The sequence below is a fragment of the Mercenaria mercenaria genome, chromosome 15, assembly GCF_021730395.1.
Source record: "Mercenaria mercenaria strain notata chromosome 15, MADL_Memer_1, whole genome shotgun sequence".
Classification (NCBI taxonomy): Eukaryota; Metazoa; Mollusca; class Bivalvia; order Venerida; family Veneridae; genus Mercenaria; species Mercenaria mercenaria.
In genome coordinates, this window is record NC_069375.1 from 36,533,039 (window position 1) to 36,677,217 (window position 144,179).

The 144,179-nt window shown below is 34.7% G+C and overlaps 3 protein-coding genes across 3 annotated transcripts; all 3 read left to right on the plus strand.

The window, feature by feature from the left end:
- The first annotated feature begins 383 nt into the window (after nt 1–383).
- LOC123551166 (neural proliferation differentiation and control protein 1-like) lies at nt 384–60,791 on the plus strand. The gene is made up of 8 exons (XM_045339900.2): nt 384–598; nt 16,250–16,369; nt 20,330–20,440; nt 23,287–23,454; nt 25,707–25,773; nt 50,834–50,998; nt 52,967–53,066; nt 56,170–60,791. Exons 1-8 carry the CDS (start codon nt 502–504, stop codon nt 56,278–56,280), a joined length of 939 nt encoding a protein of 312 aa, XP_045195835.2. The 5' UTR covers nt 384–501; the 3' UTR covers nt 56,281–60,791.
- Nucleotides 60,792–64,666: 3,875 nt separating this feature from the next.
- On the plus strand, nt 64,667–68,449 carry LOC123561139 (cerebellin-1-like). The gene is made up of 3 exons (XM_045353349.2): nt 64,667–64,949; nt 67,353–67,467; nt 67,887–68,449. Exons 1-3 carry the CDS (start codon nt 64,707–64,709, stop codon nt 68,303–68,305), a joined length of 777 nt encoding a protein of 258 aa, XP_045209284.2. The 5' UTR covers nt 64,667–64,706; the 3' UTR covers nt 68,306–68,449.
- Nucleotides 68,450–93,791: 25,342 nt separating this feature from the next.
- On the plus strand, nt 93,792–105,057 carry LOC123551175 (uncharacterized). The gene is made up of 4 exons (XM_045339910.2): nt 93,792–93,945; nt 101,991–102,173; nt 103,274–103,396; nt 104,138–105,057. The coding sequence occupies exons 2-4, from the start codon at nt 102,026–102,028 to the stop codon at nt 104,281–104,283; spliced, it is 417 nt and encodes a 138-aa protein (XP_045195845.1). The 5' UTR covers nt 93,792–93,945; nt 101,991–102,025; the 3' UTR covers nt 104,284–105,057.
- The last annotated feature ends 39,122 nt before the right edge of the window (nt 105,058–144,179 follow it).

Below are 144,179 nucleotides of genomic sequence, written 5' to 3' on the forward strand. Positions count from 1 at the left end.
GTAATTTTTATTCTTTGCACCTAATGAGTTTTCTCATTTTTAACACTGCCCAGACAAGCGCCTTCCAGTCATAATCGTTAATGATTCTTGGAAGTATCATGTAGATGTAGATGTAGATGTTAATTAGACCTATACTGTATAGCCTATTGTTAAAAACTGAAATTATTGTATGTTTGATGATGTACGTTGTACAAGTCAAAATAAATTATATGTTCTATTCTGTTCTGCTAATTTATTTGATTGAATGTGTTTATCCATGAAGATTGCTTAAAATGAACTTGCATTGACATATCATGCAACGACTCGAGTTGACAAGCGAAGAGCGCTATTGACTGGTTTAATAATTTGTTGTAAATTCTCACGGCATTATTGAATAAAATTTGTAACCAGACTGAGTGTACTATTGACGTCAACAAACATTAGAATAAGAAAACTGAATTTACAGATCAATATGGATGTAGTTTCAAAAGGGGATTCAAAATGTGATATTTAAACGAATTTATGGATTTGTCAAAAATGTTCTTGCTGCCTTTACTTGCAGGGATTTTACTTGTCCTACAGGGACCCGGAGGTCGGGTTCTAGGGGCAAGAAACAGTGGTGAGATTTTTTGGTTATTCTTGGCAACTTCTTGGACTGTGCCTGTGGTGTTACTGAAACAAAACATTTTTTTGCATATATTAATTCCATTGAGAGCGATTATAGGGCATTGTTAATACGTGTTTAAATTTTAGGCAGTGATACATAGAGTGAGTGTACTCGGTTTCGCACAGTTCACGGTTTCGCACACCAAAGAATTTTCCGTTTCTTGTACTGAAATACTTGCCAAGAGAAATTTAAACTGGTGAAATCAAGGGACCAGGTCTCCTTTCGAATGTTCCTATAGTTTTCTAAACGACAAGCAGGCATTCTGATAAAAGACAAAGATATATAAAAGTGTAGTAAAAGTATCACCCAGACAGCATAAAATTAGACACCACTGAGGGTACCTCGCTTGTGCATGGTATAGCGACATCATTATGATAATGACAGCTAAAAATACAGTTTCTACAGAAGTATCAGTGTTGTGCAATTTCGATTCAACCAATATCCGTACTGTACAAAGAATTAGAGAATTTTTAGTCATGGTGTGCGAAACCGGGTACAAATATGTCCGAATAATGGGTCATTTTCTGGCTATATTGGAGAGCTAACAGTGGTGAGCAGTTATCACATGAAGAATAACCTAGTGCATAAATAAAGAGCCATGTATCTATTCTTCTGCCTGAAAATGCAAAATAATAAAATGCTTCCACATATTTCAGTTTATTTCAAGAAGTGTGTAAAAAGTGTGCGAAACCAGGTACACTGACTCTATGTACAGACTACAGTACAGTAACTTGTATATCTGGCAGTGGTATCACAAAGGCTACACCTGTTGCAGTGTCTAGAATTTAGAAATTAGGAAGTGGCTAAGGGTCTGGTAACCAGTAGTCAATATACATGTACTATTATGTACTGTATTACCAGTGTATAAGGTGCCTATAACACTTGCGAGAGGGGTTGGCAGTATCCAGAGATTTTTTGCATTATTTTTAGGAAGTGTCTAGGGATATGGATCCGTACCTCTAGAATCAGATTCTAGAGGTACAGATCCGCACCTCTAGACAAGCCTGTTAGGGGTTTTCTAGGGGTACGGACCTCCGTTTTTCTAGAGATTAAAGGTCATTTACATTTCAAATTTTGATGAAAATGAAATAACAAATAACATTTCATCAGAATTCACCTTAAACTTGGATCTAAATGGTTTACAGATCTATAACAACATTCATCCGATTTGTTACATTTCCTTTCGGAACGTAAATAACCGAGGAACACCAAATAAATCACGAAGTTTCCAACTGGCAGAAAAAAAAGATATAAAGATTAAACAAAATAATTTTAAGTATGTTGGGGGAAAACTATTTTTAATTGATAATGAGCCCTTATGTATTTACGCGTTTTTCACACATTTGGTTGCCGTTACGAGATACATGGGACGTTTTCACAAACAGTTTCTTTTACTTAATGTTGCTTAATTGATTATTAAAGTTCCGTGCCGATTATCATTATACGACAATGTACATTGTTACCGGTAAATAACAAAATAGATTGGTGCATATTATTATGCCTAATTTATTTATTTATTTGCTGAATTTCAAATAGAATTCATTTAAGGGATAGATTCATTCATTAATCTAGCTGTTATCAACAGTTTATTGGATAACAAACTATATAATTCCTATCGGCACAGAACAGTGTATTCATTTGGAGTTCCTCGGTTATTTAGGTTTTGAAAGAGAAGGTAAACAATCGGACGAAAGCTGGTATCTGTAAACCAATTAGATCCAAGTTTTAAGTGAAGACTGGTTAAGACTTTGTTGTTATTTCATTTTCAACAAAATTTAAGATATAAATAACCCAAAATCTCTAGAAAAAGGAGGTCTGTACCCCTAGAAAACCCCTAACAGGCTTGTCTAGAGGTACGGATCCGTACCTCTAGAATCAGATTCTAGAGGTACGGATCCGTACCCCTAGACACTTCCTTATTTTTATTGGTTTTTAGCTAATTCTAGCAATATATATTAGCTAGATTTGGCTGTATAGCTAATTTGTGACTTTCCTCAAGTTTTCTGGGACCTGGTAAATATTTTATTTATAATTAGCTCTCACTCGGGTTCAAGGCATAATCTATTGAATATGAAATTTTAACACGACGAGAAAAATATGAGAGCAAACTTTTGAAATCATCTGCCCTTTTTAAAGATAAATATATTCTCCTCTTTGTAAATACTGTTCTCAGTATTCATGATATGACATATTGAATACCGGACCTCTAGACCTTTAAAATGACGAGAAAAATACCAGAGCAAACTTTTGAAATCATCTGCCAGTTTTAAAGATAAATTTAGTCTCCTCTTTGTAAATACTGTTCTCAGTATTCATAACAATGTTGGGCGGTTAAAACCGCCCCCGGTTTTAACCAGCGGTTTTAACCGGTTAAAACCGCCCCGGTCAATACTCCCTGAAGTGGTCAATACCGGTCAATACTGGTCGATTGGTCAATACTGGTCAATTAGTCAATACTGACTGTTAAGATATTATGCAGAGTTTATGAACAATTTAAATAATGATTGTTAAGAGCATTTGGGGCTTGATAAAGGTGTTTGCATGCATTATATTTAGTTCAAGCAACCAAATTAATACTTCCAAATTAGTCAGAAGTGGTCAATTTGTCATCACTGGTTGATACTAGTCATTAAACTGCTACTTTAACTGAACTTCATTTGTACATGTAGGAAGTATTTAATAAACTGTAGCAGTTAAGTGTTTGATTCACAAGTGATAAATCTAATTATTTTTACTGGTATATAATTCAATGAAAAATTGCTGTGAACAACTGGACCCTTTCATGGAAGTTTGTGTTTTGATAGCAAGTGTCACATTGCCTAATTGACACCATGTCTTACAATATACAATAAATGATATGTTGCAGGCCTGTCTATCTAGTCACTAATTAGCTGTCATGATCAATAATCCCACTGTATTAATGAGGTGCTTAAACATGGTAACTTTACCAAAACAAAATTAGTTATGCAATCAAAGTATTCAAATGACCAGTATTGACCATTATATGTGTTGATCAGAGATACTGTGTAGGACCAAAATTTGAATTGACCAGTACTGCTGCCCATTTCAATGAGTGTAATGTATAGTAATAATTTTTTTAATTAATTCAAAATAAAGGCTACTGTAAGGTGACGAAAGCATTGAAAAAACTAGTATTGACCACTGACCAGTCTAAGTATATTGTCCAGAACTGAGCCTGAACAGTCAGGACACATTGCCAAGGAAAAAAACTGAATCGACCAGTATTGACCACTACTTTTTAACAAACAAAATTTTATATTATTCAGATTGCTTTATAATTTTTACATTAATGTTACAGCCTGTTCTAATCTGTGAATGTGCATTCTGTAAAAGTGTTGAATAAACCAGTATTGACCACCCAAGAGTGACCAAAGTATTGAATCGACCAGTATTGACCGGTATTGACCAGTATTGACCGGTTTTAACCAGTATTGACCGCCGGCCCGGTCAATACTCATACTGACCGGCTTTTTGCCAACATTGATTCATAATATATGACATATTGAATATCGGACTTCTAGACAGCCCTGTATGGGTTGTCTAGAGGTTCGGTATTAACCAGACCCCTAGCCTCTGCCTAGAAATTATTCTGGCTTTGTAGTGGTACTACAATGTATCTGACTATTTGTATAAAATTATTGAAAAAAATGCAGCAAAATTCTGGCTACCGTATATATCATAAAAACTTTTACGGCCTGACTGTTAGGCTTCCAGTTGTGTACAAAATGTACCTCTATATTGTGTGTTTAAAAAAGGAAGCCGTCCTGCAACTCAATGCCTAGCCTTTAGCATGTTTAGGGTTTTTCTAGGCGTCCGGTAATCAATTTGTTTCAGAAAAGTGTAATGAATCAATTAAATATTTATCATTTTTGTTTGCTTAAGACAGCAATATTATATATTTACATTGTACCTGTGAACAAATGCTACATGTACATGTATGCTGAATTCAAACCTTAATCACAATAGTTTAATAACAGTTACTGTATTTCAACCAGTAAAAACAAGAGTGGCTAAACATTTTATAATGGTGAAATGATGAAAACTAAGAAATCAGTAACCAAAGTTTAAAAACATTATTTCAATATTTGCAACGGAAATGTCTTTTTTCTGGCTTTTTAGCTCAGTGCTCATGTTGAGCTATTATGACCGGTCATTGTCCGGCGTCAGTCGTGCGTCTCCATCAACATTTGCCTTGTGAACACTCTAGAGGCCACAGTTGTGATTCAATCTTTATGAAACTTTGTCAGAATGTTTGTCTTGGTGATCTCTAGGTGAGGTTCGAAACTGGGTCATGTGGGGTCAAAAACTAGGTCACTAGGCCAGATCAAAGGAAAATCTTGTGAACACTCTAGAGGCCACAGTTGTGACCCAATCTTTATGAAACTTTGTCAGAATGTTTGTCTTAATGATCCAGCATGTCCATTCACGCACTGCAGTACGTGAATCACGTACAAAATATCAAATGCACGCATAAAAATCACTTGTTGGGGGTACATGCACGCAGAGATTCGGAACTCCAGTCCAGCTGCAAAATCGCTGTTTATTTCATCGCGCACCTGCCAATTGTTTGGTATGGTCTAAAACGCACATCCGGTCCACGAACGTTATAATTTCGTTTCCATCACCAAATTCTCGGCGTAATTGTCAGCTGTATACAGCAGTTTGGTAAATGTTTTAGTCGAACGTCACACGGGTCGTGTGCAAAAAAGGAATGGATACAAAACGCAAAAAAGGCATTTTAGCTTTAATAAACTCAGCAAAAGGTTAACAGTATTTTATTTTTCGATATTTAACTGCAATTTTGATACACATTGCATATCTGTAATAGTTTGGGCATTTATTATTGATGGACGAATTTTACCAGTCTTCAGTTGACTGTATGTTATTTCGGACGAATCGTGTTCCGTTCACGAAATTGGGAATACATGAACCTTGCTGAAAACTTATTTATATTTAGTATGATATAGGGAGGGGTCTTTTGATTCAGAATTTCCTATCTTAACTTTGGAAAAACATTTTACATTTTCTAAAATTATCTCATCTGTTATACCCCACCCACGAGAGTTCTGTATGAAAAAAAAAACAAAAACAAAAAACAACAAAAAAACATGTAATATACAAATTTCAGTAGTTAAATAGAAAATGTTCAGATCTGCCATGTAGTGTACCCCCAAATTTTGAAGTGTACCCCTATTTTGCAAAAGCAGGGGGTACATGTACCCTCAACTTTAAAAATGAGTGGGCATGCTGTGATCTCTTGGTCAAATTTATTCTGGGTCATGTGGGTTCAAAAACTAGGTCACTAGTAGGCCAGATCAAAGGAAAATCTTGTTAACACTCTAGCATGTCTAGAGGCCACAATTTAAGTTTGGAACTCATGAGAATTGGTCAGAATGTTTGTCTAGATGACCTCTAGATGAAATTTGAATTTGGGTCATGTAGGGTCAAAAACTAGGTCACTCAGACAAATCAAAGGAAAAGCTTGTGAACACTAGAGGCCACAGTTGTGACTCAATCTTTATGAAACTTGGTCAGAATGTTTGTCTTGATGATCACTAGGTCAGGTTTGAAACTGGGTTATGTGGGGTCAAAAACTATGTCACTTGACTCACTAGGCCAGATCAAAGGAAAATCTTGTTAACACTCTAGAGTCCACAGTTTAAGTTTGAAACTCATGAGAATTGGTCAGAATGTTTGTTTTGATGACCTCTAGGTCAGTTTGGAACCTGGGTCAAGTGGGGTCAGAAACTAGGTCATCCGGTCAAATCAAAGGACAAGCTTGATAACACTCCAGAGGCCACGTTTATGACCCTATCTTCATGAAACTTGGTCAAAATGATGATCTTTAGCCCAAGTTCGAATCTGGATCATCTGGGGCCAAAAACTAGCCACATGTTAAAATCAAAGAAAACCGTGTGCATGCAATAGGGGCTGCATTTTTCATTTTTTGTGCATGAAACTTGGTCAGAATGTTTGTCTGCACGAAATCTCGGATGTGTTTTTAACTGGGTCATGTGGGGTCAAAAACTACAAATGTAGGCAACCAGGTCAAATCAAAGAATAAGCTTTTTGTTTACACACTAGGGGGCACATTTTGTATTCAATCTTCATAAACCTTGGTCAGAATGTTTGTTAACGTAAGTTTTGGATGATTTCAAATCTGGGACACATGGGGTCAAAAACTGGTCACTAGGTCAAATCAAAGGAAAATCTTCCTGAAAATTGTCAGAATGTGTTTTTTTTTTTCATGAAATCTTGGATGAGTTCTAATCTGGGTCATGTAGGGTCAAAAACTAGGTCAAATCAAAGAAAATGCTTGTTGACACACAAGAGACCATATTTTTGGCACAATCTTAATGAAAATTAGTCCATGAAATCACTAGGTAAAACATGTTTGCACTGTTATGGTTTGTTACTGAGGTGAGTGACCTAGGACCATCTTGGCCCTCTTGTTACTTATTTTCATACTTTTTGTCCTTTTACAATGTCATGTATACCTGTACATTCTAAGTCAGACTTGGTAGAAATGAATGCAGCTGTTGGAGCAATAAGCTTTGAAAACTTTCCTCCCTCTTTCAATTTCCTGGATCTAGCAGATCTGTGGTGAAGGAGATATTGTGACATTTGCAGAGTGAAAATTGAAATTAAAAATTGGAATGACAGGTACTTTATGGGATTAAATTGCAGTTTTAGGTGAATTTCTCTCATTGATACAAATAGAAAGTGAGAATGGCAGTACTGTTGTCTGTTAACCTGCAGGATGACTTATGGGAAAAAAAGGCTGCTGATGAATGCATTAATTTCAAGAGTTCAAGACTATCACTGGTGGCTTACTAGTATCCCTGTTTTTAAAGTTGTCAAATAATTTAATGTTTGTTATTTTTTAGTCAGGAATGGTACAAAACTGACACATTGAAAATTTCAAGTGATTTGAACGCATATTGACGAAACTATCAGCATTTTACTCAATTTTCAAAAAAATCCTTATTTTTTTCTGGTGGTGTTAGCAAATTTACCATAAATTATTGATTATGCAATTAATTGTCATATTTCTTGATGTATTTTCTACAGAATATATCTTTTTATTACACAATGATAATTTTAATGTTTTAAATTCTACAACTTACTTGTGATGAAAAGTCAAATCTAAATCCACGGGAATACGAGAAACTCTTGGTCCATTTCTGCGGGTGAGGGTGACTTCAAATACAGTAACAAAATAATTAAATGAGATAATTTCTGTAACATTTTATGACTCCATCTGAAAGACAAGTGAATTTTCTATAAAATAACACCCAAATGCTGTTTATGAAATGGTTAATCTGTTACTGGGAATAAAAACAACCCCTTAGGCCCCCGAGAATAGGAGAAAACAGGATAAATGTTAAATCTGAAAAGCTGCATAATTATTTCATATATTCAAAGAATTAATAAACAGAATCAAAATTCAAGATCATTTGATTGTCTGGAGAATTTGGAGCTTTGATCCTATCAACATTCATAATCATATAAGAATTTTCAGATTGACGGTGTCGGCATCGCTGTTGGTCAAAGTTTTTGATCAAGTCAAATATCTCTGTTACTATCAGAGCTATTGACTTGAAACATGAAATAGTTATTTACTATCACAGTCTACAGCAGGAGAAACAGTCCCCATAACTCTGATTTGAATTTTGACAGATTTATGCCCCTTTTTAACTTTGAATTGTTTTGTTAAAGTTTTTGATAAAGTCAAATATCTCTGTTACTATCAAAGCTTTTGACTTGAAACTTAAAATATTTATTTACTATCAAAGGCTACACCATAAGGAGTAATCTCTATAACTCTGATTAGAATTTTGACAGATTTATGCCCCTTTTACTGGCAAATCAAGCACTGAGAAAAGTCGAGCATGCTGTCGTATGGACAGCTCAAGGTTGTATTTTATAGGTATTTGATGTATAAATTTTACGAATATTTTGAGTTAATCTAAAATCTTCTTGCAAATGTTTTCAATTGAATTTCTATAGTTGACAGTCATTTTGTTAAAATACAACATTAAACTAGGTTTCGATGGTAAATGATTTGTGATATTGTAATTTTTTCGAATGAACAAGTTATTGCCATGACCATGTATAATATTATACTGATTTTTACTGTCAAAGTAAATGGTTTGGAGTTACATTTTGCACTCTGGACAAAAGTACACAATAAAGAGATCCTTTGGACTGAAATAAGCTGAAATCTTTTTATCTTGGATGTTTTGTAAGAAATGGTTAATGTTATGAACTTGTAATAACAAGCTAAAGTCACTAGTTAGGCAAATATTTGAATGTATGCATTTTAATTTATCTTTAATCCCGATGTTATTTGTGGAAAAAAAATGATAAAAGATTTATATTGATCAATTTTGATAGCTTTATAATTGAAACTGTTTTTAATTAAAATGTCATGTTATGTGGTCAGGCGGGACAGATTTTAGCTCAAATTAATTGAAATTTTTTGAATAGTAGAGCTATAATTGTTGTTACTCTGTTGTTGGCATCCACATCTGCATCACAGAAAGTTTGCATGTATGCATGTTTCTCAAGAACTACCAGGCCAAATGATTTCGAACTTAACATATGTTGTTGGAATCATGAGTTGACCAAACAGTGCAAGTTACATAACTATGGCTTTTATTTTGTCAAAATTATGCCCTTTGTTTCGGGTTAAAGTTTTGCATGTAAGCAGGTTTCTCAAAATGCTCTCAAACTTCGCACATAGCTTCAGCTTAAGGAATGTTGACCAGTGGTTCCATCAGGGTGCCCACCCGTGATAAAGTTTCAAATATAATACATTGTTATATTTCAATAAACAACTAAAAGACTGATATTTAAAGAAATAAACCAGAAAATAAACTGTGTGTACATTTAAGTCAGATTTGTAAATGTTCAAACTTTTATCTGAAATTTGTTATATAAATAGATGAATGTTATATCCTATTTGATGTAAACACAAGGTTGATAAATGTAAACCGAAATCCTCCTACATAAATTTGCCCAGAGATATCCACCAAGGGGATTATATTTGTAAATTAGTCAATATTTTTGTTTAGTACATGCACTGATCATGCTAATGGTTATTGACATAATTAATGTAGGCTGCTGGAGGCAGCCAGAACTTAACAACACAATAAATTTATACATACTGTAACATTGGGATTAATTTTCATGGTTCCCCCAACCCACAAGAAATTCTCCAAATCAGCAGATAAGGTTCCTGTTTATTTTGTGTTTAAAATATGAAATCCTTGAAAACCTGTCAGTGTGAAATACAAAAGTTTTTTGGTTGAAAAACAAAGAATTTTATGCCAAGCAAATTACCGGTAAATTTTTTAGCTCGACTATTCATAGAATAGTAGAGCTATTGGACTCGCCCATGCGTCGGCGTCCGCGTCGGCGTCCGCGTCCGCGTCCGCGTCCCGATTTGGTTAAGTTTTGTATGTAAGCTGGTATCTCAGCAACCACATGTGGGAATGGATTGAAACTTCACACACTTATTCACTGTGATAAACTGACTTACATTGCACAGGTCCCATAATTCTATTCTGCTTTTTTACAAAATTATGCCCCTTTTTCGACTTAGAAATTTTTGGTTAAGGTTTTGTATGTAAGCTGGTATCTCAGTAACCACTTGTGGGAATGGATTGAAACTTCACACACTTATTCACTGTGATAAACTGACTTACACTGCACAGGTCCCATAACTCTATTTTGCTTTTTTACAAAATTATGCCCCTTTTTCGACTTAGAAATTTTTGGTTAAGGTTTTGTATGTAAGCTGGTATCTCAGTAACCACTTGTGGGAATGGATTGAAACTTCACACACTTATTCACTGTGATAAACTGACTTACATTGCACAGGTCCATAACTCTATTTTGCTTTTTTACAAAATTATGCCCCTTTTTCGACTTAGAATTTTTTTGGTTAAGGTTTTGTATGTAAGCTGGTATCTCAGTACTCACTAATTGGAATGGATTGAAACTTCACACACTTGTTCACTGTCATGATCTGACATGCACAAAGCAGGTTCCATAACTCTATTTTGCTTTTTTACAAAATTATGCCCCTTTTTCGACTTAGAATTTTTTGGTTAAGGTTTTGTATGTAAGCTGGTATCTCAGTATCCACTAATGGGAAAGGATTGAAACTTCACACACTTGTTCACTGTCATGATATGACATGCAGTGCAAAGGGTCAATAACTCAACTTTGCATTTTACAAAATTATGCACCTTTTTAAACTTAGGAGTTTTGGGTTAAATTCTTATATGTAGGCTGGTATCTCAGTACCCTCTAATGGGAATGGATTGAAACTTCACACACTTGTCCACTGTCATGAGCTGATAAGCACTATGCAGGTTCCATAACCCTATTTTGCTTTTTTTAAATTATGCCCCTTTTTCGACTTTCGTATTCATTCAGTCGACAAGGCTGTTGAATAGTCGAGCGTTGCTGTCCTCCGACAGCTCTTGTTTTTTTAATAGCTCCTTTTCACTATCTGCACCTCCCCCACACATATCTGGTCGGTCATTATTTCATTTTCTCCCTTCTTTGTTTCATTCCTCTATCTGTCTGTCCTGTCAGTCAAATGGTGGATTCTGTCATAGATTTAAAAAGTTATTAAAAACAAATTTTTTCTTCATAAAACCTAGGACAGAGAATTGCTAGAAAGGAATTGTAAAATATACAAATCATTTTTAGCTCAACTTTTTGAAGAAAAAGTAGAGCTATTGTACTCGCCCCGGCGTCGGCGTCGCCGTTTGTTAAAGTTTTTGATCAAGTCAAATATCTCTGTTACTTTCAAAGCTATTGACTTGAAACTTAAAATAGTTATTTACTATCAAAGTCTACACCAGGAGAAACAATCCCCGTTATTCTGATTGAATTTTGACAGAATTATGCCCATTTTTAACTTAGAATTTTTTGTTAAAATTATTGATAAAGTCAAATATCTCTGTTACTATTAAAGCTTAAATTTGACTTGAAACTCAAAATAGTTATTTACTATCAAAATCTACACTGGGAAACACAATTCACATAGCTCTGATTTGAATTTTTACAGAATTATGTCCCTTTTTAACTTAGAATTTTTGGTTAAAGTTTTTGATAAAGTCAAATATCTCTGTTACTATCAAAGCTTTTAACTTGAAACTTAAAATACTTGTTTACCATCAAAGTCTACACCAAGAGAAACAATCCTCATAACTCTGATTTGAATTTTGACAGAATTATGTCCCTTTTTAACTTAGATTTTTTGGTTAAAATCTTTGATAAAGTCAAATATCTCTGTTACTATTAAAGATTTTGACTTGAAACTCAAAATGGTTATTTACTATCAAAGTCTACACCAGGAGACAAAATTCCCATAACTCTGATTGAATTTTGACAGAGTTATGTCCCTTTTAAACTTGAATTTTTTTTTTACTGGCAAAGCTCTAATTCAGAGCCAAGCACTGAGAAAAGTCGAGAGCGCTGTCTTACGGACAGCTCTTGTTATTTTTCAAATTTATTTTGTGTCTTTATCTGTATTTTTGGTTGTCTGTCTGTCCATCTGACATACACAGTAGATAGGTTATTTTTAACAGTTTTTTTTTTTTTCATGAAACCTGACTTAAAGATGGTAGGTCATTGAAGAATATGCAGTTTATTCAATCTAATTTCAATATAAAAAATGTGGTTATGATACTATGGCAGCAACTATGACAAATGCCCCTTCCAGTCGCAACTTTCATTGCTGGGCAATTATGAGTCTTGTTAAATACAGCATCTTCTTACTGTACATTGTATATGTTAAATAAAACCCATGTATGCTATCAGTTTAGCTAAATCTATGCAAAACAACTTTAATATTCATCCAGGATGTGCAAGTTATTTAAATCAAAGTTTCACACTGTTTCATACAAATATATCCGGGTGTGTAAAATGTTTTTGAAAGATTAAAAAGGCATAGAGAGATATTTCATTTCCATAATACTATACAGAAAGAATTGAATGTAATTTGAAGCATAATTTTTATGCCCCCGAAGGGAGGCATATTAGTTTTCAACTGTCCGTCTGTTAGTTTGTTCGTCACAACGTTAACTTTTTGCATGAAGGCACTTTACTCGGGAACCACTGCACCCAGGACCTTCAAACTACACATGCTGATAGTACTTACTGAGTACACAACCCCTACTGACATTGGGGTCACCAGGTCAAAGGTCAGGGTCACCAGGTCCAAGGTCAGGGTCACCAGGTCAAAGGTCAAGGCACTGCGGGGGGGCATTTGTCACCATTAGTGACAGCTCTTGTTCATGTAATTTCTTTTAAGTGAATTTATAGAGTTTTAACTAAGCTTTAAAATTATAAGTAAAGATGTCTTTAAGTTATAACTATCGGGGCATGTCCGGCATGAATAATGTTGATCTGACAATTATAGGTACACATAGCTGGTATTGTCAGTTTCTAAGCGTTACCTAAGACTTTGATTTTTTTTATCTCAATTAAATATGTTAAAAGTATTGAATATTAAATTAATCTACTTTAACAGTCCTGAACTGACCGCACCAGCACAACATCTGGCATGGAGAGGTGAGAGCATAGCAGGTGTTCTGATATTGACACTATTTGAATTTATTGATTAATAATTTTATATAGAAATAAAACCATTAAAGATATTTAATATTCACTTTTACTTGAATGTAGCACATTTTGAACAAGCTAAAAAAATATTTATTTACTTGTATTAGTTACATTATAAATATCTGTGTAATTGTTTCTGAACTTCAGACAATTATCTGAGTAACTCAATATATTGCAAGAGTCTACTGTATGATTGTCTTGTTATTTAAATCCATTCTGTTTACAATTTGTATTGATGGAAAAATATGGATGAAAATAACTTTAAATTTGCTAGGATGAAATATTATAACACAATATTACTTGATGTCATGCTAAAATTACATTCTTCGATAATGACTGGAAAGAAAAACTGCACACAATTATATACAGTAAAGTAGAGCAAGACAAGAAGTTACAAATTAATGTAAACCTAAGATTAAAAATATATTCTGTCTTATTATGCATGCAACTGACTTAGTTAACTTACATGTTGTATAAATTCTGACTTTCTAGTTACATTCTAATTATTTATTTTATTATATAGTCACAATAGAGGAAAGAACAAGTTTGTAACATTTTCTCCACTGCCCTCGCTTACCCTGACAACATTAGACAGTAAGTTGAGCTGAAAAATAAGCCAGGGCTTAACCACAATACCCAGATTATTGTGTGGGCATTCTCATGAACCATTGTACATGTATGTTGCAGAGGGTTTAACATTTTGTTTATTGTATTAAATCTAAGATTAAATTTAAAGAACTATCATTTCCTGGCCCTATGAGAGCGATGGTTGTAGATTTTAAGTTGGTGCATTACTCACATAATAACTGCAACACTATGAAGGCATTAATTAAGTGTGGAACTTACTTGTGTTGATATTATGATTTGATTTAATAAATTGAACTAAATGAATTGTTTATTACATTAATTTCAGTTTTATGCTTTCGTATGTAATGTTAAAGTGATAGGAAGCGTTGATGTGTAGATGTCACATGATTCAATATTCTGAAATCACTGAATATTCTTTGACGTAATATTAAAGATACTTGGTTGTGCAGTAACTCTGTGATTCCAGCAGGTATGCAGATTTTGATTCCATACCTCGTTTTTATTTCAATGTAAATGAGATGTGGAATCAAAATTTGTAGTCCTGTTTAGCGCCATATAGCCTATTCTGTGTTGGTGCGCCGTAAAACCCAAATAAATAAATAAATAAAAGATTTTTGAAAAAATGAATAAAAATCAATAATATTAATAAAAGAAGACTAGATTTTTTGAAAAGTTGGGCAGTATTAAAGAAAGGTTGTCCACAAATTTTGAATATTATTAATATAGTAATAAAAAATAAATTATTATAATAATTCTTTCATGATGAATATATATATATATATATATATATTACACTGCATCATACAAGTTATGCAGAACCCAGTATTTGGAAGATGGAATGGTACAGGTACTTTGGTGTTTTAGAAAAGATACAGTTGATTCTTTTATAGTTACAAGTACCTAAATTATGACATTTTGTGTTTGTTTTTCCTTTTTAGCTCGACAATACGAAGTATATGGAGAGCTATCCTACTCACCCCGGCATCGGCGTCTTTTTTTCTCCTTATCTCTGTAATTACTTGATGGATTTGCTTTAAACTTAAAACAGTTATTCCTCATTATCACCCACATCATATGGCACAAGGGCCATAACTCTCACACTAATATTTTATGAATTATCCCCCCTTTTTACTTAGAATTTCAGGTTAAAGTTTTGATGCACTTTCACTCTATCTCAGTTATTCCTAAATGGATTTGATTTAAACTGAAAGAAGTTGGTCCACATCATCTCCCACATCATATGACACAAGGCTCATAACTCTGGTACCAATATTTAATGAATTATCCCCCCTTTTTACTTAGAATTTCAGGTTAAAGTTTTGATGCACTTTCGCTATATCTCAGTTATTCATATATGGATTTGATTCAAACTTAAAACAGTTGTTCAAAATCATCACTCACATCATATGATACAAGGGCCATAACTCTTGCACCAATATTTCATGAATTATCCCCCTTTTTACTAAGAATTTCACTCTGTCTCAGTTATTACTAAATGGATTTGATTCAAACTTAAAATATTGTCCCACCTTATCACCCACATCATATGACACAAGGTGCAGAAGTCTGGCACCAATTTTTCATGAATTATGCCCCCTTTTACTTAGAATTTAAGGTTAATTTTGATGCATAATATCACTATATCTCAGTTATTACAAAATGGATTTGATTCAAACTTGAATTAGTTGTTCCACATCATCACCCACATCATGTGACACAACATGTATAACTCTTGCACCAATATTTTATGAATTATGCCCCCTTTTTTGCTTACAATTATACTTATATAGTGTTTTGATACACTTTATCTTTACCTCTCTTATTAATTAATGTTTTTGATACAGACTCAAGCTATTGTGCAATATCTTCATCCACCATTGAAGTCATTAAACACTCCAGTGACAGCTCCAGTTTCCTCAGATGTGCCCAGTTTCACTATCCAGCATCGAAATAGTCGAGCGCGCTGTCTCCTGCAACAGCTCTTGTTTATTGTGGTTGAAATATCAGAAATTTCTGAGATGTTCTTGAGTTTCTCCAACCCATCTAAGAGGCCAGTACTGGTACTTCCCGGGAAAGATAACTTCTGTCTTGTGTATCATTACTTTACACTGGGCACTTTAACGATCCAGGCTGTCTATTTGCAAAGAGCTATGCCAGACATGCCTGTCTCTAAAATATTTTGGACTGTCTGAGTCTCGATCTATCCCTCTGGTCAGATCGCTCTGTACTAGTAGAGGATAATGTTGGAACACCTAGACTGGCTGCATTTGTATGTCATGCACCTTTGAATATGTTTGTCATGAAAAGAGTGCTACATAAATCTTGTATACTATATTTTTTCTATTTCAGTTGCAGCAAAAGAACTAAAGAACTATATGGATTACCTGGATGAACTTAATGAACTTAGTCTATTCAAGAGAATTTTAGCAACACAAAACAAACGACAAAATGAACAGTATCAAGCACCATGTAAGCAAGATGTTTTAGTGTCTACCGTGTGTTTCTGCTGATTTGTTGTTCAATAATGGGTCACAGTTAAAATTAATAGTAAAACACTTAAGTCGTGCACAAATTTTTATAATAATAGTTATCCACTAAAATTTGTCTGATAAATTTGATTGAGTTGCTCATTTTGTGTAGAACTTCAGATCTGTATTTTAAAAGTATAGTTAGAACTTTTATGGCTAAATTATGTGAAATCGTTCTGAATTTTGACGTCTTGGACACTTACTTTAATTTAAGAATGATATCCAGCAAATACACATATATTTACATATGTATGAAATTGCACCTTTTTAGCTCACCTGAGCACAAAGTGCTCATGGTGAGCTTATGATTGTGATCACGCTGTGTCTGTTGTGCCTCCGTCAAGTTGTCCGTCGTCAACATTTGTGTTTAAACGACATCTCCTCCAAAACCAATGAATGGATTTTGATGAAACTTGGCCATGATGTTCCTTGGGTAGTCCTCTACCAAAATTTTTCAAACGGTTCTGCTTGGTTGCCAGAGCTAAAAATAGAAAAAACTTAAAGACATCTCCTCCTAAACAGATGGTCTGATTTTGAAATAATTTTATACAAATGGTCCTTGTACCAAGATTGTTCAAATTATACCGATTCGTTAAAAAACATGGGCGCCAGAGGGCGTGGTCACTTTTCCCTATATGTATATAGTGGAAACTTTAAAAATCTTCTTGTATGAAACTGCTTGCCCAATTTTAGAATAATTTTACACAAATGGTCCTTGAGTGACCCTCTACCAAGATTGTTCAAATTATTTTGATTTGCAAAAAACATGGCCGCCAGAGGGCATGGTCACTTTTCCTTATATGTATATAGTGGAAACTTTAAAAATCTTCTCATGTGAAACTGCTTGCCCGATTTTAGAATAATTTTACACAAGTGGTCCTTGTGTGACCCTCTACCAGAATTGTTCAAATTATTTTGATTCATTAAAAAATATGGCCGCCAGAGGGCGTGGTCACTTTTCCCTATATGTATATAGTGGAAACTTTAAAAATCTTCTTGTGTGAAACTGCCTGCCCGATTTTAGAATAATTTTACACAAATGGTCCTTGTGTGACCCTCTACCAACATTGTTTAAATTACATTTGTATTTTGATTTGTCAAAAAACATGGCCGCCAGAGGGCGTGGTCATTTTTCCCTATATGTATATAGTGGAAAATTTAAACGTCTTCTTGTTTGAAACTGCAAGACCGATTTTAAAATAATTTTATACAAATATTTCTTGTGTGACCCTCTACCAAGATTGTTCAAATTATTCCGATTTGCCTAAAAACATGGCTGCCAGGGGGCGTGGTCACTTTTCTTCTCTGAATCAGTAATAGACAGAGCCTTGATATTTGGCATGTGATATCAGATTTGTAATGTCTACCATAATTATTCAAATTATTGCCCTAGGTTCAAAAGTGTGTGTTACATGTATATAATATAATATAGGCTAACATAGAAGAAACCTAACTCTGTACTTATACAAAGACACTTGAAGCCTTGTACACAGGTGAGCGCTTTAGGGTCAATGACCCTCTTGTTTTATAATGCCGGTTTAATGAATGGTGTTCTGACACATAGTTTGATTGTATGATATATAGATGCTTGATTGCATGCCTTTTATTTGTGAAAAATAAAGATATGTTAGCGATATAAAAAAATTCTTAAAATTCCAGAAGAATTGAAAATGGGACATCTTTTATTTTCTCTGAGGTTCTTTGTTTCTGTCAAGCAAAATAATAATAAAAAAAAAAAAAAGCTTTTTATCTATCTTGAAAATTTGAAATCCACAAATTTGTGTCCTTACAAAATAGCTGTTTTGGTCAAAACCATAAAATTTTATACCAATCATGGAGTTATAAAATTTCACGGTATAGCTTGTGTTAGAAATAACCCAGTTATACAACATTTGTACAGTGCACTCAGTGTAGACGTTTCTGAAATCATGTATACCTGAAGAGTTTTGGAAATACTTGAACAACATTTTATGTCATTCAACTGCTGTTCAAATCAAGGTTTACTGTATGGGAGTTAAAAGTCAAGTATTTTAAGTATCAACATGAATATATAAAATATAATTATGTTTTATTATTTTTTTCTCTCAAAACTTAAGGGCTTATAATGCCGTTGTTTAAAATGTGGCTGTTTTCTCTAATTTTTGTCAAAGGTTTGGATACTGATGAGCAAAGTAGAAAGTTTTATTGAATCTATTGTGTTTTGTTACCTCCCTTAATGAATCAAACTGTAATAGTTCATGTGCAGTATTGAAAGCAGCGCTTTTTATGCCCCCGAAGGGAGGCATATAGTTTTTGAACCGTCTGTCAGTCTGTCAGTCTGTCCGCAATTTTCGTGTCCGGTCCATATCTTTGTCATCGATGGATGGATTTTCAAATAATTTGGCATGAATGTGTACCACAGTAAGACGACGTGTCGCGCGCAAGACCCAGGTCAGTAGCTCAAAGGTCAAGGTCACACTTAGACGTTAAAGGATAGTGCATTGATGGGCGTGTCCGGTCCATATCTTTGTCATCGATGGATGGATTTTCAAATAACTTGGCATGGATGTGTACCACAGTAAGACGACGTGTCGCACGCAAGACCCAGGTCCGTAGCTCAAAGGTCAAGGTCACACTTAGACGTTAAAGGGTAGTGCATTGATGGGGGTGTCCGGTCCATATCTTTGTCATCCATGGATGGATTTTCAAATAACTTGGCATGAATGTGTACCAGAGTAAGACGACGTGTCACGCGCAAGACCCAGGTCTGTAGCTCAGAGGTCAAGGTCACACTTAGACGTTAAAGGATAGTGCATTGATGGGCGTGTCCGGTCCATATCTTTGTCATCGATGGATGGATTTTGAAATAACTTGGCATGAATGTGTACCACAGTAAGACGACGTGTCACGCGCAAGACCCAGGTCTGTAGCTCAAAGGTCAAGGTCACACTTGGATGTTAAAGGATAGTGCATTGATGGGCGTGTCCGGCCCATATCTTTGTCATCGATGTATGGATTTTCAAATAACTTGGCATGAATGTGTACCACAGTAAGACGACGTGTCGCACGCAAGACCCAGGTCCGTAGCTCAAAGGTCAAGGTCACACTTAAACATTAAAGGTCATTTTTCATGATAGTGCATTGATGGGCGTGTCCAGTCCATATCATTGTCATTCATGCATAGATTTTAAAATAACTACGCATGAATGTGTGACACAGTAAGACGACGTGTCGCGCGCAAGACCCAGCTCCGTAGGTCAAAGGTCCTAAACTCTAACATCGGCCATAACTATTCATTCAAAGTGCCATCGGGGGCATGTGTCATCCTATGGAGACAGCTCTTGTTTAACCATATAATTATGCATAATATCTGTTTGGATAGCAGTTTCATTAATTTTGTTTTTAACATAAAATTTAAAGCGTTATGGAACTTTAAGGCATGTTTTATTAATTAGCAATTTCAGTTGTTGCATGACATTCCTTATTAGGCCTAAAAATAAAAATTCTTTGTTTTCAGTAACATGCTCAAAAAAATTAGGGTAGGTAGGTCGGAAATTTTTTTTTTTTTGAATTTTTTTTATTATAAGGGAGACTTTTCGGAAATTATTTTTGTGTCAAAAAATGATTACAAATAAGGGGTTATGCCTTTAGAGCATCAGTAAGTTGATTTCTAACATCACTGGCCATGTTTGAAGCATAAAAAGTGCAGTTTTGCAACTTTTTGTTAAAAAGTTGAAAAAAATATTCTCCAAGGCCATAAAAACATTTAGGATCGGGCCAAAAATTTAGGGTAGGTCGGGATACCGGAAACAAACGCCTTACGGTAGGTTAGGGAATTCATATAGGGTACAAGAATATCTTGCAATATTTGTATAATGATATTTAGGACAATTTTAAGAATATATGGTAATTTACATTTCAGCCCCTCGTGTAGATTATTCTGATAAAGCAGGAGACAGTTATTTAGAGAATAAAGCATTAGAAGGTGGAATAAACTTTGCTGCAGGTGACAATGTACCGGAAACAAACTTAGGTTTGTCTTTACTTTGTTTTAGGCTATTTATACCCTTAGCCTGCTGGCACCAAGTGATTCTGCCTTTGCAACCAGTGCAGACCAAGATCAGCCTGCACATCATGGTCTGCACTGTTAGCTATTCAGTCAGTATTTTTTTGGTTAAAGCACCCCGTTTAACAGTTAATGGTACTGTCGAAATTGAAAGATGGACAAGTTCATTTTAGAAATTTAGCAGGGTAAGGGTTTTAACAGTAACTGTCATATAGAGGGACAATTAATAGAAACAGTGCTCCTGGATTTAATGGCATGACTAACTTGTCCTTTCCAAAAATATGACAACTTCCCCACATGCCAGTCAAGAGTTGGAGAGAAAACGATGATAGATTTATTGTCTTCTGTCAGATTGGCACAGAATTTGTTCACCACATGTTTAGATCAAAGTCATGACCTTTTAGGTGTTAGCCTTGTGCTAGTGCTGCTGAGCAGTCTCTGGACACTGGCGTGTTGAAATTCCGATGGGCGTGTCAGCTGTTAACCTTTACCCTGCTAAGTTTCTATAATGGACTGCCAGGACTGGTCCATCATTCAATTCGGGCAATACCATTTTATTATTTGAAGGTGTGTTCACTGAAAATTTACTGACTGAATAGCGAACAGTGCAGACCATGATAAGCCTGCACGGACCTTGGTCTGCACAGTCCGCAAAGGCAGAATCATTTGCCAGCAGCAGGCTAAAGGTTAAAAGAGTTATATTAGGGTTAAGTAAAAAATATAAGATTTAATTGATACATAAGATATCTTGTTTTCTATTAAAGAAATGAACCCATGTAGAGTTTGATTAAGTTTTTATCTGAAAAATACATCTTGAGATAGTTACGACATTGATAAACTTTAAATATAAAAGAGGAGTTTGTTGATCAGAACTAAAAAATCCACATGCTTATTTTGCAAGTTTTGCAGGCACTGCTTTTATAGAGATGGTTTGTAGGAAGTGTTTTTACCATTGAGAGAAGAGAATATGAAGGTAGCTAATTAGATATAGAAGCAGGAAATGAAACAGAAATTATTAGATTTAGAGGCAATTAAAATGATTTATGAGCCGAGTCTCTTTCACTGTATTTTCCATTGTAAGTGTTCTCGAATGGCAGAGTGCATTTTCTGGTACAGCCATAATACTGTCATTAATTTCTGTTCATGACACCTTTGAAGGACAAATGCAATAGCTGACATTTTCTGTCTAGCTAGCACTTAATTTCTCTTTCCCCCACAACCGCATCACACCTCTGATTGGGATAATCCTGTCCTACACAGGCAGGCATGCAAAGTCCTTATATTCTCACCAGCTAGACAAGTTACTTTCAAAATTCACCTCGAGAGCATCAAGCCCTTTACAATGCAAAGATTCCAGTGAGCCTAGGAGTTGGAAAAAGCAGTTTGTTAATGGATGCATTAATTTTTAACTTAGATTGTGACCTTGTTGATTATAAAGAAACGTATTCTACTGTGTATAAGCCCACCTGCCTAGCTTCACAGAAGAAAACCAGGATACCAACCGTAGTAATCTATAGAAAGAAGATTTTTCTTTATAAAACAATGACAAAAGACAATTGCATCCAGAATAATTTTTTTGTGCACCAACTCTTTTTAAGGTGGGGAGTTGTCAATTATTTACAGTGGACAAGTGAGTATTGTAAGAAATCCTAGAAAACTGTTAGCTGACCAATGTACAAAACTGTTAGCTGACCACTGTACAATACCAAGGGGTTAAAATGGGCTTGTGACCATTATGAAACAGAACATATTAAATTGTTTTAGTGTTTTGGGAAAAAAAGGTCTTAAAGTGGAATGGTCTTAAGGGGTACCTTTAATGTAGGACTGTACTGCTTAGAACTAAAATATTATTGTAAAGTTGTGTGCCATTCAACAAAACAATAAAAAAACAAAGTTTTATCATATTAAATTTAAAATGTATTTGCCATATCAAATTATATATAAATTCGAGTGACAATACAAGTTTCCACTATTTAGTTGCAAAAAATTTACCCCTAACAGCTTGCCAAAAATACTGAAAAGGCAACCTTTATAAGGCTATCACTTAGTAGCATCAATACTAGTTTGAAAAGTTACTATTACCTATATGTGTCACAATATTCTTTCCATGCAATAATATGAATTGATCATTACATTTTAAATCTGAAAGACAAGGGATTCATTTGAACATTGTAAACAGAAATATGTGAAGAATTTTTGTAAGTTATAAATCTACAAAAGTAAGTGGCTGTGGCAGTGTTCCATACTTTTTGTATGTATCAAACCACTGATAACAGACAATACATAAACAACAATTTATTTTATTTGTGTCTGCAACTTTGGCCCTGTTCAGCCATAAGATGAAAATCTTGTCAAGAAAAAAATCTGGCGCTAAATATTTTTACTAATTTTCTAAATTCTCATCTCAAATGGCAGATGCACTGGTAACGGCAACACCAGTTATTGCAACTTTTTTAAGTGCCGTGTTGCGGCTGTAAAAAGTCTCCCCATACTTTGATTCAGTGTTGTTAAATTTTCTGGTCCTTTGGGATCATGGAGTCCATTCAATAGATGTGTAAATAGAGTTCTGCTTAAACCGGTGCTAGAGGGCATGAGAGGTGTTTCACATTTTATTACCTCTCATGAACAGAATCAAACTGTACTGTTGAAAAATGGCGTTAAACCCCCAAAAAACCCAAAAAAACAATCAAACTGAGTCTGCTATTATTCTTTTTTGGTTGCATTCTATGCTTCCAAGGGATCTTTTTACAGATTTTATTATTTTATATGCGTTATTAGTCATTCCACTTCAGTTACAGTGTTTTGTTTTTCAGATGTAGACACAAAAGATTCACAGACTAAAGGTACGACGGGTACATCCAAACCCAGCAGTACTAATAAAGCTGATCCCACTCATGATCCTCCTAGCCCACCTGAGAAATTAACAGCAGAGAAATCTGGCTCTATAGACGCAATCAGCAAGAGAGATTTTGTATTTTTGAGTAAGTACAACATACATAAAGGTGCAAAACATTATCTGTTTTTGGGCTGATGTAGTAAAGCCTTTATATGTAAAGCATTTTGGTCCATGTGACAGTATGAGCTAGCATACACATAAGGACATACAATACTATGTATATGGAAAGACATTTTGGTCCACATGACAGTATGAGCTAGCTTTGATTCAAGTACATACAACATATGGATGGTCACCACTCAAAACACTGAAGCCCGCCCGCTTAGCTCAGTAGGTAAGAGCGTTGGTCTACGGATCGCGGAGTTCGATCCTCGGGCGGGGCGTATGTTCTCCGTGACTATTTGATAAACGACATTGTGTCTGAAATCATTAGTCCTCCACCTCTGATAATTCATGTGGGGAAGTTGGCAGTTACTTGCGGAGAACAGGTTTGTACTGGTACAGAACCCAGGAACACTGGTTAGGTTAACTGCCCGCCGTTACATGACTGAAATACTGTTGAAAAACGGCGTTAAACCCAAAACAAACAAACAAACAAAACACTGAACAAAAAAGGTGGACATTTCAGGAAAAGCCTGTCAAATTTTTCACTAAAATGATATAAAAATTTAAAGTTACAAAAATGTTGGACATTACAGTTTAGTCCCGAATGCACTTGTTCCAGTTTGTATGTAAGATGCCAGAAGGTAAGAAGACTAAAAGATTCTTTCACTGGTTGTAGGTGCAGATGAGAATATCCGGCCTTGAGGAACTGTTTAGGTGGTAACGAGGCTCTGCAGAGTTACCATGTAACAGTTACCCGAGAGCCGGATATTCCCATCTGCCCCTACAGCCAGTGATAGAATCGTTTTCTTGCATACCAAATTCAAGAAATAAAAATAAAATCAATTGATCAACTTCCTTTTTAGAACTATTTCTTATAGCAGTGTATTTAAACAATGCGCAGGAAACCAACGTCAATAAACAGGAAAGACATCATGACGTTTCAAAGACAAAATTAATAACAGTGTTTAAATCTGGTTTTGTTTTATCAGTTGCAGTGTAACATTATGAATTTTTGATAAAAAAATTTTTTAATCGAGAAATATACTATGCGGAACAAAGAGGAACTGTCAAGGTATTGGATTTTTTCCCCGTTTTTTTTTTTAAATAAAAGATAAATTACTACATAAATCTTCTTCATATATGTAGTTTGTAATACATCATTTAAGATGGATTTTTCCAGCACCAAAACTGGGAATCCCCGTCTGGTATGCAAGAAACAGTTCTCAAAAGCTAATAAATCATATATCTCTATGCAAATGACAAAAAAGGCAAACTAGCCTTGTTAGCTGTAAGCAAGGAACAGCTCACATATACAAAGGATGCATATTCTGTTTTCTTTTTGAAGATTTGACAAAAGACATTAAAACGTAATTTCACTCCTCCTTGAATTATCTTGTTATTTGTGAATGTCATAAAGTTTAATTTGTCACAGTTTTAAGTCAGTCAGCTTTTTTAATAGTTCTCTTAGGAGAGAGTGGGATGGGAAAACGTGAAGAAAATTTTGTAAATTGTTTGCTCTAAATCTAAATTTATATGTTATAATTCTTGTAATTGTCACATTATTTTCTGAAGCAATGTTTTCTGTCAATCAAAAATGTAAGAAATATAGTATATAGGGCCTTAAGTTGTTAGATAATTATTTGAAACACTCCTGCTGCTATCCCCATGTGGCTGAATTTGCAGTTAGATGACTTTAACAACACTCCATTCTCAGATTTCTGGTAAACATCAAAGGTTAATGGCATTTTTGTCATAATATAGCCTCCCATTTTTATGTTGACCTTCAACTTGATATTTTGCAAAGAATAGTGCTCACCAGCTGTTGTGTCAGCATATTTTTTCAAGCAAACAGCTTTGAATCATGACAGAAAACACTGTTGGACAATCTATACAGACATAAGAAAGTTACTCACATAGGTAGTGCTATCTGACCATGTTTAACTAATATTTGATACTGTCCAAAGAAAAAAAATTTTGTTAGTTGTAGTCTCTGTGGCAAAGTGGTTAATGTCACTGACTTTGAATCACTTACCCCTCACCTATGTGGGTTAGAAACCTCACTTTGGGTGTAGAATTCTTTATGTGAGAAAGCTAATTCCAGCTTCTTTAAGGAAGGTCGGTGGTTCTACCCGGGTGCCCACCCATGCCTGAAACAATGACCAGGGTGGCACCTTGGGTCTTCCTGGATAAGTCAGCGTATTACCTGAATTGTGTGATTATTTTTATCTACAGCTGTGGTATCTGCCTGCAGTGTGGCTGGTCTGGTCGGGCTTATCATGGCTGGGGTTTGCTGGTACAAGTAAGTATTGTTTTAATGAGATTTTATAGAATAAGGCTATTTTAGTTGCAGTTAAAATGCTTTTCAAAAGCATTAATTCCATTTGGTAGATGATTCAGCATAGAGCTAAGTGGGTATTTAAATGTCCAACTTAGGGTGTTAGTGTGGAGAAAATGCAAGATCTTCTTGAGGAATGAGATGGTACAAGTAAGAATACTGATGGAGTAAGGTACACATAATTATGAGATTCTGAACTCAAAGGTAAAAGCTATAAAATATAGATACTTTTAGATACTTAATGTAATTTTCTATGTAATGCCAATTTTGATGGCATTTGTTGCAGAGATTAATTCATTATTCAGGAATGATGCCTGGGTATAGCGTAACTAAAGGTTGTCTTTAAGAGGATAGTTTTAGGACTGGTCGGCCTGGTGTCAGTATAATATGACTGGGTGGGGTATCAAGTCATATATCCATGGTGTCACTGTTATTTTCTACTGAGGCAGCACAAGGAAGTTGGGTATTGAGCTTGTCATTTATATGACTGAAAAATTGTTGAAAAAAAAAATAGACTCTAAACCCTGAACACGTGAATAAACACTCTTACACACAACTTGAACATGTGAACATACACTCTTACACACAACCTGAACACATGAACATACACTCTTACATACAATTTTGTAATTATATGTAAATATAATCGGATGTTTCTTTGAAATATCAGTTCAGTTCAACTGTGCAATCTTCATTTCATTTTATCATGTGTGACAGATGGTTGCTTTACTTCTGTTGTTGTTTTCCAGACAATGCGATCTAAAGATATCACACAATTATCTGTCATATGTCAAAGCGTGTTGATAGCATTTGAGATTAGCATGACACATACACAAAAAGGTCATTAATTCTTCTTTATAAAACTTCTCACAGTCTGTCAAAGTTGTTTTCAAAGAAATTCTGATTTCTTTAAAAACTTTTGATAAGCATCTTGTGTACATACAATACTGGAAAAAAACTTCTCAGACAAAACTTTACATATATACATTGTTAAGCAAGACTTTAAATTTCAGTCGAGAATTTCAAAATTATTTTTTCCAGTACTGCTAAAGTGCCCAAATTTGGATATTTTGTGCCTCTAAGCCATTTATCAGTGAAATTCATATTCATGGCAATGACATTATTGTTGGGTCAAGCTCTTTCCTTGAGATGACTGGTCAAAACTTTTTTCAAAATGTTTGTCTCAGTTAAATGTAGGTCAAGTTTGAAATTGGGTTATTTGAGCTCATAAACTAGGTCACTAGGTCAAATCAGTGAATATCTTGTTAACACTTTTTATTTTATCATCATAATTCTTTAACTTAATGTTTTATCTCTTAACTGGGTTATTTTTTAGCTCAACTATACAAAGTATATGGAGAACTATCCTACTCTTGTCGGCGTCTTACCACATCCCCACCTTGGTTAAAGTTTTTTTTTACACTTCCCTTTTTTTTCTCCTTAATCTCTGTAATTACCTGATGGATTTGCTTTAAACTTGAAATAGTTAATTCTCATCATCACCCACATCACATGACACAAGGGCCATAACTCTCACACCAATATTTCATGAATTATCCCCCTTTTTATTAAGAATTTCAGGTTAAAGTTTTGATGCATTTTCACTCTATCTCAGTTATTCATAAATGGATTTGAATCAAGTTCCACATCATTTCCCACATCATATGACACAAGGCCCATAACTCTGGTACCAATATTTTATTAATTATCCCCCCTTTTACTTAGAATTTCAGGTTCAAGTTTTGATGCACTTTCACTATATCTCAGTTATTACTAAATGGATTTGATTCAAACTTAAAATGGTTGTTCAACATCATCACTCACATCATATGACACAAGGGCCATAACTCTTGCACCAATATTTCATTAATTATCTCCCCTTTTTACTTAGAATTTCAGGTTAAAGTTTTGATACACTTTCACTCTATCTCATATTTTACTAAATTGATTTGATTCAGACTTAGAATATTGTTCCACCTTATCACCCACATCATATGACACAAGGTGCATAGCTTTGGCACCAATTTTTTATGAATTATGCCCCCTATGACTTAGAATTTAATGTTAGTTTTGATGCATTTTCACTCTATCTCAGTTGTTACGAAATGCATTTGATTTAAACTTGAAGCAGTTGTTCCACATCATCACCCACATCGTATGACACAAGGTGCATACTCTTGCACCAATATTTTATGAATTATGTCCCCCTCCCCCTTTTTGCTTAGAATTATACTTATATAGTGTTTTGATACACTTTATCTTTACCTCTCTTATTACTTAATATTTTTTACACAGACTCAAGCTATTGTGCAATATCGTCATTCACCATCGGAGTCATTAAACACTCCAGTGACAGCTCCAGTTTCCTCAGATGTGCCCAGTTTCACTATCCAGCATCTAAATAGTCGAGCGCGCTGTCTCCTGTGACAGCTCTGGTTTATGTATAGATGTAATGTGGTGGGGGATATTGACATGATACTAAGAGAAAGTATCAAAATATTATCCCACATCAAGTTGTTAAACTCACGTGAGTGATCTATGTCCATTATGGCGCCCTTGTTTTAAAACAATTTGTTACCAACAGAGACTGTGATTGTTACTGAAATAAAAGAGAGTATGAAATCATTTTAGGGTGTGGATGTTTTGTCTGAAAGTTTATGTGGAATGAATCTTAGTTTTGTTGTTTTGTTTTCAATTGGTTATGAGTTGAAATGTGTGGAGTGTTTCAAGCATTATATAACTTAACACATTCCTTGCATTTCATAACCAAAATGAAAAAAAAAATTCTTATGTTGAAAGTTTTATTTTCTCATTTTAATTTGTTCACTTTTATGCAGTAAACATGGTAAATGAATGAAAATATCCTTTAATAGTAGCTGTTGGAACAACGGAAATTAATGTCACAGCCCAAGTACTGGGTATCTGAGTAGACTATGTGACTTTGGTAAATATGTATACAAGTAAGGCACTGTGATGTAGTTAATTCTCCTTCATGACATAAATACAGTTCATCTTGAATTAAAGTAAACTCATTGCAAAATGGTTCATTGAGGAATGTATTTGTTGTAAATATTTTAAAGTTGCTACTCAGATCGAAGCTGCGAAAGAATAAGTTATAACAAAATTTGTTAAAGAGCTACATTTAGCTTAAATACTTTGATATAAAGCATAATTGCAAATGAAATATCAATATGAGCCATGCCATGAGAAAACCAACATAGTGGGTATGCGACCAGCATGGATCCAGACCAGCCTGCGCATCCGCGCAGTCTGGTCAGGATCCATGCTGTTCGCTAATAGTTTCTCCAATTCCAATAGGCTTTAAAAGCGAACAGCATGGAGCCTGACCAGACTGCGCGGATGTGCAGGCTGGTCTGGATCCATGCTGGTCGCATACCCACTATGTTGGTTTTCCCATGGCACGGCTCATATGTGTTTTGCTGCATGTTTTATGTATAAAATTAAATTGGTTTTGCAATGTTAAGGAAACGTTTTGGTTTCAAGATAGATTAATGAAGCCTTCATGAATAATGGAAAAGGAGATTTAATATTTGACAGGTTGCTTTAAAAAGGGAAATTTTGCATTAAGCTGGGAGTCTTTGATGTTTATTGATGTGAAATATATTGTTTACTTCCGTCTCAGAATAGGTATTGAGATTTAGCTGTCTCGCTTGTTTTGGTGATTGGAAAGTAAATCAGATTTTTTTTTACTTTCGCCTTTAAAATAGTGGACCAGTTATGACACTCGGCATTTATAATCTATGTGGTTTTGTATTCTTGTTGTGTAATTCAGCTTTTTTAGGCGTAAATGTAGCTCAATACGCATGTTGCTTTTCATGAAAACTGGAGAATGCTTAACTCTCATGAAGAATATGTATTTTGCTGATTGTCATTAGGGGTCCACTGTACATTTTTTGTTTCCTTTTTGCATGTTGTTCCGATTTCATTTGAATGTTCTGTTGGATTTTCTTCAATGTCAGAACGCTAGTTCAATTAAATGTTTACAATTTCCCATTCTGTTACTGTTACTTGCAAAACCATCTATTTTTTGCAGAGACATGACATTGTGTCATAGTCAGCATTTGATAATTGTCACTTCAGTGGGAAAAAAAATGGTAAACTCTATCTTTATTTAAAATCAGTTCACTGTTTTTTTAATGCTTAGCTGACGATTATTGCATGCAGTCTGACTGTGATTAAATCTAGTTATTTGCACAGGGCTGTTCCCTTATATAGACAGACATATCTTGGCAGTTGACGATCATTGGTAAATGATAAATAAGTTGATTGCAGCTGTAGATGCACTGAGGTGACGAGATGGTAATTGCTTATAATGGAATTTCCTGCAGAGATCTTGATTACAAATCCAAATTCAATCTCTTTTTGCCATTTATAGATGGAACTGCTGTTTTCAAGTTTTGCTTTTATTTTGACTGTTGATTGTATCAATTTTCCATGTGATAGATGTAATTATATCAACTTAGCTCAGACTCAGGCGTCCAAAAGAGACGTAGGACCCCTTTGGTTTGTGTCAGATACTGGCACAAATATCGACAGGGTGTGGAAATAGGTGTAACTTTGACGTCAAAAGGCTCAGGTGATTTTGACAACTGTTGTTTCCATTCTTTAATTTCATCTCCGTTCATGTCATGATCAAGAGACAAAAAAGGTGTGGCGTGTCAAAACGATTGTTTGTTGTTATATTAGAACTTACAAAGCCAGGGTGATATTTTGATAAAAATCATGACATATTGGTCATTAACCCTTAGCCTGCTGCAGGCGAATTTAACAGCCTTGCAACAGCTTGAAACAATCAGATGCGATTAAATCAGCGCTGATCAGTTCCAATGTTTACTCTGACATATTCTCCAATTTTGGAGCAAATTGAATGAACTTAACATTTGCAGACGACATTCCAGCAGACAAATTACTGCTGCTAAGGTTAATAATGTCTAAAAATCTTTCACTATCAATTTCCAGTACTTGGGTACATAAAGACACATCATAATGTAGCTGCTGAATCTGTTTACTTCATACATATTCATTGATATTGTAAAGAATTAACAGTTTGTAAAGTGTTGAACTGTTCTGACATTGCCATTTGTTGATTTGTGGCAAACTGTATTACCTATGTCCACACATTTCATCCTTTATTGATACATGTATTTACTGGGTGATAATGGGACACCTTGTTCCCAGGGAGAAAATCAGTGATGTTAGAAGGTGCAGCATATGGCTTAACTGGTAACTAGGTAAACTCTATTACAGACCTAATTAGTTTTCTGATTGGACATGGTCAGCTCAATCTAATTTTGATGTCAACCAAGGATGTTACACAAAACTATAGGTTACAGTAATAGGCGCACATGTTTTAGATATGCCTCTATATATAATGAGGTCAAATATTTTTTTTGCTTTACTTTTCGTTTTGAATGATTTCTAGGATGTTTCCCAACATTTATATGTAGTAGGCACACATGTATTAGATATGCTTTATATTGAACCTAGGCACTGAATAGGTGATTACTTTGTATAAGCCAGGAGTCTCTGATATATAAAAGTAACATATGCCACGCAGATCCAGACTTGAAAAATAAGGTGTTACTGACTTTCACACACATTATACAGGCACCAGTATTTTACGTATCAGGGTTTCATTTCCTGAAATATTTTTCTCACGCATTCTATTTACTTCTAATTGAAATCAGAACAATTACCAGTTTTCAGAAATAAATTTGATATAGTGAAAATAATGGCTGATTTGAAATAAGGTATTCACGTCTCTGCTATTTCCAGAGAGTTTAGCCCCAATGGTTTTTATTTTGTTGCCAAAGGATTACTGTAAGTGCAGTGGTCAATGAGACCTGGATGATACCTAAATGAGTAAAATTTGTGGTTAGGCAGGCTTTGCAAGGCATATTTCAGCTTCAACATGTTCAAAGAAGATTCCTTTGTAAGAAGATTTTAAGTCTTTCATTCCATAGTGTTTCGTGGCCTTTGTGGCCAAGTGGTGATGGTTGCTGACTCAAAATCACCTGCCCCTCACGAATGTGGGTTCGAATCATATGACCTATTGTATAAGTATGTTCAACTTGGTGTTACATTAAAGCCAGCAAAATAAATTCAATAACATATTTCAGTGAAACACTCACAGCAGGTCTTGCTTCTTAATAATAGTAAGTTTCTGTATTTGGTCATCTGGGACTTTCATCTTGTCTATTTTGTTTTGAAGGAGAAGTGGAGGAATATTTGGAGAAAAGGAGTGCTCTAAGGCAACAATTAATGTCATTGTTGCAATTTGAATTTTCTATAATAATAACTATATGTAGATACGCCCTTATTCCGTTGAACCCTCGTATTGTGATGTTATAAATCAAAAGCATTAGACACTGGGGCATAGTGGTCAAAGACAGAAAACAGGTGTTTTTTTCCTCAGAGGAGTGGCTGAAATGTGGTATAGCTGCATGTTGTTTTTGTTTTGTATTGTAGACTGTCCCGACTGCAGTAGTCTTGTTAAAGAGAAAAAACACACTGGTGCTATATATAGGGAATAATACTAATTCAGATTTTTTTTTTGGTCAAAAATGAACTGCTTTAAAAATGTCACCAAATTTTCCTAAACCAAAGGTATTCAACTTATACAGGATTTGTCATTAATTTCTTATTTGACAAACCCTTTTATTTTGTCCCATCAGAGGTGTATGATGTATGGTAATTACAAAAAATTTAAGCCATCTTGAGTATACTCTCGTATAAAATATACTTTTTGTCATGATTCTAAATTAAAGGCCTTGATGGAAGCTGGTTAAAGCAGCCATTTCTATATCAGTCAGTGAACTTGGCTTCTGGAGAAAAAAGAAAACAGCGGGTCAATTAGATATGGAAATCATTTTCCAAGTGAATGTAACTGTTACTGAAAGCTTTCCCTGGAAACTGACTTGTCCTCAGTTACTGTCATTACCCAAGATAATTAACTTTAACAGTTATTGGAATTTGTTTTGTTCCCCATACATAGATTTATAGGCCAGTTGCATGATTTGATTTTCCGTGTTGACAATAGAAGATGTTGCGATCGGAACAAAGGCTTTTAGGTGCTGGTAGATAAAAGCTTTTTTATCTAGTAAGGAGTGGCTGGTAGTAATGAGGGAAAAAGAGAGTATTTTATGACAGTGTTTAATAAATGTTTTGTCAACAAATCAAACAAAAAAAGGTATTATGTGTATTTTACAAGGGTCCGAGTAATTGTTATTCATATTGTTATTATTTTTAGCAATATCGGTAAAGGGCTTATTTTAGCACATTACTATTAGTAGATGTAAATAATCATTTGTTAAACTTTCGACCAAACCCATTGCTTGATCAAAATCTGATTAACCATCTTTTAAACGTTTTTGAGGAGTATAGGCTTAAAAGTTATCCTTGGTGTTGTGTTTCATTTATATCGGCTGTTGCTTAGAGACAGCTTCATTAGAAGCAGATGCATACTTGCATGTAACATAAATTTGTAATTTTTTTTATTTCAACATAAATCATCACAAGACCTTTTCTTCTGTTTTTCATATTTAGTTAATGCAACTTTTTAATGTGTAAATGTTGTTTTATTAATTTTGAGGCATCCTTAAACTGACTGGAATCATGAATTTAACATTATAGACTGTCATTGAACTTGGTGTACCCTCAAAGCACTTTTTGTTTAATTGCCCTGTCAATTAACTGTCTATTAAATTTACAGCAGTTTGTATATATAGTACATTAACAGCTTGTGAGGTAGCAGACTGCAAAGTGGTACATATCTACCTTTCATGCACTTTGACAAAATGTCTCATATAATGTTGGCCTACATCGATTGGTGGGAAAAATTGTCAAGAGTTGACAGTTGCAGCAGTTGATGTGTCGGCTAATGCTTGTTGGTATGGTCAAACTAGCTGACGTAACCCTGTACCAAATTTTCACAAGCTTTTCATGAATTGCTCATGAATTAATACATGAATTAGTTCATGAACTGAAAATGGGGCTATATCTAGTTCATGAACTGTTTACGAACACATTTTAGAAATGAACGATCATGAACTGTTCTTGGAAGTGCATTTACCTAGGTGATGAACTAGAGTATGCTTGTTCCCTCTCTTAAGGCATACAAAAATCAGCACTTGCTCCAGTAATTTGTATATCTGTTGGCTTCTATGTTACAAAGGGGATCACTAAATGCATCAACTGTAACCACTGTTGATGTTTGAGCAGTTAGATTTGGTCTCTTTATCACACGTCAGCTCCATCCTGACCAGTAGATGTGAAATTTGATGCACACTGTTTTAGCGGTTCATCACATGTAATGTCCATCTTTGTCAACAGAAAATTCCACCAAATTGACGAATATAAATATCACGTGGATTATATATAGTGCAAAATGCATTAACTTTTAAAATTGTACTGCTGCATGGAAAAGATGAATGGCTGATAGTGGTCACAAGTCATTGAAGTAGGATGTTATGTTTCCTGTTGTGGGTGACACCTACCATTTTGATGTTTTTGTGACATTGCAGACTTAAAAATTAATTGCTGTAGCTATTATTTAACCTTTAGCCCGCTGGCGGCAGGTGATTCTGCCTTTTCAACCAGTGCAGACCAAGATGCAGCTTGTATGGTCTGCAATGTTCACTATTTAGTCAGTAAATTTTCAGTGAACACGGGACCCTAAATCAAATCGTAAATGCTACTGCCCAAATGGAGTGATAGACCAGCCCATTTTAGAAATTTAGCAGACCAGCTTAGATTATAAAAAGATTATGGCACTCATATTATAAGGTTCATTGATCTATCTGGTGCCATTGATCCTTGTTGTGAAGATTCAGAATCTTGGTCAATAGAGATATTGATGTAACTGATATAATTTTTTTATACTTCTTTACAAACTCCATATGAAACAGTTAATCAATATTCGCTCTTTGTAGGACCCAGTTTTTATTGTACCAAACATGATATTAATTATTGTTCAAGCATAATTCCTGTTCCTGATTACCCATTATACTATATAGGAACATTGATTAGGAGCATAAGACAAGCCTCTCATGAAAGTTTCAGAATTAATTATATAACGTGACCAGTGGGTATAAATGAGAGAAGTTACTGTTACAGTAGCGAGCAAGAAACAGGGGGAAAAAAGACAATCTCAGAGGACACAGTATTGTTGAGGAACCAATGTATTGATCGATGGATCCTATAGTAATTGTAAAGCCGTAGGAAATTGTCACAGAACTACAAGTGGAAATAAAGATTGATGTTCTATAACCGGTCGTGAATAGAGCATAACAAGCACTTTGAAAGAATGTTTGAAATGATTTGATCACAACTTTTTCTCTTCTTTTTCCCGTCAAATGAGATGACAGTGTTTAGAGGAACGCTATATAATTAAGCTTTATGTATTAGGTAAAATAGGTTCTGGTAGAAATTGCATTGCCGTGCATAAAATAGTCTCAGCTTTGAAGTCAACATTCTGCTGTTGATTTCCTTTCATATTGCGTTTTGTAACATTAATCTAAATTGATGTTTCTCTTTGATTTGATTTTGAGAGAATGAAATATCAGGAAAGCACACATTTTGAAGATGTGCATGAGAATTGTTGTTGAGATAGACGTACTGAATAGTACGGTCGTTCAAATGAACTTTAAAAAGGGATTAACTGTCTTTTAAATATGATATTTATTTAGTAACCTGACCACTGACTAATAGTGACTATAATTCTGACAGTCCAACCCACATTTATATACTTAGATGCCCGTTTTAGAGTACCATATATTGTTATAGTACAAAATTAATGTCTGAATCAATTTTAAATGGAAGTTAAGTCAGTTTGAAAGAGTACAAGTTTTGAATTGTTGCTGTAGCAGCTGTCTGTCAGTTTGTTTGCAATTATGCAGTTGTGCAGTTTCTTTCTACATAATGTTTTTAGTTGGAAATTAAATTCCGAAAAAGGAAATTAATTTGAATAATGCAAGATGAAACTGCTGATTTATATCTGTGCAGTGGGAAAATGACTCTGATAATGTGACTGCCAAGGGTCCTTCTGTTGTTTGTTGTTTTTAGCTTTAAATCTTATTCTGAATTGTCTTCTAGTGAAAGTTCCACTCCTTCCTAATAGACTCTTAAGTCATTGTGTCAAGCATTATAGTTAAGGAAAAACTTACAGAGAAGTAAAATAATTTTAACTGTTACAAACTGTGTTTACAACTTAAATAGTATATATTAATTGCCATAAATATAAACGTGCTACAAAACTTTACATTACAGACTTGAATAATAAGGATTATATTGCAGTATCGTTAACAGTTTTTAACCTTTAGCCTGCTGGCGGCAAGTGATTCTGCCTTTGCGACCAGTGCAGACCAAGATCAGCCTGCACATCCGTGCAGTCTGATCATGGTCTCCACTGTTCGCTATTCTGAATCAGTAAATTTTCAGTGGACACCCCTTCGAATAATAAATGGTATTGCCCAGATTGATTGATGGACCAGTCCATTTTAGAAATTTAGCGGGCTAAAGGTTAAAAAATAGATATGAAACTGATTAGTTTCATATGTAGATACGTATTTCAACTGTAAATGATACTGTAAAATTCCTTTGTGTACTCACTACACAAGTATATAGTGTTTAGTTTTGTAGATGTTTGTAATCTTTAAGAACTGCTTTTAATTGGCATATATACTTTGTAAGTCACTTTAAACAGTTTTACAGAATGTAAAAGCAATTCAGTTGTGACAGTTAAAATTATTTTGCTTCTCTGTATGTAATCAAATCAGAGACATTATGACATTATGTCTGTTCCAGATCCTTCAATCTCATTTTCTCAGAAAGATAAAAATTACTTGTTTTTTCTCCTGGAAATCAATGTGCTTGAGAGATAGTATGTGACAAATAAGGACTGTCCAGTGTGTTGGTTTCCATGGTTACATTTGAAACAAAAAGACATGTTGTTACCTTGAGTTGATTGACAGTTTCATATGTTGCAGTGTCATAACAGTATTGATCAATGGACAGTTCAGATACATTAATTGATAATTAGAGGATTGTATTAAGAAATCTCTGAAATTAAATATTTACTAATGCTTGGTGACTATCAAGCTTGGCCTGCCTCACTCTGAGCTTAGCTCAATAGGGAGAGCACAGATCTGTGGATCACGAGGTCCTGAGTTCAATCCTCCGGTGAGGCATGACTGTGAAATCATTAATATTCATGGGGGACTAATTTTCGTGGATTTCGTGGTTGAGTTAATCCACAAAATTTAATCCCAACGAACAAGTAAAATTCCCATTCATTTTATGTTCAAAAATTGATATCCACAAATTCATATCCCCACGAAATTGCCGTTTTGACCAAAGCCCCGAAATTTCATGCCCACGAAATTTAATGATTTTATCTCAGTGACAATTTGAATTGATAAAGGACATTGTGTCTGAAATCATTCGTCCTCCACTGGAAGTTGGCAGTTACTTGTGGAGAACAGGTTTGTACTGCCATGGTACAGAATCCAGGAACACTAGTTAGGTTAACTGTCCACCATTACATAACTGAAATACTGTTGAAAAATGGTGTTTAACCCAAAACACACTAAACATGTTAAACAAACAGTCAAGCTTAGTATGGGAAACCACAAGGCTATACACTTCTAGGGATTGCAAATTTTATCTGTGGTTGAGGCAAATGTTTTCCATGACAACATCACAGTCTGGAATCAGTTTGCCCGCTACTACCGAGACTGATTCATACATGTATGTCTAAGTTGTGTTTGGAGTTAACTTCCACTCTAAGAATCTGGAAGTGAGTGAGTTTACTGACTAGCACAGAATTGGCAGGTTTCAGAATCTGAAAAATGACATTTAATACAGATTTTGCACAGATTTTGAAAAGACTTTGAATTTGATGCTTATAGTCCTTCAAAAATCCTTGAAAATGACATAAAGTTTCTGAAACAGTTTGAAAATTATTTAAATTTTGCAAAAATACTGATTGATTCTTATCCAAAACACTCCGAAAACATTCTGTCATTTCTTGTTTTTTTTTGGAAAGAATGCATGTTTTTTTAAAAAAACAGTTTTTGCAAATCAAAACCACAAAGTTACGATATCGTATAGATATTACTATTCTTAAAGATACTACATTACTATAGCAATTACGAGTTAAGTTAATTAAATTTACATGATTGATCATTATAGATGTTTCTTTAAATGTTGCAAGTTCACTAAAAATACCTTGTCTCTCGATACTTTTCACAGTTTTCAGTGTTACAATGTCTGTAGTTTTCTTGAAATTTCAGCAGAAAATATTATGAGAGGCCTAATTTGGTATCTGGGGATAAATGAGAGCTAAGCATTATTGAAATGCGTAGGATTTGCGTTGGTGGACACTTCTGAAATCAATATTAATTCCAGGACATTGTTTGGAATATAGGGATTTTTTTTTATCTGTTTGCGCTGCACATAAGCAATTATCTATCCTTTAGAGGTTTATTTCTGTCCTAGAACATTGCTTTCAAATTACAGTTACGTATCCAGTAAATAGAATTTAAAATTAATAAAAAAGAAGAGCAAAGAATTTGTGCTTCATGGTATATACCAATTAAAACATTTCTGACTATCTAAAATTAATAAAAAGGTCACCTTTTTAATGTAAATGAAAAAGGAATTGTGGTCTCTGTTGTGCCTAAGATTTTGCCTATTTTCTGTCAGGATTTTGCCTATTGTAATTTTACTGGTAATCATTAGGAAGGTCTGAGGTAGACCCAAGGCTCAAGCTTATACCTGAAGTAATTTCCAGACCTAACTAGTGTTCATGCAAGCAGCAATGGGAGAATGTCTGGAGTGTCATCTGGGCTTACTGCAGGTAGTACAATGGGAGAATGTCCAGAGAGTCATCTGGGCTTACTACTGTCAATAAATACTGTATAATGGGAGAATTTCCAGAGAGTCCTGTGGACTTACTGTAGGCAGTGTAATGGGAGAATGTCCAGAAAGTCATCTGGGCTTACTACTGCCAGTGAAATGGGAGAATGTCCAGAGAGTCATCTGGACTTACAACAGGCGATGTAATAGGAGAATGTCCAGAGAGTCATCTGTGCTTACTACTGCCAGTGTAATGGGAGAATGTCTAGAGAGTCATCTGGACTTACTGCAGGCAGTGTAATGGGAGAATGTCCAGAGATACATGTTGGCTTACTGCAGGCAGTACAATGGGAGAATGTCCAGAGATTCAACTTGGCTTACTGCAGGCAGTACAATAGGAGAATGTCCAGAGAGTCATCTGGGCTTACTGCAGGCAGTACAATGGGAGAATGTCCAGAGATTCATCTTGGCCTACTGCAGGCAGTGCAATGGGAGAATATCCAAGAGAGTCATCTGGACTTACTGCAGGCAGTACAATGGGAGAATGTCCAGAGAGTCATCTTGGCTTACTGCAGGCAGTACAATGGGAGAATATCCCAGAGAGTCATCTGGACTTACTGCAGGCAGTATAATTGGAGAATATCACGAGAGTCATCTGGGTTTACTCGAGGCAGTGCAATGGGAGAATATCCAGAGAGTCAGCTGGGCTTACTGCAGGCAGTACAATGGGAGAATGTCCAGAGAGTCATCTGGGCTTACTGCAGGCAGTACAATGGGAGAATGTCCAGAGAGTCATCTGGGCTTACTGCAGGCAATACAATGGGAGAATGTCCAGAGAGTCATCTGGGCTTACTGCAGACAGTACAATGGGAGAATGTCCAGAGAGTCATCTGGGCTTACTGCAGGCAGTACAATGGGAGAATGTCCAGAGAGTCATCTGGGCTTACTGCATACAGTACAATGGGAGAATGTCCAGAGAGTCATCTGGGCTTACTGCAGGCAGTACAGTGGGAGAATGTCCAGAGAGTCATCTGGGCTTACTGCAGGCAGTACAGTGGGAGAATGTCCAGAGAGTCATCTGGGCTTACTGCAGGCAATACAATGGGAGAATGTCCAGAGAGTCATCTGGGCTTACTGCAGACAGTACAAAGGGAGCATGTCCAGATTCATCTGGGCTTACTGCAGGCAGTACAATGGGAGAATGTCCAGAGAGTCATCTGGGCTTACTGCAGGCAGTACAATGGGAGAATGTCCAGATAGTCATCTGGGCTTACTGCAGGCAGTACAATGGAAGAATGTTTAGAGTCATCTGGGCTTACTGCAGGCAGTACAATGGGAGTATGTCCAGATAGTCATCTGGACTTACTGCAAGCAGTACAATGGGAGAATGTCCAGAGAGTCATCTTGGCTTACTGCAGGTAGTATAATGGGAGAATGTCCAGAGAGTCATCTGGGCTTACTACTGCATGTATAATGATAGAATGTCCAGACAGTCATCTGGACTTACTACTGCATGTATAATGATAGAATGTCCAGAGAGTCATCTGGACTTACTACTGCCAGTATAATGGGAGAATGTCCAGAGAGTCATCTGGGCTTACTGCAGGCAGTACAATGGGAGAATGTCCAAAGAGTCATCTGGACTTACTACAGGCAGTACAATGGGAGAATGTCCAGAGAGTCATCTGGACTTACTACTGCCAGTATAACGGGAGAATGTCCAGAGAGTCATCTGGACTTACTACAGGCAGTGCAGTGGGAGAATGTCCTGAGTCATCTGGACTTACTACAGGCAGTACAATGGGAGAATGTCCAGAGAGTCATCTGGACTTACTACTGCCAGTATAATGGGAGAATGTCCAGAGAGTCATCTGGACTTACTGCAAGCAGTGTAATGGGAAAATGTCCAGAGTCATCTGGACTTACTGTAGGCAGTACAATTGGAGAATGTCCAGAGAGTCATCTGGGCTTACTGCACTGGCAGTACAATGAGAGAATGTCCAGAGAGTCATTTGGATTTACTGCAAGCAGTATAATAGGAGAATGTTCAGAGAGTCATCTGGACTTACTGCAAGCAGTATAATGGGAGAATGTCCAGAAAATCGTCTGGGCTTACTGCAAGCAGTATAATGGGAGAATGTCCAGAGAGTCATCTGGGCTTACTGCAAGCAGTATAATGATAGAATGTCCAGAGAGTCATCTGGACTTACTACTGCCAGAATAATGGGAGAATGTCCAGAGAGTCATCATTCTGGACTTACTACTGCCAATATAATGGGAGAATGATATAATGGGAGAATGTCCAGAGTGTCATCTGGGCTTACTGAGGCAGTATAATGGGAGAATGTCCAAAGAGTCATCTGGACTTACTACAGGCAGTACAATGGGAGAATGTCCAGAGAGTCTTCTGGACTTACTACTGCCAGTATAACGGGAGAATGTCCAGAGAGTCATCTGGACTTACTACAGGCAGTACAATGGGAGAATGTCCAGAGAGTCATCTGGACTTACTACTGCCAGTATAATGGGAGAATGTCCAGAGAGAGTCATCTGGACTTACTGCAAGCAGTGTAATGGGAAAATGTCCAGAGTCATCTGGACTTACTGTAGGCAGTACAATTGGAGAATGTCCAGAGAGTCATCTGGGCTTACTGCACTGGCAGTACAATGAGAGAATGTCCAGAGAGTCATTTGGATTTACTGCAAGCAGTATAATAGGAGAATGTTCAGAGAGTCATCTGGACTTACTACAGGCAGTATAATGGGAGAATGTTCAGAGAGTCATCTGCATTTAATGACTGCCAGTATAATGGGAGAATGTCCAGAGAGTCATCTGCACTTACTGCAAGCAGTATATAATGGGAGAATATCCAGAGAGTCATCTGAACTTACTGCAAGCAGTATAATGGGAGAATGTCCAGACAATCGTCTGGGCTTACTGCAAGCAGTATAATGGGAGAATGTCCAGAGAGTCATCTGGGCTTATTGCAAGCAGTATAATGGGAGAATGTCCAGAGAGTCATCTGGACTTACTACTGCCAGAATAATGGGAGAATGTCCAGAGAGTCATCTGGGCTTACTGAAAATGGTATAATGGGAAAATGTCCAGAGAGTCATCTGGGCTTACTGCAAGCAGTATAATGGGAGAATGTCCCTCTACCAAGGCTAACTACCTGTATGCCCAGAGGGTCTTAAAGATTTACTACATACAGTACAATTGGAGAATGTCCAGAGTCATCTAGGCTTACTACTGGCAGTATAATGTGAGGATGTCTAGAGGTTTGCCAGTGTTACTTTTGGCAGTACAATGGGAGAATATCCAGAGGGTCACCAGGGCTTACTACTGGCAGTATAATTGAATAATTTTCCACTACCTACATGATGGCAGCCAGATATAATTTTTTTATGTGTCATGCTGGTTATTGCTGTGTGGCACGGTGGGGAAACCACGTGACTAACTTGGGTAACGTGCACGCAAAAGTGCTAAAAATAGGCCCGCTTCAGGTATGTTTTTTCACTATAACTTTTTTGATCTGCCATTGTTTTAAAAGAGATTACGTGCATAAACCCTGCAATAAAAAGCTCTTTCATCGGATATATGTAACTTGATGAAACTCTCTCCCGTTTTTACGTAATCCTTGCCCAACCGATTCGAAAGATGCAAAATATTCTGGTAACGAACACGTCTGTTCACAAGTTACGCACCTAGCACAGATTCTGCAGAGAATTTCCGCTGGAATTTAAGTTTAAAATAAAGCTTGTCATTGTCCAAAGTCCTGTACCAAATAATTAACATGACTATTCAGGAATATTAAAGATATCGTAAGACAAAGGGTGCGGTAACGTACACGTTGCGGTTTTTCAGGAGGTGACGTACACGTCATTTTCCCCAGAGGGTAACGTACACGTCAAAGACTATTTATCATGCATGTAGACCATCTTTGTCTTTAAATGACTGAATTGTTAACATTTTGACATTGTTAAAAAAATGCAAATGCTGGGAATAGGTTGTTTTTCTTTCGGTATGTTAGTATATACAGAAATGCTACAGTGAAAATGTGTAGCGTCGGTCCTCATCCTAGCTTGGAAATAATTACACGTTTACAGCTCTTGTATATCTATACATAAATAGGTAAGATGATAAAATTTTGAAATTATTTTGCTCTAAATCCATCATATGCGCAACTGACCATGTATCTTTGAGTGAAAAAGTTGACAGTTGCTTACGGGTGATGGAAGCCTAGTACTTGTTCTTTCCAGTAACGATAGTTAGTTTAGTTGTCCGCACCATAATTATGATTCTGACTTTTGAAAGAGACAAACAAAAAGAAGTATTAAATACGCATATAGGTATAATTGTTGCACCGAGAGTAACAGCAGTAAAACTATTATCTATTTATAGCACGGAGAATGAATATATTTGCCAGGAGTGCGAAATGTCTTTTCGGAGAAAAAGTAATTTAAAGGCGCACGAGAAGAGACATAGTGGAGCGTGAACCTACCACTGCTGTGGGAAAAACTTTTTTTGGGCGACCCTTTTTCTAGAAATAACAACAGAAAAAAACGTGTTACTTTTCTTTTCGACATGTTTATATTTTGTATATCATTGATTTTACTTGGATTCCATACAAGTTTCTTATACATACAGAGAGGTAATTAAAAATGGAGTCAGTAAGAGTTATGATTCCTTATCACTGCACTATCTTTCACTGACCTGTATTAATGTACAAAGTATCAAATCAACCCTTCATAGTTTTTGGCTTGGGCTTCAGTCAAGCTTCTTGCTTTTCCTTTTCATGCATAAAGGGAGGTGATTCAAAAATGGGGTCAGCTAAAGTAATGGTTCTTTGACACTGCACTTTGCTTCACTGACCTCTATCAATGTATCAAGTATCAAGACAATCCTTTATATGGTTTTGACATTGGCCCCAGACAAGTTTTTTCCATAGATAAAGGGATGTTATTCAAAAATAAGATCAGTTAGAGTTATGGTTCTTTGACACTGTACTTCCTTTCATTGGACCTCTATTTATGTGCAAAGTTTCAAGTCAATCCTTTATATAATTTCGATTTGGGCTTCAGACAAGCTTTCTGTATAACGATAAGGGGAGGTAATTTAAAAATGTGACCATTACACTGCGCTTCCTCTGTCAATGTGTAAAGTATCTTCAAATTCTTCAAATAGTTTTTGACTTGGGCTCTGGACAAGTCTTTTTTATAAGGATAAGGGGAGATAATTGAAACATGGGACCACCTAGAGTTATGGTTCTTTGATACTGCACATCCTCTCACTGTGTTCGATCATTGTATGAAGTAACAAATTAGCATCTTTATTATTTCTTGAGTTATGCTCTGGACAAGAAGCGTGACGGACGCCAGCCGGTCGCCAACGGGCAGAAAGACGGACGACGGAAAAGTGATCCCTATATGTCGCAGCTACTTTGTAGTAGGCGACACAAAATCTGTCTAAGTCAACTGTACTTGGTTAAAAAAAATCAACTTTTTTGCGACATTTTCTAACCTTTTTTGCGATCCAATATAGCTTAGTTTAGTAAAATAGTTAATTATAATCTCGTTAATGCTTTTATAAGGTATTTGATTTTGTGAAAGAACAGCCTAAACATAACCGAGGCTGTTACTTTAAAGCTTTGGATGTAACTGATGCATTTATAGATCTATATTATCAGAATATGTCAGCATTTATAATTTAATCAACCATGGAATGACTATGTCCTTAGATATGCAAAATTTAGGTCAATACTGATATGTTGTTTCAGTAAGGAGGTCTAAATGAATAACTAGCTGACCAACAACAAACTGTCACTAACCCACAGAAAGAATAACATTACTCCCGCACGATAATTTAAACGACAACGTGTTTATATTATTGGCTGATTGTTATGGTCCCATGCATGATAGAACTCAAACAGTTTGTCAATTGTTCAAAATAAGGTGCATGCTGTCATATTAAACAAAAAGATTTTCTGTATTGTAACGTTTTAATAAAGAAAAATCATGGTTATCAAGCATGCTATCGTTCCAGTTATCGTTCAGAATTAATACTAATTTCAGCATCCTTTTAACAATATAAAAAATGTTTACAGTTCAACGGGTCATCAAGAAGATTTGAACATATGGATTTGATTAAACCCTGCTGACAGACGGACATGGTTTATTCCCAGAAACCTAATTAACTTTCGATAGTTGGAGAAAAAAAGTTGACATTTAAAATGGCATCTGCTAACAATGTCTACTTGTCAAAATAACATACACGATTAGACCATAAAATTCCAGATGCTATTCATTTTCACTGTAGCATTTCTGTATATACTAACCTACCGAAAGAAAAACAGCCTGTTCCCAGCATCTGCATCTTTTTTTTAACAATATCAAAATGTTTACAGTTCAGTCATTTAAAGACAAAGATGTTCTACATGCATGATAAATAGTTTTTGACGTGTACGTTACCCTCTGGGGAAAAATGACGTGTACGTCACCTCCTGAAAACCGCAACGTGTACGTTACCGCACCCTTTGTCTTACGATATCTTTTAATATTCCTGAATAGTCATGTTAAATATTTGGTACAGGACTTTGGACAATGACAAGCTTTATTTTAAACTTACATTCCAGCGAAAATTCTCTGCAGAATCTGTGCTAGGTGCGTAACTTGTGAACAGACGTGTTCGTTACCAAAATATTTTGCATCTTTCGAATCGGCTGGGCAAGGATTACGTAAAAACGGGAGGGAGTTTCATCAAGTTACATATATCCGATGAAAGAGCTTTTTATTGCGGGGTTTATGCACGTTATCTCGTTTAAAACAATGGCGGATCAAAAAAGTTATAGTGAAAAAACATACCTGAAGCGGGCCTATTTTTAGCACTTTTGCGTGCACGTTATCCGATTTAGTCACGTGGTTTCCCCACCGTGGTGTGGGATGGTCTGTCACATTCAAGCAGACCCTGATGAAATTGAAATGAGATTTCACATAATTTTGTTATCGCAGGTGTCAGTATATTGCTCTATAGTGATTTTGATGCTAGACATTGCATGTTCTTGAAGCATTAAGGAAAATTTTAGAAAGAAAACTGCATTGATAATTCACCTTATTTGTAGCCTGAGACTAGATTTTTTGTATAGAAAAAACACAATTCCAAGAAGCACAGTATTTATTCACTATTAAGTCAGCTGTAATGATTTTGTTGAAGTAACCTGTGGTTTATAAACAATGGAATAAAATAAGAATGTGATACCAAACTGGGTAATTGGTAATAATGGTCATTTATTTCCAGTCAAATGAATGATAGGGACAGTGTAAACCTCTTGGCTTGATATACCTTCTCCTTAATAGTTTTAAAGTTATACCTTTCTTGCCATGCATTAAAAAACAATTCAGACTGTCCCATCTTTATTGAATTCTCTGTCAATTAATTACTGATTGGTGCAGAATAACTGTCCAGACTATCTGTATCTGTTAAGATTAAGGTTCATCTTTTCCTTCAATATCACCCTGTGGTAAATGATTTATTTCTCATTATTTCAGATTGATTTTTGTTGATATAAATAGAACTAAATGGATGGTTGACAGTTCCACAATTGATTTGTGTCCAACATCCGGAGAGCAGTTTGTGGCCATTAACTAGAAAACTGTGGTTTTTACAGCTACAGGAAGCAATGAAATAAGAAACTAAAGAGATCTGAGTTGTTGATTTAAGTACATCTTTGTCTGTTTTGCTTTATTTTATATCCATTTTGGTTGCTTAATGCCCAGGCTAAGTGGACACAAGGGAATCAAGCCTTGCTTATTAGTCTGTCAGATATTTATGATAATGAAGATTGAGAATATTATACTCTGTTGTATTGTTGAAGTGTATTTACATGATAACATGGGATTATAAAAGCATACAGTCTCCTTGAAGGAGGCAGCAAGATTCCTGTCAATGATTTTTTTCTCAGACTGGGACTTAGCAGTTTCTGTTTATGTACCGTCCTTTTCTAAGAAAGAAATGCAAAAGAGTCATTTTAGACTTCTTTGTTTTTTGATACATTATCCTTAAAAGATTTAAAGATATAGAAATAATAAAGATAAACATTGTTTAACCTTTAGCGTGCTGGGGGCAAGTGATTCTCAGCCGCAGCCTTTGCTATCAGTGCAGACCAAGATCAACCTACACAGTCAGTAGATTTTCAGTGAACAGTCCTTCAAATAATACATTGTAAATGGTACTGCCTAAATTGAATGACGGACCAGTCCATTTTAGAAATTTAGCAGACTTAAGGTAAATGTTGCATTATGATCATCCAAAAACATATTAAAGCTACTGTAACAATGCTCTTGTGTAACTAGCAAGGTATCCGCTTACAGATACTTTAACCTTGTGTTACTTTATTTCCTGGTACAACCTTCTAAATGCTGAATGTAAAGGAAGTGGGCTTAAATTTTCCACAACAGATTACTATGGTAAGGAGCCGCTAGGTTTAAATTTGCAATTGAACCTACAGCCTTCTGTACCCAAAGCCAGTACTCTAAGACCAGCGGTCAATCAATGGAGTTTGGGCTAATTATTTGAAGTATTGTTATATAATTGACTCAACAAACACCCTGTCTTAGCAAATTGAGTCAATATTGTATCTTTAAAATCTTTTGTACACGTATAATTGTTACTAAACATTTGTGTCACATTTGCATCACATTAGTACAATATTTTGTTGAAAAGTTACAATTTGCTTTTAAGAAACTGATTTCAATATTTGGTGCAAATTGTTATATTTCCATTTGAGACAGTTTGTCATGTTGTTCTTACAAATGCAAATTGTCTGGTTCATTTGCATAGTTTTATGGCTTCAGAGAGTGTCGGTAGGGAATTGTTTATGTCAGATTATGTTTAGAGATGGATGGTTTCAGTCTCTATGTTTTAGTGAGCTCTTTCTTCAGATTATTATACTTAAAAATAACATTATTCTTATGGGATTGATTACAACCTTTGCATATTTTAACCCTTACCCTACTAAAATATAATATATATACAAATATATGATACACAGACTAAATACAGTCAAACTCGCTTTATACGAACTCTTCGGGACCTGAGAAATATGTTCTTATCAAACGAAATTTGTATTAACAAATGAATGACTCCCAGATAATTTTCCCGAGCAAGTTGGGCAGTATCACCGTTATTGCCGGTGAATAGCTTCCGATAAATGAAAATACTGTAGGGAATAAATGTTCATTGGTAGTTTTTCAACCTCCGCGCAGGAGTATTGTCAAACAATCATCCCTCCTTCAAGTAAATTTCGTGATGATAATCAACCATGCGATCCTAAAATGGTGACGCGCTTGGCAACGCCTGGTAAATCAAACTTGCCTTAATTTACAGTAAAAGTGACATTTATGTCACAACTTTTAAGATCATAATGGAAGTATTTAATGTATCCAACTGTTTAAAAAACAAGCGTAGCAAGGTCGAAATGGCCACTGACTTCAAAAATTAGTTCGTATCAAAACATGGAAATTTATAACATTTTAGCTCATTGGGGCTTCCAAAATGTGTTCGTATCTCCGGAAAATTCGTATGAAGTGAGTTCGTTATTACCGAAATAATTTTACAAAGAAAATAGAAGGACTCAGCCGGGGAATCCGGATTTTGTTCGTTATAGCCGAAAATTCGTATCAAGCAAGTTCGTATTAAGTGGACTCGACTGTATGCAGTTATCTGGTGTTGAACATCCACTGCTGTGCTTCTGTTATAGAACTTAATAATTACAGTTTATGAACTTGAAAAGAACTTTTTATGAACCACAAAAAAACAACAGCCACAGAGCAGTATTAAATTTAGATATGATAATCTTTTAGCTATATGCTATCTGTTCTTTGTCTTGTGAAGAAGGCTATAATGTTAAAGGGAAGATGCTCTTTTGAATTTGATAGCTTACATCATTACCGTGTGAATAATGGCTTCAATTTCATCTTCAGTGATCAATCAAGTTGTGCTTTTAGTTTATCCTAATAACAAAATCGGAAAAAAAACAATCTGGAAATTGACTACATAAACATAGTTCTGAAAATTGGACTAAAATGAAGAAAACAGAAAAGTAATGAGGAAATTACTTAAAGTTTGATAAAGCATTATGTATAATCGTAAACGTGGAGTAATTATGCCATAATTTATTATCTGTTATACACGTCATCTTTCTCATAGATTGTAGCTTTTTTTTGTGGAAGTGACTGCCTATTCAGGTTCCAGATATAGCGTCTATTACATTATACTGATTGTGATGGAGGTTTTCTGAGGTTGCATTTTGTAGGTTTTGTGAGGTTGCATCTTGTAATTTAAGCTGAACATTCAATGAATTTGAAAACAAGTTTTCTCTTGTTTGTAACTATTGGGTTTCAATTCAATTAAATGCTGTAAATTTCTGAACTTAAGTTTTACTGTTTGACATAAATTCTGTGCGTGACATTTCACAGAATTGTTTATGTAATTACAAAAATAAATAATGTTATATTACTTAAAACTGTTCAAAGGGTTTAAATGGATAAATTCTAGAGATTGTTACCATAGGCTTTCTTAGTACTGTTACAATGTATTGGCAGAAATGTATGAAAACAGAGAATACAAATTGAGCCGTGCCATGAGAAAACCAACATAGTGGGTTTGCGACCAGCAGTTGGATCCAGATCCGCGTAGTCTGCTAACAGTTTCTGTAATTCCAATAGGCTTTGAAAGCGAACAGCATGGATCCTGACCAGACTGCACGGATGCGCAGGCTGGTCTGGATCCATGCTGGTCGCAAACCCACTATGTTGGTTTTCTCGTGGCACAGCTCAAATGTAGTAGATTTTCGTGTTTTACCCATGATTTGCCTTTGTTGGACATACTTCTATTACGATAACATTTTAGATTGTTTGTGTACACACTACAGATACTAATATAAGTCTTTAGGATATTATGGCACAGTCCAACGTCATGCAGACTATATTTTTGACCCCTGTGTAACATTCATCAGTCACTGTATTTTATAGTAAACTGTTGTATCTGATGAGGTATCACTACTTGAAATGCTGAGGTAAGGGCCACCAGTCTGCCAAATAGTTAAGGTCACTGATTTAGTATCAGTCTAAATCAGTTGTTCCTCACCGATGTTGGTTGGGAACTGGCATACAGAAGGTCGATGGATGCTACCCTGGTACTTACCCGGATGGGCGCCTTGGGTCTTCCTCCACTATCTAAAGTTGAAGAAGTTGCCACATGACCAAAATTGGGTCAGCATGACTTTAAACAACCCCCTCACCCTCCACCCCTATTCCCCTAGAAAGATACTAAATAAAAAAAATGAAATGCCGAGAGCTAACTTTTTGTGGTGGGGGGAGGGTGGCGGGGTGTGTAAATTAGGTCATTCTTTTAATATATAGAGACAGTTCTGTGAACTAACTATGTTCTTGAAAATTTTGAAATAAAGCGCAGACTATCAGGATCCTCAGGACGACTAAATTTTCATCTGTAGACATTAAAAGTATTACTTAATACCCTGTGTTGTCGAGAATGTGTTATAAATTAGAAAGTGAAATGTCCCTGATGATTGGTTTATTGAATATATAGTCGGACATGATTTCTTATCTTATCAGTTAATGTCTGCAAAGAAAGAGTGGGTGAAGGATGTTTTTAAGAAAAACATCGGGAAATTCTTAACAACAAACAAAATTGTTTACGTGTTGCAACACTATTTATGGAAGAGATTCTGTAGAGAAAGAATATTTTCAATTCTTTTATCTTTGATTCCCAAAATATAATTTGTACTGATTTGATGGGTATTTATGTATGTGAGCCATCACAATGAGAGGGGCCATTTTGCAGATTGAAAGACTTTAAAGGAATAATGTTTGAAATTAATAAGAGTTATAAATATGTTACTGGGTGTAGGATATGGATTTTGTATTTTCATCATAATAATTAATTCAGAATTCAATATGAAGATAATGCATTTTCTTCAACTGAAGTTTGATGTTTTTCCAATCTTTGAAAGTGTGGAAAAATTCCTCCTGATGGTTCCCTTTATTATGACCTCTCTCATGTAACACAGCATTAAAAAAAAATTTTGTTCAGTTATACCAAGAAAAGACATGTATTCTTTTATCTTTGTAGGCTCCACAAGAGAGTTAAAGCAGCCGGTGATGTAGACTACCCAGCATATGGTGTGACGGGTCCGACAAAGGAGCGTCTACCTTCCCCGGGCGATCGCAAGTTAGCTCAGAGTGCACAGATGTATCATTATCAGCACCAGAAGCAGCAAATGATCGCCATGGAAAAGTAAGAATGTCGTTTATGACAATCTCCTTCAAGTAGTTTTCATGCATGTTTTAGTTGGTAAACTAAATCTTGTTTAAGTGGCCATTATGGCTGAGTGGTTAAGGTTGCAGGCTCTGAATCATTTGTCTCTCTCTGCTGATTTGTGGGCGGGGAGTATGTTCTCCGTGACTATTTGATAAACGACATTGTGTCTGAAATTATTAGTCCTCCACCTCTGATTCATGTGGGGAAGTTGGCAGTTACTTGCGGAGAACAGGTTTGTACTGGTACAGAATCCAGGAATACTGGTTAGGTTAACTGCCCGCCGTTACATGACTGAAATACTGTTGAAAAACGGCGTTAAACCCAAAACAAACAAACAAACAAACTGCTGATTTGTGTTCAAAACCTCGCATGGAAAGTAGAATTCTTCATTGAGGAAGCTGGCCTATGGAAGGTCAGTGGTTCTACCCAGGTACCTGCCCTCGATGATCTTACTCTTTACCATCAAAAACTGGATAAAATTGTCATACGACCTAAATTGTGTCAACCATAAAAGATTGTTGAAGTGGTGAAGTTGTAGTGTCATACATGAAGTTCATAAATTTCGTACAAAAATTTTAGCTTCTTCAAAGCAACATAGAAATACTGACAGTACTGTCTTGCCAAATTACAAGACAACTTCTAAAGAAAATACAAAATTGTTGTTTAACAAATAGTGATGAATAAACATGCACCATTTGCTGTTTTATTAATGTATTCTAATTAAATGTAAAAACAATGGCAACGTCGGAACTCTCTGAGGTTTTAACAATTTGATTTCAAAACCCCAGAGTTTTCAGCAATTTTAAACCCATAGAGATGCTCCCTATTGCTAGTTTTGTTCAAATAAGTCTGACTTTTATCTTGATATATCTCCCAATATCCCTGTATGCTAGGTTGATTTACAGTCTGGTTCACTTTTGATGTTATTGTCAACAGAGTTAATGTATATGATAACTATACACTCAGATATCAGTCTGGACTAATACCATGTATGATAAACTAATCCTTTCCCAAACGTTATCATAGAAAATTTGTTTGGAAAGACGAAATTGGCAATATGTCAGTAGATTATTTTGTGATATCTTTAAAGCCTTTCAGAGAAGGCGTTTATAATCGATGCTTTTGTGAGAATAAGAATTCAGGAGGCTTTGACAGGTTAAGTCAGTTTCAGCAGAAAATCACAAAAGTGGGGTATCTTGAAGAGTGTCTTAGGCACAGTGGTGTAGTAGTATAATGTCAAGACACCTGATTTGGAGGTTGTGGGTTCAAATCCTGGTTACTAAAGTGTTTTGAATTGTTGGCGGTGTCATAAATTGGCGGAAACATCATCAACCACCAAAATCAAACATCTGTACCGAGGGTAATTGTTAAAATGGCAGTGTTTAGAATTGGTGCTGTCAACATTGACCGCCAATATTGGCAAAATTAAACCACCGCCAATAATAGTCTGTATACATTATAGCGGAATATGATCCTTATCAAAGTGTGAGCACTAGTCAGAAATTCAGGGTGCAGTTAATGAGCAGTGTAAATAAAAAAAGGTTGTGAGATCTACCTTTACAAATGATGTTAAATAAGGTTTAAACTAAAATTTTCATGTGTGTCAGTTCCAGAGGTTCCAAGCTAATAAAGTGTGAATCAACCAACTTAAATATACTTGCAGCTCAATTTGCAGTACTTAGTAGACTCGTTATAAAACAGTGTATAGAACAAGTGTTCTGCAGCAGTAGATCATAAATATGTGAGTTGGTGTCACTCATTTGTGGAGTAGGCAATCTTTTAAACACTCCAAAAATGTTTCAGGCACTTTAAATGTGCAACATTTATTATTTGCGAGACATGTATGGTTTTGGAATTGAAGCAGATGCTAGTTTTTTGTGACAGAAAACATTTTTATGCACCTATAAGATTGTGTTCTAAATAACGTTTATGTGTGTATTACAGGGCTAATGGTGAGATGAAACATGATGCGTCTGATGATGAGTCAGAGGAGGAAAATGAAGAGGGAGATTATACTGTTTATGAATGTCCCGGGCTTGCTCCCGTAAGTTTCTGCTGTTGATGAATGTCCCGGTCTTGCTGCAAATTTAAACTGTTTATGAATGGCCTGGCCTTGCTGCAGCAAATTTAAACTGTTTATGAATGACCTGGCCTTGCTGCAGGAAGTTTATACTGTTTATGAATGTCCTGATCTTGCTGTAGCAAATTTAAACTGTTTATGAATGGCCTGGCCTTGCTGCAGCAAGTTTATAATGTTTATGAAATTCAATGTACTGGTCTTGCTGCAGCAAGTTTATGCTGTTGGTAAATGCCCTGGTCTTGCTGCAGCAATTTTATACTGTTTATGAATGTCTTGGTCTTGCTGCAGCAAGTTTATACTGTTGATGAATGTCCTGGTCTTGCTGCAGCAAGTTTAAACTATTGATGAATGCCCTGGTCTTGCTGCAGCAAGTTTATACTGTTTATGAATGTCCTGGTCCTGCTGCAGCAAGTTTATACTGTTTATGAATGCCCTGGTCTTGCTGCAGCAAGTTATACCAATGATGAATGCCCTGGTCTTGCTGCAGCAAGTTTATACTGTTTATGAATGTCCTGGTCCTGCTGCAGCAAGTTTATACCATTGATGAATGCCCTGGTCTTGCTGCAGCAAGTTTATACCATTGATGAATGCCCTGGTCTTGCTGCAGCAAGTTCATACTGTTGATGCATGCCTTGGTCTTGCTGCAGCAAGTTTATAGTGTAAATGAATGCACTGGTCTTGCTGCAGCAAGTTTATACCATTGATGAATGTCCTGGTCTTGCTGCAGTAAGATTATAGTGTAAATGAATGGCCCAGTCTTGCTGCAGTAAGTCCATACTGTTGATGGAAGACCTAGTCTTGCTGACGTAAGATTTCCTTTTATGCTGGTGCTTATCCTTTATGTTAAAATGCTTTATAGTTTATACTCTCATTTTCTGTTGCAAAATGCAAATTCAATTGTAAATTATTGTAATTTTACAAAATGTAATTTGTTCACTAGAAAAATGAAGAAATCAGTATATTTATTTGATTTTGCCGGTGTGTCCATATACATTCATTTATAAAGTTTACTAAGACATGTTTGTTCAACTACAGTCTATCAACCAGTTATATCTCTTATTAGGTTAAGTAGTCTGTATATCTGGAATATCCAGAAATTAAATAAGAAATATTCCTCTACATTATTTGAAAGTGTTTCTTGTCGAAGGGAGGAAACAGTTGTATACATTGTTTTTGGTCAAAGGGAGGAAACTGAGTTATATAAAATGTTTCTGGTCAAAGGGAGGAAACTAATGTGGAAGGGAAGAAACTCCTGTGTTAGTAGTTGACCTTTGTACCTATTTTTAGCTCACCTGTCACATAGTGACAAGGTGAGCTTTTGTGATCGCGCAGCGTCCGGCGTCCGTCGTCCGTGCGTGCGTCCGTGCGTGCGTGCGTAAACTTTTGCTTGTGACCACTCTAGAGGTCACATTTTTCATGGGATCTTTATTAAAGTTGGTCAGAATGTTCATCTGGGTGATATCTAGGTCAAGTTTGAAACTGGGTCATGTGCGGTTAAAAACTAGGTCAGTAGGTCAAATAATAGAAAATCCTTGTGACCTCTCTAGAGGCCATATTTTTCAATGGATCTTCATGAAAATTGGTCAGAATGTTCACCTTGATGATATCTAGGTCAAGTTCGAAACTGGGTCACGTGCCTTCAAAAACTAGGTCAGTAGGTCTAAAAATAGAAAAACCTTGTGACCTCTCTAGAGGCCATATATTTCATTGGATCTTCATGAAAATTGGTCAGAACGTTCACCTTGATGATATCTAGGTCAAGTTCGAAACTGGGTCACGTGCCGTCAAAAACTAGGTCAGTAGGTCAGATAATAGAAAAACCTTGTGACCTCTCTAAAGGCCGTATTTTTCATGTGATTTGTATGAAAATTGGTCTGAATGTTCATCTTGATGATATCTAGGTCAAGTTTGAAACCGGGTCAACTGCGGTCAAAACTAGGTCAGTAGGTCAAATGATAGAAAATCCTTGTGACCTCTCTAGAGGTCATATTTTTCATGGGATCTGCATGAAAGTTGGTCTGAATGTTCATCTTGATAATATCTAGGTCAAGTTCGAAACTGGGTCAACTGCGGTCCAAAACTAGGTCAGTAGGTCTAAAAATAGAAAATTCTTGTGACCTCCCTGGAGGTCATATTTTCCATGGGATCTGTATGAAAATTGGTCAGAATGTTCATCTTGATGATATCTAGGTCAAGTTCGAAAGTGGGTCACGTGCCTTCAAAAAGTAGGTCAGTAGGTCAAATAATGAAAAAACGTTGTGACCTCTCTAGAGGCCATATTTTTCATGGATCTGTACGAAAGTTGGTCTGAATGTTTTTCTTGATGATATCTAGGTCAAGTTTGAAACTGGGTCAACTGCGATCAAAAACTAGGTCAGTAGGTGTTGAAATAGAAAAACCTTGTGACCTCTCTAGAGGCCATACCCTTGAATGGATCTTCATGAAAATTGGTCAGAATGTTCACCTCGATGATATCTAGGTCAAGTTTGAAACTGGGTCACATGCCTTAAAAAAACTAGTCAATAGGTCAAATAATAGAAAAACCTTGTGACCTCTCTAAGACCATATTTTCAATCGATCTTCATGAAAATTGGTCAGAATTTTTATCTGATAATATCTAGGTCAAGTTCAAAACTGGGTCACAGGAGCTCAAAAACTAGGTCACTATGTCAAATAATAGAAAAACGACGTCATACTCAAAACTGGATCATGTGGGAAGAGGTGAGCGATTCAGGACCATCATGGTCCTCTTGTTCATTTTTACATTATTACATTGACTAGCAAAGGAGACTACGTGTATCTTCAGTAACATGTGACCATCACAATATTTTCTGAAATCATTAGTCCTCCACCTCTGATTCATGTGGGGAAGTTGGCAGTTACTTGCGGAGAACAGGTTTGTACTGGTACAGAATCCAGGAACACTGGTTAGGTTAACTGCCCGCTGTTACATGACTGAAATACTGTTGAAAAACGGCATTCAACCCAAAACAAACAAACAAACAAACAAACAATATTTTCTAGTTGCACAGATGTTTAACTGAGATTTTTGTTTTTTCGTTTCCAGACGGGTGAGATGGAGGTACGAAATCCATTATTCACAGAAGATGCACAGACTCCAGTGAATGGTCAGTCGACGACGGTCAATGGTTTACCTGATGACCATGAACAAAAGTAAACTGCATCATGCCTACGGCAATCCATCATTTCTTAAATTTTACTGCATTTCTGAAGAATAGTGTGTTCCAAGATACATCTGCCCAAAAATTCTTATTTTGAGAGGGAAAATATAGCAGATGGCTTCTTTGTATTTTCTAGATACTAGGTTTACATAATTTTTGAAAAATTATAAAAGATAATCAATAGAATGTCTTACTTTAAGGAAATTGTTTTGGTGGGGGTTTTCTGGCCGGAAATCTTTTTTGTTGTGTTTCTTTTAAGCTGAGATAACAGTATCTTGAAGAAATTGAAATATAATTTTATGCTATTAAATGTGAAATAATTCAAAAAGCTCATAACTACAGTGTCTCTACATATGATGTTTTAGATATTAAAATGCCTGCTGGTATGGTTTGATTTTAGAATTTAGTCTCAAAATGGGAAATTTTGTTTAGAAGTATGCTTTAAAGCATTATGAGACTGAACAGGATCTTCCGAAACATAAAACAGGATCATCCGAAACACAAAACAGGATCATCCGAAACACAAAACAGTTCTGTCTTAGTGATCGTAAAAGTTTCACGCACACACATCATATATATAACTTATTAGGTCTGTAAACTGCTCCACTGTTACTTGAAGTTGTTCAGGATATATTATATATTTATATGCTTGTTGCTAAAACTGTTGAAAATGTTATTATTATATTTTAAACAAAGACAAGCATCTTTGTACCTTGATTGGTTTCATGTATTTTAATCTTTGATCACATTGAATCTAGTACTGGCACTGTTTTTAATTTAGACTCTGTTAAATTGTTATCAGATTACACAATATAAAGTATTTTCTTAAAATATTACCTAAGCGATAGACAAATGTGTTTAAACATTTTCTCAAACATGCACACATCTTGAATCTCTGGATAGTTCATCATATCTTCATCTTGTCTGGTACTTCGGTGTTTATCTAGTGTAGTATATTTTGTTTCATGATGTCCAGTGATAGTTACCATAAAAGTCTTAACTGTTTCAGAAATCTCTATAATTGTTAAAAGAAAATTATTTATTACAATGGCATTTACATGAAAATGAAATAACAATAATGTTGTTACTGTAAAAATTGTATTTATATTTGATCTTTGACTTTAAGGAAGGGTACCTAGTTGGAAGTTCCCTAAAATTTTGAAAAATCCTCCTTTTTGTACAATTTATCAGTTTCATGAAAACAGAAGCTATTATTTTTTGTTGATATTTTATTTCCTTTTTATCAAACTATAAATATGATACATGTATGTCATAAAAAGTGATTTTTTTCAGAAACTACCGTTTTCATTGCTATCATTCATTCAACATCATTTAGTATTAAATTTCATTAAAAGGGATCAAGATTTCCAAAATGCCAAAACTGCCAAAAGTTTGCGCATATTTTTTTCATTATAATTTTAATCACAGTAGATGTACAATATAAAGTTTTACATATATATCTTTTTTTATTTAGTTTTGAATGCTTGAGTCCCTTAATCAGACAAAATCATGACATTTTTTTCCGTTACAGATCTGCATTTGAAAGCCATCCCATAATTTTCTCTTAAAGCTACTCGCCCACAGTTTGGGTGAAATTTTTCAACATGTTCATTTTCACTAAATTTGGCATAGAATGCATATATGAAAAATGATGAAGTGGGTGGAAATAACAGATATTGGTATAAAAGCAAGAAGAATGCAAATTTTCTACATTATTTTAAAAGCGTTGCAGCAGTTTACTACCTTCTGCACAATACTTTTAGTTATTCACTAATAGAAGAATATCTTGTAAAAACCATATGTCAATAAGTTTGTACCACTAGTCACTTTCAGAGAACTCACATTTTTACGGATTTTTGAGAGAAATTATTTTTTTCACCTAAAATATGTGGATTAGTCCCTTTAAGAATTATCAGCATGTTTAAACCTGTACATTACTGTTTTAGGCTTTTACTTTATGTTGGTAGTCAATACCTTGTTCTTAATGCATTTTAAGTGAGATCATTAAGTGCTATACCTTCATTAAGAAGGTTATAACTTATTATTGTACATAATCAAGGGGAAACTTGGTGGATATGCCAAGCATATACAAAAAGGCTGTATTAAAATGGTCAAACTATATGGTATAGTATTTATGTTATTAACATGTTAAAGAAGGACCTGAGTTGAAATAATACCATTTTAGTCCATCAAATGATTTTCTGCATGAGGTTTTTTCTTTTCGTATTTTAATAAGTAGGCCTTGTCTTAAAATTTATTCTGCAGTGTTAGATTGACAAAATAGCACCCATGCAAAATTTGTACAAGTTGCAGATATAATAAGTTTGTTATGACAGAGAATTTACACAATTTACTATCAGAAAGAGCTGCTAGAAAGATTTAAATTAGTTCATTATGCAGAGGTTACCAGTTTAGAGAGGTAAATTTAGGAGAAAAACATTGAGTACTTGATCTTATAGGAGCGAAAATACGAGGTAACCCTGTAGGGAGGCCAGTGCTAAAAAATTGATCTAGTAGAACTAGAAAGAACAGCTAGCTCTATTGAGAGGTAAATTTACTAAGAAATAGGTCTGGTAGCACTAAAAATACCAGGTACCTCTGTCCACAGATATTCTAGAGGTGTTGTTAACAAAGAATTCGTACAAAACACAAATTGTTTTTTAGAATTTAGTTTTGTTGATTGTTAAGCACTTCAATTTAGAATTTTCCTTGATGGGAGCAAACAGTGAAGAAAAGTGATACTTGTTTTCTGTTGTTCATATCTGACAATTGTGTTGTTACATAAAGGTTGTTATTTATTTATTCATACCGGTTGCATTTAATTTACAGAACTTGTATTTTTAGCAAGTTATATTTCTGGCATGACTTTAGTATATTAGAGTCTTTGTCATTTATAAAGCTATAGATTTATAAGGTTAAGGGTCCAATACTTCTTTTAGTTTAGTTTTCACAGCAATGTACACTACTTTAGTAATTAGTTATCTGTTACTCATATATTTGTAGTTTTACTGCAAGTCTGACATACAGTGAAATCATTAGATTTTGTTGGCATAAAGTTTTGCTGTTTATGAAAACAAACAACTATTTTACAGAGACATACAGTTTTGGATTTAAATTTTTGAAAGATATGATAAATTGAAATTTACTTATTTATTTGGATTTTATGGATTAACGGAGCTGCAAAGTTGATGAAAGTTATGTCCCCTTGCATATTCTAATTTAATGATTTCTGAGTATGCCATATATATTATATTAGCATATTTGTTACGACTTTTTTCATGTTCTCTCCTGTTACTTTACTTTCTAAAGCTACCTCAGTATTTCAAAAAGAGCATCTCTGTTTTAACTTTATCTGTAACACGACTATTTGTTAAAAAGGTTACGGAACAGACAAAAGCAGATATTTGTTAAAAAGGATGCAAAACAAAAAAAGCAGCGTTAACTCTTCCTTTTCTTTGCTTTATTGCTTCTAAGCTTGTTTAAAAATGGCAACACTGTTAACATTTGTCCATAGATAGATATATTAATTCTGTTTTTAATACAAAACATTATCATAAAAATATAACAATGTTTTTTACTGTTTTCTTTCTGCCTGTGCAATAGCCTAACTCTGAAACTCTTCATCCATAGTTCACATTTGTCATTTGTTAACATCATTGTGGGTGGGTAAAGTATCTCGTTTATATATTAAAAAATATTCGGTTGCTAAGGATATCTTTTTTTTTAAGTTAATTGTTTGTTTTGGCTTCCTTTCTTGGTAAATGATCCTTGAATCTAAAGAAATATCACTATTCTGCAATATTTGCATATAAAAAATTAGCTGCTATACATATGAAAATGAAAATTATCTCTTTCCTAAGAGTGCATATATGTCATTGGCTTTTTAGAAATGGCCGAATTGAAATGTATTATCATTGATATTTAGTTAAGGTCTTGCAAAGAAAAAATTCATTCTTGGTTCATATGCTAAAAGATTTTTTAAAATTTCTTTATATTTTAAGATTTCCTTAGCATCTGATCAGCTGATTTTACATAGTGACTATTTTTGGTATCTTAGTCACAAAGTTTTAGCCCGTATATGGTTTTGTTTCATGTTGACTGTATTTGTTTCAGAGAAATGAGCCGCGGAATGAGAAAACCAACATAGTACCTTTGCGACCAGCATGGATCCAGACCAGCCTGCGCATCTGCACAGTCTGGTCAAGATCGATCCTGTTCGCTTTCTGGTTTTCTCATGGCGCGGCTCAAATTATTTTCCACATTTTGGATGTATCATTTGAGAAAAAGACACCATCTTAGCTTTAAGTAACAGGCTTGTTTAAGGTTTGATATCAGTTGGCAATACTTTTGTACTTTTTTATTGGAAAAACAACTTTGGGTTACCAAAACGGAAATTATGTAGTTTAGTGCAACTTGTGATTGTTATACTGAAAAAATTACAAAATTATATAAACTGTTGATATTGTTCTAATTTTGTCAATGTGAAATAAAACTGTTGTTAGTAAAATGTTTCTTTGTTATTTATCATTGTCTTAAGCTTTTTAGCTGGTCTAAGCACAATATGCTAATGGTGAGCTGTTAGGATCTTTCTACAGGATACACTTTTGATATGGTTTGCATGGGTTTATTTGTAAGTCACAACACCAAGTAATGATAAATGCGGGATAAAACATATGTACATGTGCATGGCCTACCAGTGGTCTGTTGGACTGAGTCCTCTCCTGAAGTCCAATAGAGTTGGTGATGCTTGAAGGGAGAAGAAGAAAAAAGCGTTAACTGTCTGCTGGTACCAGTAAACAGGGCACCAGGTAACGGAGATTGTGACCTCGAGTACAGGAATGACTGAAGTAGGCTTCATTAACTAGCCCATGCATAATTCTGTAAGGCCTAATGAGCTTGGCTGTCTGTGTTCGTTCCTGTAGTGGCTTGTAGTTTTAGCTCTGGTATTATCTGGCTGGTATGTTGTCCTAAAGTTGTCTTTCATATATGTCTTGTTTGCAGCTGGCCAGATTCTCTTCAATAAAGGCTAGGCGGTTGTGTGCTTTCTTTGTTGTTATGTCGACATGTAGCTTCATTTTAGAGGTCAACAGCAATGATGGCACCTAATATCTTTTGGCCTTGACAGAAATTATGTTATTTGGACATAACTGGACTGTACAGGATTCCTTTAGTGGGAGATTTGGATTACTTGGCATTTGTTGGGGTTTGTACTCCATCTTATACGTGTTCCAATTCTTGTCTACTCAAAATATTCTGATTTGTCAGAAACATGGCTAGAGATAAAAAAAAAATCGTTATGTCAGTTAATGTATTTTAACCTTAATTTTCACTGCACAGAATTTCTAAAAAAACAACAATAACCGAGTAGTCTTCTTTTCAAACTGTGCAATTATGATTGTTCCTAAGTTTTTATCCTACGAAAACCCCATTGTTCAGGTTTTCACATCTTTTATACGACAAGCTGCATACGTTTAGACTCGATGTCAATTTTTGAGTGGACAATTTCTACGAACATACAAACAATTCCAAAAATATAAAATGTATAAACATTTACATGGACTCTGTAACATAATTATATAGTTTTGGCGTTGTCCGTCCGTCCGTCCGGAGCCATATCTAGGAAGTGGTTTGTAATGTTTAAATAAAACTTGATATTTATGTTCACCACTATAGGGAAATGCAGCCCGTCAAGTTTCAGTTAGATTGTCAAAATAACACGAGCGTTATGGCCCTTAGTAGTTTCTACTGTTAACTATATACTAGGGTACTATAAATATGTCAATTCAAGTCTACTTGACCTAGAACTATGAAACTTTAACTGAATTTATATCACCATAATGTGGTAGTGCACACACAATTTCGTCACGATCTTTTTAGTAACGAGTTACTGCCCTTTAATTGTTTAAAATTCCACATCTTTGTACATAACAAACTTTACCAATTGGTAGAATTTCATTAAACTTCTTTCATTTTTTCCCCACGAACATCTATTATCAACATGTGAAGTTGTGTACCCATACCCGGTCACCCCCACCGCCCTGGTCACACCTTCCCTCTCCCTCTCCCCACCCGCACCCCCATATTTTGTTTAAACCTTAAACCTTCCATGAATATTTATCAACATGCAAAGTTGTACCCTCCACCCCATCTTGCTCCTCCACCTAGTCACCTCCACCACCCCGATCATGCAACCACAACAAAATGTGTTTTTTTTTCTTTCATTTTTTAACATCCTTAACTTCTTGCCGGATATATTTCTTTGCCATTCCTCACCACAAACCCATTCGGCGGGGGATACCTATTCATCGAACATGCTTGTTTCATTTTTGGTTGTTGAATTATGGAGCTCAATTACATTTTTGTAGCCAACCAAAGTGTCTATAGATAAAACTAACTTTTATTGCAAGTTTATATAACACTATCTTAATCAAGTTACTTATTATCTGATTCCAGAAAATAAACAAGGGGCAGGACGTGAAGTGGTTGCACACGTAATAACTTCGAGCGAGCAAATTGGTTGCAAACTTACAAAATGGCGGGCATTTGCTAAATTGATTGCACGTTTGCTTGTTGTTTCTTCGGGGCCCCAAACCAGGCTAGTTTGATCATAACAATTAAAAAACCGGCAAGAAAAGACGCGGTTCAAAAATCAAAACCATGGCCATGACCATTTATCTTCAATAACCTTCTACGATGCTGAAACGCAAACCCGAGTGTGACGTAGACATAGAACTGATGCATGCACATCTCCGTACAGTTCAAAATACCATAGAATCCCACTTACCTAATCAAAAAAAGCAAAACTAAAAAAAAAAAACAACAAAAAAAAACAACAACAACAACAACAACAAAAAAAAAAACGCAAAGAGACTTATTGCCAGAAAAAAGTGTCACGATACAGCATGTTCTTGATCAAAATGGCTAACTTCACATATTTGAGCAAAAGCAAAATAAATCTGTCACTGTTCTTAATGATTGAAAAAATATCAGCTATCAATACTCGGATAACATTACAGGGCCGTCGCCGGGTTCGAAAAAGTGGTCCGGCCATGGGACGTCGAAGGCGTCCCGAGAGTGCCGACGGCAGGAAAGTGGGGAGAGCAGGAGAGGGGGTTTCCCCCTCTCGTAAGGGGGGTTTGGGGGGTCTCCCCCGAGAAAATTTTAAGATATGGGATGCCCGTAAGTACGTTTTCCTTGCATCTTGAAAGCATTTTCCATTAAGATTTTCAGTCAATTTTATAACAGTTTTCAAGGATAACTATCCGACATTTGCCAAATGAATGTTGACCCCTCTGTGAGTCTCATCAGGCGGTGGCATTAATAATGAAGGCTTTATCAAGATTCGAACTTGACAACTTGCCGTCTATGTGAGCAAACATACACACATGACAATAAGCAAGGTCATTAGTTTCATCGTAATGCAACCACGATCTATTAGTGAACCACAAAGGCTGAAAACTTCTGTTCACCGGATTTTTCCGACCAAAGGTGCGTTTCGGTCTTAGGTTGTTTTGGAATTTCAGGTATGTCCATTTTGCAGCAATACGTTAAGCAAAGAGTTAAGCATACGGTTTCAGAATTTAGAGAAGATAGAAACGAAGTTTATATTATATATAGTTGAGATGTACGTAAGCATTTTATTTGATTTAAAGCAATTATTTAAGATTATTCAAAATAATTAGAAGAAATTAGCTTTCGGTTAGTTTTGTTTTACTATACCACGAAAAACACATCTTTTCTAATTTTTTTAAACATACGACTATTTTTTTTTCATCAAAACAATTATTATAGATTATAAAAAAATGCCCTTTAGATCATACCGGATTAAAGATATATCAGATAAGCGTTTAATTATGATTAATCCAATCAAGCAGGGCCGATACTTTTGACACGAAGTGTGCCGAAGTTTTCACACCCCGCGGGCAATTATGACAGATATCTGTCATTGCGGATAATTAGCAAGGCAATATTTCGGCACTTTCAATCTAAGCAAAAGCTGAAATTTTATGCGAAAAAACAACTGGTCATGCTCGGCCAAAAAAGTGGTCCGGCCATGGCCGGACCGGCCGGACCGCCCGCGACGGCCTTGCATTAAGTAACTGACAAACATTTAGTCTACATGTTTACTGTTTCAAGTCAATACTATACCATGTGTTTTTCTAGACTGGATATAGATCTACTTTCATCTTTTTTTTTTAAATTCTGATAATTAGGAATTTTTTTACCTGTTAATGATAAATGGTGTTAAACTTGATTTTTGACATTTTCGAATATTTTTAAAAAGAACACATTTAATATCTAATTACTCCTATTAGAGTTTGATTAAACCTGCCGAAGAGCCATTCCAAATTAGAATTTTTATCAGTTCCAGATTGACCTAAATTAAGATTTTATCTTCCTAGTGTTTGCAAAATCTTACAAGATGCTTCATTGCGTCATATTTGTCGGAATATTTCTGCCAAATTCATTTGGTATTGATTTGAAAGATGGCGGTGTTCTGCAGTCGATTACAAAGGATATTGAAAACTTGAAAACAGCGTATAATATATGTGCAGAAAAGCTCTCAGACACGGATGATCTAAGACATACAATAGCTGAACTTCAAAAGCAAAACACAGGTCTTACGGCTAAAGTTCAACAACTAGAACAAGACCGTCAGACGCAGGTACTAATGTTACAGTAATTAACCCTTACCCTGCTAAATTTCTATAATGAACTTGTCCATATTTCAATTTGGACAGTACAATTAACTGTTAAAAGGGGTGTCTACCAAAAAGATACTGACTGAATGGCGAACAGTGAAGATCATGATCAGACTGCACGGATGTGCAGGCTGATCAAGATCTGCACTGGTCGCAAAGGCAGGATCAATCGTGTTCAGCATGATAAGGGTTAAAAGTTAAGGTCAACTTTTATCCATATGTCTCCGTTCCCATTAAGGCTTTTGTAGTCTCATTAAATATTTTAGTATTTGAAAAATCAGAACCAAAGTTCTTCTGCTGCATTTATTTGTTACTGGTGACAAAATGATGTGCATGTAAGTAAAACAATCGGGAATCCTCGGCCATCTCCGGAATCCTCCGTTTGTGACAGGAAAGGCCGTACCGGCGACAGTAACCATCAAAACAAATCAACACCCTTTACAATATTTACAAATTTATTTACATAAGATGATTATTAACAATGAATAGATATGAAAAGAAAAAAAAAACTGATTATAAGAAAGAAAAAAAAGAAAGTTCAGTATCTCTAGATACAAAAGTTCTTATAGTCCATTCTAATCTGACGTGACACAGGTCTTTAATGTAATTGTGAACTTTAAGTAGCACAAACAAAACAGATTTCTAAATTCAAAATACAGTCCCTTTAAACCGTGAATACGTTGATTCCGTGTTGGCTCCCTATGGTGGTAGGTGATTGCATCCCTGAGCTGACTTCAGAGGATAACAAAAATCATCGTCTTTGCGGTTTACGGCACAACCATGGGACGTAAGCTCTGCGCTGGGAATATCACATCCAGGCGAGTGAAGACAAGTGAACCTCGGGCATTGTACTTCCGGGTTATGACATCACCAGGTAAAATCGTCTGGCGGAAGAAGCTAAAATATATAACATATGGTAAGCACCATAGCAAAACCAAAAAGTCAGGGCATAAAACTGCTCCTTTGGGTACACCATACCTCCGTAGGCTCCCATAAATAATACGTGCTACTTATACAAAACATATGTGCTACTAAGTTCAAACGTCACATGATTAAAATACGTCACTTATTACTTCCATTATTACAAAGATTACTTACTTAAAAGACTAAAGTTAAAGTATGAAAAAGATATGAAAAGTATATGATGAAACATTATAGTAATGGAAATGATAAACTGCAGCTATTATTTACAACTACAAATTAACAAAATTCAATATAAATCAAACGTTATATGATAGTTGGCATTCATATAATATCTAATGCCATACACTACAACGGACATTAATTAGATGTGCTATAGACTGGCACACAATTACAAATTACAATAATATATTACAAACATGGCACTAGACTTGCCATATAGATTTATACATAACCATACAATGCAGTAATGGCGTTCCATAATAACGAAATGTTTGACATAAGTTTTTGAAACAAAGTACTTTATAAATATCATGTTACAAATTTCAGTACAAATTTGACATCTTATATAAATGAAACATTTTAGACTCCTCTTTCGAAATAATTTACAAAAGTCTGAAAAATTTAATAAATTATCCTAACATACCGAAACTAGCTAAAATCACATGCCGAAAAATAAATGTTACAGAATTCTGTAGAATGAACAAAAATTTACCAAATAAAAATCGTAATGCAAAAATCATACAAAAATCTAACAAATAAATTTCTTACCTCGATCGAGCATAAATTTCTAGCAAGAAAATAATTCAGACATAGATTCGTCTATAAAGTCGTAAGGTGGTGTGCGCAAGGCATATCTAGTCCAGTCTATTTAAAGGATAATGTCCCGCCAAATACTAAATTTCATGGGATTCACGGCTAAGCCGTGGACTCTTACTATTTCTATTTTCACGGGATTCACGATATAGCCGGGGAATCTAACTACTTTGGCGCGAATTTAAATTGACAATTTGAGGCCCATTATAGTGGTTTTGGGGATAAAAACATAAATTACTGAAGTTTATAAAATATCAACTTTCTTATTACTGAACAGAATTTAATGAAATTTACATGGAAATTTAAGTTATGAAATACAGAAAAACATGAGAGGTATTTCATGCGTGAAATCTGACATTTACCTCAATAACTCAAAAATTTACAAAAAGATGATGCAATACCTGCATTTACACTACAGATAATATAAGGCCCGTATGTCAATTTGTGACACCGTTAGTCTATTGCGTAGCATAAAGGCCGAGGTGATCAGATTGGTAAGTAAAAGCGTTTTTATGTCTTCGGAATCGTTAGTGTCTTTTAGGTACTGATAGACATTACTAACCTAAAATTAAAGAAATTAAATAAAATAAAATCTTTGATCTAAAATGTCAGTTACATTGTTTTGTAAGGTATGTGATAGAAAGAAGAATAAAGAAGAAGGAAAGACATCCTCGGTCGGAACGTCCGTTCCATTTATCTCCGGGCAGATACAACCTCAACCAGGAACTCTAGGGATCCAGAAACGTATGTATACTGTCATTAATCAGTTGAAATGTTTTCAGTTCGATACGAGCAGTGTTGCATGTTGTCACTAAATTCAGAACAGTAACTGTTAACATGTCTACCCTTAAGAGCTCCAGTTAATTACCTTCACACCGTGTACTTGCATTTGCAAGTGCTTTTCTTCTTTTGACAGGAATTAAGCTATCCAATGCTAAAAAAGATGAACGACTTTAACATTTAGCCTGCTGGCGGCAAGTGATCCTGCCTTTGCACCCGTGCAGGCTGATCATGGTCTGCATTGTTCCCTATTAAGTCGTGAACATCCCTTTGAATAATAAATTGAATGAAGGAACAGTCCATTTTAGAAATTTAGCAGGGTAAAGGTTAAATGCACCTATTACAACAAATCATCCTATTTTGATACTGTCCTTTTTTTACAGGCCAGATACCAGCCGACGGAAGAGTAGCTTTTACAGCCGGACTGTCAGCACAAATACCAAACCTTGGTTCGCACCATACTGTTATCTTTGACAGCGTTGTAACGAACATTGGCAACGCCTACCATCCGAATTCCGGCGTATTCATCGCACCGTACAAAGGTGCGTACGTTTTCAACGTAAAAATGAAAGTTCCACCACGACACAAGCTTCACCTTCAACTTGTTGTAGATGGTAAAGTAGTCTTCGACCTTGGTGTAGAAATCCCCAGTAGTACGGATTACGAATCTGCCAACGAGGAATTCATAATCGAGGTTAACCAAGGAGCTGACGTATTTGTTCGTTCAGATGCCAATGGTGGACTTTTGTACGGCTATATGCGATCTCTGTTTTCCGGATTTCTTCTTTTTGAAACCGAGTAAAATTGTGTTAAATCGGACGGTCATCAGGATTTGGAAATAAATTTTAGCTTGAAAAATAATTTTTCGTTGTATGGACAACTGCAATAGAATTTGACTGAAACCTGAATTTTATTGTCAACCAAAACATATATACTTGTAAACTCATAGGCATGTTCTCTTTTGTTTGAATAATCTATCCATCCATCCATTCATCTATATATACTTAAACTTTATAATATTCATATTTTTGTGTCTATGTTTGCATGATCTTAATTATATGTTCATATATATTTTATCATGCTTTGACATAGAAAATATCTTTAGAAATATACTTTTTCACTGCTAAAAATAATGGCAGCAAACACATCCTGAGCGATTAAAGATGTATCAGCATGAAAATTATGAATAATTAGGCTACATCAAAGTATCTGTGTAAACAAAATAAATAATATGAGTATGTGTATAAACAGTACTATGAGGTAGGTTTGAAACTGTACACACCTAATACATGTATAATTAAGCAGTAGACAAATTGCAGAAATAGATATTTAAATCAAATTTCATGCATCTCGAATTCAGGTGATTGGCCTTTATGTGTATAAACAGTATGGCCTTAGCAATACGACTGCAAGTATGACGGTATATCAGTTTGACAGCAATCTTCAAAATAAATAATTAAAAATACCATGCGAAACCCCAACGATCATAATATAGATGTTAGTAAAATTTCATTTCATTGTCAAACCAAATTATATCTAGTATTGATTATCTTAGACTGCAGCTTTTTCCAGGAAGTATTTAAAATACATGAAATGAGCCACGCCATGAGAAAACCAACATAGCGGGTTTGCGACCAGCATGGATCCAGACCAGCATGCGCATCCGCGCAGTCTGGTCAGGATCCATGCTGTTCGCTTTCAAAGCCTATTGGAATTAGAGAAACTTTTAGCGAACAGCATGGATCCTGACCAGACTGCGCGGATGCGCAGGCTGGTCTTAATCCATGCTGCTCGCAAACCCACGTTGTTGATTTTCTCATGGCGCGGCTCAACCTTTATAACCATAATTATGAAATTCGAATAGTACCAACACCATTACAATGGTCCCTGAAGTGTTATATTTGAACTAACTCTTTAGATTTATTGTATCATTGTTTGTACAAACTGAACTATGTGCCTCCAAAATCTGCCACCCATTCCCGGCGCCCAACAAAACAAATTACAAAATTATATACTTGACCTGCAAATGATAGCAAAACTATATGCATGTGAAAAAGAAGACTTTACGTGCTTCAGCAAATTACAGCAATTCTTCATGACCAACTGTTCTTTAGCTGTTCATAAACTTTAGTTTCAAAAACAACTTATCTGTGTTTTGGAACAAACAAGGATATTTCCACGACCTTCACAGATCTTTAAATGAGGCCAGCACAAATGCTTGACTAGCTTGATGGAGTTCAGTTTAAAATGTATCGACTCCTACTCCTGGGAATCCTTGATTCAATGGATCCTTGATTATTTAGATCCTTGATTTATTGGAGACAAGTTACATAGTTTGTTGCGATTTGCTGTCTGACATTAAACTCGACTTGCTCACAATTTTCCTTTTTTTTGTATAGTGTTGATTTCGATATTTACAGGAGTGTGGAAGATAATTCCTGGTTGAAGATATACTGGTGACAGTGGTCTACAAAGCCCTTCTGAATAAGAAGTCATAATAAACTCTCCCAAAGGAACAAGGATAAATATCACAGATATCTGTACAGTGAATGATAAGAACAGTAATGTTTAGGCTGTTATAGCATTTGGTAACTTCTTGAAGATTGATCAATAAACTGTTTTAATGACGAGTTCAGAGCCTGGTCAATGAAAGTTGGACCAAAAGTAAGTTTAAATTCGTTCTTTGAAATTTTCCTGGTAATGCTGGTAAATGTACTTGCTGATTATTGAAATTTGAAGGTCTGTTTAAAGGTAACATGTGACATGTAGATCTCTATTCAAACTCGGGTGACGAAGAGAATCGTTCAAACAAAATTTTATATGCTTACATGTATTTGTGGGATCATTTTATTTATCTACAAAAGGGATGGTGGAAGACTGTACTTTGTTTTAAAAAAGCCAAAGTAACATGGTCTTGGTTCAGACTGTAAGGTCGAGTTCCTTTCCTTATTGTAACTTAAGAATTTTTGCAAATGTATGCAATATAAACCTTAAGCAGATATCTATCTTTTCCCCCTTTTTTGGCAAATCCCTGGAGTTACATAAAACTACTGTGGATATTAGTATTTCCCTCTTTCGGTTCAGCTAGGTACATAGCATCCTGACCACTCACCTTTGCTTGTTCAGCCACATACCCGAAGATTCGTTTGGGTTTTGCATGGTATTTTTAATTATTTATTTTGAAGATTGCTGTCCAACTGATATACCGTCATACTTGTGGTCGTGTTGCGAACATTAAGTTAACTAAGAGAGACAATCATTATTATCTTTTTAAAGCATGACTAAAACGGTTACTCTCCCTGACAAAAATTCTATCAATATTAAAGTAATTAGAGAGAAATAATATATACACAAGGTTCTAATAACTATTGCACCTTTACTCTGCTAACTTTCTGAAATGGACTGGTTTATCATTCAATTTGGGCACTACCATTTATTACTGAAGGGGTGTTCACTGAAATTTTACTGACTGAATAGCGAACAGTGCAGGCTGATCTTGGTCTGCACTGGTCGCAAAGGCAGGATTACTTGCCTCCAGCAAGCTAAGGGCTAACACTTAGATGTAAATACGACAACAGGACATTTAGATGAAATTTTAGAAGGAATTTTATGAAATTCATAGCATCAATGTCAAATTACAGTCTTGAAACATGTTTGAAATTGAAACAAGGCATACTAGTTAGCAGTGATAAAAGGAATCAATCTCTACATTCTACAGCGGTCCTTTCAAGGTTACATATAACTAAATGTGTCCAATGATCAAAAGAATGATAGACAGATCAAAGTGACAGAGGAAGGACGAAAAATATATTGTTATTTGCTGTTTTGAAAGCATTTTAGATTATCTATAATAAAGATGTTATTATTTTTTAACTTTTAAGGCATTGGCAATATGTTGTTAGATATGAAAAATACGTGTGATGTATTTTTCTTTAATTGGCCTTAATGGATTCTATTTTCATGAAATTCCCCTTTCTCGCCATGGAAAGAATATCTCCCCTATTTAGTTTATTATTTCTTAAAATCATGATTAAGTAACAAGTAATCTTTCTCTTTTGAAAATTTACAATATCGTTGTCCCTGGTTGTAAAAGCATGTAGGATTAAAATTGAATGTATGGATACATAAAACTTTTCTGTGTATGGCTACAAGATCATCCCAGATTAACAACAGAGTAAAAAATATCATATAGACTAGTAGAAGTATTGAAGAACGCGAAGTCAGAAATACTTCAGGAGTTTTTTTTATTCCATTTCTATCCGTCCGGAGTCGTATCTTAGACCTAATGGGAAGGAGTTCAGTAAAACATGGTAGAATTGTTAGTAATTATTGGGTAATGCAGCCCTTGCAGCAGAGTTTCATTTACATTGATCGAGGAAGACAATCTTTATTTTCCTTTGTTATTTAATATATATGGTGCATATATAGTGTTTTCATTTGATTTTTTGTCCGTCCGGAGTCATATCTCAGAATTTGTTTGTAGGATTTCAATAAAACATGGTAGAAATGTAAACTGCTTTAAATAAATGCAGCTCTGCAATCATGAAATCCATTCAATATCTTTGTAATAGAGTTTCGCTTAAGCCCGTGCTAGGGGGCGTGAGGGGTGTTGCTCTTTCCATTGCTTCTCATAAACAGACTTAATGCAACCGAGTCTGCCATTGTTTTGCTTGGTTGCATTCTTTGCTTCTAAAGGAATCTTCTTATAGATTTTATTATTTGCATCGCTTGAGGAAGACAGGGTTTATGACGTTTGAACTTACACGGTAATACATGGTACAAATGTTAGTTGCTCTATGGAAATGCGGCCCTGCAAGTATATTTACATAAACAGTTTTTTTTTAATTCCATTTTCAGTTCGCCCGAAATCATATCTCAGACATGGTTTCAAGGATTTCAATAAAACATGTTAATTGTAGTTTGGAAATGTTGCCCTGCAAAATTAAATGAATTTGCTTCAGGAACACATGAACTATGGTCCTTAATACTTATATAGGGCATTTTATCTAAATTCAATGTCTTTTTAAGGTCCATTTTTGCTATGGGATATTGTGACCAAGCTTAATAGCGTTCTGGTTACATGTGTCAAGGTCAAGGCAGCTGTTACTAAAAATAAAAAAAAAGTTCCTGATAAGGAACAGGGTATTGCTTCCAAACGCATGCACGGAGGCCATGGTTTTAGGTGCATTTGGGGTTGCTTAAGTCAGGGTCAATATCATTCTTACTAAAAAGGTAAAAGTGGTTTTCTCACGATAACTTCAGTTAGGAATGAGGTAAGCAGACCAAACCTGGTATATAGGTAGCTTTCACAGAGACAATTATTTTTGTTTCATTTTTGGTAGCTTGGGACAAGGTCATAGTTACTAAATATAGAAAAATGTTTTTGGATCAATAATTTTGAATGAATAGCTTTCAAAAAGACTGAAATTCAATTGCATTTAGGCCTAAGTGCTTTTTGTAACCAGAGAATGCTTCTTCACCGGTGAAACCTTTATGCCGTTCGGCGGAGGATACCAATTCACTGAATTTGCTTGTTTCAATAACATTCTATGTCAGTTCATCAATAAATAGTCTCCATATTTACATTGTACTGCAATTTTAGCACATTGGTTTCAAAACGAAATGATCATATTTCACGGCATGTTTTTTTGATTCCAATAATTTATAAAGTAGATATTATTACCCCTGAATACTTCGTAGTTTATGTCATAGGAAGTTAGGAACACAGTTATTAAAGTTCTGTGCTTTATATGCGTTGAACGATCAATTCTGGTGGCATATTTCTGCCACGAAATAACTAGGTAGTTATCAAGATTTTATTATATGTTATAAAAATAACATAAATTTCATTGGCCGAAACCGCTCATCATCTTTCAAAATATATTTCATGGGTTTTCCCCATTAAACATAACTTTCTAAAAATAGAATGGAAGAATATTTGTTTCTTATTACATACTCATTTAAAAACATGGAACCTGAAACGTCAATATTTTTCCATATTGACGTTCAAATTTCATAGAGGGTGTGTGACGTCATTTGTGACGTCAGTTTCATGTAGGCCTATGTCGTCGCGTTTGAAAGTCCTTTAACGACGATATTTTCAATTTCACTCAGGCTTAATAACAGATTTATATCATTTATTTAATAATTTTAAGTGTATATGCGTATGTAATAAAAAGATTATTAGATTTGCGTCGAGAAATATGCACGAGTTCTGCAGCTGAAATTTTGAGCGACTTTAGGAGCGCAATATTATTCCGCGAAAGAACGAATATACATATGTCATCATAGTATAAACTAATAACAGTTACGATTTCATAATATCACTGGTCAGTGTTACTAATCTGCTTTTTTTTCTAAAAGATGAATCAATATGAAACTATTCAATATGAATATACAGGAGTGCTTCAATAAATGTGTACATATGCTTTAATGTCCATACCCACACCCATCCAAAGCGATAATATCATAAAAACGCAACAAAATAGTAAACGGCTGAAAATAATGAACGATCGAGTGTTTTTGGCATTTTAAGTTTAACTTATCTTTTTTTTCTTCACCAGCATTAGTCTCAACAATGATTAAAATAAAAGCTTTTGTAACTAAAATGTCGCCATTGTATAAGAATTTCACACGCTCATACAATATTTTTATATACGTTAAATACCGCATGAATATCATGATAGACATGACACCGAAGAAAAGATCTAGAAAGGTTCTCAAACTATAACTCTGTTTATGGAAAAGAAAGAAAGAAACCAAGATAAAGTTTCTTGAATAAAAGACAGTTTATCATGTTCATTAAGTACTATTCTTGTATTATTATACTGTTTTTTTTTCATCTCTTTATACAGAATATGTTGAAATTATTATGTTAAAATCTCAAACAGTTGAGCAACAGACATTTGACAAAATAACCATTAAAACGACATCAAGTTCACATCAGTACTCGATGAGGATGAAAGATCCCGTATTTGGACATATGTTTTAAAGTGGAAAATTATGGTCAGTTTAACCTTTGCAAAAGCAATTTGTCAGATTATTCCACTGGTTATTTCATAACCTGTCACTAGAAGAATATGCTATTATGTTGCATTGCTGCTCTCTGCCCTCCCAAATGATCTTCTTAATATTTATACATTTTATTATGCAGTATGGTAATTACTTCATTCTACACTCTTACCATGACTATACCTATGTGTTCTGGAATATATTACAATATAAATCATCCTATTATATGAAGTAATGATCAATCACGCAGTAAAATTGGCTTAGCAGTTGATTTACGCATGTGAATGAGTTACTTGTTAATATAACTTCTATAGCTAACATGTAATAGTACATTCTGTACACTGACAATGACGACGATTAACGATCTACGCAAATGCATTCATTATAACATACCTTAATGCTACAAGAACTAGGACGGCTGATTCATGCTGACGTTGCAGAATTTATGGTGGGTTCACTTCATGCAAGACGTGTTCTCAAATGCGGACAGGCGACTTTTTTCTTTGCTTTTGGGGGGCGTTGACGTGTTAACCCTTAGCATGCTGGACACGATTTGTTCTGCCTTTGCGACCAGTGTAGATATTAGTGCTCACGGCTGGAGGAAACGCATAGCTACGGCAAAGATCACCAGTCCCTCGTCACTATCCAGGGATGCTATTTCCTGTCGTCTGATTGAATTGTTTATTATTTCATACGTCAGATTTCGTTTGTGTTTTAGTAACTTCTAAATGCCTGTGCTATCAATGTTAATGTATTGCAGATAAGTTTCTGGTAACATTTTTATTCAATGGTCGGACCATTTACGCATGTAAAGTCTTCATTACAATTGTCACAACTGTCAGACTGCTGCTTTTTGCGTGCAAAATTTCTTTCTGCTTATCAGTCTTTAAGTTACCTCTCTGTAATGGTCTATCAAATGACTGTGTATGTTCATGCTATTGGTATTTATCAATGGATTTACGACTGATGTTGGTGCTAGGGTGTGTGAGAGGTGTTGCACATTTTATTACCTCTCATGAACAGACTCAATCAAACCGAGTCCGCTATTATTCTTCTTGGTTGCATTCTTTGCTTCCAAAGGATATTTTTTTAAGATTTTATTGGTATGCATAGTTTACGACATGGTATGGATGTATCTACGACGTGGTATGGATGTATCTACGACGTGGTATGGATGATTTACAACATTGTATGGATGGTTTACGACATGGTATGGATGTATCTACGACGTGGTATGGATGATTTACGACATGGTATGGGTAGTTTACGACATGGTTTGGATGTATCTACGACGTGGTATGGATGATTTACGACATGGTATGGATGGTTTACGACATGGTATGGATGTATCTACGACGTGGTATGGATGTATCTACGACGTGGTATGGATGATTTACGACATTGTTTGGAGGGTTACGACATGGTATGGATGTATCTACGACGTGGTATGGATGTATCTACGACGTGTTATGGATGTATCTACGACGTGGTATGGATGATTTACGACATGGTATGGATAGTTTACGACATGGTATGGATGTATCTACGACGTGGTATGGATGATTTACGACATGGTCTGGATAGTTTACGACATGGTATGGATGTATCTACGACGTGGTATGGATGATTTACGACATGGTATGGATGGTTTACGACATGGTATGGATGTATCTACGACGTGGTATGGATGTATCTACGACGTGGTATGGATGATTTACGACATTGTATGGATGGTTTACGACATGGTATGGATGTATCTACGACGTGGTATGGATGTATCTACGACGTGGTATGGATTATTTACGACATGGTATAGCTGGTTTACGACATGGTATGGATGTATCTACGACGTGGTATGGATGTATCTACGACGTGATATGGATAATTTACGACATGGTATGGATGGTTTACGAAATGATATGGATGTATCTACGACGTGGTATGGATGGTTTACGACATGGTATTGTAATGGAATTCTCCGTTACAAAATGAACGTCATGAAATTATGTGACAAATAAACAATTAACATACAAGTAACTGCTGAACTAGAGTAATTTAACTTAATACAAGGACTGTTTTCAATATTCAAAGTGTTTATATACGTCATACCTAAGTAACTTTCCTTCAAATGGACTGCTTCCTACAAAGATTCTTCATAAAAATTAGAATGTCATCGTTGTTGACATTTCTTCTTATGAGAGAGTACTCTACATTAGGATATGTAAATCTTGCCATAATTAGTCCGAGAGGCAGATGATTCTTTTAGCGAATAAATTAATTACTCCCCGACACGTACAGGAAGAGATTTTTACCACATCATGACTATCTACAGACGTATTGGAACATTTCAGACGCTGCTGCCTTGTGCCATTTACGGTATTTAAAAATGGCGGACACGGAACTTTGGACTACTTCTACATTTTAGGGTCCGGCTTTTCGTGAATATATTTTTGTTAGGAATGAAACTTTTAGGGATTCATATTTATGCTTAAATAACTTAAAGCCTGATGTAAGCCGGATATTTCACATCAATTTTAACATTTTACTATGTATGTACTATATATTGTTAGCTCGGTAGTAGATCGGTATCCTGATTAATAAGGATTTGCAACTACCATAGGGGTAGGTCCTTACAACTTGGTGTCAGAAGTGGGATACCTTTTCTTTTAAGGTATCCATGAGACGAACACATCCTAGTGGAATGGAGCGAATACCAGATGGTCAAGCATTGGACACGAATCCATAGGAGTTAAAGATGTATATTAACTATACCTTTTTACTTTAAGACATATAAAGATGGCATTATATGCAGACACACTAGTCTGGCAATCGAAGACCTATGCAATGGTAGTTTTTTTTTTTTATTTTGTCTGCATCATAGGACCCTTGACACAGACTACTAATCTATTTATTCTTTTATATTTGTAAATAGCAAACATGACTGATTCCGATTCCGAAGTACAGTTCAATATCCTGAGGAATGGCGACGATATACCTGATCGTGCACAGAATGATGACAGTGCAAATGAAGTGAATCAAGTGGTCTACTACACTATGCCGTCAGCATCAGATACAGACGTAGATGATGAGGTACAAGATTTAACTAGACAAGGAAATGGTAGTAATGTTCCGCAGGATAACAATGTCAATAAAACAGAGCTGGAAGTGGAGATATATCAGATGATGAGCAGTACATAATACACCGACAGAGTAATGTTGAAAACCGCAGAACTAGACGCAGAGTAAACTTTGATAAACACGATGACAACATTAACGATATTGACGATACAAAAACAGTTGGACTTGACAGAAGACAGAGAAGACATGGGACCACATCAAGGTATACAAACAACCGACAGCAATATACTGACTCTGACGAAAGTGAAGATGACGATGGCCAGGTTTTACAGAGACCATGTAGAGTGAATCAACAACAGAAGGTAAGACGTGGTCCTAGTATCATTGAAGAAGGTAACTACAGAGGTTTCAATGATGGTTATGAACCAGATAGAGAAAATGATGTTCTTACCCGCAAAGAAAATTCAAAGAGAAACAGGTCACATCTTCCTGTAATTAAACCTGGAATTATGATGGTACTGAAGATTGGGAAAGTTATTTTTCACATTTCTTAAATTGTGCCGACCTTGGTAAATGGTCAGATGAAGAAAAAGCACTTACTTTAGTATCTTGTTTGAAGGGTTCAGCAAGAACGTTTTATTTAGGACTGCGGACAAGAGAACAAAGACTGTATGTAGTCTTGGTGCAGAAACTATCAGAAAGATTTGGAAGTACCAGACAACAGACCAGATATTTAACCAAATTTGAAACTAGAAAGCGTAATTTAGGAGAAACTGTCGCATCTTACGGAGATGATTTGAGACTTTTAACACGAAGAGCTTACCCCGACCTTGGAACAGGGGCACAAGAATCCCTTGCCCTTCATCAACTTTACAAGAATATAAGCCCTGATCTGAAGTATAGATGTATGGACAGAAATTGCAACACAATTGAACAAGCCTTAGAAATTGTAGAAAGATATGAATCAATCTTAGGAGTTGATGACAAAAAGAGGTCATCTGTACGTAATATTACAAACACTGGCAAGCCAAGTACTTTTTCAACAACAAAGGGGGCTAATAGCAACATTACTATAGAAGGTGAGATAATGAACCAAATGCAAAACATCCTGAGCTGACTTGACAAAATGGAGACAAAGACAGAGAGGGTGGGTACGAATGAGAAAGATGACAGACGCAGGGGTGACCGTTATGAACGAAGGTTTTCTGGTTGTTTCTTATGCAAGGGGATGTACCATTATGCTAGGGATTGCCCAAAACGTGGACAGAAGTCGGAAAACTTCAGACCGCTAGCTCGAGTGGCCAACTGTTAGCAGATGATGAAAGCCAGGATGACGAACAATTAGAAAGGTGATTAGACGACTTGATGACTTCTTCCCTACCGAGGCACAAATCTACCACGGTGGAATCGAGACTTGAAACAGATTACTTGAAAAAAGACATGAGGCAGAAGACAAAATGATGATATTTAGTGTTGCAAGCTTTAGTTGCCTTATATTTTTCTTATATATATGCTCTAAATGATATGGTTTTAACTCGCCTATGTTTCATACGCTTGGTAGCATACGGTGATTTAAAGGCTGATGTTTGATTCGCCTTTGTGTTTCATATATTTGGAATATATGAGTAACAGAGCCCAGGGTGGGTTCTGTGTCATTTATGTATATTGGAAATATACATGTGTTAGTATTTACTTGTTGCACGAAAGTAAGACTGCTAACTTACCTCACGGTTGTGATAGGTTGGGTAGATGAGGTAACCATAAACTCTTAGATAATACAATGTATTACAAGTCTTAACATCATTAGTTATAGCAGCGGAAATATTTTCGATGTTTATAGGCGACGCGTATTTTTCGTTTCTTGCAAAACTGCTTCGGTAGCACAATTCAGTCAATAAAAGTCCAGCGAATCCATAACAATAATACCAATCTAAACCATTTGGATGACAGAGTCAGTGACCATAATGGTCTATGCAATGTGGATCCTTTAATGAGTAAAGGATGGCCCAAGTAACAAAGTTCTTTTACCACTAAATTTTCAGTATGGTACTCAACTGCTGGTCGTGTGGCCAAGGGTTTTCAAACAAGGATCGCTTGAGAAACCACTTTATGAGTAAGCCTCGTCGCTTTTTGGAGGTCGTCTGTGCGTGGTGCTCTGCCAGAATTAGAAGACCGATATATCTGCGTGCACACATTGTCTCAAAGCATCGAGCTGTGGCGAAAGAGCATGGAAATGACTTTCCATCGGTTGGAGAAGCCTTCTACGCATCGGTTGAACCTAGGGCCTTCCGGACATCTATGAGAGTCCGAGCCGAGTCTCCAAGCGTCCTGATCATGAAGGAGCAGCTTTTGAAGGTTAACGCCCGAACACCTGACGAGTGGCAGCGAGGTTGGGAGAGGCATGGTCCCCACTCTACAGTAAGATACAGCACCACTGAAGTCAGTAAGCCAGAGTCTGGATCTTACTCTTTAACAAAGCCTGAGATTTGGACGGTCCAGCCAGTGGAAATTGTCGGCTTCGGTTCCAAGGTGGTTGCGTACGGAGGGAATGGGCTTCATCATCGTCTTACCCTGGAAAGTGTGGAGCATAGGTGCCGGGACAGACTGATGAGAGTTATGGGAGCGATCAGGGAGATACCAAACCTCCAGCAGTGGTCAACATCTGAGGTTACACCAGAAGTGGGCAAGATCCTTAAGGCAATTGGACTAGATGGGATGACGGTGATAAAAACTGAGGTCAACAGATGGAAGCCGGCAGACTTGAGCTCAAGCCCACCTCGAAAAAGACTAGCGTTGTCACCTGCGTTATCCTTCACATCACCAATGCTGTCTATGCCGCCTCTTCTTTCTCCTTTGCATGAGCCGGACATGGACTTCAGTTTCAGTGAGTCAGAGTCTCCTGATGCCACTACTACGACCTCTACAGCAATCATCACTTCATCCATCTCTGGATCTAGTACTTTAAGTACTGCTCAACTGCCACGGGTACGACAATGTCTTCTTAATCAGCTGCGTTCACATCATCGTCTGGAACCACACAGTCAACTTCTTGTGTAACGTCTTCTGTGTGTTCATCCGTTTCTACTTCAAGCACTTCAACCACTGCTCTCTCAGGAACGACTTCTTCAAGTATGACGATGTCTTCTTCATCAACTACATCCTCATCATCCTCTGGAGCCACTCAGTCATCTTTTTGTGCAATGTCTCCTTCTGTTTGTTCATCCATATCTGCCGTCTTCTCAACTTCTGGTACTACTGGGCTACTGACCACAGCTACTTCTACAGTTACTACTACAGCAATTGTGTGCTCTTCTTCATCATCTTGAACAACACCCCGTACTTCATCAGTTAGACAGAAGTCTGTAACCGCCACTGTTTTATCATCATCTGTTTCTGGCAAGAAGACCGAAGTCATTTCTTCCATGAACAGCGCTTCAGGACTTTTCCTTCCTACTGTCTCTCCGCCAAGATAATATTCCTCAGTTCTCCTACCAAATGATGTGACGAAGGAACCAGAAATTTATACTGCCACGCCTACTACCACAGATTCTGACAGTGAGATATCTACTGCAGAGTTAGCATCTCTTCTTCTTCTTTCTGGTGAGATGCCGCTTTTCCCTCCTGCCCGACGTGATTGGGACACTGCACCATCCATCATCATACCAATACCAGGACCACTAAGAACTTGGCCACCTGCAGACTGGAGAACCCTCTCACCTGACAACCGCCTTCTTATGTGGAAGACTGTTTCTACATCATTAGCTGTTCAATGGGACATGTCTTTAGACCGAAGCTTCATCATGGATGCCTTCCAGTTTCTCGCCCTTCCAGGAACGAAGAAGTCTGATCTTACTTCAGCTGAATCCCGTCTTCGTCATGCAAACTTCTCCATTGTAAGGAAAATTTCTCAGAAGAAACCCGTCACTGGATCCACTTCTCTTATCGCTATCTACGAGTCAGGATATCCAAACAGTTTCAGCGCACAGCCAGGACCTTATCGCGACTTCCTTGCCAGCTTGAGCCATATTCCAGTTCGAATATGAACATTTTCGCCTGAAATAAGAGTTTTAAAGGTGACGTAATTTATTACGTAGTAACATTATCAAATATCATTATTATGGACTTTGTCAGATACAGGAGTATCTAATTCTTTAAGGTGGGTAGCGTGTAATGGAATTCTCCCTTACAAAATGAACGTCATGAAATTATGTGACAAGTAAACATTTAGCATACAAGTAACTGCTGAACTAGAGTAATTTAACTTAATACAAGGACTGTTTTCAATATTTAAAGTGTTTATATACGTCATACCTAAGTAACTTTCCTTCAAATGGACTGTTTCCTACAAAGATTCTTCATAAAAATTAGAATGTCATCGTTGTTGACATTTCTCCTTGTGAGAGAATACTCTACATTAGGATACGTAACTCTTGCCATAATTAGTCCAGGAGGCAGATGGTTCTTTTAGCAAATAAATTAATTACTCCCCGACACGTACAGGAAGAGATTTTTACCACATCATGACTATCTACAGACGTATTGGAACATTTCTGACGTTGCTGCCTTGTGCCATTTACGGTATTTAAAAATGGCGGACACGGAACTTTGGACTACTTCTACATTTTAGGGTCCGGCTTTTCGTGAATGTATCTTTGCTATGAATGAAACTTTTAGGGATTCATATTTATGCTTAAATAACTTAAAGCCTGATGTAAGCCGGATATTTCACATCAATTTTAACATTTTACTATGTATGTACTATATATTGTTAGCGTAACAAATTTCGTCTGCATGTATCAGTACGCTCAGCATATAATGCTCCGGCTTTTTGTCAATATGTTATTTCATAATGTATATCATGTATAATTATGCGGCTTTTCTTTTAAGCCGTGCTTGTAGTACTCGAGCCTGAAATGTAACACGCTTTTAATGTTCTCATTGTTAAATATTGCTTTGGGCGTATCACAGTACCTGTCTTAAGCCGGGATTTGCATTGGTCAAAGCCGTTGCCATTGGCACTCCAAAGGCTATAAATACGGGTGTCTGCGTTCAGTCGGGATCTTCTTCTCAACCGTAAAACCTTGAGAAGTAAAAACTCACAGACGAGAATTTCTATTCAGAAATACATTTTCTTTTCAGAAATACATAAAAAGCTCTTTAGCAAGGTAAAAGGAAAACTTTTAATTTGAAAACTAAAACACTGTTCAGTGAGAAAAGATTTCTCATGGCAATTTGCAAAAGTGAGATAATGTTTAAATTGCAAATACTGTGCAGACAGCTAATCATATATATTGAAAATAACCTAATTTCATTTGCCCTAGAGAAAACTGCAAAGGAACAAATAAATTATATTAAATAATTAAATAAAATATGTATGGTGGCATATTTCTGCCAAGAGATAGCTAGGTAGCTATCACGATAATGTTGTAAACTTTCCAGGAAATGTGTTCAATTTTCTGAAAACATTTCAGCAATAAGTAACATTTTCTAGATATTTTTATGTATTTCCTGAAAAAGTTTTATAGCAAAATTTCGCGTTAATATCTGAAACTGCCACAAGATCCTGGGTAGCTATCACGATACTATTTTAAACTTTCCAACAAAGCTGTTTATTTTTCTGAAAACATTATCGAAATACATCATGTTTTCTAGATATGTTTTTTATTTCCAGGAAACCAATAGGCTATCGAGATAAACTTTTCAAAAGTTCGAAATATCAAGATAATTTCTGAAAGTATTGAGATAGCCATCTAGCTAAAAATGGCAGATGTGGGCACTTACAAAAGATATCGAGATAATGATGTAAATTATCGCAATAATATTTCCAGGAAACCGTTGACTATTGAGGTAATTTTTTCAGGAAACTTCGCTTTATCAAGATAATTTTTTGAAGTATCGCGATAGCTAAGCTATCTCGTGGCAGAAATATGCCACCATAAATATTATTTGTATCCAGCGACAGAACAATTATCCCTAACGATGGCTGCAAAGGGAAAAATTGCTAACGATACACGTAAGTAATTAGAGAGTACAAAAGTACTTTAGTGATAACATAAAACGGTAATCACTCAATTACCATTCTGTTAATAGAAAAGCAAACATCATGAAATGCCATGGAAATGTAAATTTTGTCCATGTATGTACAAATATTATACGAGATGCTGTCATATCTATTAAGACACATGCCACAATCAAATAATATGTATATTGAACAACACAGTTCAAGGCTCAAGATTTTGTTACGAAAAATTAATTCAATTATATAATTCTCAAACGGAATATGAGCTGCCCATGAAAAAAACAACTCTCCAACAATAACGCGGACAGGAGGAAACGTGTTTGCGTAGCCAATGTATAAAACATTGAAATGCTCAGACTATTCCTTGAAATACTGAAAAACGGAAAGAATTCAATTATGCTAGAATATATAACCATTATCTATAACTATCATTTTTTAAACTATTTCATATGATTGCCATGCTTGACTTTGCAAAATGTTGGAGCAGAAGAACACCAAAATACACGCATTTTAACTACAGAATCCTACAACTTGGCAATGGAGTCAACTTATGACGTCATTTAATGGCACCAATTGAGGTCAACCTATGATGTCAGTTAATGACACAGAATAATAACTTAGAAAGCACACACAGCCATGTTGGAATGTCATATTTTAATCAATTATAATAAGCTCATATCTAAACAGTATTCTACATTAATTGACATTCTTATTTTTGTTAAAAGAAGATTCTGACCAAGTTAAAAGTTATTTCATGCACCGACTGACTTGACCGAGTTATGTTTTTGCTTCTAGCTAATACCGGCCATTCATGAAACATATAAGTGTAGACCCATAATTGAGGCAACTGCCCCGACATACTATGTCAAGGCATCTTCTAACACTGTTAAGGGCTCATGATGCCCTTTAAACCAATGTAAACGTCGATGGTTGACAGCTTAACCTTTAGCCTGCTGGCGGCAAGTGATTCTGCCTTTGCGACCAGTGCAGACCAAGATCAGCCTGCACGGATGTGCAGGCTGATCATGGTCTGCACTGTTTGCTATTCAGTCAGTAAATTTTCAGTGAACACCCCTTCGAATAATAAATGGTATTTCCCAAATTGAATAATAGACCAGTTCATTTTAGAAATTTAGCAGGCTAAGAGTTCAAAAGGACGAACTATCAACCACAGCTAGAAGACTATTTACTTCATTACACGCTGCATTTGCGCAAACATTGATTATTCAATTTACTTGATACCATTCTGAATTAAATATTACTTTTGAGTAATACTATTACTTTAATACGTATGGTTTTGGTATTCCTATACCCTCGCATTGCAATTTCAAATTAGTATCATTATTCTATGAAAACGTTATAAAGCCGCGACATAAATTAATGTTAACTTATCGTATCTACCAGTTTGAGTTTCTGGCATTCAACAGAACATTTACTAACACTAAAATGTATTTTATTTCATTTCTTAAGTAGTTCATATCTTCAATAATCTTACAGAATCCCTCTTATTTTTTGATTGTATTCAACATTATAATTACGCTTCCAAAGAATGTTCATAGATTTTATTACACAACCAATTTATTGATCAGACACTGCATAGCCTTGTGTGTTGATTGAAGAAATACAACACTCTGCTGTTATCCTGTTGCCGTATGCTTGGGTCTGAAACAGATCTACCACGCAGGAGCCTTAAAAGCAGATGAACAGAAGCAGGACAGATTTCTGATTCACGACAAAGTTTATATACAATATCAGCAAATATGGGGATGGGCAGGTGGGATAAATTCGGCGAAAGTCTATGTTGATCCATTGCTGACCAAGATTGAAATGGCAAAGAAAACGTGTCAAATCCAAAATCATTACAAAGCTTAATTGCCACAAATGCAAAGGGAGCAGCTAGCCACGACTATATACTAACCTCCCTTGAACAGAAACATGAAAAATAAACAGGTTTATTATGCACAAAATGCAACATTAACTTGCAAACATTTCTTGAAGAACGGGACCTTTTCATCTCATCAAATATTGATGTGGACTTGACGTGAGGGTCTATGAAGTTTAAATGATCCGAAAAATCCTAAATGTCAAATTAATGAAATCTATTCATGATGCCAAGTGCCTACTTGACTCGTAATGATGGAGAGTTCTTTAGTATTTCCTGGGGTTTTCTTTCAAAGAGTTTCAACTATTGGGAAGACAGGTGAAGCAATGACTATTCTTTGTTGTATTGATAGTGATTTCACTATAAACAAAATTATATATTTGTCAAAGTTTTTTAATAACATGTCACTAACCTTTCCTACATATCCCCAAGTGTTCCATCCTGATCCATTCTCCGTCAGAGGACTTCAAGGTTATAGTCAAAGTTATAAGATGAAGAGAACAGTGTGATTCCTAGCTTTGAAAACTTGAAACAAATACCTAAATTGATCATCCAGAACATGGAAACAATCTATTAAAATTGTGTTCTTGTTTTCTTTTTTTTCTGGCTTGTCTGCATAATAATATAAAATTTCTGATGAATTAATTTAATAACACCGATTCAAACAATGGTTTAATAAATATTTCTAAAATGTTTAATGTTGCCTTAGCATAACTTGAAAACAGTTGCTCTGAAATTTTCGTTAAGTGTGTTGCAATGTATTTTAGTTATTCGTGTAAAATAATTGAGGGGCCTTCCTCCAAAATCAATAGCTGGAAAGTCGCCATATGACCAATCATATACAAGTGCATTGTGTCGATATGACGGAAAACAAACAAAAATAGTTTGTATTACTCGAGTATTATTTACTTTATTCAAGGCTGCAAGAAGGTTGCACTACCAACAAAGGATATCATTCCTTGACTGTTGACTCTTTTTTCTTTTTCTTGTTCTGATTTGGCCGACATGTTAGGTTTTTAAGTGAGGAAACGTCTTTGATATTTTATCGTTTTTCATTTAGAATTTAGTGATTACCATGATATGCTCGTCTTCCATATGTATCAGCAATAATATGCTCAAATTTAAGAGCATTAGGGAACAATTACAATATCAAAGGGCTGTACATAATTTATGTAGATGGAACAGAAATTAATATAACTAATTTTATAATTTTTGTGCGCTCATATATATGCTATGCTTTTATATGAGCCGCACCATCAGAAAACCAACATAGTGGGTTTGCGACCAGCATGGATCCAGACCAGCCTGCGCATCCGCGCAGTCTGGTCAGGATCCATGCTGTTCGCTAAAGGTTTCTCTGGTTTCATTAGGCTTTGAAAGCGAACAGCATGGATCCTGACCAGACTGCGCGGATGCGCAGGCTGGTCTGGATCCATGCTGGTCGCAAACCCACTATGTTGGTTTTCTCATGGCGCGGCTCATATATACATTCTCCTTATTCGTTCCATTGAAACTGACGACGTTCATTTTAAAATGATAATGGGTTTATGTTGCATTTTGTGCATGATAAACCTGTTTATTTTCTATGGACCCCGGTCGCGACGAGAACAGTATCTTAGTAGTTTAGTCGCGCGCTAGTTGTTCCCCTTTGCACTTCGGACGCATTTTGTAATGAAAAAAGCGTGAATTTCGTTTTTGGATTTGCTACGTTTGCTTGGCCATTTCAATCCTCGTCAGCATTGGAACAACATAGACTTCCACCGAATTTATCCCACCCATCCATGCCCATATTTGCTGATATTGTTTATAACTTTATCGTGAATCAGAAATCTTTTGCTGCTTCTTTTCATCTGTTTTTCAGGCTCATGCATAGTACTAAGGAAACAGGACAATAGCAGAAAGTTGTATTCCAACAAACAAAGCACAAGGCGATATAGTGACTGATCAATAATTTTGTTATGTAATAAAGTCTACGATCATTCTTTGGGGGCATGTAATGTCGAGTACAAACAATCAAAATATGACAGGAATTTTGTGAGATTATTACTGATGAGAACTACTTAAGAAATGAAATGAAATGCCTACAGGATCAGACATTTTAAATAGTGTTAGCGCTGTTAGTAAATGTTCTGTTGAATGCCATTAACTCATATATGTTAACGTTATTGTTTGCCGCGGCTTTATAACGTTTTCGTAGAATATTTATTTTAATTTAAAAATGCTCTGTGGTTATAAAAGAGTACCAAAGCCAAAAGTAATAGTATTACTCGGAAGCAATATTTTAATTCAGAATGGTATCAAGTAAATTGAATAGTCATGTTTCATGGGCGGGTCCAGCGGAGGGGTCAGGGGGGTCCGGACCCCCACTAGAATTTACAGAGTTAATGGTGAAAACTTTTAAAGCTGCACTCTCACAGATGAATAAACAGTACAAAAATCATATTATAACGTTCTTCGGCTGCGGGCACCGTGAATCCAAACAATACTTGTTGTGTATAATACTATTGTAAAATAAATTCAAGAATAAATGAATTCGCTGCACTCTCACAGTTGAACAAACAGTACACAACTCATATCATAACGTGCTGCGGCACCGAGAATCTAAACATAACTTGTTGTGTATCGTAAATTCAATTCAAGGATAAATGAAAAGTGGAGACCTCCTCGTGGTTACAACTGGTAACGTTCGAGATCAAACGGCAAACATCCATCGATAATGGAAATACATGATTTATATTATATTTTTAATAACCCTTTAGAAGTCGGCGAGTCATCGGCAGGGGCTTAAACTTAGTAAAAGCGAATAAATATGTTCATCCATACCCCCACTATGCTCGTTTTCATATCATGGGAAAATTTGTAAAATAATATTGGATTTCTAATTTTCGAAGTGATGAATAAAATAATTACATTTTTGATGGGATTCAGATCCTTGTTTTTGTTACTCTAAAACGCTCGAAATTCGCTCTCCGTTGACCCCGAGGAACAAACATTTTCCGGGGGAGGCCCCCCGTACCCCCACCAGCAGGAGGGGGACACCCCCGCACGTACCCCCATCTGGACCTCCCTGGAAAAAATTCCTGGATCCGCCCCTGATGTTTTCGTTAGTGCTCTGTGTATTGAAGTAATTAGTCTACTATCCTTGGTTAATGGTTCCCCTCAACCACTGACCATGGTTTATACTGGTTCGGGGAAATGTCATGTTAACAGAAGCCTTGACATAGTTAGTCGGCGCATAAGTCTCAATTGTGGGTCTGCACTTGTGTTTTCATGGATACTTACAATATCTCGGCCAAAATTGGCTAGAAGCCACTAAATAATTCGGTCGAGGATTGAGTGCCAAGTGCATTAACTTCTAACTTGGTAAGAATCTTCTTTTAACAAAATTAAGACTGTCAGTTTTGTAGAATACTGTTTAAATACGAGTTCATTATAACTAATTTTAAAAATGGCATTCCAACATAGTTGGGTGTGCTATCTAAGACATTATTCTTGGTCATTACCTGACGTCGAATGTTGACTTCAATTTCTGTCATTAGATGACGTCATAGGTTGACGGCATTGCCAAATTGTAGGATTCTGTAGTGTGGAGACGACTTGATATTAGTTTTCAGTTACTTTACTCAATGGATGGTCTGCTATAGACGTCTGGGTCGCATGTATTGCTCGCCCCCATGATACGTGAAGTTCTCATTTGACTGTACATGCCTTTGTTTCACAGTACAGACCTGTCTTCGGGACCTTAGTTACACAAATGTTCAGTGACAGGAGTAAAGTGTACCAATATTACCCGTATGTCTCTGACCCCTGCACCTTCCCTTTATACTATGCGTTTGATTATGATTAGCAGCGTTATTTCAAATTAATTCATAAACACTGTTATATAAAGTGTAAATAAAATGCATTTACATGTATTTTGGTGTTCTTCTGCTGCCACATTTTGCAAAGTTAGGCATGGCAATCATACGAAATAGTTACAGAAAAATGATAGTCATAGAATATTGATATATATTTTAGCATGCTTGAAATCGTTCCGTTTTTCAGTAATTCGAGCATTTAAATGTGTTATACATTGGCTAAGGAAACACGTTTCCGCCTATACTAGTTAAAATCGGGGAGGGATTTTTTCGTGGGCGGCTCGTATTCCGTTTGAGAAATATACAATCGAATTTGTCCGACGTAACAAAACGTAGCGGCTTTAACTGTATTATTTAATATACAGATTCGATTATGGCATGCATCTTAATTGATATGACGGCATCTCGTATAACATTTGTACATATTTAAACAAGATTTACATTTCGATGCCGTATGTTTGCTTTTCTATTATCGGAATGTTAATTTGTTGATTACTGTTTTATGTTATAAGAAAGGTACTTTTGTACTCTCTAGTAACTTATGTGTATAGTTAGTAATTTTCTCCCCTTTGCAGCCATCGCTGGGGATAATTATTCTTATCTTATTGATTTAATATATTTTGTTTGTTCCTTTGCAGTTTTCGCTGGGGCAAATGAAATTAGGTTATTTTCAATATACATGTTTAGCTGTTTATATAGTATGTGCATTTTAAACATTATCTCACCTTGCCAATTCCATGAGAAATCTTTAAATAAAGTCGCGGCTCTTTCCCACAAAACTGTGTTGTAGTTTTCATTCATACTGATAAATTAGTTGCAGTGGGTATGGCAGACGTATATGGTCTGACGCTAACTCATCTGCCAACGAAATGATGATACTATCAGTCATTAATAACTTTAACTATTGTTTTCTTTATATAATGGCTGATGATTTTGCGTCCGGCTTATGGCTGCTGCCATTCCCTGTTAATATACGGTCCATTGATAAAATAACCTGTTGCTATTTTGATGGCGCCCGCATTTCGTCAAGGGGATGTCTAGTAAATTGAATGATTATCAATCTGGTTCTTATGTTAAATTCAACAAAATTTGTGCAATTTATAAAACAAACTGGTTGACAAATGAAAAGAAAAAAATAATAATGAAAAGGTGCTTTTAAATCAAATGCAGTCCCCTTGGACTAACAGTACAGACACAGTTCGATCTGAGAAAAATGACAGATCGAGAGAAAGCCACAAGAAAGAAAATAAAGACCATTTACATAGAGGCGTGTCCGACTAACTTAGCCTTACTGTTTTAGCTCTTAAACATGCACGATGTAAGGCACTGCTACACGCAACGCCGGATTGGAGACACACAAAAGCATCCACAAATGTCCATTGCCTGGGCCTGAAAAAATCCATTAAGTAAATTGGGGTATAATGAGTTTGTTATACGTTTATACTGCAAACAGTATTTGTTTGTTGTATTTATTATATCAAATTGCAAGAAAATGGTATTTTTTTGTCATGTAAAAGTGGGGGAGGTTCAACGGCTTTGTTGATGGGCTTCATTTAGGACTCTTGACTCTTCTTTCAGCCACTTGTTGGATAACGTCATGCCTAACCCACACATTGAGAAACGACCATTTTCATGTTTATACATATTTACTTCTATAAATAAATGTTGCATGCGTAGTTGTAATTTTTTTGTATCAATAAACTGTTTAAAATCAGCTTAAAATAACTCTATACAACGTGATTGGCATAAAAATACAATTTTAACTGAATTTAATATACATTTTGTAAATCAACACCATAATTGCTGTACTTTTACCCCACTATCCGGGTATGAATGTATTATTGCGCCTGAGCGCTTCGCTGATTGGACGATGGTTTGCGGGAGAGTACAAATGACAGCGACTTCTCAAATTAGTTAATAAAGCATAAATAACATGACGCAGTCAATTTGTGGCATTTATTATTACTATTTACCTACATTTGATAGCCCCTCGTTGGATACAGATAAAAATCTCATTAAGGTTTGTGACATCTAGCACGTAAATGAAATGCACATTTTGAATAAATACCACACTGCGTCGTTAACTTTCCGCTTAAGCCTGACATTTAATTTCCTTTACAATATTTTTGAGAATGACAAAGCAAACATTTGAATACAAATCTGCTTATTATAATAACAAAGCATCCGCCGACGCAATTTCAACCAACATACGTTTCAAATCCGTCCACCTGCAGCCTTACATTTTTTTTACGTTGCGTAAAAATCAAAATTAATAATACTCTAAATCATAAGAAAGAAACAATGAGATAAACCATTATACAATATAACTCATATACATCAATTTAATCTATTTAATTTTTTTTCATAAGGACTTAACTTGCATAGTGATCGCTAAAATGTTTGCATCTTTTTTGTGTGAATTATTCTGTATACTGTACGTTTACTCATATTGGCAGATGTTTTTGGCCAATCAGATTCTTTCTTTGACATGTATTTGGTTTGAGATTTCTATGAAGTATGTATAAGCACAGTAAATTCAGCTTTTATATGTACATTATATTTAGTTATCACTTATGAACCCACTAAAAACTGCACTACTGAAATCAGAAAAGAAACTTCATTGGATGTTCTATTTTAACTCATTATTATTATCATTTAGAACATTTAGAAGAAAAATGATTTAGCCAACAGATATATCTATAAAAGATTGAAAGCATGAAGGCTAAAATAGAGGGCTCTGTTTATCAGAGTCAGTTCATGAGCGGTAATGAAAAATGCAACACCCTCACAGCCCTTTGTATCGTATTAAGCAGAGCTCTGTTATACAGAACACTTACCAAGAAACCTTCAGTTTAATTAAATATAATAATTCAATTTCATATTGTCACTTTTCTCAAATTGTAACTCAGTTTAGTGTACCAAGAAATGCCATCCCAAAATTTAATTACATGTAACTTCAATTGCACTTCTACGTATATGCGTTATTTCCTTATGCTAAAATTTCTGAAGTTAGGGTTTTCTTATAACACTTCTTCCTTTCACTTTATCTTATTGTTCTAAAATTCTACTAGATGTGCCCTTTATAAGGAATGGCTAAGATATGATGCCGTAAAGTTATTAGCACTATCCTTTTGCTTGTGTCCCTGTCGAACGTATTGTTTTTTAATACAATATGTTGAACTTAATTTAATATTCTTATTATATTTTGTGTCTAAGTTATTACACAACAGTTGTCTTGATTTTTAAATAACAATTGTTTCGTATAACAGTTGATAAATTGGCCTGGTACTAGAATAAAATTTGTCTATTTTCCAGTTCTAATGCATCTGCGCAGTTTCATAAATATATGCAATTCTATTTAAAATAGTGGTATATCGTGAGCGGAAGTATGTCTGCACGGGGTTCTCGTATTTTCAGTAGTGATGGATTTGTGCACAGGCACATACAATCCTATTGTTGTTTTATCTGATTTGCTGGATCACGCTTCCTTTCACAGGCAGCTAATAAATGCACAGAATAATCTTTTTAGCAATCCATATCAAAGTTCAATGTGCATGTGTATGACACAATCTTAGGTCAAAGAATTTACTAATAGGTAAACGAAAATAAGCATATTTTTCTTTTATTTTGTCAATGTCATGTCGTATTTTACTATAATTGAATTTGTTGGTGCGATTTTCCAGCTTTTGATGGTGGAGGAAGATTCCAGGCGCCTCTGGGTAGAAACACCGACCCTCCACAATCAGCTGGATGGCCATATTTAACTGTCAAGCTATTTCATAAGCATGCGTCATGATATATTGTTTGCTTCAGGGAATTCTTTTAATGTTATGCTTTTTCACAATATTTAGTGAAAACTGTTAGCGAACAGCATGGATCCTGAACAGACTGCGCGGATGCGCAGGCTGGTCTGGATCCATCCTGGTCGCAAATGCACTATGTTTGTTTTCTCATGATGCTGCTCAAATGATTTCTCATTATTTCATGATTTACGTATATACGGATTTAAGGGTATAAACAGTGTATAGATAGTCGTTATAAGATATAAAATAACGATTTTTCGTCATATAAAAGGTTTTTATCTACTTTTTGAAAAGAAATAAATTAGCATTAATATACATAAAACGAGCGACAACAGTAAATACAATTACAATATTTTTTATCAACAATTAACACTACATCCCATCTACGTTATTACTGTCTCTATTTCACTCCCCTCCCGACAATTTTCGAGCAACAAAGAATCCGTTGAGATTCTATTGTCACTGTAATACGATGCTTCAACTACGACGAAGCGTATAAATCATTTATTAACATCAATTGTTATTGTCAATGCGTGTATATATCGCAGTTATTTGTTAAAGCGAAAAAAGTACGAGCCAAGCTAATCCTCTAGTTTCCTGCCGCTAATACAAATGACAGGCCGTGTCCGGGAGAATCCAAATGAATTCATGACGTCATGTACCGCGCATCCACCAAGTGACTAAGCCAACGCAATTTTTTTGGATCCGGTTGGAAAAAGCTTTAAAAGTGAGGACAGTTGTCAGTTGTTTCAGAATTAAATGAAGAAACATCTTTGAAGAGCCATTTTGAAGGTAGGGATTGTTTTAGTTTATATGGATTTAATTAAATATCTGGTTTGATTTATTCGCAAATAATTTTACAGCAAGTAAGTATCTCGTTCTGCTAAGGCAGTGCAACTATATTTCTGACTTATTTGTGTATTTATTTATGTATAATTTCCATAACTTTTAACATTTGCGTTTATATATTTTATATCGTCATTTTGTATTAAATAATTACGAATTTGCTGATGATGATTATTTTAGTAAAGTAAATCGTGCAAAATGCCCACAGAAGAGATTGTATAATGGAATGCACATGCCCAATTTTATATGTTATTAATATAAGCAGACTAATTTTACACTAGAATCCTTTAAAACTTTACACTGCCTTAACATTAATACATGATTTGCTACAGTATATGTGGTTCTTTAAAAGCATGAAAGATAATTAAAAATTAAATGTTTCTACTTTGTTTTCCTATGACAATGATCCTAACAGTTATGAGCATTAATAATTGATAAAAGAAACCTATTTTTACACTGTGAACGTAATGTTTTAAAATACCATTCACAGAACTGTTGGTTCAAGAAGACATTATATATATAAATGATTTATCACCATATTTTCAAGGTGCTAGTTTACATATTAGTATAAATTTGTTTCCCTATCAGAATGCTTTACGAGAATCGGTGTCGGGTCTACAAATTGCTGTTGCTTAATATCAAAGAAAATAATTGACAAACATTAAGGTCATATAATTGAAAAGTCAGTTTTGATATTAAAGTTAGTTTTTAAACGAGCATAATATCAAACTGTCACATGATACTGGTTGAATGTTATGCTTGCTGAAGATTTATTAGTCTAGTTTAGATCTTAGAGCAGTTTTAAATAAAATTAAAAAAAAAATATTTGAATAAAAGATACTAAATAAAGTTAGTCTTGCTGTTCATGATTAAAATACAAATGATATGAAACTAAGTGATTTCATTATTTAAGTAACTTGCACGTATTTTAGCATTATATGTGAATAAAATAAAAAGAACTTTATTTCACCCATCAACATTATCATTAAAATGGTCCGCTATCTGATTGCAATGAAATACGCTTACAAAATTGCTTATTTGAAAATCTAGTCTAATCTCGATTTTAATGAATTATTTATTTACAGATCAAAGCATGTTTTTAATATCAGTTACTAGTCAGGAAATGCAAAATGCGAACTGCAGATCATCTTTGTTCCAAGGAATTAATTAGTAATCACAAATAAGGCTTTAATAAAATAAAGATAACGGAATTTTCAGTTCTCAGAAGAGTTCAGATGGATATGTAGAATTTATTCAAATGAGTTTTTGTAAGGTATCTGCCCGTTTCTCTGCAATATCAATTGAATATTAAAAAGTTCAAGCAAAGGTTGAAAGAATATGTAGATCTTGATATTTAATGATTCTTTTGTATTAAAAACTGAAAACCTTATACAGTATGTGAAACTGTATTATCCGTCATTCACTCATATGGTAACATGTCTTGCTCCCCAGTGGTGTTTTTACCACTGACCGTTCCAAGGCGGTGCCCCACTGAGTTCCATTATTTGTTCGTTTTGTCCTCGTGTGTTTGCTTTGTTTGTGAGTGTGTTTGTTGGCAGTGTGCACATCTGCGTGCTGTGAGATTTGTTTTGCGGAGGCTGCGTTTTTGGAAAGTGGCATTCCCTGTTTGATATTTATCCTCTTATTTTTTGCTGTCACGTATTATCTATGACGGCTTACAGCAAAAGTGTGAAATTATAATGGCAACACATGACAATAACAAATAATGAAGAGATCTCAGATCATGTCTTGCGTACTACTTTTTTCCTATTTATAACTTGGCACATGGTATTTGCTGTATTTTCCTGCCGTAAGTGGCATTAACATATTGGCACATTTGTACTAATTAATATCTGAACGATACGGTGTTATATTTAGAAACACAAGAATTGTTACATCAAGTCAGTACATAAATATCATACGATACTGTTACCGAAGTAATAACTAAAGTTACTTATCTGATCAAATGCCGAGCAGACATTAATAATATGTTTCATAAACTCACAGCAAGCCATTTGCTTTATTAGAAAAATATCATGCAAGCTGACACATGGTATACAGCGTGCTTGGTTCGTATTTGACACTTCGCAGCACCGTCATGCGTTGAGAATTTATACGCTCCTTCAAAATTCTGTTTGCTCCCTTTACCCATTCATATACGGCAAACTTATGCTATTCGTAAAATCAACGTAAAAACTAGTTTTTCAACGACAATTTCAGCCAGTTGATCTGTTATATTATATTGATATAAATGCAAAATCACCTTTAGAGAGATACAAAATACTTTTGCATTAATATATATATAGTGTCTTTATAACGACGTAGTAACATGTCTCTACTGATATAATTCTAAAATGTCTTTGATGAATCAAACAAACAAAATATCTTCAGATAACGGCATATCTTATGTAGATATAATCTTGTTAGACTTCTTGCATTATAAATACATATTTGTTTAAGGTACTGCAGATGCTAAAATTACTGAATGTCATCTCCATTTTGATTACGTTAACGCTCACCATAACATATATACATGCTGTAATGAGATAACTTAAAACTGAGTGGTGTAACTGAGATTTTTTGTATAAAATTTCAACAATATTTATTCTTGAAATAAAAATGTGTCAGCACTAAGGAAAATTTGTTATGAAAAGACATTTCATATATAAAAGAAATATTGTAAAGTATTGAACTAACATAAAACTGCTTTACAATACATGCACAGTGTTGGCTGTACTTGCAAAAGGACATTTAAAAAAATGGTATTGTAAACCCTTAGCCTACTGGCGGCAAGAGATTCTAACTTTGCGACCAGTACAGACCAAGATCAGCCTGCACAGCTATGCGGGCTGATCATGGTCTGCACTGTTCGTCATTCAGTCAGTATCCTTTTGGTAAGCACCCCTTTTAACAGTTAATGGTACTGTCCAAATTGAAAGATGGACAAGTTCATTTTAGAAATTTAGCAGGTTAAGGGTTAAACATCTATAAATAGATATAAAATGTCGGGTTTACTGAGACGATTCCGTGTACTTAGTGATAGAACTTCGTCGAGTATTATCGAAAAGTGGAGCGATCGAAAAAGCTGCTTCTTCCTCACCGTCTAAGAAAGATTAGAAAAATGACAGAAGTTGATGGACAAACATTGACGTTTAACAGACACATCGGAAATGATTGCGTCGTAGTGTGGATAATTAGCTAATGTGCACGAAACTCGGTATAAGCCCATTCAATCCGGTGACATTTCACATAATCTTTTCGTGGAATCTGTACATGGAGAGATATCATGGCTGATTCCGTATTAATTAACATACTATATCATTATATTTCTTGATTTAGTTTTCATGAATATCTCGACTGCTTAGAGTTATAAGGTAGTAAATCTATAGAGAACTATACTGGACTTATCGCCTTATAATACTAAGGCATCGATTTACTGAATGATTATTTCAACTCTTTTGCCCAAAAGGACAAGCAACTGTAATATAAACAAAGTGACTTTGGACATGTCAACAAAACAAAGAGTCAAAATTTACTTGTATTAATGAATCGACCAAGAATGAATCTGCAGAACATCAAATGGCTACGCTAGCTAAATAGTGAAAATATATAGACCCATGTGTAGGAACATTTTCACTCCTCCACCTTGTACATTTTTAAGGCTGTTAGGTATTAAAGATGACAAAAATAAATCTGATTTTGAAGACAAACATTTCTAAAGTTTCAAATGTGCTGAAAGGCTTCACTCTAGTTATTAGTTTAAAGTATTCTCAAATGCTGAATAGCTTTATTTAAGTCAAGCTCTGATCTAACTGAAGACACAAAGCTAATTTTATGCTTATTACATATGTTAGAGCAATTAGAAATTAGCCGAATACTGTTGATAAATAAGCGAAAGTTTAGAAAACGTTGTTATCATTTTTCTGTTTTGATTTAATCATATTTTATTGCTTCTGAACACATAATAAACATCACATATACATAATAAGTAACAAAAGCAAATGGGTTGGACTACAAGTTATTACCACATTAGATTGAAGTCAGCCCTTTCTAACTAGATTCTGCATCTAGTTACATTTTTCTGTTAAATTCACAAGTAAAGCGCTGTTCTGCGCTTTCTTCGTCATTTTCGTTGTAGTAAACAACTCAAAATACAACTCCCGATGCAGATGTATTTTTGCTGTTCTAATTAAGTAAACACCTGACTGCAATGGCATCCATTTATTCCCTACACCAGTTTTTGCTACCCGCACTGATTAATTTTGTCATAAGAATCCACAATAAAAAATACAAACTGGTTGGGATCGAGTTTTAATGCATTCATAGGGATTTACAAAGGAAAATAGTAAAAAACAGAAAAAGTTTATGACCAAACGAAAAGAATACTCGAATACTCATTTGGCTTATAATATGATACGTAGGAAAATTATAAAAATGAAATGTATAATGAAAGAAAATTTGCAAATTATATTCAAAGATTCAAAAGTATTTCTTATAAACCGTAATGTTGAAAACAGTAAGCTATGGTACATATATAGATATACGCTGAGAGGTAACAGCATGTTTCGAGTCATTAAATGACAACAATGTTAAGCCTAAAAAGTATTTACAAATAAAACATCCCCGGTGAACACGAAAGCTGATACTAATGTTTCAGTGAAGGAGCTGACAGATATTTCAATGAAGAAGCTGATATTTCAATGCAAATACTGATATTTCAATGCTAAAAGATAGATTCTGCATCTAGTTACATGTAGCTAGTGATGACAAAGATTGAATATGACAAAATGTTTTTGATAGTCACACACTCATTTTAAATGACATTAAAGCTTATTAACATACAATACCGCCTCGGTAGCGTAGTGGTAGAGCGTCCGCTTCGAGTGCGGGAGGTCGTGGGTTCAATCCCCGGCCGCGTCATACCAAAGACATAAAAAATGGTACTAGTAGCTTCCTCGCTTGGCGCTCATTAAGAGGATAGTGCTAGGACTGGTCAGCCCGGTGTCAGTATAATGTGACTGGGTGGGGTATCATGCCACGTGTCTACGGCGTGATATTCCAGTAGCAACACTATTAAAGTTGCATTAGCTTATACATACAAGTAATCCGCTTTATTGACTGAAACTGTTACCCAATCCACAAAGCATTTATGTGAGCATAATACAATTCATGTTTAATAGTTCCTAAGTAATCTTTATTGATTATTATTTTGTTTGCATACAGATGTAATTTTATAAACCACTAAACTTGATTCAATCTAACTTTTCATCAACAAAATATGAAAGTGTAACAACGCAGTTAATGTGTTTTATAACTGTGACAGGCCAAATAATAAAAGCTTTTGCATTATCCGAGCTGGCATGTTTCATACAAGGCGACAGCATGCTCCTAGAACACAAATCAATCAACATTGATCACCTTATTCATGTCTCACCTTACAATATCAACCATGTCAGTGTATTGCCATTTCACTGCGGAATGACATTGTTTGTAAATATTGAAATTGTCTGTTCAGATCATCAGGCCGTAAGTTTCTAATTAACATGATTTACAGGCATGTAAATTGACAACTGTTTTCATTATGTGGTTCATTGAACGCTATTAGAATGAACACCTACTTCTTTCAATGTTAACTAAACTGAAAAAAATCGTTTTTGAAAGGCTTTGTGAGTTATTATGGATTATAAATCAAGTGCTACATAAAAACACACTTCCTGTAGACAAACCGTTATTGTTCTCACGGAAACGCAGGACAAGGATTCACAGTATTGCAAGTCCTTTCAAACAAACCCTCTTGACAAAGTAACATTTATTCTGTAAGTTTAAATTTTCTAAACGTCTCCCCTTGGATAGGACACCATTAAAACGATTTGTGTCGAGTAGGCATGCCACGAACGCTGAAAGCTGCAATATCACAAAATGATAATAAAAATGAGCCGTGCCATGAGAAACCAACATAGTGGCTTTGCGACCAGCATGGATCCAGACCAGCCTGCAGTCTGGTCAGGATCCATGCTGTTCGCTTTCAAAGCCTATTGCAATTAGAGAATCCGTTAGCGAACAGCATGGATCCTGACCAGACTGCGTGGATGCGCAGGCTGGTCTGGATCCATGCTGGTCGCAAAGCCACTATGTTGGTTTTCCCATGGCACGGCTCATATAATTTGGAGTCGACCTCATGTTTGGTTACCAGTGCAAAACACTCAGATAGAAGACATCGCCAATATTGGTTTAAAAACTTATTATCAAGTCCGTTACAGTTGTGTAATAGCGTATTCTGTTACATTGTGACGGCCATTTGTTTGATAACAATTCATTTTCACTCAATGCAATAACTGTCATACAGCTAAATGCGTAATTATAAACAGAAAACTACCCTTGTTTATTTTCAAGAACCGTCGACTTATTGTAAAGCCTGTACTGCTATAGATTTGCTTGAATCTTTATTAGCCTTCAGTATTTATATACCTGCCTTAGTTTGAGCATGATTTGGACGTTATACAAGCAAAACATGTTGTATATACCTTTCTCTTGATATGCATATCTTGCATTTTGTTATGATTGTGAGTGCAAGGGCGTGTGTGGATTACTATACTTTACACTGTTTTGTAACTTTGGAAAAAGTGTTGATTATGTACGAAAATACGGCGATGTCTTCATGATTTCGCTTTACAGTTTAACATTTTCATAATGTAAAAAATAGTGAAGTCTGAAATCACGTGAAAGCCATAGTGGAACGTACTCCGCACGTATGTCGTTAATATCTGAAAACGGTTTTAATTCACAATAAACAGCAAAATCGAAACCTTTTAACATTTAATTGAAATGACAACGAAAGCTTTAACATTCGGGGGCATAGTTTAGTAAATATTTATAAATCATACGTGTCTATAAAAAGCGAACTATTTCAATGGCCATCTTGTTCAGTGCGATATTCACTGAACATAAGCTTTGTTTATTGGGCATTTCTAATGGTTTTTTGTTACATATATAAAAACATCGAGAAATCTATCAACGTAGTTTTTACAGACATGGACACATTAAACAAACCTTATATATATGACAATGAATACATCATTTAAACTTTTTGAATTGATAATGAATTAATGATCTTTTCCTACATTGTATAAGAATGTAGGTACCCTAACTATTATCGTGTGACGTGCAAAAGCTTTTTTATTTGAAGCACAATGAAAAATACAGAAATTTTTTAATGAAGTGAAGTTCTCAGCAAGGAAACCTTCGATGTATAGACAACTTATATGACAGAAAGTGTCGTAAATGATTCTTTAATGTCTCAGCGTACCAGTAATTAAATACTTGTTAGGTAATCACCATTTATAACCTGTTGCAAGTACTGTTAACTATTACTTTCCGACACAAATTACGCTAAGGACCAAGGGACGTGAGCCAAAGCTAGTCTTGTCATTTAGGTTTGGTATAGGAGAGATACTATGTATGAAAATAATGCCATAATGATTCCATATGTAGTTTCAGAACTAGTGAAAATTATTTCATTTTCAAAAGTAGGACTAAATCTCCTATGATACTTTTTATTATTTAAATGCGAGGGGTTTTCGAAAAATACATGGAAATATGCTCTATAACTTTAATTCTGGTTATAGTTTGCTGACCTTTGAAAAGAGCATTAACAGCATGCTGCATAATACATCGTGACTTCTTGAAGTACAGATTTCAGAACATGGCAGTTTTTTTTTATTTACCACGTTAATTTCACAGACAACGCTACTACCAACAAAACGGCCCAACATCATTTTGACACTGTCAATCAAACAAAATTGTTCAACAGTACAGGCTTGTTTCTTTTTCAACATACAAGACAAGCGCAATAAACATGCATGAAATAGATACCCAATATTTCATTGCTGGAGAGACAGCTTCCATTGCCCGATAACTTTCACACGTAAAACATTCGGTACATTATAAAATGAAATGTGCTATAATTAATTTCCCATTTCACTTTTTTTCAGAAAAACACTTCAGATAACCCACCAAAGTTGCGAAAATGAACCAGATTTTCATAGGAATTCTAATTACACTAGTAACGTACTGCTTATTCCGAACCGAGGCATTCTATATCAGCGAAGATGACAAAATGGATTTGGACCCTCATTATAGAGATGTCCTTGACCTAGATTCTGGAACAAATGCTGGTAGGTTGTTATCTGGTGTATATGGTCTTCGAGATGAAACTATTCCAATATACATAGCAATCATTTCTTTACATACTATATATAGTCGAATAATACGTCGATTCACAGCTTATTCATACATTGACAATAGACAAATATCGTATACAAGTAAAACGTTACAACAGGCAATAAGATATCCGATTATACCAAAATTGACAGTACCTGAAAAACACAACGTATATCATTTGCGAATTTACATATTTGGCACGTACCGGGACCGGCAAAAGTGCTGTAACACACGAATACTGATAGATACATGAAACAGTAATGAAATGAAATTACTACATTTATTCGAAAGCAAATGAAATACAGAGTTGGAATCAATAACATTCCTCGTACCTGTTTCAACAACCCTACTTTCGACATATCCAAATCTTAAAACTCATTTTAAATATGTTAAATATTTACGTTTCATTCTAAAACAATAGGATCTGACTGTTACATTTCTTAAATAATATAACGTATGTTTCTAAGTTTAGAGTATAATAATTTAATGATCAAAGGGGCAGTCCGAATTTCATTATACTACCGTCATAATTTTGTCATTTCCGATAGGAACCAGTCTGTTTATAGCATTTAACAAAATATCAAATAAAGGTAGTTATAATACACAAACGGATGGAGTACAGTCGAATACACATTGATTTTTAAAAATACGTTTTATCATGCTTATAAGATATAAAATAATAAATAGTTTGTTGTAGTGTACTATGTCAGATTAACGTTTAAGATAAAATATCATATTACTTATCTGCATAACATTTTTGTTGTGTTCGCATCATATTTTAAATCGCTTAAATTTTAAAACATTTGTATAACATGGAGACATAATACCTGTGTTTTCGTTTAAAACAGATATCTTGTAAATGATTCCCGTAAGTTATAACAGAAGTTTGAGACTTGGAATATGCCCTGCTATAAAAGTCAAACGTATTGCCCTATTTGGAAATGCTTAGAGAGTTAATATATTTCTACATTTCTGACAGAATTTTCCTTTGTTGATTGTACAGTATATATTACTCATGGTACTGTGTTGGTTATAAAATTTATTCAAATTCCAGGGCTACGAAAATTATTACTTAAGAAACTACGATTTAGAGATGTACTAAAAGAACACATGAAACCGCCAGAGGAAATTCTCGAAGCTACGAATGAAGAAGCTGATAATAAAGCAAAACATAAAGGTAAGGCTGGACTGATAATACTCGTATTTCGGTTTGACTTAGTTTTCTATTTTAAAAAGGCCATTAAATGGCTGTGTTATTAGCAAATCAAACTGTATTTGTATAAGGCATTGTTACTTTACTGCATATTAACTTTACCCTTTCGTTTTGGTTTGACTTATTACTCTATTACTCTGTTTTAATAAGGCCATACAATGGCTATGTTATTAGCGAATCAAACTGTATTTTTCTAAGGCATTGTTACTTCAAGGCATTTTAACTTTACCCTTTCGTTTTAAAAAACTAGAAGTGTAAGAATATGAAGTCCGTTAATGCTAGATGGGATGACTAATGGGTGTATATGACATAAGTTATTTACGCACGGAGAGGAGATGTCGTTAAAGTATTCATTTACATACACGTAATAAAATCTATATGAAGATCCTCATCCTTTAGAAACATAGAAGGCAACCAAGCAAAATAATACAAGACTTGTGTTAAATGAGTTTGATCACGAAACTTAATGGAATGAGCAACACCCATCACGCCCACACATGCTTAAGCGGAAATCTATTAATACAAACACTGAACATTAAAGGACCAGAATTATAACAAGGCCATTTAACTCAAAGACAACTCCTCTAGGTCTTCACTAAGCTAACTTAAAGGCTTATATTTAATGAAATCCTTACAGTATATTTTGACTGCTTATCTTGTGTATCTTATTTAACTTATCTTAATAAATTGCTTTTACTTTTTCAGCGGCTAAGAGACATAAGATGGAGGATTTAATGTCACGTGTCCAGGCATACCTGAGTCATATGAAAGAACGACAAATCAAAGAGTCTATGTCATTACCCAGTCTAAGGTTCGGACGGTCCGGTTTTAACTGGAGGGACATACAATAACTGTGATAGAAGACGATATTTTGAACCTAGTCAAACTAAATTATTTATTTTTCTGTCTTATAATTATGCGTTTTCAATAATTCAATAGGATATACGCTGTCCGACACAGTTACCCGAAAAGTACGTTGAAATATAAACACGAAGCAAATTACGTCTCGTGCAAACAAAAGAAAGATCATTACGGAGACCATTTAGATGACAATTATATCGGTAAAACAGAATAAAACATTAACGCTTCCATTACAATATGTTATAGAAAAGGAAGAGATTGTTAGTCTTGACGTAAAGTTAGTAACAATGACAGCAGAGTGAAAGCGTCCGAACTTGTTTAGGTATATTTAATTAGATATGAACACGACACTCAAAAATGATGACTACACTTCAATTTCATCGACAGTTAAAAAAGCCTTATTATTAATTTGAAAATTAAGGAGTGAAAATAACACAATATTGTGTTTAGATAGTTTTTCCAACTACGTTTATTCTACATTAGAATCAAACCAAATATGTGAATGTAAAATACAGTATTCCAGAAAATGATCACAAGTTACCAACTGACTTTATTAATCATTCAATTTTTTATTTGTACTTGAAAAATCTCTAATACATATTATGTTCGACAGCTCAAATAAAGGTTTGCTTTCAAAATTTTGTTCTGTTTTTATAAACGATAGTTTATTAAACCTTTTATTAACATTATTATCATTACTTATTCTTCGAAAACAACACACAATTTTGTTATAAAGATCTCGAAAAATAAAGTGACAAAACAGATGTTTACATTTTGATTGTTCCTTGAAGGTGTTCAAACCTTATGTAAATGGTTTCATATTGAACGTAGGCGGTCGAGTACAGTCCCTACCTGGATTGGCAGGAACACTTTATTTCCAGCCGGTCTCAAAGCAGTTTTCATGTTTTCCTTCAGTCTAGACCAATATTTAATTTTGGAAACAGTACCAACTTGAGTATCCACCAAGCACTAAAACAATTCGGGAAATCAGTAAGTACAATAAACCACTAGCAGCGAGATCCAACCTGTTAACCACTGTGTCACTTACAAACCAAATACTGCTGATTGCAACGAAAACATTTAGGTAGGAGTGTACCCCGTCCAACATTTTATGGGATATATATTTCACAAATGATAAGATGCAAGACCATGTAAACACGGTGAAGACTAATGAAGGTAATCTATTATACTGAACAAAACAGTTTACGCACCATTGGTTATTGTGTCAGTATCTTGATAAGCAATAAAAACATGTTTTGCATTAGGCGTACTCATGAAACTATAAGCTGTTAAATACATGCCACAATTGCAACAACATCAAATCATATATTCTTATAAAAGTATCCAATTATCGACTTTGGAAATTTTTTTTGTAAAGCCACATGAACACTTAAATGATTAGGTAGAATTCATAAACGAATGAAAACGTTTTGGGGGAAGAAAAAGATAACAAAAATAACAAATATAAACCGTTGTCTTTTTTTTTGATAGTTGTCAGGAATTTAATTTTTTGATAATAAAAATCAATATCTACACCTCTGTATGTTCATTCATTTATTTTTTTACTCAACCTTTATGCGTATTTTGAGAATGTGTAAATGAGACGAGGTAATAAAATGAATAAGATTTACATTTTTGAAATTTTGTTTGCTGTTATAAACAACGTTTTGCCTGAAAGTAGCTTTCATTAAAACTAGATGTGTGTCCATAGGACGCTGGTACCGCCATTTACTGTCACTGTTAGTCGTACATGTGACTTCTTGACAGTACGAGACTATATAAACCTTCAAATGTTCACGTTACCTTGGGCGGGGTTGGGGATTGGTTTATTACAAGCATCATCAAAGTAAAAGAAACTGTAAGTTAAAAGTCATGCTTGTGTCGGGTGGGGAGGGACGAGTGGGCCTGGCTTTAAAGCGGGAGGGGTGAGGGTAAATCTCAAGTAAAACCCATGTACACAACTTCACATACTGAATAGCATTTTTATAAAGTTTCACGGTTCTACGTTTAAAATATGTGCGACACAAACTTTGAAAAATATTATTACATTCGAAAAAAATAAACAAAGGTAAAACAAGACCTACATGGTCAAAAATAGCAAAACACTGGTACAGAATATAGCCTAATCCAATTTTGTATTGATTAGCGTCTTTTCTCCATTATTATTTCTCATTATTGTCGTAATATTTGATAAAACATTTTCAATGTTTGTCCATTCGAAGGAATTTAAGCACATGACTCAAGTTCTTAAAGAAGAAATAATGGTTATTTAGCGGCCAAAAAATCAAGCAAAAATATGAAATGAAATCATGGAAACAGTTAATTTAGTAATGTCTGGAACATGCTAAGACTTGATAATTTTTTTTATATATAATTTCATTAATTAGTTAACCAATAGGTCTGTGTGACAATTCGGATTGTATTTAAGAGGCTTATACCAAATAATATGTTTTTAATACTACCGCAAAATACGAGATCACGTTCTCAACTCATTTTGTACGTCATTTTGCACATGCAAAATAAATATAAATATGCCTATCAAAGAATTCAGAATGAAGTTTGAATTCTACGTTATGAAGATGCACTTTCAAGATCTTGACTAAAAATGAAGGTAGGAAAGTATTAACTCATTAACTAATGTTTTGACCATTATCATGCTGGACACGATTGATTCTGTCTTTGCGACCAGTGCAGGTCATGCCACTCAGTCAGTATCGTTTTGGCAAGCATCCTTTTATAAGTTAATGGTACTGTCCAAATTGAAAGATGGACACGTTCATTATAGAAATTTAGCAGGGTAAGGGTTACACACAATGACAGACCCAAAAGAAAAAGCTTCGTTTAAAAAAAAAGAAAAAGCTTTCAGCATTGTATGTATATGGTCAGAGAGAACTAACTGTACTACCATTGGCACATATTGTAATTTTTAATCTATGGGTATTTGCTATGACATTAAAGTTTTGATGCCGCCAATACAGGAACTATCAATGAATAATCATAAAACTGCAAGAAATATACCTGTTGACTCAAACTTTCGAACTTTAAAACCTAGCCCGGCAATGATTTTTATAAAAACACATGAAATTGCTCTGTTGGTAAAACATGGATATTTCTCACCCAAAATACACCGTTAAAAATATTTTTGGCCAGCTATCACGAATTAGAACTTTAATTGATAAAGTATGATAGTTTTCAAACACATCCAACGCATGTTACACCAGGTGGATACCCCTTTATTTGGTAAATATACACGAGTCAGAAGCCCCGTGAGTTGAAATGATAAAATAAACATTTACAAACTAAAAGATGGTTACATTTTCACTAGAATACTAATATGCTGAAATTCGTTGCCGATATTTTTATGATAGGGCGTGTCTGTATTCTCAGACAGAGCTTAATATATCATCGCCGTCCTCTATTATTTCACCAAGATGGATGAAAATTAGAAAAAACATACTGATAAATGTTCTGTATATATATTGATATTTCTGTTGATATTGGGTTATTTCTTACTCTACCCGCTACCTAAACTGCGTGTTTTTTTTTAAACTTAGCCGTCTACCACAGAGCTTCTATTCAAAGGTATGACTTTAACTGAACAAAGTAAAGAAATAAATGGTGCAATCAAGTAAAATAGTTATTCAAACCCATATGCACATTTAACGGAAGGCAAGAAGCAGGCAAGATGAGCGTCGAATGTCTCGAAATTGTATGAAATTGACTCTATAATATGTATCCTCAATATAAAGTGCAGAACATGTTGAAAGTGTAATACAATCATCACATGTATACTTTTGGCCAAGTAATCAGAAAACTTACAGTACACATGAATCTTAATGTAGTCAAAAATACAAAACACAAAGGTAGGAAAAATCTCAAATGCACTATATTGTTTATGAGTTTCGGTATCGCATCAGAAGGATAAGCACCATACATTTGTGGCAATGTGCAAACGCACGATAACTGAGATATTCAAAATATATTAGACTCTCTTAAAAGACGCAAAAATAGCTATTTTGCTATTAATCTAGGGAGATAATTACTAGTATCGCATATAGTCTAACGCACATGGTATTGCGTCCCTTCAGTGACAAATTTCGTTCATTCCATAATTCTGACATGGTTAGCTTGTATATTTAATTAATTAAATATGGCGGACAGTATACGTAAAAATATTTTCGCTGAGTAAAAAATCGCATAAAAATTAAGTTTAAGCATTTTTTTCGTGAATAAATAGTTTAAATTCGTGGGAATATATACGTTCTTCACAATCTGGATGTATTTCTCCATAAAAATCCATTGATTACTGTGTGAAAATGAACTTTAGTATACCGACAGAAAATAGATTTGAAATTTTGTCAGAGCGGGAAAGTGACTGTGCTATAAATATGGAGAAAATGGACAATTCAAGGCAAGTTTTCATAAATAGTTCAATAGATCAAAAGCTCACATTCATGTATGATGAACTCCGTGATATAAAAAATGAACAAATCAATTGTACAAAAGGATTAGTGAGTTTTCAACAAACATTGCAGGGCGTTGGTGAAAAACTAGGACAGGTAGTAAATGTAGCTAATAGACAAACAGATTTTATGAAAATGCTCGCATATAAATCAATTGATATGGAAGCTCGCTCAAGGCGAAATAACTTGATCTTCAGAGGTTTTTCTGAGAACAAAGGTGAAAACTGTTTCCAAATAGTGAGAGATTTTCTTGCAAACCATCTTGACCTAGACCCAAGGCGTATATATCTTACGCGAGCGCATCGGTTAGGTAGAGTGGACAGTTCTAAACAGTTTCAACGTCGCCCTGTTATAGTTAATTTCAGAGATTTTTGTGATGTGCCCATGATCATGGAAAGAGCCCCAATGCTTAAAAACACAGGATTCTCAATAGACTATGACTTTCCAAGAGAAATTCAAGAGGCCCGTAGCCGCCTGTGGCCTAAATACAAGTAATTGAAAACAGCAAATCCCGGAAACACCAACATACATATAGTATACCCTGCCAAACTCATTAATAATGGTCGTTTAGTTCAGGATGAGCTGCCGGAATGGTCCAAGTATATCAGTGCCAGTAGAGTCGGAGAACTAGACAAAATCAGTTTCGATCCGACAATGTGTTCACAACCAGTGCATGTCGGTAGGAGGACCGAATCTTCGGAGCGTATGGAAAAGAGACATGAAGCGTTAGACACTGTATGTAGCGTTATTCAAAGTAAAAAACAACAACAAAGAGACTTACCCGGTGTGCAGCATAGTCAAGTAAGCATCAATTCACTTCCGGTGCCTGAGAATATGGCACAAACTCCAGAACAGATCCCTGTACAGACTTTGTCACAAAACATAACTCCTGCCCTTTTCATGACAATCCCCTTAAGTCCACAACAAGACATGGCTAATAAAATACTAAGAGTTTTTCCTATGCTCAGTCCCCTACAATTGGAAATGGCGGTTACATTGCTGCAAGCAAATCCCACGCTTAGCCCAATGCAACTCCAGCAACAAATCAGCACAATGTCTGGAATAATACCAGCTACATGTATATCCCAAGTTGTCCATGGTCCAGCTCCACCCATACCTGTTTTTGTCCCTAATCCTGCCATGACCAGTCCACAAAGCTTAGTACACAATAGTCCTGTATCTAGTTCGGCAAATAATGCTGTGCAAAATGAAAATACAGTTGATACATCCAAAAATCCACAGTGCAATGCTGATGACACACTTTCGAGTGAAACTCTCCCGTGCAACACTGCAGAACAAGCAACTCCGGTTTTAAATTGTGAGAATACGCTGCCAAAAACACTTTCGCCAGTTAGAGGTCGGTCACATATTGCACGCACAACATCAAGGTCAGAAAAAAGGTCTGAATCTGCCCGGCCTTACAAGAAGCGCAACACAAGCAGTGCATCCAGAAGTAGGTCGCGTGTATTGACAGATAAAAATACGCGTATCATTGATAATCCGGTTTTGCCCGGTACTATAAATAGACATGCGAAAGAGGTCAGCCAATCGGAGCAGCCTTCGTTGTCAAAGGCGGACCCGCACAAAAGTCAAGATGTAGGACAGTAGGTCATCGCTGAGCAAATACAGCTACGTTGTGCATTACTGAATGTTCAGGGTTTATGTACAAGGAGAACCAATAAACTTTTGTCATCGGAATTGATGTATATTTTTAATTCGCATGATATTGTACTATTGACCGAAACATGGACTGATCAATTTTCGGATTTAGCGGTAGATAATTTTGAATATTTTGTTCTGAATAGGTTAGAAAATAAAGCAACTAGCAAAAGGCCCTCAGGAGGTATTATTATATATATCCGTAACGAATTTGTCTCCCATGATACGTTAGTTTTTCAAAGTCAAGATGACATAATCTGTGTAAAATTAAATGGGCAATTATTTAGTTTAACAAGCGACTTATTCTTTTGCCTATGTTACGTTATACCAGAAAATAGTAGTAGGCAAGCTATGTAAGACTCTCATACTTATGATAGGCTTTTAAATTTTATTGTGTCACTTGACTCAAAGTATGAAAATGGTTTTAATTTTGTACTTTGTGGCGATTTAAACTCACACACTTCTGATCTACCTGACTATGTAGCAGACGATAATTCTTTAAATAGTGATGTTTTACCTGACGACTATTCTGTAGATATTGAAATTAAGCGCTATTCGCAAGACTGTGGGCGCACAAATAATAACGGTATCATGCTTCTTGACCTCTGCAAACAAACTGGGTTAAGAATTGTTAACGGCCGAATGAGCAAAGATAAATTTATTGGTCGAAAAACATTTTTTAACGCAAATGGTTCTAGTCTTGTAGATTACGTAATTGCCTCTCAGAATTTATTCACAAACATTGAATACTTTGAAGTGCAAGATCCTAATATTTTATCGGACCATTGTGTCGTTGATTTCAATTTCATATTTAATAGGCATATTGAAAATACTGTAGAAACAGATAATAGTTATGAAAATGTACCCTTCAAATATGTTTGGAACAGAGATAAAATGTATGATTATCAGAATCGATTGTCTGAAAATGAAAATTTGTGCAAATTAAATATGTTTAGTAATAGTGTTAATGCCTCAACATGTAAAACTGATATAGACAATTGTATTGCAGAACTGTCTGATATATTAGATGGAGTAGTCTCCCCTTTATTTAAACATAATCTTGGTAGTAGTAATTACGTTAGTGTTGATATAAAATCTAATGTTAACAAATGGTATAATGCTGATTGTGAGGAAAGGCGTAGGTTATTTTATGCTGCTTTAAATTCTTATAGACAAGATAAATCTGATCAAAATAGAAAAAATATGGTAAATATGCGTACAGAATATAAAAATACTTTACGTAAAGCTAGATATGAATATGATAGAAGTGAAACCCAAAAGTTACTTTCAGCTAGAGAGAAAAATGCAAAATTATACTGGAAATTGTTAAAAGGTTCCTGTGGTATTAAAGAAAATAATATTACACTTAGTATGTTTGAAAATTATTTCAGAAGTGTAAACAATCCAAACGATCGTTTTTTCAGTCCAGATGAAGATGTGTTGTTTTTTGTTGAACGCTACGAAAATAATGAATTTAATACTATGTTTGAAGAGTTAAATGTACCTTTCACACTAGATGAGCTATTAAACTCAATTAAACAATTGAACACAAACAAGTCCAGTGGACCAGATTTATACTTAAATGAATTTTTCATACACGGTAAGAATGTGTTATCAAAGTATTTGTTAATTCTATTCAACAAAATTTTCGAATGTGGTTATTTCCCAGAAGAATGGTCTGAAGGATTTGTAGTCCCTTTACACAAAAAAGGTAGTATAAATGAAGTTAATAATTATAGAGGTATAACTTTACTTAGTACACTTGGAAAATTGTTTACAAGATTATTAAATAACAGACTTTGTACTTGGGCCGAAATGTATGGCGTATATATAGAAGCGCAGTCAGGTTTTAGATCTAAGATGGGGACAGCGGATAATATTTTTGTATTACATGGTTTAGTAAGCCATTTAATTAACAAAAGTAAGCAATTTCATTGTGCTTTTATTGATTTCAGTAAGGCATTTGATTATGTTACTCATGAAAATCTTTGGTTTAAACTTATAAAATTAGGTCTCAGGGGAAAAATACTAGATGTTATTAAGTCAATGTATAGCAATGTAAAATCAAGAGTTAAGTACATGAATCAGTTAAGTGATAGTTTTGAATGCCACCTGGGCGTTAGACAAGGTGAATCTTTGTCGCCTTTTCTTTTTTCTATGTTTGTTAATGATATTGAAGATATGTATATTGAAAACGGTATGGATGGTATAGATACTTACATGTTTAAAATGTTTTTAATCCTCTATGCTGATGATATTGTTATCTTTGCAAACAATAGTGAAGAGTTACAGCTAAACTTAAATCTGTTATATGACTATTGTCAAAGATGGAAATTGTCAGTTAATTCTTCAAAAACAAAAATCATGATTTTTAGAAAAGGTGGAAGAATACCAAATGGTTTACAATTTAGATATGGAAATCAAGTTCTTGAAATAGTTAACAAGTTTGTATATCTTGGAATTGTATTTACTACGGGTGGATCATTTTCTGAAGCCCAGAAAACACTAGCTGGTCAGTCTCTAAAAGCTATCTTTAAGTTAGAAAAATATTTACGTAAGTTTACCTTTATTACAGTTAAACATAAGTTAGATTTATTTGATAAATTAGTTTTACCTATACTTAATTATGGGTGTGAAGTCTGGGGTTTTCATCACGGTAACGCACTTGAAAGAGTTCATATGCAATTTTGTAAACGTTTATTAGCAGTAAAAAAAGCACACAGAATGACTTCATATATGGAGAACTTGGGAGAATGCCCCTCCAAACTTATAGATATTATGTAATAGTTAAATTTTGCCTAAAGATTTTACAGTCAGATAGCAAAAAGTACATAAAAATTATATATAATATGTTGTACCAAGATCTGTTAGATAGGCCTAATACGAAAAAACTGGTGTTCTCTACTAAGAGACTTGTTATTCTCGCTAGGTTTTAATGATGTATGGTATTTTCAAACAGTTGGAAATTTTGAATTATTTCTTATAACTGTAAAACAACGAATCAGTGATCAGTTTCTTCAAAACTGGAATGGTAGACTTTTAAACTCTAGTAGAGCAATTTTCTACAGACACATTGCAAATTTTAGTTTTCAGCCATATTTAAACTTGCTTGATATTCCCAAAGTTAGAATTAGTTTAACAAAACTTCGTGTATCATCTCACAGATTATGTATAGAAACTGGTAGATGGAACAAACCAGTTAGTACACCGTTAATTGAGAGAAAATGTACATTTTGTGACAAACTTGAAGACGAGTATCATTTTGTTTTAGAGTGTGTACTGTATGCTGAACTGAGAAAACAATTTATACCATCATACTTTTGGAAACGCCCAAACATGTTTAAATTTTTAGAGCTAATGAAATCTGAAAAACAAACGTTTATTAAAAAATTTAGCAGCTTATGTTAATAAATCATTTTCCATTAGAAACGACTTATTATATAGAGAACAAAATTAGATTTATATGCTCGGTTATATGTTAAATAGTGTTTAAGTTGAGTTTACCGCCACGCACTAGTAACCCATAAAAGATCTGAATTTTTATGTGAGTTATTAACTATGTTGGTGTCTTTGTTTCGTTTCGGAAGATATCAACATAATGTACATCTATTGTATAATTTATGTATATTTAATATTTAAATTATAAGTGATTAATATATATTTAGATAACTTATTTCGGGTTTAATCCTAATTAAAGGCACTAACTGTACTCCAGCCATTCCCCTTTCTATACATGAAAGGGCAATACACAGCTGGTATTAATTTCAATAACACTAACTTATGTTTTCTCTGTTATTAGTAATTACTGTTATATATAATTTGGTCTTTTGTATTATGTTCAATATTGAACGTTTCCGAAGGGTTGATACTGATATACATATGTTATAAAGTTGTATTTCTGTCCCTTTTGTGTTTGATTATTTACATTATATATTTAATACTGTTATATCACCATTGTTGCATTATCATGCTGTTACTGTAGCAATTTAACATAAATAAAGTACTGTCCGATTTGTGGGATGATAGAGGTTAATAACAATAAAAGTTCATATTGTTATATAGAGGATATTGCATGGGTGTCTTTTCATATTGCATTTGTTAAACGGGTTGAATAAGATAATAAAACGCGAGGCTCTGCCGAGCATTTTGTTAATTTTATTCAGGAAGTTTGATGGAGTCAATGTGGAAGGTCACGGATGTAATATTCTTTTAATCACATGTTAGCTTTTGCTATTGAAACATCAAAAATTCTACTTTCTTTTACTATATAATCAAGTTAATTTGACTAACGTCTCCTTTACTATAAAGGACGTCGACGTCAAGGCTTTATTACACTAGTGTTTTATCATTTTTAAATAATGGCTCTATTACACTTCCGCGACGTCAAACATGTGATTAAAAGGTGTTACATAATGATGCTAGTCTCTGTCTGTTTTCAGTGTTAAAAAATCATTATGAATCAATATATAAATATATATATATATAATATCAACTACCCATTACTGTCGCCATATATGTATATGTATGTGTTTGCCACATGGGTCGATGACCTACTGGTGTTTATAAAATAAAATCTAAAATCTATATTAATGGACTTATCTGACTTAGAATGCAGTAGGGCAGCAGTTACGATATTTACGACTGAAACAACCTTTTGAAAAATGTACTTTTTCATTTCTCGAAAATAGTACAGTAACTAAGGTAAAATGTGATGTCAGCGCCTGATTCAAGTACAGATTTATTTATTTTTGTATAACATAACACTAAGTGTATATGAATATGAACATGACAAATGCTAAAATGTGTAATTTCAGACATGCATTGAGCTTATTTTATTAAAACAAATATTTTCATTTTTCGGTATTCCTGATTTAGTCGGCCTTTTCTGGTACTAGTAATTACTTATTCTATTCACAAATATTTATTTATAAGATAGAAATTTAGTGAAAAGCTTACAAGTATCCATAGAACAGCAAGTACACTATAATGTAGCATTGTGAGGCTGAAAAGTATCTCTCCGTCACTCTAATGCCGGTTCATGAAAAGTCTACATAAAGACACATTTTATATTTTAAAACCTTAGAAACAGACACTATCTAGCAAATAATCATCTATATCTCTCTGTTCACAGCTTCACATATAGCACGGCATTACAAAAATTTATGCTGCCCCATATGCCAGAGGGAACTTCATGTTTTTTCAAAGGCTCCCATTGTAATTTCGTTTAGTGTTGATGCCACCTCTTTAGGATGAAAGAATTACCCTAAATCTATAAAAAAATAAACTGCAAGTAATAAACCTGTTTGCAGTCACTTTTGGGCACTTCTTTCTCTTCGAATTCAGCTACCCATAGTTCGGTAATGAAAATTCTTTTTTCACGAAAATGTTCTATTAGTAAGGCATGCGTGTTTCTTATCTAAAGAATTTTGGCCAGAGATTTTCAGTAAGAATTTTGATTTATGAAATAAGATAGTCTTCAAACACATTCAACACATGCTAAATCCCGTATATATTTACAACCAATCAGAAGTTTGACACAGTGGCAAAACTCAACTGGAGAGTAAAAACCCTTGCTCTTACTGGACAGTGGAAATTAAAGTTATCCACGACAGGTTGACCCCTTAACATGCATAAAGTTAACAAAAACGGTGAAAGAAAAACGCCGTATAGAGCCCGACGAAACAGACAAGAAGACTAAGACAAGTTCCAATAGATTTTTAGAAATACCTACAACGAAATCCTTTACCTGTACTGCCAGACAAAGCCTTGCATTTAAGGGGAAAATATATTATAAGGTAATTGTATGTATTTATATATTATCACTGGCATATATGCGTGCTGGCCAATATCTGTGCTTTATAAAACTTGGTACGTGTTTCTTGTACAACGTTTTACCTAAAACAATCATGAAGTCTTATGATTATGTCATTCTGGGTAAAAAGGTCATCCCTATCATGTTCACACGACCCCAGCTTGAACAAACTTGGTCACTAACCAATGCATCTTTCTAACTATCTTACCTTTAAGTTTTGTTCTTATTAATGCTTACATTTTCCTCATAGAACATTTAGCTTGACGACGCCACGTCTTTGCGTTCAAAGCGTTGACGGTAAACAACTTGTATGCAAAAGATTTCATTTCGCATCCAGATTTTCGTCATATTTAAACAATAAAATATCTACTTGTAGTTCATAAAAGGAGTTGATATAACTACTGCCTACTTTAAATATATTTTCTGATATATTCTTTCCATCAAAGCTAGAATGAACACCTTGGAGCATAAAAATAATCTTTTTTTATGTTTAGAGTAGAAATGTGGCTAAGATTTTGTCAGCATTTGACGGAATTCATATTCAACAATTTGAATAACGTGAATATTATAGCTGGATATAGCCGCTAAATCAAAATTGGGTGATATGAATGAACTGAAGTATGAAAAATGAACGATCGGTGAAAAACGGTAAACATTAAATATGAATAAGCGGGAGGGTAGTGATAACAATGAACTTTCGCGTTTAAACAATTCGCGTTTTAGTAATTAGCTGCTAACTTCATCTTTTTTACTTAATCATATTTGATTCCTCTTTGTTTCATACATAACAAATACAAGCATATTTTTTAACACAGAACAAAAATATTGGGTCGAGCTACAAGTTATTTCAACATCGGCATATTCAGCCATTCCCAAAATGTTAACTTTCATCTGAAATGAAAACTTTAAACCATGGTAAACAAATAGGCGCAATTTGGATTTTAAAATAATTCCAGTTTTGAAATACATTGTATAACTGACCTTATAAAATTGTCTCTTGTCTAAGTCACCCAGTCAAACATAACCCCCACCCATCATGTCGGACCGAATGGCACACTGATTGGAGCGTTCACCCGTCACTCGAGTGATCATATGTATGGTGACCTGTGCAGTGATTCTAACCATACTAATATTTTTCAATGGGAAACGGACGTAAAACCAAAAAATATTATTTCTAGCTAATTCTGACTTTTAAGTTGGTCGAAATATGCACATCTAAACGACAAGAAGTTAATCTCAGACATTAAAAATTTACGGATATGAAATGAATAAGTTATTGCACTTATGCATTTGATAACCTACGCCGTTTCTCATTAAGCTTCAAATTATATCACGGCGGTGTGCTTATCCAACCTGTCTTCATAGTTTCTAACCAGCAGGCACTCGACAACTTTTCCACCTCATGGAGCGCTGTGGCTAGTCGGACCCGAACTAACATCTTCGGAGTCCGTGAAAAATTGCATTTAACTATTTATGAAGCAGTTGAAATGGGCTTAAACCAAAAACGATAAAATATTTAATAATGCAACACGCCTTAAAATAAGGGCTGCAAATAAATCCTTATCCTACAAACAGACAATGTGAGTTTTGTTGAAAAACGCGGGTATAAGACTTTTAACTGTGCTCAAGTTTCCCAATTTTCATAACACCGTAGCGTGAAAAATGACCCATGTAGTAAAGGAATTTTATAATCTTATTTTATTCAGAAACATTTCAGAAACACATTTAGAACATTAAAAAATTCTATGGAGGAGAGAACGAACATTCAGGTGTGCAAGTGTGACAAAAAAGTCGGAAAGAAATCGGAAAATGGCTTACACAATTAGAATACGCTTATTAAGATGAAAGGAAAATGGGTCACGCAACATATATCTTTTAATGATATACTAGGACGTTTATACATACACTAATACAATTTTCACAACCTTAAATTAAGTATGAAATAAAATCTGTAGAAAGATCCTTTGGAAGCAAAGAATGCAACCAAGAAGAAGAATAATAGCAGACTCGGTTTCATTGAATCTGTTCATGAGATGTAATAATGAAATGTGCAACACCTTCTGTTATTAATATCAGCAAAACTATCATAAATTTCACATTTGTAAAATCTAATTTGGTTATTTCAAGGGCTTAGAAATCAATTTCTAGACATTATTTAATGTATTGATATCGTTGAAATTTTTAGGGTCTATCTCTACATTATCGAAATTGTCAATAATTTTGTAGCAAAGATGTCATAACGGCCTTCAAAACAACGGCCATTGACCTTATCCATGTTCCTTTCTGTTTAATTCATAATGTAATGTGAATAAAGTAAACATATTAAAGACGTGCGACGATGCACGACAGACATGGTAGTGACAGTAGCTCACATTGATCGACTTGTGCTCAGGTGAAGCTATATATTTTATTCACTCTAGTACATTTAGTGATGTATTCAATGATATCCTGACTGATTTCAAGTCGTTACTTTTATTACAGATTTGCACACTATGAGTATATATGCAAAAGTCAATGTAACTGCTGAATACGATGAAAGTAATTAGCCTGATGTACTCTCGTGGTCTGCTCAAATGTAGTTCATATAGGTATACAGTGCTATTTGCCCGCCTTGTATAGACTGACTCTTTTTAAGCCAGATAGTATCTTAATTGATGCTTGATTGTGGATGATTATAAGCAACTTTTTTTATTCCAAGTTTGTGTCGAAACTGCTGTGTAAAATGAAAGTGAAAGCAGGTATTTCCTGATGTCAAAACACGCAGTATTAATGTTTTAATCATTGCCTCAGTCACGTGACCATAGTGTCTTTAAATTATGATCAACCCCATATTGTACTGGTGTTTCTAATTGACTATAGACATATCTTCAAGAAAAGGATAGTCTCACAAGAAGTGAAAAGCTGTAAAGTATGCCCAATTTAATCTTTCATTTTCATTGGGTCTAGATATTGCCTCAATCATGCAAATCTTCTTGTGATTCTTGAAAAGTTAATTTTGTCCCTCAAGTAAAGGAAGCAAGGAATTTCACTTCAACATGAATTATAATTAATGAACAGACCCAGTCCTCGTATAAAACAAACTACGTAATTCATTCTTGTACCCTTTTAGATTTTTCTTTAAATTTCTGATATCAGTAGTTACTTCTTTTTTCTTGTCCTTTGTTTTTGTTTAAAGAATCTTCATGTTGTTTTATTTCTGTCCTCAACTTATCTGAAAAACACACCAAATTACAAGTAATAATAGAAAAATTACTTAAGAGGATACTAAATGTGTAATTTACAGAGACACACTAAAAATGGTTCTAAAGCGTTTTTATATTATCTTTTGGAAATCTTATTTCGTTAACATGTTCTTACAAAATATTGCCCACTTAGAGCATTTTATAGCGACTAATAGTAATACATTTTTTTTTCTAATGAGATACTTTTATACAAAATGGACTTGTCTGAATATAAAGAAATCTTACCTGCTTCCTTTGCATCCTTGGATTTTTTCTTTTCCTCTTCTAGTTGCTTTTTTATTAATTTCAGTCGTTCATCCATTTCCATCAAAACGGCTTTTAAATTTTTGACATCCAACTGAAGTTGATCTATTTTAATTTTGTTTATTCTAGCTCCCTCCTTTCTGGTTGCATTTTATTTCATTAGACTCGACAGTTGCTTTTCTTTTCTTTCAAGTTCCTTTGATGTTTCATCAATTTCCTTAATTAGTTTCGCCTTGCCCGCGTTGAGATTGTCAATCTTGCTGTTGAGATCACCTATAAGTTTTTCAATTCTTGGCATCATCATATTACACACCTCTTTAGCCCATTCACTTTTTTCTTGCTCTGTAGAATAGATTAATTAATACATTTATATATCTGATGATCCTTTTAGATAAATTACTTGTTAGATACCACACCGAATATGGGTATCTTAGAGCTGATATCTTCATGTTATTTTGCCGGATGCGCTGTTTTTTCTATTTTTTGCGAAACAATGTGTACTATTCACTGCTGTCACAAAGTAACGATTCATTCTCCTATGGAAAGCATTAAAACATCATATTTACCTTTAAATGAACCGCTTCCTTTGTACTTAGTTTCAGATGCTGCGCCTGCCATCCCAAAGAATCAAAGGTAAATCTATCAGGTCCTTCGATCATTGTTTCATTTTAATTTACAACTTAATTTTTTATAGCAAGTTTAAAACAAAACAAACATTTGTAACGCGTATAGATTCTTTCAACACATGATTGATTGTCAACTGTTATATCCGTCAATCAAATAATGATTGATATGTTAAAAATAGTGTTATCTTGATTCAACATTTTCTGTCGCATCTCTTGTGTGTACTACGTGCAAGCTGTCGTGCACCGTGTAAAGATATTCTATTTTATTATTTTATTCCACCACCATTAAATTTGGGGGAGGGGCAAGAAGTGTAACCATAGCTTAATTTGACCCTTGGTAGAATTCGAATACTATACTTGTGGATCAGGAGTCCGACATTTTACCCATTACGCCGTTGTAACTCCTCATAATAACACTTATAAAACATGCAGACAAATAGTGTTGACGTGTTTGAAATAACAAATACTATTGCAGGTATCTTATCGTCTTTTGTATCTCTATATTTTTAATATGATTTAACTAAATATAAACAATGTAATTTATTGGAGACATTGCAACAATTGACATTTTGTTTAAGCCTATAAATACAAGTATTTAAGTGTTAAAATACTAAACCAATGTGGTTCGACCTTTGATTTCGCGAACATGTTCCCGGCTGGGAGCAAACGTTTTAATGACAACAGGGGGTGGTGTAGATAACCGTCACTAACATCATATTCGAACGATTGCCATCTGTAATAGTTTAGTCAAGATATACCTTGTGATAGACTTGTAAAACGCAAGTGTCATATAACATGAACACGAATAGATTAATTACGAAACGGATGAATAAAGATATACCATGTTCTAAAACCTTGTAAAACGTAAGCGTCATTTATTTGTTAAATATAATTTGATGTCACAAAACTTGATTGAGGAAATAATCTTATCCACGATTGATCTTGATATATAAGGCGATGACGTGAAAAAAGTCAAATCGTGCTCATGAACCAATAACTTCAGATATAAATCGTCAGCATGCACATTTTATACAACAAACGTTCGTTTTTGTCGATATGAAAGGTAAAAAACTATTTAAATCTGTCACCAATTTATAACTTTAGTAATGTGAAATAACTTACACATCTATTATTATTATCATTATTATTATATGATTCAATATGGGATTAAAGTCGACATTAAATGAACAGTTAAATATGATTGATAAAACTTGTTGCCAAAAACAATTGCGCTCATAGTTTGTCGTATGTTTGTATATCCATTTGCATATATATGAATAGGCAATAAAAGTACGGTAAAATCAGATAAAAAATACTTAAAAATATAAATAGCATGTCGACATAAAGAGGTCATAAACAGATATAATCTCATCAACCCCAATAAAAAACAACAGATACATAACAAATACGTAACAATTTTTGGTAAGGTAGCCTATACGCCATTTAGGCTGCTACTTTAAGTATTAAATCGAGATCTTAATCATTATTGTCATGTATGATATATATGATAATCAATTGGTGGATATAGTTATGAACAATTCATTATGTGTTGAAAGGATTTGTATATGTAACAGTTAATTGTGTTAAAACTGTAATAATAAAGGATTAAGCTATCAGTTAAAATGACAAGTTAGTACTGTGCAAGTGAACTAACAGTTTAGAAAAGTCAGTGAATATTTCCCTTTAAAACGCCGAAATGGCATGTGCTGCATCTGCGAGTATTGTCAATGGAAGCGATGCGTTTAGACGTAAATATATTTAATAACATATTTAAAGAAATTATACTTACAATAAATCCATATATTGAAGACGACTCATTAATTAGAAACATACAACATATTTAACGAAATATTACTTACATTACATCATATAATGAGAGCAACTCATCAATTAGTAAATTCATAGTATAACATGTAATCATTTGCATAACGTCAATAGGTGTTTTACAGAGCAGGAGAAAAGCGAATGGGCAAAGGAGGTGTGTAGCATGATGATGCCAAAATAGAAAAGCTTATAGGAGATCTAAACAATAAAATTGATACGCTCAACGCAAGTAAAGATGAACTTTTAAAGGAAATTGAGCAAAAAAGAAAGGAACTTGAAGAAAAAGACAAGCAACTAGCAATTCTGAAGAAACTCAAAGCAACTAGTAAGGAGGAAGCGAGACAGAACAAAATTAAGATAAATCAACTTCAGGCGGAAGTCCAACAGTTAAATGTGGTGTTGTTGGAAAAGGATAAACGATTAACATTTATAGAAAAGCAGCTAGAAGAGGAAAAGAAAAGGAACAAGGATTCGAGCGAAGCAGGTAGGATTTCTTTTATATATTTACAACAATATCAAAGTTTTCGTGCCATTATAAGTATAAGTTTTTTGCCATCTTTGAAAAATAGATTGACTTGCAAGGTGGAAATCTCGAAAATAAAGAATATATGGAATGTTAATAGTTTATTCTTTGAAACAAGCTTAAATTGAGACACGAGTATTTGAAGGAAAAATTCCTTACAGGTATCGCTTAAATAATTGAATTTTATGCAGAATTCATAAATAATAACAATACGAAATGAAAAAAAACCCATCTTGTATTTTTGGTTTAACTAGCTGAACCTGCAAAACCATTTTTATTGCAGCTGAAGACCCTCTGAGGCTTCCATATTTATCTCCTTTAAAGGGCTTACGGTTTCACACTTAATGATGCTAGAGCATACCTCATAGTCCAAACAGTATGTTATGTAGCAGTGTGTATATAATGTATATACTTGGTATACGATATCGATTGTCCGATTAGCTTAGTTGTTAGAGCATCTAACTTGCAAGCAGAAGGTCGCAGGTTCGAGTCCTATATCGTGCTGCACATTTTCCGCTCCTATTACAGTTAAATAAAATAAGATTTCGCAGAAACAAACGAAATAAGAGATCGTTAAAACTAATTCAAAATCACAGTGGCATTTTAGTGAATGCTTGTTTGTCTTTTTTTATTTTAAAGCTTATTTCGTAATATTGGCTTATGATTTCAATAAAATGAAATAAAATGACACTGTAAACGAATTAACATGTTGTTGAAGCGAATTTAAGTTTCATTTGATGTGATAAGAATCTTTTGAAAAATAAATCATTTAAATCAATAAGTATCTTATTTTAACGAATTCATAGTTCTGAAAGGCTTAACGTTTGCCGAAATCGTATATCGTTGTTTTCAAATTTGTTCCTTCCTACTTTAGCATAATGCAAACTAACGAAATATGATTCATAATAATAAACAGAGATTTAGATAAAACAAAATAAGATTATGTTTGAAAAAACCCTAAAACCAAATTAACATTTCATTGTAATGAATTAAGGTTTCGGATAAAATGACGAAAATGGCATTTAGTTTGATTTGGTATTTTTTTGAAAATGGAAAAATAAAATAATTTAAACTTTCGCTGAAATTAAACAATGTATTGTGTACAATAATGTTGTTCAGAGTGGTCCAGTGATTAAAATTATAGTTATGTCGTTATTTATTCTTTTATTTCAAACTAGAAATGATGTACTTTTCAGGTAAGTTGAGGACAGAAATAAAACAGCATAAAGATTCTTTTAACAAAACAAAAGAAAAGAAGAAGGAAATGAATACTGATATTAGAGATTTGAAGAAGCATTTAAAGCAGAAATAGATTGGTCTTTATGTGAACCTTATATTGAGTTTCTGTGTATTTGTACTTTTTATGTTGTAAAGCTGCAAAGAAATGTTCAATATTTCTTCTTACTTATAAGAGAAAGAAATTTAAATTACCTTCTTAACAGTCGGATGTTGATATTTTGTTCAAGGGTTGCATGAACTGAGACAAGAACGAGACGAGGTGAAAGCAAAAGACGACACAGAACGTAAGGAATTAGACAGACTAGTGGGTGAAAGACTAAAACTTCAGTGTAAAAAGAGAGTCAACAAACGGAAGTAATATTGGCTTTGTTCTGAAAAAAAAATCAGTAACCTGAACGTTGTTGTACATTTGTATCAGTGTGCGATCTGTTCGTCATAACAATTCCATCGAACCAAAAGGTAATGAGGGTGACTTTACATAAAGATTACATTTTAGCTATTTTGATTCTCCTGTATCCATCTTGCATCTTCCTGCGCATCTTCATGCATCGTCGTGCGTCAAAACGAGCTTACTAAAACAAAATAGAAATACAAATTTTAGTATTATATAGATACACAGACAAACCGTAGTCGATGGCTTGCTATAATAAAAAGTGCAATATACTGAGCATATGAAATATTGGCATAAGATCAGACTTTTTCGATAACGAGTGATTACTGTAGACGTTTACACCACACAGGAAGCGACTACTCAGCGTTACATGTGAAGTAGTCCAAAATGTAGTTCAATGCTGTTGATGAAATCTGGTAAAATGAACCATATGAGGATGTGACAGTTATATTTTTGGCATAGTGTTATTGCTTATTGTATTGAGAAAAGATCCAGACCATTTTCATTGTGAATTTACAGGTATTAGTTTTATTTTTTGAGAAAATGTCTACATACGCGTAATTGTTAAACGGCTAATTTCATGGAAGCATTTTTAGAGGGTGATGTTTCTCAGAACAGATTATTTTTCTAATATGTAACATAACATGTCAATATTTTTCTATTTTTGATAAGAAGACATGTCATACTAAATGACCTTATATGGTTTTCATATCATTGCTGTAAATGAGGTCTGAATATTGTATTGTTTATATGAAATAAAGGAGGTACTGAATTGGTAGAATGTAACCTATAGGAGTACGAGTATATCTAACACACGAGTTATACTCATGGAATGAGTCAAAACTACAGTCGAATGGCAGTAAAAGACCTTTATAGAGGCAATATTTTCTACTTAGTATCAATGAAAGTTGATCAGAAATTTTGTCTTTATCAAATCTAGTTCAGTGTGACCAAAAGGTTACCTTAGGCTAAAAGTATGTCACTACGTTCACTCATAGACAATCTAGAGGCCAAATATTTTACCTGAACATATAAACACATTCGATACCGCATTGTCTACCCGAAGTATAACCACGGCACCTTATCATTCTTTCTACTATTCTTTTTCATTTAGATCCTTTGAATCTTTGAAAAAGTCGTATCATTATGAATCCTATGTCAAGTTTAAAAAAAAGTTGGGTCATCTGGGATCATGAACTAGACCACTAAGTCTGTCGTGGAAATGGCTTTGATATAATAGTGCCTTGTTGATCTCAGAAATCTTTTTTTAGGTATAATCTAGGCCTAATTCAAATCATGGATAAATGAATGAACATTGAGGTCAATTAATATTTTTGATAAAAACCATAGAGTCTTTGGTTTCAACATGTTTTACATCAAAAAGTTACAACATTTTTCATTCATGTCATAGAAAAACGTGGTAAACGATCACCAAAATAAATCTTTTTTCCATAACATAATTATGGTACAATGTACATGACATGCGTTTTGTTACTGTGGTGAGCGGAGAAATAACAAATTTGCCGCCTTGTAATTTAGTAATACAAGCCTCTTAAGTCACTAAAAATTGGTAGTGTTTAAATGATAAATAAGTTTAGACATTGTAAGTGTTTAGTGGGTGATGTCATTGTAAAGTGTGTTTATAGTTGTATGGCTCAATTTACCACAAACTATATAAGAATATAAGGATTCAATGATGTTAACGTATGCTTCGACAAAAATGTTAAGAAATAATTAAAACAATGAATGAACATGTGTGCGTTTGTTATTTGCTCATTCATCCACAACACTGGATTAGCTTTACCATATGATACAAAGAAAATAACGTTGATGAAATTTGGCGATATAGACCAGAGCGTTCTTTAATTATTATTAATAAGAAGAAACTGTTTCCAGTCTAGAGGTCATTGTGACATTGACCTTTGACTTACTTACCCGCAAAGCAATTGAGCATATCTACTGCATACAGGCTTTAACCTATTGAATTTGATGACTGTATGCCATGGCGTTCTTTACTTATAGAGCGGAAACTGTTTCTAGTTATGAGGTCATTGTCATTTTGACCTTTGCCTAACCGACCAATCGACCAACAATGAGCAAAATTATAAAGAATCTCCTCTCAGGAGAAACTGAAACTGAATAATTTTATTAAACGCCTATTTTTATACAATGATATATTCAATGGCGTTGTACATAATAAAAATAATTATTATTATAACAATATTAATAATGACAATAATAATAATAATAACAGCCTTATTGTAACAAACAGTCATGACCGCACCTCTCCCCTTGAGGTCATTTTACCCCTATTGCGAATATCAGTGCTTAAAGCATCACATGGTACGCCCAGACTAGCTGCATACAGAGGTTCCCCCCCCCCCCCGCTTAAAGGTGCCATGAAAGAAATACTACACACTACCCTACCCATAGAGCCCTACCAACAAGTGCGTTTAATTAAACAAACCTTGGAAATATAAATGTTGAAATGTAAAACCTTTTACAAAAATTTAAGCACTATCACCTGCTGTTTTCGCATAATAAACCTTCAGTTATCTAAACATTTAAAACAATGCAGCGAAATCTCTGAAATAGATTGTCATAAGATTTTTTTGAATGTGTCAAGTGATTTACTTTTGCGTAGTTCTAACGGCAGTTCATTCCAAAGTTTTGGACCAATACTACAGAAACTTCTATCATTGAATGTTTTGCACTTGTTGCATGGAACAACATAACGGCATTCAGAATTTTCAGACGATCTCAAACCTTGTCTACTAGGAATATACTCTGTAAGCAATTCTGTTAAATGGGGACAAGTTCATATACATGAAAAAAGTAGTGGTCTCAGCTGCTACTACATCTAGTTAAACTGTTCTGCCACTGCTTCTGATATTGCTGCGCTACAGCTACTTTATCTGTTATCACTTACACTACTACTACTACTATTACTGTTTCTTCTTCTTCTTTTTCTTCTTCTACCAAAACTACAGTAAAAGCAGAAATTTTCGCGAGGGTTTAATTTTCGCTATATTCGCGAGGCCATACATCTCGCGAAAATTAATCCTCGCGTAAATATTTTTCATTTGTATGATTCAAATTAAAGTAGGATACCATTTTAACAATTTCGCGAATATTAAACCTCGCGAACATACTCAAAATTTCAAATTCTCACACGTTTTACCCAGCGAAAATATGTGTTTTTACAGTACTACTAAATATTGTGCTATGATCGAAATATAACAGCTCTTACTGATAGAACGGGGGTGACTTTTGCGGCATCTACACAGGCACAAACAACGCTGTTGTGATAATAAAATTGAAAATGTACGATAATAGCATGATTAAATGTGCTTCCTAGATAACATTCAGAACAGCAATTTGTGAGTGTTGTTGTAGAGTAATATGGCTAGTAGGCTTTATAATATTATAATTGGGATAATTTAAGAAGGGTTGTGCTTAATTTAGTGCATTTTGTAAAAATAAATCGTATTCGTTTTTAAAGTACCTGTGCTATGTGATATTTTCTTTAAAATACAATACATATATTTGAGCCGTGCCATGGGAAAACCAACATAGTGGGTGTGCGACCAGCATGGATCCAGACCAGCCTGCGCATCCGCGCAGTCTGGTCAGGATCCATGCTGTTCGCTAACAGTTTCTCCAATTCCAATAGGCTTTAAAAGCGAACAGCATGGAGCCTGACCAGACTGCGCGGATGCGCAGGCTGGTCTGGATCCATGCTGGTCGCACACCCACTATGTTGGTTTTCCCATGGCACGGCTCATTTACTTACCATCAGTCTTATTAACATCAGATAAATTCAATGAAATATCGTAGTTGTTTCTGCCTAGAGTGTCGGTGCCTATCATAATTATAAAATATAAATAGATCTTTTCTTCAAAATTACCTCATTCAATATTAATATTATTAGAATATAATTATTATGTAATAAAAAGAGAGACCACACAAGGGAAGGACAAAAAGAGGTCTCTTTACACAACTTTTCTCTTAATACAATATAATAATGTGTTCTTTATAAACACAGATGTGAACTGAAAAAATAGTTACTTAATGCAAGTGGTCTCTTATTTGACGTGATCTCTATTATAGAAAGTTTGGCTTTACCACAAAAATGATACGAGATATCAGCAGATGACGCCTAATACTTCTCACATTTGCTATTTAACCGTGTTCTGTGCGACATACTTTAGACCGCTTTAGCTTCAGGATCGAACTGGTAAGATCATGGGTGATCCCTTTTGGCTTGAACAATGCAGAAGTATTGTTGAAAGACTTTTTATGAAATATGGAATAAGCTGGAGAAATCAGTTACTAGTAATCTAAAAACAACAAGGGATTCAGTCTAATTGTAGATCTAGAGAATGAGATGTTATATATTAATTCAGGATCATTTTCGGGCTTGAAATGAATAAAGGATATTTAAAGAACAATGCACCTTTATATGTTCTGAGATATCCCTTTACAATCTTTTAAATTAAATGAAGTTTTAAACGGCTTATACGGGTACAGCGGACGCAAAATAAGCCCCTGAATTGGACTCAAATTTGTTTCTATCATAACATTAATTTATTACTTCTGTAGAATAAAATCCATCTAAATTTGCGCTAGTGCGTGTGAAGGATACTGCACATTCCATTATCTCTCATGAACAGACTGATTCTTCATTTTATGTTCCAAGCTCCCAAACAATCGTCTTGCAGATTTAATTGAAAATCATTTGTTCTCGCTACATATTATGCCACGTTTGACTTGCTCCGAAATAAAACTAAATTGCTTCACAGAAAAAAATGAAATATTCTTTGATAAGAATATCATTATCAACAAACGTCATCTTTTATTTTATTCACAAAGGAATTTCTGACTTCAAACTAGATACATTTTACTAAATATCATTATTTTCAAAGAAGATATTTGTTTCTAGATATGACATTAAGAGAAATTTGTATCAAGTATAAATAGGATAAAAAATGAAAGCAAATGAGCCGCGCCATGAGAAAACCAACATAGTGGGTTTGCGACCAGTATGGATCTAGACCAGCCTGCGCATCCGCGCAGTCTGGTCAGGATCCATGCTGTTCGCTTTCAAAGCCTATTGGAATTAGAGAAACTGTTAGCGGACAGGATGGATCCTGACCAGACTGCGCGGATGCGCAGGCTGGTCTGGATCCATGCTGGTCACAGACCCACTATGTTGGTTTTCTCATGGTGCGGCTCAAATTATATTGTAAAGTATATAGCTATTACGAAAATTTATCAACTTCTAAAAATTAAAATCCATAAGCGGCATTCTTTTTTTGTCTTGAGACATACATTTGTAAAATGACTTAAAATTTTGTAGATAGAGTCATCTCAAATATTTCGTTGAATTTTATCAAACTTAATTGTATTTCCATTAGTATGAGTATCTATTATACATTTATATACGTATCAAATCATTTTAACTATGTATTCAAACAAACGCATTCCAGACGTGCGATGTTCAAATCAAGTAAACATATGTGTATGTGTGGGGCGTTGGAGAGGGTGCAGGCGAATGTGGAATTTTGTGTGATAACAAGTCGTGCAAGTCTTCTTAAAATCTATTTAAAGTATCTTGTTTTATAATCATCAACAAAAAAGAAAGAAGTGCGAATGTCAACAAAACTTTCGTGTTTGCGGGCACGCTAAGACGAAATGAAATGTTTCATTGTTTGACGATAGCGTGTGCGCCATTCACAAAGATTTCTTTTTTGGCGTGTTGCATGCGTGTAAATGTTTCCTTATCTCAAACTGGCGGTTACTCCAGAACAACACTATGAAATGTGCTACAAAGTCATCAGCATCTCAACGCGACGTAACGAAACATTATATTTCGCGTTGGCGCGCACCAACACGCCAAGTCCTTGTTACTGACACGCACGCCCACGCGAAATAAAATGCTTCTACGCATCCGATGTTTCGTTAAAACGACGGACAAAACTGTCAAAATTTCGATATGCTGCGTTGGCGCGGGTGCCAGGACTACAAGCCACATATTCACCAACGCGACATAACGAACTGTCCTAAATCAGCTACTATAATTCAATGGTTCTGTATTTTAATAGTTGAGTAAGGTAGTACTGGGGGAATGGAATGCGATGTCAAAAATAATCGATAAACGGTTATAACAATGACCAAAGTCCAAATTTAACATAGCACTGGCAGTTAAATAAAACAAGTGTTCCGCTTACGGATGCGAACGCTCGTTTGCAGGTGCTTGCTTTGAGGCATTATAAGATGCAAGAAAGCGTACAGGTGCTTGGCATTATTGCCTACTGGTGAAAAGCGTATTAAAGAAAAGTGAACATTACCACAAAATCAAAATAACATGTTTCTAAATAAAAGAGCCATAATTTTCACAAAGTGCAATCGAATTATAGCTACAGACTTACTTAATAATCTATAAGTAAACAAGTGACCATAGTTTCAAAGCTTGACCTATTAGAATGTTCTGTAAGTTATCTCACTTTGCTCTTTCAGGAAATCATTTACGCCTGTTTAAACAAACGTTGATCAATAAAGTGTTTTTGTATTAAACAAAACTTTTTATATGGGCATAGCTAACGAAACATGCTTGCATTTAAGAATTGATACACAGGCGCCAGACAGCCGTAAACTATTTCAATTTTTAAAGAATTGTTTATAATTGAAAGAAACCGACGCTTATCGATGCAAAGAGTCTCTTTTACACTTTTCAGCAAATGTGGAATCTCTGTTGCAATACAAACAATTAACCTTACGAGGTTCTAATGTACGCTTCCGTTTCTACAGTACAATAGTTTGAATACTGATATCAAGTAATAACTCTCTCTCTCTCTCGCGCTCTCTCTCTCCCCCACACACCTCCCTCTCTCTCTCCTGGTAATCAGTAAGAGGACTATCCATGGAATGTCAATTGTTAACAGAAACACCTTCGTCGCTTGCGTTTTCTTTTTCATTGGTAGTAACTTAAAAGTACTTCTTTATTATTATGCAAATGGTCTTTTAAGCTTTGTTTTATATGCGGATAAGTCAGCCAGTCATACGTTATACAACAATAATATATGATCCGACGCGTATTAGTAATTGAAAAACCTCTCCTACAAGGCAGGGCTTGGAAATATGTTATGCTTTTAACTCAGTGCAAACCTTTCGGCAGACAATTGAGCGATATTCCCTGCACAGATCGTTCAAACATTGAAAGAATGATACTGTGCAAAATGAAAACGTTGTTTGTTTTATGGACGTTGTTTGGTGTTACTTGCGTTGCACAAAAAGGTACCTGTTTTAATTTACAAAGACTTAAGATACTATTATAAAAATTACGCAGGTTTCTGTTAAAGTCTTTATATACTGTTTTGTGTTTCATAAAAGGGTTTTAACTTTTTTCAGCAATTATCAAGAACTGCAACAATTACTTACATTTGCAATCAGATATCATAATGGTAACAACATCATCAGTTTAGTTCTTTAACAGGAGACATATTTATATTATTAATATATTTATTTACAATTTATAAATCCGTTTTGATTACAAAGTGTTTGTAACTTTCTACTATAATTAACAGTTAATCTTTTTAAAGATAAACAAACCGAAAACCTCTTAATTTTGATTCTGAATTTGTTAAATCTATGACTAAACTTAGATAGGAATACAAGATTTGAATCACCATAGTGTGGGAAAGTAATAAAAAAATACGATTAGATCTCTACGACACGCATCATACACGACTGATAGTGCAGAATAAAATTACATGATTTATCTTATTATATTTCACTAAAATAAAACTGTAGTCAGTATATTCAAATTGTTATCTAACCATGTCTGCTTTCATAATGATTATTAAAATCCTCATTTTCTCAGTATTGTAAAGTAACCATATCCGTGTTTATTCCTTTGAGAAATATTGATATTGATATTAATTAAGAAATAATAAATCGCAGATTCATGCGTCTAGTGAGTTATTCTTCGCTAATGGATTCAGAGTGTTTGAATTAAGCGTAAAATCGTTCTGTTATATATGAGCCGTGCCATGACAAAACCAACATAGTGGCTTTGCGACCAGCATGGATCCAGACCAGCCTGCGCATCCGCGCAGTCTGGTCAGGATCCTTGCTGTTCGCTAACAGTTTCTCTAATAACAATAGGCTTTGAAAGCGAACAGCATGGATCCTGAACAGACTGCGCAGATGCGCAGGCTGGTCTGGATCCATGCTGGTCGCAATGCCACTATGTTGGTTTTCCCACGGCACGGCTCATATCATTTTGATTCTGAATAGTCTTTGGTTATCATCCTTGATTTTGCTCCATGAAATAGTAGACTGAAGCTCTCTTTTAGGCGCCTGTATGTAACCAAATGATATGCGGGCCTGACGTCAGCATAGACTTGTTTTGATTATAATGTGCATGTTTTGTTTTCATTTGTTTATCATATGAGCCGCGCCATGGGAAAACCAACATAGTGGCTTTGCGACCAGCATGGATCCAGACCAGCCTGCGCATCCGCGCAGTCTGGTCAGGATCCATGCTGTTCGCTAATGGTTTCTGTAATTCCAATAGGCTTTAAAAGCGAACAGCATGGATCCTGACCAGACTGCGCGGATGCGCAGGCTGGTCTGGATCCATGCTGGTCGCAAAGCCACTATGTTGGTTTTCTCATGGCACGGCTCATATTATTATATAAAACACATTTCATAAATATGCCTTTAGTATTATGAAATATATTGCCGAAAACTATCAACGGGCATTAGAAGTATCATTTAATGGGCATAGTCCGGGATTCCGATAACTTAAAGTTACTTATGCCTTCCGGATAATGGGTAGATTGAAGACATAAGAAATAGGCAAAGGAGATCATCTTTCATTTATTCGAGTTATATTATGTTTGGTCGTTATCCCAGCGTCGAAGAATAATATTTCTGAGTTTTGAAAGAAAGCCAACAATTTTCTTTGTTCCATTCAGATTTGGTTTCAATGACGGGTATCGGAATCATTCTTAAATTCACTTAATATATACTTGAGTGGTTAATGGAACAAATTGAAGAGACTTAAAGGGAATTCCTATAGTTTTTTATGCGCATCTTTCTGCGCAGCCGACACTTTCTATGGAAAACTGAACTAAAGTCAACATTTGTTGAAACATGTTACAGACAATCTTAAATATGAAGAATCTTGAATGAAATAACATTTTTGATAAGTTATATCAGTAATCAAATGTATATATTGGTTTATGTTGTATTGACAAGTATCATGCCCGACAGGTATCTTGCTATTTTTGTGGTTGTGTTTTCACATCGCATTTTAGTACAAAGACAGTGTTGTTCATATAATGTAAGATAATTGACTTAGTACTGATAAGACTTGTCTTGTCAGATTATTTAGTGATTCAAATTATGAAAGAATAGATATTTTAAAGACTTTTTTTTATACTGTTTGGTTGTATCTTGTGGCCAGGTTGCCATTTCAGTTTACAACTAGTTTTGTATTTAGCGGTTTGTAACATAAATTTTTTGCTGGTTGCATAAATGTTTTAACTTTTTTATTCACAATACAATTATCTTTCAATCAGAATATAACGGAAAAAAATTTTCTTAGAAAAGATATTATTTTTTTTTTAATTTATAAATTTTTGTTCACTAATGGGTATTTTCATTGAATAAAGTTCAAATTTAAAGATAAAAACCAATATTTATTTTGTTCTGACCATTTTGTTAGGATTATGAGTATACAAATATGGAATCATTGATATCAAATGTAAGTATATAATAAAACTGTAAAAAGAAAAAAAAACGTATGTGCAGCTTGAAATTTTGGTTGTATTTATTAAAAAACAGAAATATGAAATGTTGAAAATCGTGGCAGTTATCAACAACATGTTGGCTGTTTCAAAACAGTTTTCTCAAAAAACAACCTGGTGACCTATTGTTTTATTTGTTCAATTGTTTCCAGCACCAATTTTTCGCTATGATTTAGGTGATTTGAAAAAAAATTTCTAATGACGGAATGAAACAAGAAGTTCTCTTAAACATGTATATGTATGGGTTTCTGTTTCTACTGACATTGGCCTTTAACAAGAGGTTTAATACGACGTGAGATCGGGAAATGACTGTAGATTGACTTTATAGGACGATGCTAGTTGGTCCGAAAATTTTTCCCAATAAGAATTTTTCAACTTTGGTATAATGAATGACATCACTAAGAAACAAAATAATGCAATGAAATCATAGGTCACGGTTTCGAAAAAGGATTATTGCCTTGAAAAACCGCATTTCCTCAAAAATGCGTTTAAGGCAGATAACTCTTTTCGATACGGTTGGACCTAGATTTTATTGCATATTTTGTTTCTTAGAGATTGTCCTCATATTCAAAGTTTATAGAACTTCTGTTAATTGGGAATAAATTTTGCCCATCTCATACAGGGTATTCTAGGTACGCCTTTAACGAAAGAGTTATTACACGGTTTATTACGAACGTCAGTATCGTAGTTCATTTGGTTTGAGGCTTGAACTTCTTTCAGGCGTGCAGTAATTTGTTATGCAATTATAAATTTTAGTATGATTCAAGGTATTTAAATTTATCCATAAGATTAATTGCAGGTATTACTTTAATTTAATTTACGCCAACTAAACAAATATTTTACCGAGCATAAACGATATTGACCGATTTAAATTGTTGTTAAATCATGTTAAAGTGATAGGTGCGGATATAAAGAGAAGTTGGCAATGAGTTAAAAATGGTTTTTAAATTGTCAAAGTTAGAAGATTTATTTGCACTATCTGTCAATTATAAACAAGTTATGGTTATGCAATGACTGTGCGTTTATGTTTATGTGCCAGTGTTTGTTTAACTTTTTAGTTAAATACAGAATTGATGCGATTGCATCTAATGTATGACTGTGAAAGTGTATATTGCAGTACGTGTTCAATGCCCATTTTCATAACATGGTGTTGGGGTAACCGAAATATATAAAATATTGTTTATATTACATTACATGTAAATGCTTTTTTATAATAAAACAGTTAAAATGTACTTTTAAATGAAAAAATCTTAATAATCGTATATTTGATACAGACCTAACATAAAAACGTTCAATGGCTTTTACTTTTTGAATTGGTGCACTTGTTCAAAACTAAAATTTAGCATATTTAAGACTCAGTCATTAAGAATGCTTGTACCTAATACTAAGATTGACTGACCCTGAAAAAAGTAGTGTTCGAAGTATTCTATCGTCATCGGAATTCGGATAATTATAAAATACCATCCCCTTATTGATGACACTATGGGATAAATAGTGGTTACTGGTATTGAACTGTTATAGCAACCGGATGCTTTATTCCTACCATTTCTCTTCTTTCTTCCGAAAGTTACGTACAATGGGTCCTGTCAAACGTTGTAAAGACCGAACGATTTTACAAAATACTTTTCTTCGGCTGTTAATTTGCTTTCTACTGATTCTTTGGAACATGTAGTTAAGGAAGTGGTACACCATAGAATTTGAATAAACATTCCAAACAAGCAAGTGTGAGACTTTGCAAAATATGTTTGAATATTCATTCTTCTTAACTATTACTGAACAGACAAAGATTGTTTTTTGTTTTTTTTTTAGTTTTCGCAGAAGCGTTTCTTTTACATTACCTACATTTAAAAGTGAATAGAATGTTAAAATCCATTTAAACCTAAATGCTCATTCCTAATATGGAAACCATATTAAATTCTTTACAATCGACTTCGAACGTAATGTAGCCTACAAATGATTCTGTTTTGAAAATATTTTGAATTTTCTTCTTTGTTTACATGTACTTGTCTATGTCAGGTCATGTTTTCTTTGCTTGACCTCACTTTATCTAACTAAGAACTAACTATTGTACATACTTAGTATTGTTTCGATTTTGTACAATTGTTCAATTGTATTCAAATAAATGGAGATTTTCGGAAGACATTCTAAACTGGTATATGCTTGAATTTATTGTGTTGAAAACGCTTCTGTTAGATATATCCTGGCACATACAACATACTTTCATAACAATTTTGTTTGAGACACAAATGACCATGTTTAACCTGTTCAATCTGTCTGTCTGAAACAACTTTTACATTAATTTATACATTTGCTCCCTTGGCTTTTTGTTTCATTGGAAAGGTACACTTCTTATCAAATCTGACCTTTACTAAATATATTTATATCAATGAAATACAGTAAAATGTATCTATCTCGGAAAATTTAAAGTTGCTTTACAAGAAAATGTTTAACAATCTGTCTATTTGTAGACATTTGATTGATTATCTTTCTTCATGTAAAAACTAAAACAGTACTTTCTAAACATATCATAGGACTTTCCATACTACAAATTTCGTCAAGATAGCATGATATGTTGTTAAATGCAGCAATAATGTCTGTCTTCGTTTATGGAACTTTGCGGCAAAGGGTGCACAATTTGTCCACATGGGAATTATATTAATTAATTGTTTACTTGTCTGAAAACTGCATTGTCGTATCTCAAGAAATAATGTTCAGTAAAACCAAGGCTGTAAAGTATTCGTCAAACGTCAAAATAGTATATTTCAACAATGGATCTAGTGAAAAAAGGCTTTATCGAAATGACATGCGAGAAATGTAGCATTCACCATTAGATATTTAAAATTTCAGACATAAAACACAGTCAAACACATTAATTGCAGGCTTGTTTGATAGTGTATGTTCTTGAGAGCTAGTAAAATAGCCAACCCCGCTGATGCTACGCAGATTTAATAGAACTTTATAATATGAACTTAATTGACTGGAAACCAAATTGACAAAAAGGTAACGTTTGGCATTTTGATGGAATTTGTATATTGTAAAATGGTTTTGAAGCAGTAACAGAATATCGAATAGATTGAAATACTAGACAATTGACGGATCGTTTGAGAATGGTCTGTGTCTAATGGTGGTTTCTCTCGCTTTAAATAAATATTATAGCATTATAAGTCGGAATATACCGATTTCAAAAGATAGAGGGAAGTGTAAATTATGTATACGATGTGGGTCAGATTATGCAAACAACTTCGTTCTTCTTGAACTAAATTAGTAGGCATAAACTCTAAATGCGTGGTATTATGATCTTACAGTGTACGTTACAAATAAATTATTTTGGAATTTTTGGTGTTTAAGGATAAACATTTACATTATTAATTAAAGAAGTTTTTGTGTATTCAAGACATATGACATTAGTAATGTGTATAAAGCACTGATTGATATACATGCAATTAGAATTAAAGGGACTATACTAAACATTCACAGAGCTCTGCAGGGAAATCACCGAGTCTAGATCAGAGGACGGGAAAGTACAATTTAAATATTTTAAGTGTGTGTGTGTGTGTGTGTGTGGATGGGGGGTGGGGGTGCGTTTGAGTTGGAGAGGGGGCTTTGCGGTGTGTTGTGGGTAGTGATGTGGTTTGCTTTACCTCTCAAATCACCTCATTAAAAGCCACCTTTGTTTAAAGTTTAAATTCAGTACCTTCAATAAAGTTGAAGTTGCGCTCCGGGCAAAACATATAAAGGACAGATTTGTGGCATTGACGTTTAACCTGCCAACCAGGATCATGTGCTCTGCACATTGTCATATTGCCATCTGCCTACCTGTCAGGTTCGAAATCAATGCCTTTAATGGTTATTTAGTTATTCTCTGGACCCAAAATATGACGGACAGATTGACCTTAAAGTAACCCTGACCGTTGATCAATCGACCTGGTATATGCGCTTCGCAAATACTAAGGCACAAAATATAGTATTTTTTCTCTCTGTTTCTGGAGGGCGGGGGCGGATGTGTAATATGGATTGTTGCACTCTCCGAACTCCGAACCTTGTCATCACCAACCACCTGTATTCCAAATTTTAAATTGATTCCTTGAGTAGTTTTGAAGATGTTCTCCGAACACAGATATAAAAGGAATTGAATTTATGACCTTGACCTTTAACCACCTGACCAAGTTGATGTGCTGTTAACATCGTCTCATCACCATTTACCTATATGCCAAGTTTAAAGAAGTGATTTATGCTCCGGAAAAGTGTCATGTTTGAAAAATGAGCTGCAAAAATAATGCTCCAGGCACAAAATATTAGGGATCGACTGACGGACGGAGAAGCGGACAGATGGACAGACAGGCGTATAAAAATTAAGTCAATGAAATATAATACGAAATGGGAAAATAATGCACACGATAGTTTAATTACATATATTGTCAGCTCATTACTTGTGACAGACTCAGTTTGCATGATAATAGATTCCCATAAAGCTTCAATCCTGTAATCACTCACATTTCCATATTTGCATATTAATGAATTTCATCAACTAGTAATTAATTTGAGAATCAATGGAACGTCGACGTTTCATATTTACTTTTTTGCCATTTACACAATAAGAATAATGAGATAAACAGTAATATTGTGTGCACCTGCTTAAGTTTAATTGCATCGTTTATAACACATCTACTGTTACCATAATACATATACATACTGCACTAATTCAATATTACTGATCTTTGATTACCGAAATTTAAACAATCATTTTGCTGTTAGAATCGTTCATATATTTTTTGGCAGTTTTTTTTTGTAAATTCCATAACTATAATCATATTTCCGTTAACTGTTCAGTAATTTTAGTATTTTCCAAATAACCTCTGCAGTCTAAAGTTTTAAATAGAAATTAATTCCGGATTGAATACCGTCTATGAATAAGTTGATAAATGTTTTCTATGTTTCCTATTTTACTTCTAGCTTCAGAGAAAGATTAATAATGACCCGCTGAAATAAGCTCAACAGCACGACAGAAAAAATACCCAATTGAATAAAATATATAGTGTCTACCCGAGGTATAAGTACATCAATGTACTCAACATAATGTCTTAGGTCAGACTACCAAAACCACCATGGCCGGGCGATTTACATGACTTTAATAAGCTTCACTAGTATGTAAGAGAAAGCTTCACGAAGTCTCAACGTACATGTACCAAATAGAAAGGCGTATTGACTAAATGAGGTCAATCACAAAACATGTACAGTGTTACCAAAGATAATAGGTAAGGGTAGATTTCTCGGAAGCACGGAGCACTCCAACACAACCTCAGAGGAACGCATTTGCAAAGTAGGCCCACAACAAAAAGAAGCTGTAACGGAAAAAAATAACAGACGGGTTGCTTCAAAAATCTAACAAGTACAAATAAATGTATGCCAAATATAGATAGAGGGTGGGGGTGGTGGTGGGGGTGGGGGAGTGTTAAGGGTTAGAAAAGGGGTTGGGAAGGGGGTTGAAGGGGAAAGTAGAACAATGATGAATATACAAAGGGAATGCCACATTCCTTAATCATAGTTACACTACAACATAAACCACAATACCGCAGACACTGATGTATCAAAGATAAGCACAAAACTAATAAACTGCCGGATCAATATTGAAGAACAGCTTGTTACTCATTTCAAACGAATAAAATAATTCATCTACGCAATTTGGCTTACACCGGCATTTACGATTATAAACTTAATTAGACCTTTCTTTACAGAGAATGCAACGGCGCAAAATTCATTTCGGCGGGCCATGTGCACACAGCGGGAAAATATGGACGTAATATGTGAAGATATTTTGCCTGCAAAAGAAGGTTTGTCTTTAAAGTAATGTTTATGTTCTATCTTTATAGCTATAGACATAACTAATATATATATATAGCTTTAAACGATATAAAAACAAATATATGTCAAATCAAGGCTGCCATAAGCGAGTCCTGTCCCTACCAGTTAATTAAAAATTGAAAATTGTAGTTGCGCAATACACTATATGCGTTTTAAAGTTGCTTAATATGATTTCTATGGAATTAATTATATTCTACAATTTTTATATCTTTGGTGTCCATATATTCAATATTAAAAACGTATTTTCATTCCTTCACACATTTAATAAATGAATATATAAAAAATGCATATATTTTGTGTTAGCACAAGTAGTATACATAGGTTCTGCATATCAGTATAATTACATCTTTACTTATCATGCTTGTGATATACCACAACACTTGGTCAAAACAGTGTGACATTTATCGACCAAATAATGTCGCTACAGAGTACTGACTGATACTTCAATTCATTAGTTGATATTTTCAGTAATAAACTGACGAAGGCCCAAAGGTAAATCATAAACGGATGAATCATACTTGTCTTTGTTATGGAAAAAAATTGTTATATAATGTTTAAAGCCTTTTATTTCACACTCAGTTGAAGCAGTGCAAATACAGTCAGCACACAGAGGCAAGTGTTGTCGTTCTTTGCACCTCAGACATGAAATATATCTCAATACCTTTTTTATTGATATCAACTAATAAGACTTCGAAAGAGAACGATTTTAAAGATTTTTCTTATGTCACTTACATGTGATTCAAAGTATAGGCCAGGAAGTCCGTACAGGACAGTTTATCAAATGCAAGATGTATTTTCAATTTAACTTTATTGCCATAGTCGTGTCATTTTCAATTTGTGTGATTGAGATCCATTTGAGATTGTTTGAAATAAATAATGACCGATCAGACGTTTTACTGCATAAAATACAGCCCCTGGCTGCCCGCATGGATTGTGCAATGATACTGATATTGGTACAGCATACACGAATCAAATTTGTGTTTGTTATTGGAACAAATTGTTTAAAGTTGTTTTCCATTTAGTTTTGACAGTTATATAAAGTAAATAGCCTTTGCTCTTTAAGTATAAATGTAAATAGCTACCAGAGACAAGAAGTGTATTTCTTTTTCATTGATATCTTTATATAACAAAAGTTCGTCTGAAGATTATCTTAGGCATGCTGCTACATAAGATTTGTTTCAGTATCACAAGTGAATTTTCAATACATTCAATATACGTTGTGAGACGTTAATAAAACAATTAATAACAAAAAGCTTTTTCCTTTTTGTCTTAACATAACAAACAACGTCACGGTTAAAGAGGAAAAAAGGATTCCTTTCAATGAAATTGTTGACACATGAATATTACACCGTTTTTAAGTAAATCTATTGAACACTCGAGTCATGGTATTTAGTCGTCTAAAATTGTTTCAAATTACTGTAGTCATAGATTGAATTATCTTTAACTTTATTCAACTACTGCTGTATAAAACTTTTCCAATATAATAAGTGAATTTGCAATTCCTTCAACACTTAATATCGTGGAAATGCTCAAATATTCTGTAATTGTAACATGGAAGCTTTGAAACAAACAAATTATGTGACTTCAGATGGTTAATTGAATAGAGCAGAGTATTCTTTTATATCCTGATTAATTAAAAGTAGTATAATGTATTTTGAACATTTTAATTCATCTTTGCAAATGTCTTTGCACTTATAACATTTAATACAATTTGTAAGCTTCATACATGTCAAATAAAGTATACCTACAATTACTGTGAAGCATGTTCTGCAAATAAAAAAACCGGATATTAAGTATTTGTTCATTATTTCTGACAATGGATGATGTTGTCAAATGTCATTCTGATTTCATTTACATCTATTTGACTAGAAAAAAATATGCTCAACATATTCTTCCGCCGTATAAAAATATTCAAAACCATTCTAGCTAAATCATTCTAGTTAAAACGGTAATGAAATTAATTTGTTTTCAAATTTGCCATGCGGTAATTTTATTAAACCGTAGTATATTCACAACTTAATAACAAAACGTAATAACTTTTAAAATTACATTTCTGTTCAAATAAAGTAAAAATGATATGTATACATGCCAATTTAAGACAAATTCGTAATACATTGAGGCACAAAAGCAATAACAAAACCCAATAAATTTTAAATTAAATTCCAGTAACGTTGCTCGTTAGTACTAATACAATGCAATGATATTGAAACGCATACTTTTAATCTGAAGTCGTTTTTAACAAAAACACATAAAGTATAAATAATTAAAATTGAATTTCAATAATGTTTAGCCCGATGCAGCTACTTATTGTGTATTTGTATTATAAGGACAGTAGAAATAGCAGGTGTTTTTTAAATTTACGATTCTATAGTTGAAAGAAATGCCTTTTTTTCATTGAATTTATATTGCCATTTCTTTTCAATGCTGTTTATCACCAAAACGGGACGATTATTGTTGTTTCTGTTAGTATTTACTTGAAGTTTACATTTTACATTACAGATAACAGAACAAAACTTAGTATATGGCCTCCGGGACCTTATGCCTTACCAATGTCTGTTTACGGGTGCCCCGAAGGACGATCTCAGGGCTGGCTAGAAGGAAATCTGTTATTGACCTTTAAAAATGATAACATAGTCGCATACACTACAAAGATAAATGGTCAAGGGAAGGAAGTGACAGAATACAATTTTGATTGGCCAGAACTTGACAGATTTATTTTCGAACCAATGAGCAGTGATTCAATAAAACTGCACTTTTGCTTCAAGACAAGACAAAATACATCAGTGGATGTTGATTCTTTCCCACCTGGCAATTATAGCATTTTAGCGGTCGAAAACGGATGCAAAGAAGGTATGTTTAATGGAAATTTATGAACGTATTACAAATTTGCAACCAAATTTTACTTTACTTTGCAGCACACTTCGTGATCCTTTCCCACCGTACTTGTTTTCAGGTTTTGCCATGGATGAACAAAATCTGACGTTTCCTGAGATAGATTATTGGATATCAGACGGACATCTGCCGAACTTCCGTGTATACGAATACGAAAATTACGGTAATCTTCTGTGTATGTGTACCCTTAAATAACGTGAATTAAAAACAGACTTTATGGTATATATTTACTATAATCTTTCAATCCTAGCGCCAGCTGCAGCAGAATTCTGTTACACAGATATTAAATAGATTCCATGATCCCAAAGGACCAGAAAATATAACAACACTGATTCCAAGTACAAGGAGACTTTTAAAACCCGCCACACGACACTTAAAGCTTGCTGTTGTGATAGTTAATAAAATTTATAAAACTCCATTATAAACATAGAAGCTTTCAATGATCAACAGTGAAACGTAATGTCCTACGTACCACATTTCAATACATAAACATTGTCATAATTCAGTTTCCTTTGAGTTATCCGCCTTCTTGCATAAAATACAGCACCTACATGTTTCAGTCAATGAATTTCTTTTGTGAAATTCAACTCTTTTTTGACTACTGGAGTCATCTGTGGATAAGTGGCTAATCTAGTTGAAGTCGAATTACTTGCCCTTCTTCGATGTTGGTTAGAAACCTCACTTAGGCTTTGATTTGAATTCTGCTAGTAAGGAAGCCATACAGTTGGCTTATAGGTCAGTGGTTCTATCCGGGTACCAACCCATGTTTGAAACAATGCCTGGAGGGACACCTCGATCTTCAACCAACATATACAAACCGGAAAAGTCGCTAATCACCTAAATTTTGTCGTCATCACAAACAACTAATTATTTCGACTACCAGATATGTATGCTGTTTACAAACATACATATTACGCATATGTTTATTCAAATAATACTTTTCATCACTTAACAAAAGTATAAACTACCCTGTTAATTAAACTATACAAACTCTTTTTTGTAGCTAATTTAACGCTGTCCGTATGTACCAGGAATGCTTATTATTTGCCTGATGCTAATGTGTCTAAGGAGTTTCCACTGTTTCATACTCCGTTCATCTTTCTTCAAGTAAGTTTCGATTAAATTTTAACGTCGATTCATGCTCATAGAGATTATGTAATTTATGCAGTTAAGGACTTGTCTCAGAATAATAGCGTGTCGTTGTTGAGCTGGAATCAAAAAACGAGATACTGTAAATTGTACAATCTGTTTATTTCGCTTCTGTAGATTCAACACTTACATTTTATAACATAATT

Coding starts and splice junctions, on each gene's coding strand:
- LOC123551166 (XM_045339900.2), top strand. CDS start 502: ATGGATTTGTCAAAAATGTTCTTGCTGCCTTTACTTGCAGGGATTTTA. Junction 20,441..23,286: donor TGTACCGGAAACAAACTTAG/GTTTGTCTTTAC, acceptor TTTGTTTTTCAG/ATGTAGACACAAAAGATTCA. Junction 53,067..56,169: donor AATGTCCCGGGCTTGCTCCC/GTAAGTTTCTGC, acceptor TTTCGTTTCCAG/ACGGGTGAGATGGAGGTACG.
- LOC123561139 (XM_045353349.2), top strand. CDS start 64,707: ATGCTTCATTGCGTCATATTTGTCGGAATATTTCTGCCAAATTCATTT. Junction 64,950..67,352: donor AACAAGACCGTCAGACGCAG/GTACTAATGTTA, acceptor TTGTTTTGTAAG/GTATGTGATAGAAAGAAGAA. Junction 67,468..67,886: donor AACTCTAGGGATCCAGAAAC/GTATGTATACTG, acceptor CTTTTTTTACAG/GCCAGATACCAGCCGACGGA.
- LOC123551175 (XM_045339910.2), top strand. CDS start 102,026: ATGAACCAGATTTTCATAGGAATTCTAATTACACTAGTAACGTACTGC. Junction 102,174..103,273: donor AGATTCTGGAACAAATGCTG/GTAGGTTGTTAT, acceptor TTCAAATTCCAG/GGCTACGAAAATTATTACTT. Junction 103,397..104,137: donor TAATAAAGCAAAACATAAAG/GTAAGGCTGGAC, acceptor TTACTTTTTCAG/CGGCTAAGAGACATAAGATG.